This window comes from Phyllobates terribilis, unplaced genomic scaffold, assembly GCF_046119375.1.
Source record: "Phyllobates terribilis strain yellow unplaced genomic scaffold, ASM4611937v1 Scaffold_1__5_contigs__length_1240528914, whole genome shotgun sequence".
Classification (NCBI taxonomy): Eukaryota; Metazoa; Chordata; class Amphibia; order Anura; family Dendrobatidae; genus Phyllobates; species Phyllobates terribilis.
Genome location: NW_027362761.1, coordinates 16888981 through 17033159, shown reverse-complemented (window position 1 = coordinate 17033159; position 144179 = coordinate 16888981). Strand labels below are relative to the sequence as shown.

Below are 144179 nucleotides of genomic sequence, written 5' to 3'. Positions count from 1 at the left end.
TATAAAAGTGAATGTTTTTCTTGGGTAATCAGGTGTACTTTTGAATGATGCCGTTCACGTTACCATATATTGTACTGAAAAATGGGGAAAGATTCTGTTTAGGATAAAATGGTGAAAAAAAAGATAAATTCAACCATTGTTGCTTGAGTTTTGTTGTTTTCATGCACAGTGTGGAAAAAGGGACTGGGTAACTCCAGAATTGAACAGCCAATCACAGCGGTCATAGTTGCGGGAGCGAGGTGGCGACACCCCCCAGGATGACGACACCATCTACCCTGAGGTAAGATGGCACCGGAAATTTTAATGCGATCACCGTGACTTCGGTCGTGGTGCCGCATTAAAGATTTGTCGCAATAAAACATACCTGGTCCATAAGTACCAGGGCACAGGGACGTACTATTACTGACAATGTCAGAAAGGGGTTTAAAAAAAATAAAATAAATAAAAATATATATGGATGTTAAAGTTTGTGGGCTTGTTCTTTTTTTGCGAGCTGTAGCTTTAAATGGTGAATATGACTTTCTCATCACATTTTACTCCTTTTTTTGAGAGGCGAGGTGACCGAAAAACTGCAATTCTGGCTTTTTTATTTATTTATTTATTTTTGTTCAATGTACGAGATAAAAAATATATATATTTGTATTGATTCAACTTCTGTGAACAGAGTGATATAAAATGTTTTTTTTTTTTATTTAAAGAATGAGAAAAACGGTGTAATTTAAATTTTGAGTTTGTTTTTTAAATAATTGTTATTTTTTTAATTATTCTTTACATGTATTTTAGTCTAACAGGGCACTTCAACTGAATGCAGGTTCATCACATGTAAATTGCACTAGCTGAAGTCCTAATTGGGCCCCCTACAAAAAAAATATATATATTCGGCAGGGTCGCAAAAGAGCATGTCTCACAACTTTGTAGCCCTTAAAAAGTAATTTTGCTCCTATTAAAGCCCCTTATTGCTCCCACACACTAAGATACCCCTTTCATGGCCCTCATAAAGTATGACACCAATAAAAGTGAACCCTAAACACAGTGATACCCCCACAATGAATTCCTCCACACGCACAGTATGATGACCCTACAGTACCCCCTTCCCTGTAAAGTGTGATACCACCACAGTGACCACCAACACGGTATCATGCCCCCACAGTTACCCCAACACAGTATGTTTGCTATCACTGTCCCCCACACAGGGACGGATACCAGGAGGGGACTTACCCTTTTATGGCCACTTTATTGGTTAGTTAGACGTTCTATTAGCCATATAAATATACAAATATTCCTTATAGATGGATGGATATTTTATAGGTCCAACAAGGAATTGACCAAAAGAAAACCCGTTTTGCACTATGCACTTGTCCCTTTAATTCAAACAAGACTGAGAAGCAGTGGTTTGAGACAATTATCTACAAAAATAGTATATATTAAATGTACCCTAATTATGTACCCTCGATTTTTTGCATGTCCCTAATTATGTCCGACTGTTACTAAAAGAACATTGGAGCTAGCAGTGTCCTCCCTGTGTAGCACTATGATGCTATAATTATGTAATAAATGTCTAAATAAAGTAATAATTTTTGTTTAAAAAACTCTGGTCACTTGAGCGCTCTAATTTGTGGGGCTCACTTTCCTTTTTGATTTAATAATCAGAGATAGTCACAGTCAGAGGCAGGCATTGACTGCGAAACATACACTGTATTTTGGAGGCCCTAGGTCTGAGATCGCTCCATACAGCTGTACCCAGCCCTGCCATCAGGGCATTACTGCCCTTACTGCTGTATGGGGCCCTGTGAGCAGCAGTACAGAGTGGGGTCCCGGGCCTTATCAGGGCCCCCCCTCTTATGCCTCTGCTCACGGGGCCCCTGGCCCATGCTGTAATAAAGTGTTGAGCGCCAGGGCGTGCGCCGCCTTAGGCAGCTGCAGCAGCTCCTTCTTACTTCTCCTGACTTCTGGTCACATGACAGCATGTACGCGCTATCACCTGACCAGAAGTCAGGAGAACCCGGCAGCGGTGGCATTCATCTCTTCGTCTCAGCAGGAGCGCCAGGATGCTGCAGGGATCGTATGAGGGGTAAGTATGACAACTTTTTTTTTTTTAATAGAATTAATTAAATGGGATTGGGGGGGAGCATGAGCACATTGTGACTTGGGAGTGGGAGGATGAGCTGCACGTGGGGAATTGGGAGTGGGGGGAGGATGAGCTACACATGGGGAATTGGGAGTGGGGGGGGGGGAGTAAGTGATGATGAATTGAGGGTGGGGAGAGCACGGACATGACATAATAAATTGGGGCAGAGGGTACATGTAAATATAATAAATTGGGGGAGCAGGAGGTACAGAGTGGGGGGCGTTGCGGATGCAGGAGTGTGACTGGTAATAAGTTGGGGGAAAGAGTACAGGTTCTAATTAATTTATAGATTTATTAGGTGGGGAAAATGGCTATTTACCGTTAGTGGGCGCAGGGGTGGATTACAATTTATATTTGGAATGGTGGGTTGCATAATGACTAATTATATATTAATGGTGGGTGCACGTCAGTATTCGGCTGTGTAATGCAGAAGTTGGGGAATATGCTCTAGATAACTGTGTGTTATTTTATGCAGAGACGAGACCTGGCTGGAAGAAGTGATGGCGGTCTGTGCTGGATTTAGGAGAAAAGCGAAGATGAAGGACTTCCTCTAGAGACGTCACCGGTGAGTCCGAGTATTACATGTACACTGACACTATGTATAGGTCTCCTGTGTATAATGCCACTGGTGATCACTGTATTACCTGTACACTATATACAGAGCTCCGGTGTATAATGTCACTGGTGATCACTATATTACCTGTACACTGACACTATATACAGAGTTCCTGTGTATAATGTCACTGGTGATCACTATATTACCTGTACACCATGTACAGAGCTCCTGTGTATAATGGCACTTATGGTAATATTAGTATTGTGTTTTTTTTTTTTATTATTAATGATCAGTATTGTAGTATTCGGTGACAATGTGGTGGTAATGTGTGGTCTGGTCACGGTGTGGTGGTTTTTGTCCCTTCTATGTGGTATTATTTGGTCACTATGTGGTGGTAATATGTAGTCTGGTCATGGTGTGGCGGTATTCCTTGTATGTGGTATTATTAGGTCACTATGTGGTGGAAATATGTGGCCTGGTCATGGTGTGGTGGTATTTGATCCTTGTATGTGGTATTATTGGTCATTTTAAAAAATGTATATGACACATCCCCTTAAAGAAAAATAAAGAAAAAATATACCTAAAAAGAGTATTAGATATTTTAAGAAAATTTTAATGGGTTAGCGTACAGTAGGGCCCGGCCAGAAGAGTCTACCTTGTCGTGGTGGCGGCTTTAAAAATCTTTTGGCCAAAACAAAAGCTGCTGGCTATGTGTGTGATGTGGTGTTCACTGGGAGCTGGTAATGAGTGATTGGTGAGGATGGGGTGCAGACGTGTATTTTTTTCCAAGAGTGGGGGGTGGGACTGTAGAAGGTATGAGGGATGGAGGCAGAGCCTGGGCAGAGTCTCAAGGGGGCCCGAAAATTTTGTGAGTATGGGGCCCCGAAATTCCTGGTGGCAGCCCTGGCTGTACCCTACACGTATGTAAGTTGAGAATTGTCTGGAAAGGGACAAAATCTCCAGACCGGTTAAAAATATTGAAAAAAAAAGTTAAACTTACCTGAACTGATCAGCTCAGGGTCTGTTCTGACACTTATCTGGTCCTCGAGAATCAGTGCTTCATGGTCCAATTCTCCACAAAATGTCTGGAAATGCATGCTCAGCTAACAACTGGCTGGGGAAGATCACTGCTGTGATCAGTAACTGGCTGAGCAGCCATTTCCTATGTATTGAAGTTGGGGCCAGAAATCACAGACGAGTGGAGATAAGATAATCACCTAACTTGCACTATGGGAAATCAGTGCTGGTAAATATCAATTCTTTTATTAATCCTAAAAGGGATAGCTGAGATTAATTTATATTTTTCCATAGGTTTGAAAACATAGAAAATAAGCAATTTATCCAGGTCCACTGCTGTCTTTCGGCTTTCTTTTTTGAAAGGGTGCAGAGGTGACATCACAACTACAGTGCATGTGTCACTGGAGGTAATTGCTAGGCTAACTGGTGATGCCAATATACATCGTATGTACAATTGCAACAACTGAAGTGCAGGGGGAACCCTCTAATACACGTGGCATGGGTCAGATAACTTTACTGTTATACGGTCGGTGGTGGAAGTGCCCGATGCATGGCGCTCCAAAGGCACTGAAATAAGGGGCACACGGCTGTGGGTATGCACGGGTTAAACACCGCTGTTTACTGTTCCCTCTAAGTGTGATGGTGATGACGATCCCCATGATGTAGGTGCAAAGGGAGAACAGGAGAGTCAGGAGTCAGGTTAACAGTGGAACAGGTTAACTTTTACTTTCAGCACAGCCAAAAAGATAACAGCCACACATGGTACAATAAAACAGGTGCAGATGACAAAAGTCCCAAAATCACAGGCAGCAGATGGTAGCAGAGACAGAGAACAGGGTGCATATGAGGAGCGCATGACAGCAAGTCCCTCCAGTGTCTAAATCTGGAGTCCAATACTGATGCTATGAAATTATCTTCCACCCTTGCAGGGCTGTGAACCCCTAGATGGCCTCCATGTTCCAGTCTCACGAACCTTCATCATGTGTGAGTCGTGTTAGCAGTACTTCTGGCCAAGTGTTCTTCCGGCATTCTAGGAATGCTTGCAATGGCAGTTAGACCCGAGTGCACGAGAGAATCAGGGCATCACTCCACCCCAGTAGTGGAAGTACAGGCACCTTTTCACACTATCTTCCGACTAGCTGCTCCATAACGGCCTGATGGAAGAGGGGAATAAATTCCCTCACATATTTTCTGAGCTGTCCGACTCTCTAGACTCAATGGACTGACTAGAATTATTCTGGCTATAACTTTTATGTACATAACTCCACCCACCAAACTACTGTATTCTCTTAGCAACCATTAACTGCCAAAGAGTTGAGAAGAATCAAACGTGAAGGCGACCAAGAATCCATTATCCTCCAATACTGTCATATTCCAGAACTGCAGCCTCTCTGGAGTACCCAGAAGTACAAGCTGCTCAGTGATCAGAGACAGGGCCAAGGTAAGGGGGGCTGAAACCCCACCACAACTGAACAAGACACAGAAGGTGGAACGTCAAGACTGGGCCAAGAAATACTGAAGACAGATTTTGCAAGGTTTTATGGATTGATGAGATGAGACTGACTCTTAACGGATCAGATGGATCAGCCCGTGGCTGGATCAGTAACAGGCACACACCATCACTTCATCTCAGACGCCAGCAAGGTGGAGGTGGGGTACTGCTATGGGCTGGTATTATTCAAGAGCAGCTAGTTGGAACTTTTTGGATTGGAGATGGACTCAAATTAAAATTCCCCAACCTACTGCCAGTTTTTAAAAGACAGTTTCTTCAAGCAGTGATACAAGAAAAAGTCTGAATTGTTGGAGAAAATCATGATTTTTATGCAGGACAATGCTCCATCTCATGCAACAAAGTTTTCCACTGCTTGGCTAGCCAGAAAAAAACAGATGAAAGAATAATGATATGGCTGACCTAAACCCTATTGAGAACTTTCTCGGCCCTTCTTAAACGGCAGATTTATGGTGAAGGAAAACAGTACTTCTCTCTGAACAGTCCCTGGGAGGCCATGGTTGATGCTGCACAAAAAGCTGATCGTCAATAAATTAAGAAACTGATATGGATGGAAGACTTATGACTGTTATTGAAGAGAATGGTGGATATAATATATCGGTCCCTGATATTTTTTTAAAATGTCAGAAATATGTTTTTGTACACTTTGAGTTGTTTGGTTACTATTCTCACCTTAACAGCTAAAAATAAACAATTTAAATGTTTCATTTAGTTGCATAATAATTCTGCAGAGTAATAGTTGCCCAATAATTATGCACACAGATATTTTCCTAACAAAGACAAAACCTCACTTTTTTAAACATTCAGTGTCACGGAGGACACTGGGGGGGTCACAAAAATCCCACCAGTTTATCATGGATGACACCGGGGAGATTACGCAGATCCCACTGCTGAAACCAGTTTGTTAGGGGACACAACTACCCCGCCTACAATCGTCAGGACAATTATGCAATTGACTGACTAGTGATGGACGACTCCACGGCTGCTTAGCCTACTAGGCTGCTTATTGGGGGACTTGTAGTGAACATATGCACCTTGGATTCCAAGACGTGGAATATATATATACAGTGCCTACAAGTAGTATTCAACCCCCTGCAGATTTAGCTGGTTTGATAAGATGCAAATAAGTTAGAGCCTTCAAACTGCAAACGAGAGTAGGTTTTATGAACAGAAGCATAAATCTTACAAACCAAAAAGTTATGTTGCTCAGTTGAATTTTATTAAATTTTAAACATAAAAGTGTGGGTCAATTATTATACAACCCCTATGTTTAATATTTTGTGGAATAACCCTTGTTTGCAATTACAGCTAATAATCGTCTTTTATAAGACCTGATCAGGCCGGCACAGGTCTGTGGAGTTATCTTGGCCCACTCCTCCATGCAGATCTTCTCCAAGTTATCTAGGTTCTTTGGGTGTCTCATGTGGACTTTATTCTTGAGCTCCTTCCACAAGTTTTCAATTGGGTTAAGGTCAGGAGACTGACTAGGCCACTCCAACACCTTGACTTTTTCCCTCTTGAACCAGGCCTTGGTTTTCTTGGCTGTGTGCTTTGGGTCGTTGTCTTGTTGGAAGATGAAATTACGACCCATCTTAAGATCCTTGATGGAGGAGCGGAGGTTCTTGGCCAAAATCTCCAGGTAGGCCGTGCTTTCCATCTTCCCATGGATGCGGACCAGATGGCCAGGCCCCTTGGCTGAGAAACAGCCCCACAGCATGATGCTGCCACCACCATGCTCGACTGTAGGGATGGTATTCTTGGGGTCGTATGCAGTGCCATCCAGTCTCCAAACATCACGTATGTGGTTGGCACCAAAGATCTCGATCTTGGTCTCATCAGACCATAGAACCTTGAACCAGTCTGTCTCAGAGTCCTCCAAGTGATCATGAGCAAACTGTAGACGAGCCTTGACATGACGCTTTGAAAGTAAAGGTACCATACAGGCTCGTCTGGAACGGAGACCATTGCGGTGGAATACGTTACTTATGGTATTGACTGAAACCAATGTCCCCACTGCCATGAGATCTTCCCGGAGCTCCTTCCTTGTTGTCCTTGGGTTAGCCTTGACTCTTCGGACAAGCCTGGCCTCGGCACGGGAGGACACTTTCAAAGGCTGTCCAGGCCGTGGAAGGCTAGCAGTAGTTCCATAAGCCTTCCACTTACGGATGATGCTCCCAACAGTGGAGACAGGTAGGCCCAACTCCTTGGAAAGGGTTTTGTACCCCTTGCCAGCCTTGTGACCCTCCACGATCTTGTCTCTGATGGCCTTGGAATGCTCCTTTGTCTTTCCCATGTTGACCATGTCTGAGTGCTGTTCACAAGTTTGGGGAGGGTCTTAAATAGTCAGAAAAGGCTGGCAAAAGAGATCTTTAATCCACACATGTGAAGCTCATTATTCTTGGTGCCTGAACTACTTCTTAATACTTTAGGGGGACCAAACAGAATTCTTGTGGTTTGAGGGGTTGAATAATAAATGACACTCTGAATTAACTTTTAACGTTTTAAAAAAAAAAAAAAAAAATTGCTGCAGTGCATTTCCCACTCTCAGGCTGATCTACAGTACAAATGTCACAATGCCAAGTTAATTTCGCATGTGTCAACCAGCTAAATCTGCAGGGGGTTGAATACTACTTGCAGGCACTGTATACAGTGGGGAAAAGTATTTGACACACTGCCGATTTTGCAAGTTTTCCCACCTTCATAGAATGGAGAGTTCTGTAATTTTTATCGCACTTCATTTGTGAGAGACAGAATCTAAAAAAAAAAATCCAGAAAATCACATTGTATGATTTTTAAATAATTAAATTGCATTTTATTGCATGAAATAAGTATTTGATAATCTACCAACTAGCAAGAATTCTGGCTCTCGCAGACCTGTTGGTTTTTCTTTAAGAAGCCCTCCTACTCTGCACTCATTACCTGTATTCATTTCACCTGTTTGAACTTGTTTCCTGTTTAAAAGACACCTGTCCACACACTCAATCACACTCCAAACTCTCCACGATAGCCAAGACCAAAGAGCTGTCTAAGGACACCAGGGCAACTAAGGAGTAGCTCTGTAAGAAGCATTTCCAGGTCCTGTAGTGGCCTAGCCAGTCTCCAGACCTGAATCTAATAGAAAATCTTTGGAGAGAGCTGAAACTCCATGATGCCCAGCGACAGCCCTGAAACCTGAAGATCTGGAGAAGATCTGTATTTAGGAGTGGGCCAAAATCCCTGCTGCAGTGTGTACAAACTTTGTCAAGAACTACAGGAAACGTCTGACCTCTGTAATTGCAAACAAAGATTTCTGTACCAAATATTAAGTTCTGTTTTTCTATGGTATCAAATACTTATTTCATGCAATAAAATGCAAATTATTTATGTAAAAATCATACAATGTGATTTTCTGGATTTATTCTTAGATTCTGTCTCTCACAGTTGAAGTGTACCTACGATAAAAATTAAATTTTTGTAGGTGGGAAAACTTGAAAAATCGGCAGTGTATCAAATACTTATTTTCCCCACTGTATATACAGTGCCTACAAGTAGTATTCAACCCCCTGCAGATTTAGTTGGTTTGATAAGATGCAAATAAGTTAGAGCCTTCAAACTGCAAACGAGAGTAGGTTTTATGAACAGAAGCATAAATCTTACAAACCAAAAAGTTATGTTGCTCAGTTGAATTTTATTAAATTTTAAACATAAAAGTGTGGGTCAATTATTATTCAACCCCTATGTTTAATATTTTGTGGAATAACCCTTGTTTGCAATTACAGCTAATAATCGTCTTTTATAAGACCTGATCAGGCCGGCACAGGTCTGTGGAGTTATCTTGGCCCACTCCTCCATGCAGATCTTCTCCAAGTTATCTAGGTTCTTTGGGTGTCTCATGTGGACTTTATTCTTGAGCTCCTTCCACAAGTTTTCAATTGGGTTAAGGTCAGAAGACTGACTAGGCCACTCCAACACCTTGACTTTTTCCCTCTTGAACCAGGCCTTGGTTTTCTTGGCTGTGTGCTTTGGGTCGTTGTCTTGTTGGAAGATGAAATTACGACCCATCTTAAGATCCTTGATGGAGGAGCGGAGGTTCTTGGTCAAAATCTCCAGGTAGGCCGTGCTATCCATCTTCCCATGGATGCGGACCAGATGGCCAGGACCCTTGGCTGAGAAACAGCCCCACAGCATGATGCTGCCACCACCATGCTTGACTGTAGGGATGGTATTCTTGGGGTCGTATGCAGTGCCATCCAGTCTCCAAACGTCACGTATGTGGTTGGCACCAAAGATCTCGATCTTGGTCTCATCAGACCATAGAACCTTGAACCAGTCTGTCTCAGAGTCCTCCAAGTGATCATGAGCAAACTGTAGACGAGCCTTGACATGACGCTTTGAAAGTAAAGGTACCTTACGGGCTCGTCTGGAAGGAAGACCATTGCGGTGGAGTACGTTACTTATGGTATTGACTGAAACCAATGTCCCCACTGCCATGAGATCTTCCCGGAGCTCCTTCCTTGTTGTCCTTGGGTTAGCCTTGACTCTTCGGACAAGCCTGGCCTCGGCACGGGAGGACACTTTCAAAGGCTGTCCAGGCCGTGGAAGGCTAACAGTAGTTCCATAAGCCTTCCACTTACGGATGATGCTCCCAACAGTGGAGACAGGTAGGCCCAACTCCTTGGAAAGGGTTTTGTACCCCTTGCCAGCCTTGTGACCCTCCAAGATCTTGTCTCTGATGGCCTTGGATTGCTCCTTTGTCATTCCCATGTTGACCATGTCTGAGTGCTGTTCACAAGTTTGGGGAGGGTCTTAAATAGTCAGAAAAGGCTGGCAAAAAAGATCTTTAATCCACACATGTGAAGCTCAATATTCTTGGTGCCTGAACTACTTCTTAATACTTTAGGGGGACCAAACAGAATTCTTGTGGTTTGAGGGGTTGAATAATAAATGACACTCTGAATTAACTTTTAACGTTTTAAAAAAAAAACAAAAAAAAAAAAACAAAAACAAAATTTGCTGCAGTGCATTTCCCACTTCCAGGCTGATCTACAGTACAAATGTCACAATGCCAAGTTAATTCCGCATGTGTCAACCAGCAAAATCTGCAGGGGGTTGAATACTACTTGTAGGCACTGTATATACCCCGATACGGTCACTGCCAACTCTAAAATAACAAAAAGGAACCACTGGCTGCCACCACCAATCGCTTATACAGGCCAATTAGACAACCGTTACAGGTAGCATATGGCTTCAGGGGTGCGGTTTACAGAGCAAGAGCAACAGAGCTATTAAATTTGATATATTTAATCCGGAAAGGTAGGCAGTATTTATAGAAAATATACAAAGATGATACTAAATGGGAACAAAACAATACGATATATACAATTACATAAAATAAAAAGAAATAGAAGTACTCAACCTGATGTCGCACAGATGGGTCTTATCTTTATGGAGGCAAACGCTCTGATTAGGAAAATGGAACACTCTCACAGCGAACTATGTCTTCCAGAATGAACAATGAGAGACACCTAAACTCTCATTTTTATTAAATCAAGGTTGTACTCACATACCTCCCCTTGGTGAGCTCATATGGGGGCTGGTTGTGGGATGTGCTACGTCTTTTAGCCAATTATAAGATCCCCAACTAACAGGATATCTTTGCCCCTGGAGGTCCCAGGAGGTTAATATTATTGTCATGTTTCCTATTGCGATTTTATCTTTCTATAGAGATGAAAAATGGCATGGATAGCATAATCCATCTGTGTGATATTAAACTGGAGGGGTTAGAATACTCTTATGGTGATGTGAGTGAATGCGTTATGTTCGTCCCTTCGCTAAGACGCTGAAAATATATATCCCATAAATATCGAATCAATGCAAACCCCAATATTCATTACTGACCACTAGCTCCAAAACGTCTGCGACCCCTGCTTTGATCAGAGGAAGCTCATGCCTTGGAAGTGTACTTCTCCGCCGCTAAATAAACTAATCCACGTCCTGGTGGCTGGTTCCAAGAGCCGATTTCCCATGGTAATTACCTGGTCACTGCAGGTGGTCCCTACTTCAATGGAGTTTGAAGTGTCAGCTCTCTTACTTCCCCAGTTATAATTAGTTTCTCACTTCCCCAGTTATAATTAATCCCATATGTTTAATGTTAGGGTGATATTTCCCCTCACTGGAAATATCTTTATGGATTTTAATTTTTCTCTACGACATTCAGATTTCAGGTTTATTTTTGGACTGAACGACAGCACTGTAGTTGTTTAATAATACAATTAATCATCAAAAATACAAATTGCCTAATAATTTTGCACACAGTTTAGACACAACACTACAGAGTGGAACTCCCATCGATCTAGTATTGATGGCCTAGCCCAGGGACGGATAGTTCCAGAGAACTCCTAAAGTAAACTTTTTGGAGGTTTATAATATTTTTCCTTCATTCATTTGGAAAAGAGCAGATTTTTGGACATTAGCAGTAGTTCTGTGCAAACCAATAGAATGTCCCCTCAGTAAGCCCTTGCCCAAAATACTAACGAAAAAATATTGCAGTCTCAGAGTACATCATGTGGTATTTGCATTCACAGCATCACATAAAACGTATTTAGTGTCTTTTTACAGATAATCCTTAAAAAATCTTTTCATCATGCTGCACAAATCCCAGGTGTCAGGTAGCCAGTGTGCTGAAATAATTGGGTTGTGTAGGCTGTCTATGGCAATGGGAGTAGTCTAAATGTCTCATAGCATATACCGCTGGTGAGTTGGTACCAGTGACCCTATGACCGTGGCTATGTACTCAGGTTTTCACTAGTAAAACACACACAATTCTTTACTCTCAAGAAAGAGACAGTAAAGAAGGACTGAGGCTGCAGCTATGAAGCCGTAGTGACCCCTAGTCTTGTTCTTCTGAAGAGACTGCTTTTTTGGTTCATTATTATTGACAAAAACAGGTGTCTGGATTAAAATACACTCGAGCCCGAGTTACATGAACGGCAGAAGCTTAAGTGTTCTGCAGAGCACAGCATTACAGAGGCACAGAAAGCCTGAGCACATGACAGCCTGGGGCATTATGTAATGTCAGTCCAGGCAATTTAAAAAAAGTAGCGACAAACACATTTTCTTTCATTCATCTTTGCATTGTATATGCTATTAGGGTGATTTGAGCTTCATTTGTGAATGTACATGCTCAGCTTTGATCTATACACAACAGGAACTGTCAGACGTTTGTGATCGATCAGTGGTTAAAAACACCATAAATAGTTCTTAAAAAATGATTTAACAGTTTAAGACCAGGACATTTTGAATCCCTATGCTGCTCTCTCACTTTCTCTGGATGTCTAGCTTCACCCATAGAAGAGAAGAGTGAAGCCAGTGCTGATTGGCCAAAGGGATTGTGTGACATAATGTCACGCCAGCCCTGGGGGGGGGGGGGGGGGGGGCAATGTGGACAACACTGGAACGGCTCCTGCACCAGAGGTGAGCATATGTGTTTTTATTTTACTGGGGGAAACATAGGGACTAAGAAGGGGTTGTCTGAGTAGTGGACAAACCCTTTAACCCCTTAACAACCGCTGTAACGCATTTTTACGGCAGTCATTAAGGGTACTTATTCCACGGCGCCGTGACAATCGTGACAGCGGTATTTAATTGCTTACCAGGGGGACTTGCACCCTCTTAGTAACCATCGGACCCCCGTAATGAGAATCGCGGTCCCGATGGTTACCATGGTACCTTGAGATCATGTGATGATCCCAGGGTATGGTGGCCTGTGAGATCCAGCAATAAGCTGGATCTCAAAGGCAGAGTCAGTGAGTCAGACATGACTCACTGACAGGTCTCATACTCTGCAGTACAGAGGTACTGCAGAGTATGAGACCAGCTATCAAAGTGCCAATCACACATGTCCCACAGTGGGACTTGGTGAAAAAGTAAAAAAAAGTTAAATAAAATGTGTAAAAAAGTAAAAAAAAAAAAAAGAACACACAAAAAGCGCACACAAATCATTAAAATCCATTTAGGCACTCAAAACACAGTGTTTGTAATAAAACAAAAATAAACGAAAAAACGTACACATAATTGGTATGACCGCGTCGGAAACGACCTGCTCTATAAAACTGTTGTTTAGTCCGTTTGGCGAATTCCGTAAAAAATAAATAAAAAAGACACAAAAAATGACACTTTTTCATCATACTGACTCACAAAAACATGAATAAAAAGCTATCAAAAAGTCATATGTGAAAAAAAATTATATAAATAAAAACGCCAAACCGTCCCACAAAAAACAAGCCATAATATGGCTCATTCGGCAAAAAAATATAAAAAAGTTACAACTCTCAGAATATGACGATGCAAAATCAAATTCTTTTTTGTAAAATACTGTTTTTAGTGTGTAAAAATAGCACAGCATAGAAAAAACAATATAAATCTGATATCGCTGTAATCGTACCGATCCAGCGGACAAATCCGTCTTATCACTTTTACCGAACGGCGCAAAAAATAAAAATAACTGAATTGCTGGTTTTTGTTCATTCTCTGTCTGAAAAATCTGAATAAAAAGCGATCAAAAATTACTATGTGCCCCGAAATGGTACCAAAAAAAAAATCTGCAACTCGTCCTGCAAAAAATAAGCCATCATACAGCTCTGTTCATCAAAAAAATAAAAAAGTTACAGCTCTCAGAATATGGCAACGAAAAGAACTACTTTTTATAAAAAAAAAAGCATTTTTACTGTGTGATAGCAACAAAACCTAAAAAAAAAACAAACATATAAATCTGGTATCGCTGTAATCACACCAACCCAAAGAATAAATCCACCTTATCACTTATACCGCACGGTGAACCGCGAAAAAATAAAAATAAGAACTATTCTGGTACTGCTGTCTATTTCTTCATTCTGCCTCCAAAAAAATCAGAATAAGGCTCGGCTCACGTCTATCCAGCTCTCTCCGCTGAGCGTTTACGTTTGGGTTTCCGTGTAAATTCACCAAAACCGCAATTCAGACAAAAAACCCAGATGGAGCCACTCACTTATTAGGCTCATGGAGTCCCTTTGGACTGGTCTCTGTTCCAGCGGCGTTCCATCATTTTAGGCTTTTTTTTAGCGCACAAGTGTGGACGACCACAGATCATTGTGCGCCTAAAAAGATGGAGACCACCGGAGCAGACATCAAACGGGCTCCAAAGTGTCTCCATCTGCCTCTTTGTGGTGGGTGGTTCCGTTGGGGGGTTTTGTCTGAATCACATTTTTGTGGGATTTACACGGAAACCCCGTCGTAAGTGCTCAGCGTAGACTGGCGATCCAGTCTTATTCTGGAAGCAATCAAAACTTATGTACCCCAAAATGTTACCAATAAAACCCCTAATTTATCCCACACAAAACCAGCCCCCTCTCAGGTCCGTCATCTGTCACTGGAACTATGGGGGGGTTCCATGTTACTGGTAGAACAAAGACTCTGGAAAAGTGACAGCTCCCGCCCCCTCAAATAAAATCCAGTGAATTCTGCGCTCCCAAATCCAAATGCCCCCTCCTTCTGAGCCCCACTGTGCCTAAACCGCAGTAAGGGGCCACATGTTTGGCATTATTGTAGCTGGGAGAGCGCTTAATTTACGGGGTGTGTGTCACCAGGAAAAATGTATGGGGGCACTACACTTTTTGGGGCACAATGTATGGGCACTAAACTGGCATATTTGGAATTCTCCAGAATAAAGCCTGGTGTGGATATTACAGATAGTTACATACTGGAACAAGGTAATTTGGAGTGATGAGACCAAAACTGAACTTTTTGGCTACAACCATAAACGTTACATTTGGAGAGAGGTCAACAAGGCCTATGATGAAAGGAACACCATTCCTACAGTAAAGCACGGAGGTTAATTGCTGATGTTTTGGGGATGTGTGAGCTACAAAGGCACAGGAAACTTGGTAAAAGTTGAAGGAAAGATGAATGCAGCACGTTATCAGCAAATATTGGAGGCAAATTTGCACTCACCAACCCGGAAGCTGCGCATGGGACGTACCAACATGACAACGATCCAAAACACGAGGCCAAGTCGACCTGTCATTGGCTACAGCAGAACAAAGTGAAGGTTCTGAAGTGGCCATCTCAGTCTCCTGACCTCAATATCATTGAGCCACTCTGGGGAGATCTCAAGCGCGCAGTTCATGCTAGACAGCCCAGGAATTTAGAGGAACTGGAGGCTTTTTGCCAAGAAGAATGGGCAGCTTTACCATCTGAGAAATCAAAGAACCTCATCCACAACTACCACACAAGACTTCAAGCTGTGATTGATGTTAGAGGGGGCAATACACGGTATTAAGAACTGGGGTATGTGAACTTTTGATCAGGGTCATTTGGATGTTTTTGGTTGTCATTAAGATTTAAAAAAAGAAAAACACAGTAGTTTGACAGTAAATGGCTTCACCCAACCAATAACCATGAGTGGAGAAAAAGCTTTTTTGTTATCATTCATATTCTCTGAAACAAGGCTAAGAAATGAAAAATTGTGCAAGGGTATGCAAACTTTTGAGTACAACTGTAATAGTCACTGCAGCAGGAGATGAATTCATTGAGATGTGTAATTTCTACTATGAGGTCACTTTTGGGGTTTTTGTGCTGTTCTGGCACCTTAGGGGCTCCGCAAATGTTGGCCACAAACTATTCTACCAAAATCTCCATCATCGCTTTCGGGAGAAATAGCATAACAAATTATGGGGTCCGATTTCTTCTATTATCCATTGCAAAAAATATAAATTTGGGGCTAAAACTACATTTTCGTGAAAAAAATGAAAATTTTCAGTATGACGACCTAATGTTATCAAATTCTGTGTAGTACCTGTGGGTTAAAAATGCTCACTATACCCCTGGATAAAATCCTTGAGGGGTGTAGTTTCCAAAATGGGGTCACTTGGGGGGTTTTCCACTGTTTAGGCACATCAGCTTATGGCTCTTCAAACGCGACAGGGCACCCGCAGACCATTCCATCAAAGTCTGCGTTCCAAACGTCACTCCTTCCTTTTCAAGCCCTGCTGTGCACCCAAGCAATAGCTTTCCCCTACATATAGGGTATGTCCGTACTCAAGAACAATTGCACAACAAATTTTGGGGTCCATTTTCTCCTCTTATCCTTGTGAAAATAAAAAAAAAATTGGGACTAAAAGTACATTTTAGTGGAAAACAATTTGATTTCTAATTTCACAGCTTTACATTATAAACTTCTGTGAAGCACCTGGCAGTTCATGGTACTCACCACACATCTAGATAAGTTCCCTGAGGGTCTAACTTCCAAAATAGGGTCACTTGTGGGGGGTTTCCACTGTTTAGGCACATCAGAAGCTCCCCAAACGCGACATGGCGTCCACTAATTATTCAAGCAAATTTTACGTTCAAAAAGTCAAATGGCGCTCCTTCCCTTCCGAACCCTGCCGTGCGCCCAAACAGTAGTTTTTCCCCACATATGGGGTATCGACATGCTCAGGAGCAATTGCACAACAAATTTTGTGGTCCATTTTCTCTCGTTACCCTTGTGAAAATAAAAAAAATTGGGTCTAAAGTTAACATTTTGTGAAAAAAAGTTAAATGTTCATTTTTTCCTTCCACGTTGCTTCAGTTCCTGTGAAGCACGTGAAGGGTTAATAAACTTCTTGAATGTGGTTTTGAGCACCTTGAGGGGTGCAGTTTTGTGTATTTTCTGTCATATAGATCCCTCAAAGTCACTTCAAATGTGATGTGGTCCCTAAAAAATGGTTTTGTAAATTTTGTTAGAAAAATTAGAAATCGCTGGTCAACTTTTAACCCTTATAACTTCCAAACAAAAACAAATTTTGGTTCTAAAATTGTGCAGATGTAAAGTAGACATGTGGGAAATGTTATTTATTAACTCTTTTGTGTGACATATCTCTCTGATTTGAGGGCATGAAAATTCAAAGTTTGAAAATTGTAAAATTTTAGCCAAATTTCTGTCTTTTTCACAAGTAAACTCAAGTGATATCGAAGAAATGTTACCACAATCATGAAGTACAATATGTCACAAAAAAACAACCTCAGAATCAGTGGGATCCGTTGAAGGGTTCCAGAGCTATTACCACATAAAGTGACACTGGTCAGAATTGTAAAATGTGCCCAGTCATTAAGGACATAATTGGCTCCGTCCTTAATGACTTATTAAAGGGGTTAATAATGTTTTACTAAAACTAGGAAACTCCGTAAACAAAGTTTCCAATAAAAAGTAATTTTATTTAAAACCTGCCTGCAAAAAGATAAAAACTGCAGCAGAAATAGTAAATATTCATGTAAAAAAAACTTATTAAGGTTACGTTCTGACGATGAGCTTTTGATGTTGCAGATTTTCTGTACTTATTTTTGCACTCATTAGGTAAATTAGGTTAAAATTACAGGCAGGCACGATGGGCCTTGTTCTTTACCAGATTTAGTTTTTTTATTTCTTACCTCCCAAGAACGTACGGGCGAATGCTCTCTCTCTGGAGTCTTTGTCCCATCCAGTCTGAGGTCATTGAGCCTGAAGGCATTCTTCCCAAGGGGGTTGTAGTGTCCTCTGTCCAATGCGGCCTGGGAGGTGGTTAAGGCACTGGGGTTGCCTCCATCTTGAACGCCCCATGACAAGTTGTTTGTTCCTGTGCACCTGAGGTTGGGGTTGCTCAAGGAGTGCCATGATGGTCATTGCGAGTCACCTGGGCACGGGTATATGTCATCTTTTAGATAGAGGGTACTGGTGGCCATCCTTGGGAAAGGATGAAGAGGCCTATGCTAAGGCATGTGAAATTTGCCCCAGAAACAAGGTCTATCACACTGCCCTAGCGGGGAAATTCTTACCCATGCCTATTCTTGTACGTCCTTGGTCTCACATCTATAGATTTCATAACTGATCTCCCAAGGTCCAAGGGTGAGACCACTGTTTGGTTAATTGTTGACCGCTTTTCTGAACAATGTAATTTGGTTCCCTTCGCCAAGCTGCCCAATGCTCAGGAGATGGTAGATGCGGTTCTCACTCAGGTGGTATGACTGCATGGTGTTGGTGCTGTGTGAGGACCATTGTTGCTGTGGTTTTGTGCTTGTGGGGCGGCGCGGCCTGGAGTCATGGGGGACTTAGTCTTGCAGCATGGGCGCTGTGAGGCACCAGGTCGCCTGCCCTGCTGGTGCATTGTCGCTGCGACAGTAGTTAGAGCACAACACAGCTCCTTTAAGGCAATAAAAGTTAGGACCCACTGAGAGGTTCGCCGTGACATGGCAGTGGGCTTAATACAGTCTGATCAGAATGTTAAACTTAGAACCTAATGTTCAGTTATACAGTACAGACCAAAAGTTTGTCTTATATTCTAGGTTCTTCAAAGTAGCCACCTTTTGCTTTGATGACTGCTTTGCACGCTCTTGGCATTCCCTTGATGAGCTTCAAGAGGTAGTCACCGGAAATGGTTTTCACTTCACAGGTGTGCCCTGTCAGGTTTAATAAGTGGGATTTCTTGCCTTATAAATGGGGTTGGGACCATCAGTTGTGTTGTGCAGAAGTCTGGTGGATACACAGCTGATAGTCCTACTGAATAGACTGTTTGAATTTGTATTATGGCAAGAAAAAAGCAGCTAAGAAAAATGAGTGGCCATCATTACTTTAAGAAATGAAGGACAGTCAGTCCGAAGAATTGGGCAAACTTTGAAAGTGCAGTTGCAAAAACCATCAAGCGCTACAAAGAAACTGGCTCACATGAGGACCGCCCCAGGAAAGGAAGACCAAGAGTCACCTCTCCTTCTGAGGATAAGTTTATCCGAGTCATCAGCCTCAGAAATCGCAGGTTAACAGCAGCTCAGATTAGAGACCAGGTCAATGCCACACAGAGTTCTAGCAGCAGACACATCTCTTCAACAACTGTTAAGAGGAGACTTTGTGCAGCAGGCCTTCATGGTAAAATAGCTGCTAGGAAACCACTGCTAAGGACAGGCAACAAGCAGAAGAGACTTGTTTGGGCTAAAGAACACAAGGAATGGAGATTAGACCAGTGGAAATCTGTGCTTTGGTCTGATGAGTCCAAATTTGAGATCTTTGGTTCCAACCACCGCGTCTTTGTGCGACGCAGAAAAGGTGAACGGATGGACTCTACATGCCTGGTTCCCACCGTGAAGCATGGAGGAGGTGTGATGGTGTGGGGGTGCTTTGCTGGTGACACTGTTGGGGATTTATTCAAAATTGAAGGCATACTGAACTAGCATGGCTACCACAGCATCTTGCAGAGGCATGCTATTCCATCCGGTTTGCGTTTAGTTGGACCATCATTTATTTTTCAACAGGACAATTACCCCAAACACACCTCCAGGCTGTGTAAGGGCTATTTGACCAAGAAGCAGAGTAATGGGGTGCTACGCCAGATGACCTGGCCTCCACAGTCACCAGACCTGAACCCAATCGAGATGGTTTGGAGTGAGCTGGACCGCAGAGTGCAGGCAAAAGGCCAACAAGTGCTAAGCATCTCTGGGAACTCCTTCAAGATTGTTGGAAGACCATTTCCGGTGACTACCTCTTGAAGCTCATCAAGAGAATGCCAAGAGTGTGCAAAGCAGTCATCAAAGCAAAAAGGTGGCTACTTTGAAGAACCTAGAATATAAGACATATTTTCAGTTGTTTCACACTTTTTTGTTAAGTATATAATTCCACATGTGTTAATTCATAGTTTTGATGCCTTCAGTGTAAATGTACAATTTTCATAGTCAAGAAAATACAGAAAAATCTTTAAATGAGAAGCTGTGTCCAAACTTTTGGTCTGTACTGTATATATTTTTGCCGATCGGGGAAAATAAGTATATGATACACTGCCAATTTTGCAAGTTTCCCACCTACAAAAAATGGAGAGGTCTGTAGTTTTTATTGTAGGTACACTTCAACTGTGAGAGACAGAATCATGAAAAAAAATCCAGTAAAAATCACACATATAATTTTCACAAAATTGATTTGCATTTTATTTCATTAAATAAATATTTGATACAATCGAAAAACAGAACTTAATATTTGGTAGAGAAAACTTTCCTCAGAGAAGTTTTAGTGCAAGTATAGTGCTATATGGAGTGGGAGTGAGGAGAGCTGCTACACATTGCAGGAAAAGAGCTGGGTTCATCACACCATGAGGGGCTCAGTGTACTGAATAAGGCGGGTTTCACACGTCCGCATATCTCCGGTACTGGAAAAAACGGTACCGGAGATATCTGTGTCCCGTGTGTGTCACATGTGTGGCAACCGTATGCCGGATCAGGATCACATGGACGGTGCTTGGGAATCAGTGTACAGTTAGCGCTGTTCCCAAGCGCCGGTACTGAACGCTGCACTCATTGTGGTTCCTGCCGGCACTGCGATCAGCACCAGCAGGGACAGTGATGAGAGTAGTAGTGTCTGCTCCCGCAGTGTCCCCACCTGTAAAAATAAAATCCATGTACTCACCTCTCCTAGGTGTCCACCGCTGTAATCCATGCGATCGCTGCAGCAGAGGAGCCGGGGAGAATGAGCGGCTCCGAAGCTGCGCTCAGTGAGTGACAGGACACCGCTCTTGAGCTGTAACTCCGAAGCAGTTTATTCTCTCTGGCTCCTTGGCAGCAGCAGTCTCATGGATTACAGCGGGGGACACCTAGGAGAGGTGAGTACATGGATTTTATTATTTTATTCTTATTTTTACACAGGTGGACATTGCGGGAGCAGACTACCACTACCCTCATCATTGTCCCTGCTGGTGCTGATGGCAGTGCCAGCAGGGAACCATGATGAGTGCAGCGTTCAGCACCCGGCGCTTGGGAACAGCGCTAACTGTAGAGCTGATTCCCAGGCGCCGATACGTTTCACACGGATATCATCCGTGTGGTATATTTTGCAGACCGTGTATCTGCAAAAAACTGACTTGTCTCCATGTGGAGCACATGGACACACAGTCCGTGAAAACACACTGAGGTGTACACAGACCCATAGATTTGAATGGATCTGTGTGTGTCAGTGTCTCCGGTATGTGTGGAAACTGTCATCACTCATACTGGAGACACTGATGTGTGAAAGATTGAACGAGCCCTAAGGCTGTGTGTCCACTATGCATTTTTTAAGGGTTTCCACAGTGGCAATTGCGCAGCGGAAACGCTTAAAACGCTTGGTAGAAGGTCAGCCATGTTCCCCAATGATAATCCACATGTGCTGTGCACATGCTGCGGAAATTTCCGCTGCGGATTATCATTGCGGAAAAATCCGCAGCACTACCATTTATTTTGCGGAACCGCTGCGTTTTAGCCGCCATTGACTTGCATTGGACTGCATGAAATCCGCATGACTACACATGCACATGTGGATATCATGCGGTTCAATGCACGGATGGTACCTGGGTCTGAAGAAGAGGAGACTCTCCTCCAAACTCGAGTACCATAGAACCTGTAGTTAAAAAAATAATTAAAATAAAAAAAAACCTTATACACACACCTTTCCGGCGCCCCCCGGTCTCCTCTGAGCGGCGCTGCAGTCTCCTTGGCTTCCGGCGGTGGTCTGCAAGGACCTTCCGTGACGTCATTTAGTCATGTGACGGTCACGCGACCGCTGACGTCAGCGGTCAGGTGATGGTCGCGTGACCATCACATGACTAAATGAAGTCATGGAAGGTCCTTTTTAGAGCACCGGGAGCCGCCAAAGATACCGGATGCATCGCTGAGGAGACCGGGGGCCATCTGAAGGGGAGTAATGTTTTTTTTTTTTTACTATTGATGCTGCATTTGCAGCATCGTTGGTTATACTATATATATCCATGCCGGTTGCATGGATTTATATAGTGTGACCAAGTTGTCAAGCACTTTCCAAGTGATGCTAAAATCGCCTGGAAAGCGCTTGTCAACCCGCATGCGGAAATGCATGTGAAGAACGCTTCACATCCACATGTCACTGGCAGGAAAAACGCATGTAAAATCCGCATGTACAATCCGCATGTACAATCCGCATGTACAATCCGCATGTACAATCCACATGTACAATCCGCATGTACAATCCGCATGTACAATCCGCATGTACAATCCGCAGGGAGATGTAGAAACGCTCAGGAAAAATCCGGAGCACTTCTGCATCGTGGGCGATCATCATTATCAACTGCTCCAGTAAAAGCGAGTCTGGACATTGCTTATTGAGAGGGGCTTATCCTGCATCCGTTCCACAACATTCCTCTTTTTATTCTGCTGAGGACGGCCTGCTGACCGGCGAGACCACCATGACAGTTTGCCGCCATTATGTCTCGGCTCAGCAGACACGTGTCTCAAAAAATGGGGACGTAAGACAATTATTTTTTTCCAAAGTTTTACATTTTTTAAACCACTTAAAACATAAAAAACCATAAGATTAGTATTGCTGTAATGATACTGACCTGGAGAGTCACACGGCCAGTCACCACACAATGCCCAACACAGATATGACAGAACTGCAGAGGGCCCCCCCCCCCATTTTTCAGTACATTACATGGTAAAAGGAAGAGTGGCATTGAAAAAACAAGTCTTCATACTGCTAGTGTCATAGAAATGAAAGTGTTATGACTCTTGGAAGGGGAAGGAAAAACGAAAGCAGAAACATTCTAATTGGCTGCTTCATTAGCGCGCCACTCATGTCCCCAGGCTGTGCCTAGTACTGCACTTAAGGTGAATAATCCCGGCCACAGCCCATGGACATTGGACGATAGTGTCTAATAACAACACGTGAGCGGATTCAGCAATCCTCCTGCAACCAATCCGATTCCTCCAGCTACTTTCACGTGCGCATTAAAATAGAAAGCAGTGATGTGATTGGCTGCTGCTCGCACTGGCTTTCATAACTACGGTCTCACTTGTTATCGCTTTACACCACACCGCCCTCTAGTGGCGAAGACTGGAACAGCACACCCAGAATAAAGCAGCGCGGAATTGCCGCCTTCCGATGGATGTTGCCATTTCTGTGGAGGCCGTGACGTCATATGAAGCGGGCTCCAGTGTCACAAACGTAAGGGAGCTCGGGGCTGCACGCTGATTGGCTGTACTTGGCCGCCGGAAGGCGGAAGTGTGTGTGACCGGTGAGCTGGCTGCTGCTGCTGTGGTGGCAGGATGATCGGGGACCTATTGCTGTTCGGGTAAGAGCGGGCACAGGACGGGACCCTGGCTCTGTATGACGTCACGTGTTTACACAGGACGATGGCAGCTCTGATGTAGCACACTGCAGCCGAGGGCTCCTGTGCACTGCACAGACATATCGGGGAGATCCTTAACCCTTCCCACTGTCACCAATTCATGTCTTTATATACAGATTATTTTAATTCTTCCTCTGATAGAGCTGTAACTTTTATTCTTTTGGTAAACAGCGCTGTATGATGGCTTAGTTTTAGGTGGACGGCGCTGTATGATGGCTTAGTTTTGGGTGGACAGCGCTGTATGATGGCTTAGTTTTAGGTGGACGGCGCGGTGTGATGGCTTAGTTTTGGGTGGACGGCGCGGTGTGATGGCTTAGTTTTGGGTGGACGGCGCTGTGTGATGGCTTAGTTTTGGGTGGACGGCGCTGTGTGATGGCTTAGTTTTGGGTGGACGGCGCTGTGTGATGGCTTAGTTTTGGGTGGACGGCGCTGTATGATGGCTTAGTTTTAGGTGGACGGCGCTGTATGATGGCTTAGTTTTGGGTGGACGGCGCTGTATGATGGCTTAGTTTTAGGTGGACGGCGCTGTATGATGGCTTAGTTTTGGGTGGACGGCGCTGTGTGATGGCTTAGTTTTGGGTGGACGGCGCTGTGTGATGGCTTAGTTTTGGGTGGACGGCGCTGTGTGATGGCTTAGTTTTGGGTGGACGGCGCTGTATGATGGCTTAGTTTTAGGTGGACGGCGCTGTATGATGGCTTAGTTTTGGGTGGACGGCGCTGTATGATGGCTTAGTTTTGGGTGGACGGCGCGGTGTGATGGCTTAGTTTTGGGTGGACGGCGCGGTGTGATGGCTTAGTTTTGGGTGGACGGCGCGGTGTGATGGCTTAGTTTTGGGTGGACGGCGCGGTGTGATGGCTTAGTTTTGGGTGGACGGCGCGGTGTGATGGCTTAGTTTTGGGTGGACGGCGCGGTGTGATGGCTTAGTTTTGGGTGGACGGCGCGGTGTGATGGCTTAGTTTTGGGTGGACGGCGCGGTGTGATGGCTTAGTTTTGGGTGGACGGCGCGGTGTGATGGCTTAGTTTTGGGTGGACGGCGCGGTGTGATGGCTTAGTTTTGGGTGGACGGCGCGGTGTGATGGCTTAGTTTTGGGTGGACGGCGCGGTGTGATGGCTTAGTTTTGGGTGGACGGCGCGGTGTGATGGCTTAGTTTTGGGTGGACGGCGCGGTGTGATGGCTTAGTTTTGGGTGGACGGCGCGGTGTGATGGCTTAGTTTTGGGTGGACGGCGCGGTGTGATGGCTTAGTTTTGGGTGGACGGCGCGGTGTGATGGCTTAGTTTTGGGTGGACGGCGCTGTGTGATGGCTTAGTTTTGGGTGGACGGCGCTGTGTGATGGCTTAGTTTTGGGTGGACGGCGCTGTGTGATGGCTTAGTTTTGGGTGGACGGCGCTGTGTGATGGCTTAGTTTTGGGTGGACGGCGCTGTGTGATGGCTTAGTTTTGGGTGGACGGCGCTGTGTGATGGCTTAGTTTTGGGTGGACGGCGCTGTGTGATGGCTTAGTTTTGGGTGGACGGCGCTGTGTGATGGCTTAGTTTTGGGTGGACGAGTTGCCGATTTTTTTTTAGACCATTTTGGGGCACAGAAACCAGCAATTCAATTATTGTTTTTATTTTTTTACGTCGTTCACCGTGCAGTGAAAGTGATGACTGATTTGTCCGCCAGGTCGGTACGATTACAGCGATATCAGATTTCTATTGTTTTTTTATGCTTTGCTATTTTTACAGACTAAAAACAATATTTTACAAAAAAGAATTAGATTTTGCATTGTCGCATTCTGAGAGCTGTAACTTCTATATTTTTTGCAGAATGAGCCATATTCTGGCTTGTTTTTGCGGTACTGTTTGGCGTTTTTATTTCGGTATATCTCTTTACATACGACTTTTTATTCACTTCTTTGTGAGTCAGTATGATGAAAAAGCATCATTTTTTGGAGTGTTTTTTTTATTTCTTACGTTCGCCAAACAGACTAAACGTGGCAGTTTTATAGAGCGGGTCGTTCTGGACGCGGCGATACCAATTGTGTACGTTTTATTTTTTATCACAAACGCTGCATTTTAAGTGGCTACATAGATTTTAGTAAATTGTGTGCACTTTTTTTTATTTTTTTTTTTATGTTTTTTACAATTTTTTTTTTTTTTCCCCACTAAGTCCCACTGTAGGACATGGGTAATTTTCAGTTTGATCACTGATCTCATACACTGCAGTACTCCGGTACTGCAGTGCATGAGATCTGTCAGTGAATCACTGAGTCAGCCTGTGAGACCCACCTTTTTGGTCTCACAGGCATGATCTCAGGGTACCATGGTAACTGTCGGGACCTGCGATTCTCCTCGCAGGGGTCCGATGGTTACTAAGGGGGTCTTGCAACCCCCTTGTAACCACTTAAATAGCGCTGTCACGATTGACATCAGTATTTAAGAGGTTAATCAGCCCTGATCAGCATCGAATCCAGCTAGGGCCATACTGCAGGGTGTCAGCTGTCACAGACAGCTAACACCCATGGGTATTGCCACTACCAGGTGGCACTATTCACTTATTCTAAAGCGCCGTGAAAGAGCGGCGCTGAGGCATAAGTACCCTTAACTGCCGCCCTAAAAATGCGTTATGGCGGTCATTAAGGGGTTAAATACCCCTGAGGTCCCTGATTCTGCCAGTTTTTTTTTAATCTTTTTTTGAGCTGTGTAGCTGCATTGCAGAGATTCAGATTTGTTGCTTTTGCAGCGCAGTATGTGAAATCTCTGCTTGCAGTCCAACTAGGTATTTCTTCAGTCTTTTCTGGGTATGTTTGTCTTCACCCCTCCCAGATGCTGCAATCACAGGTCAGCAGAGTCTTGGAAAGAGAGGTGAAAACGCATGTCTCCAGAGAACAACCTCTGAAGAAACACCCAGTTGTAGTATAAGCAGAGATTTCACATACTACGCTATAAAGCTATGCACCTGAAATCCTCCTAAGGCCACAGCCCCACTATCAGTATTCGGTCAGTATTGTTTCTCAGGAGTGGGTGATAAAACCAGGTGAGAAACAATCAGAGAAAAGGTATAATAGCAACAAGTCACCAATTCTTCATTATCACCCACTCCTGGGAAAAAATACTGACTGGATACTGATAGTGGGGCCGTGGCCTAAAAGTTTCACAAAAATGAACTTGATGCACTGCAATGTAAAGTGGCTGTGTACATCTTTTAACTGCTTCAGGGTTCAGAAACCATGAAGTGATGAAAAGTAACTTGTTCATCGTGGAAAACATTGACAGGTGCGTTGACGTCTTAAAAACCATTTGGGACGATTCATTAAGTCTGGCGTAACGTACACAGTCTTAATGAAGTTCTTGCTGGAGTACAGTCACGCCATGTACGTCGCTTAATGAATTGTGCATGTTTAATACTCAGTGTGCGCTGTCTCCAGGGGCTGGTGCACAACCTCAGGGGTGTAACTTATAGTGAATCTGACAGGCAGGCGTGACCAAGCCCATCCTTCCAATGCACACCCATATTAGCATAGCTGGTCAGGACTGGTGTGTAAACGATAAAAGTTGCAATATTTTTTAGCAATAAGGACATGTGCAAAAATACCGTACTTATTAAGATGTTTACGCAGAACTCTGGTGTGACCATCGCCACGTATATCAGACCAGAGGCTTTGCAGTTGGAAAAATCCCTCTGAAATAAGGTTCTACCTCTATAGGCCCTTGGGAAAGACTTGCATTGCCTCATCCAATTGCATAAGCACCATTCACCACAGAATCTGCAGATTCTCCAGTCCTCATGGGTGCAGTTTTTTTCTTTTTTTTTTTTTTTTTATAGATCCCTAATTGACCGTCCTTTCCTGAAAGTTACAGTAGGGGACGATGCAATTGCATTCTTCAGGTGCGGGTCAGCCAGGAGTATGTCATTGTTGCCTGAGGATACCATAGGTTTGATCACTTGGATTGTCGGAGGTTCCTATGACTCGTATTATCCCATCTTTTCTCGTCCTCTAGGTTTTGTGTGGAGGATTGATTGTCTATCCTGTTTTTCTGCATGTGATTGTGTGGAATCTAGAATATACTGTAGATACCCTTTTCCCCTAATCCTGGTGGTCATGTCCAATGCTTACATGTTAAAGCCCGTGATGTTTGAACAATTCCTCATAAGACACAAAAAATGGCCTTTAGGTATTCCCTCTTTTAGAGGTGTAGGGTGATGGTGCTTGAGGGTTTGCGATAAATCATTGTGCCCCAAGTGCCATCCCGCTCTTTTTTGATTAGTACACCAAGGAAAGGTAATTGACAAAGATTAAATTCTGCTGTGAATTTCATTCATATTTAGCTCACTGACAAACTTGAGAAACTGGTCACTTGTCCCAGACCAAAAAATAAAAATTTCATCAATATACCTATACCATAGTCCAATGAATTGGCACCACCACATATGATCCCTAAAAGCTGTAGTTTCTTCCCACCAGCTCAGGAATAGGTTGGCGTACAAAGGGGTACATGGGATCCCCATCGCAGTACCCCCGGAGCTGGTGGAAGAAGAGGCAGGCAATTATTTAGGACATGCTTTGATAACTACCAGGTCCATTTACCCTCTTATGGCCTTTTGTATCATATATATATATATACACACACACACACACACACATATATTTTTTGCACTGGGCACTTTTTTGCATATATAATTTAATTATTTCTATACTCTCTTATTTTGCACACATATTTCAATAGAATGTGTATAAGTCAAAGTTTGCTAATATTTAAACGTTGTAGGGTTTTACTCACTCAGCTGCATTGGCGGTAGACACAGGAAGCTGTTTCTTTAAAAATGTCGAAGGCAGGTTTATTATACCTTCATAAACCGCACTTTAGTAGTAAACAAAACAACCGCCTCATCTGGCATAAAGTAACAAGACAGAAAATAAACAGTCCATACAGTGCTGCAGGTTCGCCCGTTCAGTCAGTGTCCTTTAGCACAAACACGCTGAAGGTCTCCACACCTCCAGCCACAGACACTGAATGAGACACTTGGTCTCCATTTTATAGTTACAAGAGGCACGCCCCTGGGGGTGGGGATATGTGAGCAGCCATTCCCTCCCATCTCTTATGACTGCTCGTAAAACCCAGCTCTGGCACGCCTATTATCCCTCTCAGCACTACGTGTGCTGGAGCATGCATTTCCGGGTTTACATCACCGAAGCTACCAACCTTGATGATACATATTTCCCCTCTAGGACTTGTCCTGCAGCCATCTTACAACGTGTATAGATATAGAAAAATTATATATGCAAAAAGGTGCACCATGCAAATACACTAATAAAAATATGCTGAAAAAGAGAATGGACAGCACCTCCAAAAACATACATTGATCTATTGCCTCTCGGCAAAAATATATAAAACTGAACATGAGGTTCTTAGTTAAACATTCTGATCAGACTGTATGAAGCCCACTGCGACGTCACTGCGAACCTCTCAGTGGGTCCTGAACTTTTATGTTCAGTTATATATATTTTTGCATGATCGGTCCTTTTCTTTGGATGTGCATTCCTCCCATTTGGCACAGGTGATTTTAATTAGCAGGAGACTGCAAAGAGGGTCCAGATTATTTTTGTCTCATTTGAGAGCTTGAGGAAGGTGAGTCACAATACTCCTTTCATGTGGTGTTGGTGCAGTGTGTCGGCCATTGTTGCTGTGGTTTTGTGCTTGTGGGGCGGCGTGTTCTGGAGTCATGGGGGACTTAGTCTTGCAGCATGGGCGCCATGAGGTACCAGGCCGCCCGCCCTGCTGGTGGATTGCAGCTGCGACGGTGGTTGGCGCACGGTGCTACTCCTTTTTAGGCAGGAAATGTTAGGACCCACTGAGAGGTTCGCCTTGACGTGGCAGTGGGCTTCAGAATGTTAAACTAAGAACCTCATGTTCAGTTATGTATATTTTTGCCGAGAGGCATTAGATAAACGTATGATTTTTTTGGAGGTACTGTCCATGCTCTTTTTTTTTTTTTTTTTTTGTATTGCATGCTAATAAAAATATATCCCACACAAAAATAACAGGTAAAAATAGGTATATCATGACTTACAGAAAGATCACCCACCAAACATATGTTTAACTATTATCGAACTTTAACTTGTACACATTCTATTGAATTAAAAAAATATTTCTTTATACTTTTTTTGTGATGACATATATTATGCCTTATACTGTTGAGATACCCACCAATCTTAAACCATTTTGTGTCTGTATTGCTGGGATTATTTATATCCATTGTATTTAATAAAACGTATTATGTCTTAATAGTTGGAGTTGCCATTTCTGTCCCGGCGCATATAGTTTTTTTGTTTTCTTGATTCATACAGTGCCTTCTGGGACACTTCCACTCACTGGGATTACAAGTTTCGATAGCTTATGTTTCCTACGTAGTAGGAAACATATGTAACCTCCCCCGGCAGGTTAGTGGCCAGTGTACCAGCACAAACAACCTGTCAGTCAGCCGGGAGGGAGTATTGCTCTGTAGGAATATAGTGGAAGCTGAGAAGCTGTAAGTGCACTGTCCCACCCCAATGCACTTTCAGACACATCTTCAAAATGTAATTTCTTGCTGCTGGAGTCATAAAGAAATGGACTGTCTTAAATTATCTTATAAAGGGCTACAAAATCCTATTAATGGTTTAGGGTAGGGAGGGTTGGGGGTTAACATTTTTGACAGGTTCTTTTTAACCGGTTCCCGACCGCCCACTGTACATAAACGTCCGCGCTGCCTGGGCTCTGTGCAGCGCGGACGTTTAAAAACGGTGGGTGGTCTCGCAGCGCTCAGGACCCCCAGGGTCCTGCAAGCGCTGCAATTCCGGTGCAGAGCGATAGCTCTGACAGGGAACATCATCGGGACCTGATTGGATCAGGTCCCAGTGATGTTAACCCTTTGCTGTCTTCTATATGCTGCGATCTATAGTGATCGCGGCATATAGGAGACAGCAGGAGGAGAGGGGGTCGTCTTACTTACCTCCGATTCCTTTCAGGACCTGGGGTTGCTATGGCAGCTGGAGGTCACATGACCGCCTCCAGCTCTGCCATATATGGTGTCCTGTCTGGCTCAGCCTGAAAGCTGAGCCAGACAGGAGACTGCCTGAAACAGGGAAGATCTCATGTAATGTAATACATGTCTATTACATTACATGAGATCAGTGATCAGAAAAATAAAAATTAATGTCCCATACAGGGACTAAGTAAAAATGTAAAAAAAAGTTTTTAAACTGTTAAAAAAAAAAATCACAAAATAAATAAAAATAAATAAATAAAATATTAAACCAATAAATCCGTATATTTTTACAAAACCAAAAAAAGAACACATATTTGGTATCGCCGCGTCCAAAACAACCCGAGCTATAAAACTGTCACACTAATTAACTCCTTCTGTGCACACCGTAATAAAAATAAATAAAAAACGGAGCAAAAAAATATGCTTTTTCATCATATCGCCAAACAAAAAGTGGAAAAAAATGCGATCAAAAAGCAAAATAGAAAAAAAAATGGTACCTCTGAAAACGTCATCTTGTTCCGCAAAAAACAAGCCGCCATACAGCTCCATCAGTCGAAAAATAAAAAAGTTATAGTGCTCAGAATAAAGCAATGCAAAAAAAATATTTTTTTCTATAAATTTGTTTTATTGTGTAAAAGCGCCAAAACATAAAAAAATATACAGTAAGTGTAGTATCGCTGTAAATGTACTGACCCGAAGAATAACGCTGCCTGATCACTTTTACCACACGCAGAAAGGCATAAAAAAAACCTCAAAGAACAATTCCTGAATTGGTTTTTGTTAATTTTACCTCCCAAAAAACGGAATAGAAAGCGATCAAAAAATGTCACGTACCCAAAAATGGTACCAATAAAAATGTCAACTCGTCCCGCAAAAAACAAGCCATCACATGACTGTCGGCCGAAATATGGAAAAATTATAGCTCTCAAAATATGGTGATGCAAAAACTAGATTTTGCAAAAAAAAGCGTCTTTTAGTGTGTGACAGCTGTCAGTCATAAAACCCGATATAAATCAGGTATCTCTGTAATCGCACCGACCCGAAGAATAAAGTAATCTCATCACTTATACCGCACGAGGAGCGGCGTAAAAAATAAATAAAACCAATTCTTCACCTGCTACTGATTTGTTTATTATGTCTCCGAAAGATCGCAGTAAGGCTCTGCTCACATTTATCCTGCGCTCTGTGCTGAGCACTTACACCAGAATTTCCGTGTAAATCTCTGAAATACGTGTTTCAGACAGAACCCATGACGGAAGATTCCCTGTAATGAGGCAGATATAGACCACTGTGGACGCCGTCTAGCCTGGGATCCCACGGTGTCATTTGTTTTAGGCGTGCATAAAAGTGCGGTTGGCCCGTTTTGTGCACTTCTGAAAAAAAGGACACTGCTTAAACAGAGGCCAGACGGAGTCCAGAGTAACTCTGCTGCCTCATTACAGTGAATGGATCCCGCAGGGGTTTCATCTGAATTACATCACTTGGAAATTTAGATGGAAACCCCGATGTAAGTGCTCAGCCTAGAGCACCGGATAAATGTTACATAAAATGTTCCCAATAAAAGCTTCAACTCAGTCCTCAAAAAAAGCTAGTCCCCACTCAGGTCTGTCATCTGTTAAAAATATAAGGGACTTCCAAGTTACTGGTAGCAGAAAGGCTCTGGAAAAGCGAAATGGCCCTTGCCCCCCAAAAGAAATTCAGAAAATTTTGTGCTCCCAAATCCAAATGCCTATTCTACAATAATTTGTTCTCCAATTGTCAAATAGCACTCTGTCCCCCCAGATCTCGCCGTATGGCTGAGCGGTACGATACAGCCACATATGGGGTATTGCCACTTTTAGAAGAAATTGTGTGACATATTTCGGCACCATTTTTACCCATTGCCCTGTGTGAAAATGTAAAATCTGAGGGTAAAACATTTTTTTGTGGTAAAAATATAATTATGCTTTTTTCACTGCCCAATGGTATAAATTAAAAAATTTAAAAAATACTCACTACTTCCCTAGATGAATTCCTTGAGAGGTGTAGTTTACAAAATGTGGTCACTTGTGGGGGTTTCTGCTGTTTCGGCATGTCAGCGACTCTTCAAATGTGACATGGTGTCTGCTGCCTATCCCAGCCAACATAGCTCTCCTTTCTCTTCCGAACCCTGCCGTACACCAAAACAGTGGTTTTCCCCCACATATGGGGTATCGGCGTACTCAGGAGAAATTGCACAACAAATTTCATGGTGCAATTTCTCCTGTTACCCTTATGATAATGCAAAATTAAGGGATGAAAAATGTGAAAATTTTATTTTTACAGCTCAATATTATAAACTTCTGTGAAGCACCTTGGGGTTCAAGGTGCTCACCACACATCTAGATAAGTTCCCTAAGGGGTCTAGTTTCCAAAATGGTGTCACTTGTGGGGGGTTTCCACTGTTTAGACACATCAGAAGCTCTCCAAACGCAACATGGCGTCCGCTAATTATTCAGACAAATTTTATATTCAAAAAGTCTAATGGCGCTCCTTCCCTTCCGAGCCCTGCCGTGCGCCCAAACAGTGGTTTTCCCTCACATATGGGGTATCAGCACGCTCAAGAGAAATTGCACAAAAAAATTTGGGGTCCATTTTTTCCTGTTACCCCTGTGAAAATAGAAAAAATTGGGTCTAAAGTAACATTTTTGTGAAAAAAGTTAAATGTTAATTTTTTTTCTTCCACATTCCAAAAATTCCTGTGAAGCATCTGAAGGGTTAATAAACTTCTTGAATGTGGTTTTGAGCACCTTGAGGGGTGCAGTTTTTAGAATGGTGTCACTTTTTGGTATTTTCTGTCATAAAGACCCCTAAAAGTGACTTCAAATATGATGTGGTCCCTAAAAAAAATGTTTTTGTAAATTTTGTTGGAAAAATGAGAAATCGCTGGTCAACTTTTAACCCTTATAGCTCCCTAACAAAAAAAAGTTTTGGTTCCAAAATTGTGCTGATGTAAAGTAGACATGTGGGAAATGTTATTTATTAACTATTTTGTGTGACATATCTCTCTGATTTAAGGGCATGAAAATTCAAAGTTAGAAAATTGCAAAATTTTCGCCAAATTTACGATTTTTTTTCACAAATAAACGTAAGTTATATCGAAGAAATTTTACCACTATCATGATGTACAATATGTCACGAAAAAACAGTCTCAGAATCAGGGGGATCCGTTGAAGCGTTCCAGAGTAATTACCTCATAAAGTGACAGTGGTCAGAATTGTAAAAATTGGCCTGGTCACGAAGGCAAAAACAGGCTCTGGTGCGAAGTGGTTAAACGATAGGTAATTTTCTGATGTCACAAAATTCCCTTAAGGCAGAAGTCTTGAGCTAAAGAATGCCTTATGTGTTTGAAAACCTTCACTACCTGTATTATAGACTTTATTACTATTATTATAGAAAGTGAAGTGGTCTTGTGTATTACAGTAGTAATCTCTTCTTTTGTCGTTCCTCTATAACAGGACACTATTGGTGAATGCTGGAGCGGTGCTGAACTTCAAATTGTAAGTTCTCCTCATAGATAATCTGCTAGGGGTAATGTGCATGAGTATAATGTATGTCTACCCCCAGCAGAAAAACTGTTCTGGTGCAGGGCCTGCACTAGAATCCTGGGTTGTTTTCTTGCATTAGCCGTTTTGCCCTCAATAGCAGTTGGGGTCTGTGCTGTCTCCATTTGTCCAGTTCCATTCTATTCTCCTGTGCTGGACAACAGTGTGCTGCTATCGGGGGGCTAAAGTTCTAGCAGTGATTGATGAATATGATAGTGCATAACTGGAAATACACTTCAAAGGGAATGTGTCACCCCCTGGGAGATATCAGACCTCTACTATGGGCATACAGGTGATAGAAATGTAAATCTATACATACCTGTATGGCCCATAGTAGAGGTTTGATTGCAGAGAAATCTGGTTATATAAAGTCTGTTTTCCAGATGCTTGGCGTCCAGGGGACGGGAAGAAATCCCCTCCTATCTGCTTACTATTCCATTAAATCGCCACCTCTGTGCTAAGTTACCATATCCCCCCCCCTCCCCTGCACGTCACAGGGCCCTGTGACTGCCCTATGATGTGCTCTGCTCTGCCTCCCCTCCTGCCCCCATGGAGCGCACTTTGTTTCCCTCCGGCCCCGTTTGGCTGTGTACTGCCAGAGGAGCGGAAGTCTCAGTGACTCACCGTCGCTTGCGCAATACAAGGCTGCGGCGCAGTACGCAGCCAAACGGGGCCGGAGGGAAACTGCGCACGCGCTGGGGCCGATCATCGCGGCAGCACGCGACCGTTCAATACACATTGTGCAAGTGTGGGTCACAGCATCAGCGTGACCACAGCAAGCCTATTCATGTGACATTGGCGCACACCGTGGGCGGGACAAGCCGGACTGAATAAGGAAAGGAAAACCCCTATGACTAAACGAGCAAGTAACATAGAAGTACATAAAGCGATTTTTACAAAAGATTACAGCACTGATTTTAATGCAAAAAGTGTGTTAGTGATGCACATTGTTTACACCCTCCAACTGACATGACAGGTTCCCTTTAAAGAAGCACTCCTCCCATCAAAGTTTTTATCTTCTTAATATATTACAGTCATCATATTATATAGCACTGTATACTTACAATTGCTAATTTTGCCTTTCTACCCAGTTAATTCTTCTCTTTTCTCTGCTCTATGTAGAAACAGGAAGTCTCTTGTCCCTGCAAAAATCATTCCCCTCTTCAAAACCTGACTTCTCTCTTCCCCTGCCAGGGACTTTGCAGCGACTTATGAGTCATGCAGGGAAAATTGACCTCCTGTTTCTACATAGAGATAGTCTGATCTATGACATCAAGTGATGAAAAACTGACTAACAGAAAACAGAAGAATTAGCTGGGTAGAAGGGCAAAATGGGCAATTGTAAGTACACAGTGCTATATAATATGATGATTGCAATATATTAAGAGGAGAAAAACTTTGATGGGAGGAGGGCTTCTTTAACTGGCAGACATTTACAACACATACTGTCAATATTTATTTATTTTACTCACTTATATAGCGCCATTAATGCCACAGCGCTTTACAGACATTATGGGCCTTTGAATCCAGGATCCCACCGCTGCAAGGCTGCAGTGTTAACCACTGAGCCACCGTGCTCCCCCGTACTGTCGCTATACCATAAGTGTTTCCAGTGGAAGCACATGACGCAGTCAAACTGCAGTACATGGAGAAATCTTTTAAAACCCAATTAAAATGCTGATCACTTCTACAGCTCACTGTTTTATAAACGCCACTAATAGAATCATGTTATTTCCCAGTGTACAATTTGGGAGAAACAATCCAACAAGTATGGATAGTTTGTGACAGGCACATTGCTGTGAATATGACAATGCAAATTACAATGTGACCATATTAATTTACATTATGCTATGATACAGCATTGACTTAGTGATCTATGGCTGATCATCGTGTGTCTCATAAGTCACTGTGCTGCACCAACCTTAGGCTATGCCCATGATGCAGAAATGCTCCTGATATTTTCCTGAGCGTTTCTGCATCTCCCTGGCAGAAAAAACACATGCGGATTGTACATGCGGATTGTACATGTGTTTTTTCCGCCAGGGACAAGCATTTTCGCATGCGGGTTGTCGAGCGCTTTTTCAAGCGATTTTTAGCATCACTTGGAAAAGTGCTTGAAAGTTGGTCACCCAATATAAGTCCATGCAACCGGCATGGATTTATATAGTGTGACCAACATAATGTCAAAAAAAAGGAAAGAATTAGAACATAAAAAATAACCTTATACTCACCTTTCCGGCGGCCTCGGTCTGCTCCTGGCGTCGCTGCTGGCTCCGTGGCGGGTACCGGTAAGGAAGGACCTTCCATGACATCAGCTTTCAGGTGATGGTGGCGTGACTAAATGACGTCATTGCTGGGAGCCGAGGAGAGTGCATCGTCACCGGGAGGAGACTGGGGGCGCCGGAGAGGTGAGTGAGTAGGATTAATTTTTTTTTCTTTTATTATTTTTAACTTTAGAATTCTTTTTTTTAACTTGCAGGTACGATGCTACCTGGGTTGGATGAGAGTCTCCTCTTCTACAGACCCGGGTACCATCCGCACATTAATCGCATAAGATCCACATGACTACATGTATACATGCGGCTCTTATGTGATCCAATGCAAATCAATGGCAGCGGAATCGCACTAGAATTGGTTATGCTGCGGTTTTTACCGCAATGCTAATCCGCAGCGGAAATTTCCGCATGATGTTCACAGCACATGTGTATTTGCATTGCTGGAGCAGCCATATGACATTTGTTATTAGGCGATGTGCACACGAAGCGGATTTAATTCATTTTTGCGGCGTTTTTTCTCTGCGAAAAAGCATTAAAATCACTTGTAATAGGTCTGCCATAGACCCATTTCAAGCAATTTTAATGCGGTTTTGCAGCGAAAAAAACCCATTAAATCCACATCGTGTGCACATCGCCTAATACTGCTTTCAATAACAAATGTCATATGGCTGGTCCAGCATTGACACACAGCAGCACATCTGAGCGTGAAGGTTGAAGATTTCTGATAAATGATAGGAACTTTTCTTACTTATTCACACAATGTTTTCACCATTTTTAAACACAGAAAGAAGAAAGACTCCCAGGGGTTTGGAGATGATCCCTCAGAAGCCACTACAGGTGAGTACAAGTTCTCAGAATATTCTATACAGTGAATGCTGATGGTAAGGACATTGGTGATGTGAGCCAAAATTGGCCAGCCAGCCTAAAAATGAGTGATGTTAAAAGTGCAGCTACAAAGCCATAAATGCTCCTCAGGGTGTATCACACGTAGTGGGAAGGTCCCCAGATTATCCTAAAATTTAGACTGCTAGGACCCTCTCAAAGCTATGCTGTCCAGCCACCATTAAAGGAATGTGTCATCAGAAGGTAAATGAATTAAGTTGTTTCAGGAGATCTACATGTACATTAGCCACAATGAACAGACTCGGACCCCATCTTTGTATAGCCACTTTTATTCAGCATGTGCAAAGGTCAGAGAGCAGGGTCAGCTGTGACATCACCTATTGTGATTGGTGGATCCTGTGTATAGAGGTGCTAGCTGTCATTGTAATCCTGCCTGTGAAGAGAATGAGACTGCTGAAAAGTCATTGATTCTAAAAATAGCCCCAGTGGTGAATGTGAAAATTTCATGTTTTCAACTTTTTATTCTTTTTTTTTATATATATATTTTTTTGTGTGTGATATGGTAAAAAAAAATCTCCAAAAAAATGTTTAAAAAATACATTTAACACAACCTGATTTAAGCAATAGGTAATAATTAATGATATGTTCCTTTTTAATGTATAAAGAAGATTCCAAGATCCCCTGTAACAGAGATCTCGATTTTGTCACTGTCTGGTTGCTGCAAAACTACATCACTCAGCATGCTCTAACATAGGGATGTCAAACTCTGTCCAAGTTTTTAATTTTGGCCCTCCGTGTATCAGTCGCGGGCCATCCTTGATATGTATTAAAAAAAAAAAAAAAAAAATGTCTACAATTGAGGAAGTTTTTCCTTGTCATCAAATATAACGATGAACCATTTCAAATGGAAACAAACTTAAAGGGGTTGTCCCTTGAACAAAGTATATGCACAGTATGTACCCCCCTAACCCTCCCCAGCAAAGTGTGGTGACTCCAACGCAGTATGATGCCCCAGCTATGATCCTCACACAACCCTCAACACAGTATAGTGGGCTTTACATAGTCCTCCGTGCAGAATAATGGTCCCCACACACAGCCCTCAACACCGGGCCCGGCGCACAGCCCTCCGTGCAGGGTAACAGGCCTGGCGCATTCTTTTCCATAAAGTATAAAATGTTACACTCCCAAAATATTGCGACATCTGGAGAGCCACAGGTTGGAGACCACTACTGTAGAGACAGTGTTCGGCCATTTCTCTGTGAGCCTAGGGAATGGCCACCAAAATTCCCAAGATTTGGGGCCAATTAGACAGCATGAAAATCTTGTGCATCCACTACAATATTGGCACTGAAACACCCAGCAGACACCTCTCATGTCATCTCCTTTTGTTGTTTTTATATAATTGCAGAGGTAATTTCCATTTGTATGATAGACACAAATGATGAATTGTATTCCCAGTGTGTAAATGTTAGTGCAAGAAGTTTTAGGGTAGAGATACAAGGTGACAAATTCCATTTTAATGGGAAAGTGTCATCAGAATATGACATTGTTTAAATCAGGTTTTTATGTTTAATGTGTGTAGATTATCGATGGGTGGATTGATTCGCAGAACTATGGTCCAGGTCAATAGTTTTTGACAGATAGATGGGAGTCCCGCCAATCTCTTACCTTCTGATGTCCCTGTCACAGCATTTGATTTGTCAGAGTTTGTGCAGATCCATCTATGTGTTACGTTGCACAGATGACGTCGCACCAGCCCTGGCTGGGGATGCTGTAAGGTGAGAGATTCACGGCCTCCCGTCCAGCCGCCAGGTACCACTGGCTTGGATGCTTCCCGCAAATCGATCCACTCATCTACAATAAATAGCTATATATAATATATATCTCACAAAACTTTGTGTGTACAGAACCCTCTTCAGCAGTCTTATCAAGGCATACAGGATTCCAATGACAGGTGACTCCTCTACAGACCGCTGGTAACACAGGATCCATCACTCACATAGGGATCTGTCAGCTGGATGGCGAGAAAGCTCTCCTGTGTGACTCAGTCATGCAGCCTCTGTCCAAGTAGACGGTGATATGCCCATAAAGAAAATCCAATATTTGCAAAAAATATATTCAACATAAAAACTCCTTTTCTGATCACACACTCTTTAACCTCCTAAACTTCCTGTACAATACTGATAATCTACAGTTCCAATGTGATTGCCATTTTATCAGTGGGCTTCTATCTAGGTATACTGATCATAAATAAATGCTCTAATATTGAAGAAATGGCAGATTACTTCTCACATCATGGATTCCTGAATTCTCTTTACATTTTTGTGACGGACTAAGAGCTTTCGCACATTATGTATCTGTTGAAAATCCCTTTCATTTGCTGCATTAAGTGGATGTTCACAGATGAGATGTAAGCATGCTTACCATAATCCTATTGGGAAAGCGTCCCCATCCGGCTGGTGAGGGGCGGTAATCGTGTTATTTTCCTGTGCTATATTATTAGGCACATTTGGTCAGTGGTGAAACAGAAGACAATATCTGTGTCCTGCTCTGTATACTGAATATATCGGTATGTACGGTGAGAGGTGGACGCTATACAGCCTTCCTTCATGCCTGGATGTCAACCTGACCATGGGCCTGAAATACCCGAGGTGTGGATTTATTATTTTGACACTGCTTTTGCTGGACTCTGCTCAATGGCTTATGGCAAAATCTTGATTTTGCTTTTTTTTTTTTTTTTGCATTGGTACAGAATTGGTAGGGGATTAGTAAAATGAGTGTTACTCATGGGGTTGGACTACTTTTAAAGGGTTATTCCCATTTTTAGACATTATCTCCTATCAATAGAAACGGGAGCTGCATGGAGCTGGTTCCTGACACGTGTACCAGTGCTCCATTCATTTTCCATGGGACTGCTGGATATGGCGGAGTGCAGCTATTGCTGCCAGTCCTATAGAGAATACACGGAGTGATGGTGCAATCTTGGGGTCCCAGGAGTGACACTAACTTATTTCGGCATGTTCTGTGTATACACCTACAGTAGCCCGTGTATGTGCGCCACTTCAAACTAATAATGTTTTTTTTTTTTTTTTTTTTTCAGGTGACAATATTCGAGAATTTCTCCTCAGTTTACGTTACTTCAGAATTTTTATCGCCATGTGGAACATATTTATGATGTTTTGTATGATTGTGTAAGTAGGATTTATTTTTTTTCAACCTTTACTAAGGTGTTTCTTTTCTGTAACAATAGTTCTAAATTAATTTCTTTATTACAGTTAGACTGGGGTCAGACAGTAACTTTGGCTGCGACACAGATCAGGCGGCCAAAAATCGCTCTATGCTGCTGGTACAACGCAGCATAGCGCAGCTGAATGGGGTCGCATTGCAACCGGCAAAGTACAGCGACCAGCAAGTTGCCCAAAATCCCAACTGGTTGTGTATTTTGCAACGTTCTTGCAGTACCTTCCAAGTGGCAATGCGACCCTATTTACCTGCATTATGCTGCAATGTGGCAGCGGCATAGACCAATATTTGCCGACCAAGCTGTGTCACCATCAGTATTGTGTGCTGTGCTGCTCAACATTACAGCCAAGTGCAATTGTCCAATAGATATCTCACTAAATTAGAATATCATCAAAAAGTTAATTTTTTTCAGTTCTTCAATACAAAGAGTGAAACCCATATTATATAGAGTCATTACAAACAGTGTGATCTATTTCAAGTGTTTATTTCTGTTAATGTTGATGATTATGGCTTACAGCCAATGAAAACACAAAAGTCATTATCTCAGTAAATTAGAATACTTTTATAACAGTTTGAAAAATGTTTTTAAAATCCGAAATGTTGCCCTACTGAAATGTATGTTCAGTAAATGCACTCAATACTTGGTCTTGGCTCCTTTTGCATCAATTACTGCATCAATGCGGCGTGGCATGGAGGTGATCAGCCTGTGGCACTGCTGAGGTGTTATGGAAGCCCAGGTGGCTTTGATAGCAGCCTTCAGCTCGTCTGCATTGTTGGGTCTGGTGTCTCATCTTCCTCTTGACAATACCCCATAGATTCTCTATGGGGTTAAGGTCAGGTGACTTGGCTGGCCAATCAAGCACAGTGATACTGTTTTTAAAGTGAATCTGACACCCCCTGGGACTTTTCAGACTGCTAATATGGGCATACAGGTTATAGAAATGTAAATCTATACTTACACAGGGCCCTGTGACGTGCAGGGGAGGTGGGGGGGGGAGTATGGAAATAGAGCTAGTAGGCGGGGATTTCTTGGCGTCCGGGGGACGCGAAGCTTAGCAGAAATAATTTAATAAAAAAAGCTATTACACAGCCACCAGACCGCTAATATTAGCGGTCTGAAAAGTCCCAGGAGGTGACAGATTCCCTATAAACCAGGTATTGGTACTTTTGGCAGTGTGGACTGGTGCCAAGTCCTGCTGGAGAATGAAATTTCCATCTCCAAAAAGCTTGTCGGCAGAGGGAAGCATGAAGTGCTCTAAAATCTCCTGGTAGACGGCTGCGCTGACTTTGGTCTTGATAAAACAGTGGACCTACACCAGCAGATGACATGGCTCCCCAAACCATCACTGATTGTGGAAACTTCACACTAGACCTCAAGTAGCTTGGATTGTGGCCTCTCCACTCTTCCTTGTGGAGTATGTCAATGACTGCCTCCTGGACATCTGTCAAGTCAGCAGTCTTCCCCCTTGATTGTGGAGCCTACTGAAACAGACTAAGGGACCTTTTTAAACGCTTAGAAAGCCTTTGCAGGTGTTTTGTTAATTATTCTAATTTACTGAGATAATGACTTGTGTTTTCATTGGCTGCAAGCCATAATCATCAACATTAACAGAAATAAACACTTGAAATAGATCACTCTGTAATGACTCTATGAGTTTCACTTTTTGTATTGAACTGAAATAAATTAACTTTTTGATGATATTCTAATTTAGTGAGAAGCACCTGTATATTATTGTTGGGCTAGTAGTTTGTAGCCATCTGTCTCAAGTATGAGTTTAATGTTAGAATTCCCATGAGATCATAATGATTTTTAATGTTGAATTTCTCTTTAGAAGGGCACTAGTGTTGAGCGAGTATGTTCTGTTAACCCTTTCGCCGAGTATGCTCGGGCCGAGCTCCGAGTATTTACGGCTGCTCGGTGATATATTTGAATCACTCCCGTGTGCATGATTTGCGACTGTTTGACAGTTTTACTACATGTGAGGAATGTCTATTTCTTACACATTCCTCACATGTAATCATGCACACGGGAGCGATTCAAACACATCACCGAGCAGCTGTAACTATTCGGTGCTCAGCCCGAGCATACTCGGCGAAAGGGTTAACAGAACATACTCGTTCATCACTAAAGGGCACATGACCAATTTATCTTGGATGAGTGCTATCCGTGGTTTTCACAGATAGAATGTCATAAGGACAAGTGTTATGGAACTGTGCACATGTCCGAACCGAGGGACAAATCAGAGACATGTCCTATTTTTGATCTGAGTGTCTGATCAGAATTGTCAATGCAGGTCTATGGGACCGCAAGATAGACATCAGACCGCACTTAGATGACATCCGAGTTTGGTCCGATTTTCATGGACTGAGAATGGAGAAGTCTGTGTAGTATAAATGAGGGGTGGCTCACTGCTTACAAGAAGGGTGCTCTGAAGAAAAAAATTCAATATATAAAAAGAAAACTTCGGCACTCCAGTTTGAATATTAAATATAAGTTTATTCATATATAGATCCTTGACGGCAAAAAAATTATTGCATGTGCATAACCCATAAACCAAACGTTTTCGACCTACATTGGTCTTTATCAAGGTTTCTCTAAGAGAAAAAAAAAAGTATCAAAATCAAATAAATTCAAAAATACAGGAATATCATACAGAAAGAATATATCCTACACAATTAATCGTATGGGAATATTCAGTTGTTATAGAGAGAGGAGACAATAAAAGGCATAGTAATGTTGCATAAACCATAATAGGAATCATATATAATGGGTATGAGACTCACTTGCTAGAAGATTTGGACTCAGTATAGGCAAGTATCAGATGCTAAGAAATTCATTGGGATTCTCTAAAAAGTAAAAGAAAACAGAGCCAAAGAAATGAGAAAGAAAGAACCTCAGTGAAAATCCAGTGATAAATAAATGTAATTAATACACATCCCCATGCACCAGGTATGTGTATTAATTACATTTATTTAACCCCTTAATAACATCTGACGTACTAATACGCGTCTGTGCCCTGGGACTTAAGAGCCAGACCCGTATTAATACGTCATCGCGGGCGCGATCGCCGCCGGGTGTCAGCTGATTGTCACAGCTGACACCCGATACTATGTGCAGGGAGCGGTCCTGCACCGATCCCAGCACATTAACCCCTGCGATGCTGCGATCGAAGTCGATCGCAGCCGATCGCAGCATTGCGGGGGCAAGGGGAGGTGATCGCAGATACTCACCTCCTCTTCCGGCTTCCAGCGCTGTCTGCAAAGGCTTCCCGGGTGTTGCCATGACGACCCGATGTCGTCATGACAACATCCGGGTCACCAGACAGCAGGAAGATTGTTTGGACATGCGCAGTGCATCTCCAAACAATCTTCTCCCTGTCCAGCGCTGATAGCCTGCATGGCACAGGGATGCTGCTGCATTCCTGTGCCATGCAGGCGATCAGAGAAAAAAAAGTGAAAGTCCCATAGTGGGACAAAGTAATAAAGTATAAAAACTGTCAGTAAGTGGGAAAAAAAAAAAAAAATTGCAAAAATATAAAAAATAAAATAAAATAATCCACCAAAAATAAAAATATAATGTACCCATCAATAAATATTATTATAAAAAAAAAAAACAATAAAAGTACACATTTGGTATCGCCGCGTCCGGAACAGAACAACCTGACCTATAAAACTGTCCCACTAGTTAACCCCTTCAGTGAACATTGTAAAAAAAAAAAAAAAAAAACTAAGCAAAACAATGCTTTATCACCATACCGCCAAATAAAAAATGGAATAACACGCGATCAAAAAGACTAATATAAATAAAAATGGTACCGCTGAAAACGTCATCTCGTCCCGCAAAAAACAAGCTGACATACAGCTCCATCAGCCGAAAAATAAAAAAGTTATAGCTCTCAGAATAAAGCTATGCTAAAAAATATTTTTTTCTATAAAATTGCTTTTATTATGTAAAAGTGCAAAACATAGAAAAACGATATAAATGTGGTACCGCTGTAAACGTACTGACCCGAAGAATAAAGCTGCCTTATCAATTTTACCACACGCGGAACAGAATAAAAAAAAAAAAAAAACAAAAAAAAAACAATTCCTGAATTGTTGGTTTTTGTTTATTCTGCCTCCCAAAAATCGGAATAGAAAGCGATCAAAAAATGTCACGTGCCTGAAAATGGCACCAATAACAACGTCAACTCATCCCGCAAAAAACGAGCCGTCACATGACTGTCTGCCAAAATCTGGAAAAATTATAGCTCTCAAAATATGGCGATGCAAAAACTAGATTTTACAAAAAATGTGTCTTTTTGTGTGTGACAGCTGTCAGTCATAAAATCCCCATATGATTCTGGTATTGCTGTAATCACACCGACCCAAAGAATAAAGTCGTCTAATCACTTATACCGCACGAGGAACGGCGTCAAAAATAAACTCTTGGGTTAGGATTGGGTTTGGGGTTAGGGTTGTGCTAGGGTTAGGGTTGTGCTAGGGTTTGGGGTTAGGGTTGTGCTAGGGTTAGGGCTGGGTTTGGGGTTAGGGTTGTGATGGGGTTGTGATTTTTTTCAAAAGTAAGAAAAAAGATGACGATATGGCGACTAGTGTTGAGCGCAAGTGCTCGCTACTTGAGTTTGCATCGGGTGCTCTGGTATGCATTGAGTATCGTGGGTATTTGAGTGACATGCTCGAGTCTCTGCCCCATATGCTTCGCGGCCAAAAAAACTTTACCGCGATTGCCTGCCATGCACGAGCGATCCCCGCATGGTTTTTTTTGGGTGTCTAATAACCGTGAAACATGCGGAGCAGGGACTCGAGCATGTCACTCGAGCACACGCTGTACATGGTGCATACCTGAGTACCCGATGCAAACTCAAGTAGCGAGCACTTGCGCTCAAGACTAATGACAACTTATTCAATATGATGACCTAATGTAAACAAATTCTGTGTCGTACCTCTGGGTTCAAAATGTTCACTATACACCTTAATAAAATCCTTGAGGGGTATAGTTTCCAAAATGGGGTCACTTGTGGGGGAGCTCCACTGTTTAGGCACATCACGGGCTCTCCAAACGCAACATGATGTCTGCTAACAATTTGAGCCGACAATTTGTTAGCGGATACCATGTTGCATTTGGAGAGTCCCTGTGTGCCCAAACATTGGAGCTCCCCCACAAGTGACCCCATTTTGGAAACTAGACCCCCCAAGGCACCTATCTAGATGCATAGTGAGCACTTGGAACCCCCAGGTGTTTCACAAATTGATTCATAAATATGAAAGTGTGTTTTTTTTCACTTTTTCATTTTTACGAATCAATTTGTGAAGCACCTGGGGGTTCCAAGTGCTCACTATGCATCTAGATAGGTGCCTTGGGGGGTCTAGTTTCCAAAATGGGGTCACTTGTGGGGGAGCTCCAATGTTTGGGCACACAGGGGCTCTCCAAACACAACATGGCGTCCGCTAATTATTCAAGCAAATTTTACAATCAAAAAGTCAAATGGCGCTCCTTCCCTTCCGAACCCTGCCGTGCGCCCAAACAGTGCTTTTTCCCCACATATTGGGTATTTGCGTGCCCAGGGGAAATTGCACAACAAATTTTCGGGTCCATTTTTTCTTGTTACCTCTGTGAAAATAAAAAAAATTGGGTCTAAAGTAACATTTTTGTGAAAAAAGTTAAATGTTCATTTTTTTCTTCCACATTCCAAAAATTCCTGTGAAGCACCTGAAGGGTTAATAAAGTTCTTGAATGTGGTTTTGAGCACCTTGAGGGGTGCAGTTTTTAGAATGGTGTCACTTTTGGGTATTTTCTGTCATAAAGACCTCTCAAAGTGACTTCAAATGTGATGTGGTCCCTAAAAAAATGGTTTTGTAAATTTTGTTGGAAAAATGAGAAATCGCTGGTCAACTTTTAACCCTTATAGCTCCCTAACAAAAAAAAATTTTGGTTCCAAAATTGTGCTGATGTAAAGTAGACATGTGGGAAATGTTATTTATTAACTATTTTGTATAAGATATCTCTCTGATTTAAGGGCATAAAAATTCAAATTTTGAAAATTGCAAAATTTTCGCCAAATTTCCGTTTTTTTCACAAATAAACGCAAGTAATACTGAAGAAATTTTACCACAATCATGAAGAACAATATGTCACGAAAAAACAATCTCAGAATCAGGGGGATCCGTTGAAGCGTTCCAGAGTAATTACCTCATAAAGTGACAGTGGTCAGAATTGTAAAAATTGGCCTGGTCATTAAAGTGCAAACCACCCTCGGGACTTAAGGGGTTAAAAGACTTGGACATCTTTGTGTGCAGCTTTTTTTTTAAATTTACTTAAATGAATGTATTTTTGCCATTGTGTTTCATCAACAATTTTCTAGAAACTTTTCACATTCTGTATAGAAATATAGCCTTTGTGTTGCACAGTTTTGCTTGTTACAGAATGAGTTAGCAGAGAATCGGTCAGTGAGCTTGTTCAGATGGGAGAATTTTTAATGGTTAAATTCTGTTTTCTGAGCTCCTCTCAGCTGATTTTTGACCATGAGAAAGTTGAGCTAAACTTTGTAGTCCTTTATCGGCTGAAAAGAGCCTAGGAGAAGAAAGGGAACTGCTACAAACGCTCCCACCAGCAAGCTCACTGACAGATTCTCAGAAAAATCATTCTGCAGTCAGCAATGGACAGTGCAGCACAGTGGCTGTATTTGTGCAATTTTTGCAGCATTTTTAATTTAAACCAGTTGCAAAAAAATGACTTTCAGCCAAAAATGCAGGTATGCAAGTGAAAAAGGATATGGACACCTTCAGGGGCATTTAACACCTAGCTGTACTGATCACTCAATCTAGATGTTTTACTGTAGGATGTAATGAGCAGTATCCACTCTTCAGCCCAGTGTGTCTATACATACTAGGCCTCAAGGACTTGTTGGTGCTTGTGATTCTAATGCACTGTAATGTGTGTATGAGAATAAATTACACATTCATGTATCAATTCTCCTTTTTTTCTTCCTTTTCAGGTTGTTTGGATCATGAATAACATGGACATAGAAATGGTCCTCTACGGCTATGTGGATATTTTTACCCTACAACCTTAAAGAAGCTCCAATAACCAACCTCACTTTCCGTCGATCCCACCAAGGCCTAGCTGATCTGCAGATAAAGGCATTTATCTGTTGTGTGTATATATAATGGACTATTTTGTGACTTTATCACAAAATCCTCTATTGCTAAAGTAGAAAACAAACCTTATTTTAGCATGGGACCTCTTGCAGTTGCTAAATATAATGGCATTTTTAGTTGTTGCAGAAACAATATATAAAAGTAACATGAGAGCATTGTTGAAGCACAGACCTACTTGATCACTCATAAATGTCTTCCTGAAGATGACACTAAATGGTTGTTGTATTATGTTTCTACATTATTACTGCTCACATAGGGCATAAGGTAAAATATACTACATCATTCGTCCCCTTAGGGAACTTTTTTGTTTCTTCTTGAGTAAATGCGTGTATTTTGGCCTAAAAATAATTTTTGCAATTGGATTTCATTAAAAATTTTGCCACTGTCTATTGCTGGCTGTAGAATGACTTGACTAAGAATCTGTCAGTGAGCTCACTTCTTGTCTGACAGAGTTTAACTCTTAGGCCACGGCCCCACTATCAGTATTTTTTTCCCAAGAGCGGATGATAAATGCGGAATTGGTGACTTGTTTCTATTATACCTTTTCTCTGATTGTTCCTCATCTGGTTTTATCACCCACTCCTGAGAAACAATACTGACCGAATACTGATAGTGGGGATGGGGTCTTATGCCAAAACCAGGAGTGGGTGATAAATGCAGAATTGGTGACTTGTGGCTATTATACCTTTTCTCTGATTGTTTCTCACCTGGTTTTATCACCCACTCCTGAGAAATAATACTGACCGAATACTGATAGTGGGGATGGGGTCTTATGCCAAAACCAGGAGTGGGTGATAAATGCAGAATTGGTGACTTGTGGCTATTATACCTTTTCTCTGATTGTTCCTCACCTGGTTTTATCACCCACTCCTGAGAAAAATACTGACCTAATACTCATAGTGGAGCCGTGGCCTTATGCCAAAACCAGGAGTGGGTGATAAATGCAGAATTGGTGACTTGTTTCTATTATACCTTTTCTCTGATTGTGCCTCTGGTTTTGGCTCCCACTCCTGAGAAACAATACTGACCGAATACTGATAGTGGGGCTGTGGCCTTGTTGTTTTTCTCCACTCACAGACCACATCAAAGTTCAGTATAGCGGGAAACAAAAAGCTTGTAAGAGCTGAACCGTGAAAAATATTTAATGTATCACAATTGCAAAATTAATATTTAGATTGAAATGCATGCATTTAAATCAAATAATAAAAATGTAAGAAATTTACCCAAAGCAGACCAAAGTATTTTCACCCTGAAGAGGGCAATGTAGGTTCAGATGCTCTTAAAATAAAATAATCTTTTTATTGGTTTTGAGCTGAGACATAGCTATTGCTTAGACTAGGGTCACGCATGGAATCGATTAGCTTATCATGAAGATTTCCCCTATTCTGATCGTGAAGTCTACGGTGTATACAGTGGTGGCCAAAAGTATTGGCACCCCTGCAATTCTGTCAGATAATACTCAGTTTCTTCCTGAAAATGATTGCAATCACAAATTCTTTGGTCTTATTATCTTCATTTAATTTGTCTTCAATGAAAAAAAACACAAAAAGAATTGTCCTAAAGCCAAATTGGATATAATTCCACACCAAACCTAAAAAAGGGGGTGGACAAAAGTATTGGCACTGTTTGAAAAATCATGTGATGCTTCTCTAATTCGTGTAATTAACAGCACCTGTAACTTACCTGTGGCATCTAACAGGTGTTGGCAATAACTAAATCACACTTGCAGCCAGTTAACATGGATTAAAGTTGACTCAACCTCTGTCCTGTGTCCTTGTGTGTACCACATTGAGCATGGAGAAAAGAAAGAAGACCAAAGACCTGTCTGAGGACTTGAGAAACCAAATTGTGAGGAAGCATGAGCAATCTCAAGGCTACAAGTCCATCTCCAAAGACCTGAATGTTCCTGTGTCTTCCGTGCGCAGTGTCATCAAGAAGCTTAAAGCCCATGGCACTGTGGCTAACCTCCCTAGATGTGGACGGAAAAGAAAAATTGACGAGAGATTTCATCGCAAGATTGTGCGGATGGTGGATAAAGAACCTCGACTAACATCCAAACAAGTTCAAGCTGCCCTGCAGTCCGAGGGTACAACAGTGTCAACCCGTACTATCGGTCGGCGTCTGAATGAAAAGGGACTGTATGGTAGGATACCCAGGAAGACCTCACTTCTTACCCCGAGACATAAAAAAGCCAGGCTGGAGTTTGCCAAAACTTACCTGAGAAAGCCTAAAACGTTTTGGAAGAATGTTCTCTGGTCAGATGAGACAAAAGTAGAGCTTTTTGGGAAAAAGCATCAACATAGAGTGTACAGGGAAAAAAAAGAGGCATTCAAAGAAAAGAACACGGTCCCTACAGTCAAACATGGCGGAGGTTCCCTGATGTTTTGGGGTTGCTTTGCTGCCTCTGGCACTGGACTGCTTGACCGTGTGCATGGCATTATGAAGTCTGAAGACTACCAACAAATTTTGCAGCATAATGTAGGGCCCAGTGTGAGAAAGCTGGGTCTCCCTCAGAGGTCATGGGTCTTCCGGCAGGACAATGACCCAAAACACACTTCCAAAAGCACTATAAAATGGTTTGAGAGAAAGCACTGGAGACTTCTAAGGTGGCCAGCAATGAGTCCAGACCTGAATCCCATAGAACACCTGTGGAGAGATCTCAAAATGGCAGTTTGGAGAAGGCACCCTTCAAATATCAGGGACCTGGAGCAGTTTGCCAAAGAATGGTCTACAATTCCAGCAGAGCATTGTAAGAAACTCATTGATGGTTACCGGAAGCGGTTGTTCGCAGTTCTTTTGGCTAAAGGTTGTGCAACCAAGTATTAGGCTGAGGGTGCCAATACTTTTGTCCGGCCCATTTTTGGAGTTTTGTGTGAAATGATCAATGATTTGATTTTTGCTTCATTCTCTTTTGTGTTTTTTTCCTTGCAAGCAAATTAAATGAAGATAATAAGACCAAAGAATTAGTGATTGCAATCATTTTCAGGAAGAAACTGAGTATTATCTGACAGAATTGCAGGGGTGCCAATACTTTTGGCCACCACTGTATGTGAGGAAGAAGTAAAGTGCAGGATCAGACTGTACACTTTGTTTTCTGTAGTCGTGGAGACACACAGATGTGCAGAGGAGCTGTGGCACTAAACAGTAGGTGTTTTTTTCTGTTGTATGGGTCCTCTTTTCCACGAGATAGAACATCAGTTGTGGAGAGATGCTAAGACCATCTCTCAATGCCAGGCTGCTATTGTGAGTATTACAATAGGACAAAGGACACCTGCCGACATCCCCAATGTCACATCAGAGAGAGTAGTGCTGCACATCAGCTGTTTTCTAACATGAAGGCTTCTGTGTCACATAGAGATGAGATTGTTTGGTCGCAGCTCCAAATTACCACCTCTCCAACATTTATCCCTTATCTGATTTGCATATTATAAAGTGAATTTATCTGTTAACTCCATAATATCTAATCCTAAAAAGTACTTTAAAGGGAATCTGTTAAAAGGTTTTTGCCACCTATTGTGAAGGACACTGTAATGTAGAGACAGAGACCCTGATTCCAGCAATCGCTTACTGGGCTGCTTATTGTAGTGTTGATAATCTGCTAATAAACAGGATTTTATCACTAGAGGACTAGTAAACCTGCTGTCATGGAGTTCTCCATATTCATGAGTTCTCTATAACCGCACTCACACCACTGATTGACAGCTCCCTGTGTACACTGTGCAATAAGTGACACATCGCTGGCATCAGGGTCTCATTATGCTGCAAACACCTGGAAGCAGATTCCCTCTAATGCTACTTTGTGTGGTAAAACCTTGCTAGATTTTGGTTTTGCCTGTATCGCACAAGGTAGAACTAGACACAGTAAAGCTTTTCTCACACACCATTTTTCCCCACTTTCTTTTCTGGCGTGTAAAATGACCATAATTTTTTTTGTAGAAATGTATTTGTTTTTTTAAAAGATGACTATGGGGAAACCATATAAAACACACCTAGAACAAGCTTTATGTGGGGGGGGGGGGGACACCGATAAAGTGCAAAATAAAAAGTTGAAAAAAAATGCTGTTAATGGTGCATTTCTTCTTGTCCTCCGTGTTTTGCTAGGTGTACGATCCCTGCTGTAATACCTGTATCTGATCGATGGTTGTTCAATGGCCTGTTCACACAGGCGGACCAGCATTCTACATTATTACAATCATTCTGCGCCCATAGAAAATGTTATCAGCAGCGCAACCGCTCCTAACACAAGGCGGTGTGCAGCCAATAATCCTGATTCTTCAGCTTGCTAAGAAATGTTTCCCAGGTGCCTGTGGAGTACATGTCTGTGGCTTACCCTGCACACCCATAGCACCAAGATTGTCAATGTCACCTGTACTGTTCCTAAAGAATCTCAGCGTAAGAGAAGCTGCACATTGCTCCCATCACCCAAACACCGCTCATTGTGAGAGTATGCTCACACATGCATGTTATTATGGTTGTCCTTAGCTTAATTAACAAAAAAAAGCATGCTATTAAAGTAAGTAGGATTTTTAACCTGCACAGCATTAGATTATGAGTACACTACCTCTTATTCCAGCGTAACCGCATCATTTTTGTTATAGGGAGACCTTTCAGGAAAACATGGGCAATTGTTTTCCTGATGTGTCCTCTGCTGACTTTTGAATAATTATTTGCAGTAGCTTTTGCTGCTATCTCCTTTATTTATTTAATTTTGATTATCAAATGGTAGCGGCTTCTAAGGAAAAGCCGCCAAAGAATGGACCCATCACTTTTTAGCCCAGGAGTGCAGATTCCAAGGGACCACAGTTCTCAAACTGGGGATCACAGTGCTTGGGCCAACGGCTGGCAAAACACTGGCCCATTAATTGCTCCTAACGCTGCGTGCACACAGCATTCACTATTGAAAGCTGCAGCGTGTGGAATATATGATTACAGCCTACATTAGGACATACTTTGTGGGCATAATCATCGCACTCTGCACTCCAGTCCCACCAACTACAGCTGCAGCCTCAGCCCCTCTTGTGATGTACATGCCTCCAGCATCTCCTGTGTTGTATATACTGCAGTCTGTGTCTCTTGTGTGTTGTGTATACAGCCGGCTCAGTGTCTCCTGTGTGTATACAGCAGTCTCGGTGTCTCTTGTGTGATGTGTGTATACAGCAGTCTCGGTGTCTCTTGTGTGATGTGTGTATACAGCAGTCTCGGTGTCTCTTGTGTGATGTGTGTATACAGCAGTCTCGGTGTCTCTTGTGTGATGTGTGTGTATACAGCCGTCTCGGTGTCTCTTGTGTGATGTGTGTGTATACAGCCGTCTCGGTGTCTCCTGTGTGATGTGTGTGTATACAGCCGTCTCGGTGTCTCCTGTGTGATGTGTGTGTATACAGCAGTCTCGGTGTCTCTTGTGTGATGTGTGTGTATACAGCCGTCTCGGTGTCTCTTGTGTGATGTGTGTGTATACAGCCGTCTCGGTGTCTCCTGTGTGATGTGTGTGTATACAGCCGTCTCGGTGTCTCCTGTGTGATGTGTGTGTATACAGCCGTCTCGGTGTCTCCTGTGTGATGTGTGTACTGCGGGCCTCTCACGGCATCAGTTCTATGTTATGTGAGCAGTGATTTTCCCACTGTGAGGAGACCTGCAGTGTAATAACTTAATGCTGGGAGTTCTTTTCAAAATACATAGTCAATTGTGCTCCAGACTGAAGCAAACCTGGAAAAGCATCACACACCTCCCCAAAGAGAAGCAGTTCCAGCCATCACACTAAGGGTGAGTTAATTAAATGTTTGACCATATATAGGAGGATAAAATGCTAGTTGATGGTATAAATATTTGTATCCAAATGGCCTGTGGCAGAAAAAAAGTTCCCTACCCGTTTTAGCCCCATCACCACTTTCAAAGCGTGATGGTTGAGATAAGTTACAAAAGATACAACATATGCACAGCTAGGTGTTTTGATATTGCAGTGCATATATGCATTCTTTTTAGTGGGGTAGTGCTTTTTCAAGTAGGTACCAGGCAACATATGCAAGAGATGTGATGTACACTCCTCTTTTAGGGTTATGCTGAAGCTTTTTTTTATATTTACAGCACCTTCTATTGTTCCGCCTATTCACATTAACCTCAGTGCTAGCTCAAGCATGACTAGATGCACTTCTAGCGAGATTTTCTAAAATGTCATTTTAAAAACTGTCAGCACAGCATGACTGTTCACACTGCATACGCTCAGTGCACAAGAGTGGCCAATTTATATACACCTTGTTTTCCCTCAGTCTGCACCCCCTCTATTTTGATTGACAGCTGACTTTAGAGGCAGAAAAAAGGCAGGTTTTGCTGCAGATTTGTGACAAAAAAAACCCATGATGTGTGAACACCGCCTTCCAAGGGTTGTGCCCCTCCAGCCAGGGCCTGGTGCAACTATACACTACAGGGATAGGCTCGGATGGCTCTACATGTTCCCCACACGGGGGCAGCGCCTGGCATTCTCAAGCCTGGCCGGAGGACTAGAGAGAGGTGCGCGGAGCGCGGCCGGAGAGCTAGAGGGGGGCGCGCGCAGAAACCGGCCTGCCGGAGGGCTAGAGGGGGGCGCGCGCGGAAACCGGCCTGCCTGAGGGCTAGAGGGGGGCGCGCGCGGAAACCGGCCTGCCTGAGGGCTAGAGGGGGGCGCGCGCGGAAACCGGCCTGCCTGAGGGCTAGAGGGGGGCGCGCGCGCGGAAACCGGCCTGCCTGAGGGCTAGAGGGGGGCGCGCGCGGAAACCGGCCTGCCTGAGGGCTAGAGGGGGGCGCGCGCGGAAACCGGCCTGCCTGAGGGCTAGAGGGGGGCGCGCGCGGAAACCGGCCTGCCGGAGGGCTAGAGGGGGGCGCGCGCGGAAACCGGCCTGCCGGAGGGCTAGAGGGGGGCGCGCGCGGAAACCGGCCTGCCGGAGGGCTAGAGGGGGGCGCGCGCGGAAACCGGCCTGCCGGAGGGCTAGAGGGGGGGGTGCGCGCGGAAACCGGCCTGCCGGAGGGCTAGAGGGGGGGGTGCGCGCGGAAACCGGCCTGCCGGAGGGCTAGAGGGGGGGTGCGCGCGGAAACCGGCCTGCCGGAGGGCTAGAGGGGGGCGCGCGCGGAGACCGGCCAGAGGGGGGGGGGGAGACCGGCCTGCCGGAGGGCTAGAGGGGGGGGGTGGCGTGCGGAGACCGGCCGGCCGGAGGGCTAGAGGGGGGCGCGCGCGGAGACCGGCCGGAGGGCTAGAGGGGGGGGCGCGCGGAGACCGGCCGGAGGGCTAGAGGGGGGCGCGCGCGGAGACCGGCCGGAGGGCTAGAGGGGGGCGCGCGCGGAGACTGGCTGGAGGGCTAGAGGGGGGGGTGGCGTGCGGAGACCGGCCGGCCGGCTAGAGGGGGGCTAGGGGGGGGGGGGGGGGGTGGCGTGCGGAGACCGGCCGGCCTGGGGGCTAGAGGGGGGGGGGGGGGTGGCGTGCGGAGACCGGCCGGCCTGGGGGCTAGAGGGGGGGGTGGGGTGCGGAGACCGGCCGGGGGGCTAGAGGGGGGGTGGGGGGTGGCGTGCGGAGACCGGCCGGCCGGGGGGCTAGAGGGGGGGGGGTGGTGGCGTGCGGAGACCGGCCGGAGGGCTAGAGGGGGGGGGGGGGGCGTGCGGAGACCCGCCGGCCGGGGGGCTAGAGGGGGGGGGGTGGTGGCGTGCGGAGACAGGCCGGCCGGGGTGCTAGAGGGGGGGGGGTGCGTGCGGAGACCGGCCGGCCGGGGGGCTAGGGGGGGGGGGGTGGCGTGCGGAGACAGGCCGGCCGGGGTGCTAGAGGGGGGGGGTGCGTGCGGAGACCGGCCGGCCGGAGGGCTAGAGGTGGGGGGGGGCGTGCGGAGACCGGCCGGCCGGAGGGCTAGAGGTGGGTGGGGGCGTGCGGAGACCGACCGGCCGGCCGGCGGGCTAGAGGGGGGCGCGCGCGGCACACAGCCACAACTGACAGTTACGCGCTGAGCCTGACACTTCCTGTTGGGGGAGGGAGCAATGGACGTCTCTGCGTCCGTACGTGACGTGCGTGCTGCCCAGAGGAATTGTGACGCAGGGACGTCGCTTCAGTGGCGTCACAAAGCGTGCGGCGGCGGATTTCCCGTCGTGCCTCGGGGCTCCCGGTCGCTCGACTCCAGTTGGAGAGACGCGCCTGGGAGTCTCCGGTGCCCAGGCCACTGTGTCCCTCCCTCCCCGGGAACATGCCGCGCCGCCCTCCGCAGTGATCCCCGGACAGAGGCAATGACAGCGGCTCCGGTATCCCCGCGGGAGATCAAGGAGAGGCTGATGCAGGCCATCGATACGCACAGTAATGTGAGTGCCGGGGCTGGGGCTTGGAGGGCTGTGTGTGCTATGAGTAACGGCCTCACCGGGAAGCCAGCCGCAGTCGGTAGATCCCGGGAGGAGGCATACCGGGCAGCGTGTCGTGAGTGAGGCCGGAGGACTTTCCCGGTGCGGAGTGGCACTGACAGCCGGGCCGACAGGAAGTGTCAGACGTGGGGTCCGGGGACATGTGAGGTTCCGTCCTGGACACTTGTTGCTGGGGAACTACTTTATGTCTGGAGGGTCGGAGTCCGGGGTCTCCTGTGCCGAGCGGTACATGGCGAAGAGTGTCCGGTAAGGGCGGGCCGGGGCCGCACACAGGCCTCTCATTCATTACACAGGCCCGACCGACACTACCCGGATCCAACTCTCAGGAAAGACCGAGGCTTAGGCCTACCTGCGGCCAGTCATAGACGGCTGTCCTCGTAGGAGGAGCCGTGCTGCCAGAGCCTGCCACATGTCTGCGGAGGGGGCACCATGTCTTTCCGGTGCTGTATATAGGGGAGGTCACCGCTTCTATAGTGTCTGGGCTGTGCATAGGGCAGGTCACCGCTTCTATAGTGTCTGGGCTGTGCATAGGGCAGGTCACCGCTTCTATAGTGTCTGGGCTGTGCATAGGGCAGGTCACCGCTTCTATAGTGTCTGGGCTGTGCATAGGGCAGGTCACCGCTTCTATAGTGTCTGGGCTGTGCATAGGGCAGGTCACCGCTTCTATAGTGTCTGGGCTGTGCATAGGGCAGGTCACCGCTTCTATAGTGTCTGGGCTGTGCATAGGGCAGGTCACCGCTTCTATAGTGTCTGGGCTGTGCATAGGGCAGGTCACCGCTTCTATAGTGTCTGGGCTGTGCATAGGGCAGGTCACCGCTTCTATAGTGTCTGGGCTGTGCGTGTCGACTGGTATAGGGCAGGTCACTGGTTAGATGGTGTCTGTAAGCAGTGACTTTCCCTATGGGGGCTATATACACAACACATACGTTTTTATTTCTGTTAATGTTGATTATGGCTTACAGCCAATGAAAACACAAGTCAATATCTCCGTAAATTAAAATAATTAACGAAAAACACCTGCAAAGGCTTCGTAAGCGTTTAAAAAGGTTCCTTAGTCTGTTTCAGTAGGCTCCACAATCATGGGGAAGATTGCTGACTCGACAGATGTCCAGAAGGCAGTCATTGACACGCTCCTTAAGGTCCCAGAGTTCCAATTTTCATTTGGAAATCATTGTCCCAGAGTCTGGAGGAAGAGTGGAGAGGCCACAATCCAAGCTACTTGAGGTCTAGCGTGAAGTTTCCACAATCAGTGATGGTTTGGGGAGCCATGTCATCTGCTGGTGTAGGTCCACTGTGTTTTATCAAGACCAAAGTCAGCGCAGCCGTCTACCAGGAAACTTTAGAGCACTTCATGCTTCCCTCTGCCGACAAGCTTTTTGGAGGTGGAAATTTCATTCTCCAGCAGGACTTGGCCCCTGTCCACACTGCCAAAAGTACCAATACCTGGTTTACAAACAACAGTATCAGTGTGCTTGATTGGCAGCAAACTCACCTGACCTTAACCCCATAGAGAATCTATTATAGAGAATCTATGGGGTATTGTCAAGAGGAAGATGAGAGACATCAGACCCAACAATGCAGACGAGCTGAAGACTATCTCAGCAACCTGGGCTTCCATAACACCTCAGCAGTGCCACAGGCTGATCGCCTCCATGCCACGCCGCATTGATACAGTAATTGATGCAAAAGGAGCCCCAACCAAGTATTGAGTGCATTTACTGAACATACATTTCAGTAGGCCAACATTTCGGATTTTAAAAACATTTTTCAAACTGTTATAAAAGTATTCTAATTTACTGAGATAATGACTTTTGTGTTTTCATTGGCTGTAAGCCATAATCATCAACATTAACAGAAATAAACACTTGAAATAGATCACACTGTTTGTAATGACTATATAATATGAGTTTCACTTTTTGTATTGAGGAACTTAAATAAATTAACTTTTTGATATTCTAATTTAGTGAGATGCACCTGTATATAGACTGGTATTGAGAAAGTCACTGGTTGTATATACTGCTCAAAAAAATAAAGGGAACACTTAAACAACAGAATGTAAATCACACTCCTGTGAAATCAAACTGTCCACTTAGGAAGCAACACTGATTGGCAATCAATTTCACATGCTGTTGTGCAAATGGAATAGACAATAGATGGAAATTATTGGCAATTATCAAGACACACTCAATAAAGGAGTGGTTCTGCAGGTGGGGACCACAGACCACATCTCAGTACCAATGCTTTCTGGCTGATGTTTTGGTCACTTTTGAATGTTGGTTGTGCTTTCACACTCGTGGTAGCATGAGACAGACTCTACAACCCACAGAAGTTGCTCAGGTAGTGCAGCTCATCCAGGATGGCACATCAATGTGTGCTGTGGCAAGAAGGTTTGCTGTGTCTGTCAGCGTCGTGTCCAGAGGCTGGAGGCGCTGCCAGGAGACAGGCCAGTACACCAGGAGATGTGGAGGGGGCCGTAGGAGGGAAACAACCCAGCAGCAGGACCGCTACCTCCGCCTTTGTGCAAGAAGGAACAGGAAGAGCACTGCCAGAGCCCTGCAAAATGACCTCCAGCAGGCCACGAATGTGCATGTGTCTGCACAAACGGTTAGAAACCGACTCCAAGAGGGTGGTATGAGGGCCCGACATCCACAGATGGGGGTTGTGATCACAGCCCAACACCGTGCAGGACGCTTGGCATTTGCCACAGAACACCAGGATTGGCAAAGTCGCCGCTGGCGCCCTGTGCTCTTCACAGATGAAAGCAGGTTCACACTGAGTACATGTGACAGAGTCTGGAGACGCCGTGGAGAGTGATCTGCTTCCTGCAACATCCTTCAGCATGACCGGTTTGGCAGTGGGTCAGTAATGGTGTGGGGTGGCATTTCTTTGGAGGGCTGCACAGCCCTCCATGTGCTCGCCAGAGGTAGCCTGACTGCCATTAGGTACCGAGATGAGATCCTCAGACCCCTTGTGAGACCATATGCTGGTGCGATTGGCCCTGGGTTCCTCCTAATGCAGGACAATGCCAGACCTCATGTGGCTGGAGTGTGTCAGCAGTTCCTACAAGATGAAGGCATTGAAGCTATGGACTGGCCCGCCCGTTCCCCAGACCTGAATCCGATTGAGCACATCTGGGACATCATGTCTCGCTCCATCCACCAACGTCACGTTGCACCACAGACTGTCCAGGTCTGGGAGGAGATCCCACAGGAGATCATCCGCAACCTCATCAGGAGCATGCCCAGGCGTTGTAGGGAGGTCATACAGGCACGTGGAGGCCACACACAATACTGAGCCTCATTTTGACTTGTTTTAAGGACATTACATCAAAGTTGGATCAGCCTGTAGTGTGTTTTTCCACTTTCATTTTGGGGGTGACTCCAAATCCAGGCCTCCATTGGTTAATAAATTTGATTGCCATTGATGATTTTTGTGTGATTTTGTTGTCAGCACATTCAACTTTGTACAGAACAAAGTATTCAATGAGAATATTTCATTCATTCAGATCTAGGATGGGTTATTTGAGTGTTCCCTTTATTTTTTGAGCAGTGTAGTTTGTGCTGTATGTATATCGATTGGTATGGGCAGGTCACTGGTTGTATAGTGTCTGTGCTGTGTATATAGACTGGTATATGGGAGTCGCTGGTTATATAGTGTGTATTAACTGTGTATATGGACTGGTATATTGAGTCACTGGTTTTATGTGTGCTGTGTCTATAGACTGTTATCGGGAACTGCTTATACTGGGTGTGTATAGACTGGTATAGGGGAGGTCACCGGTTATATTGTGTGTGCTGTGTATATAGACCCAGTATAGGGGAAGTCACTGGCTATACAGTGTTTGTGCTTTATGTACACTGGTATAGGGGATATCTCAGATTATATAGTGTCTGTGCTGTAGACTGGTATAGGTGGGTAGCTGTGTCTATAGATTGGTATAAATCACGGGTTATATAATGTGTGTGTACATAGACTGATATAGAGAAAGTCACTAGTTATATAGTGTCTGTGCTGTGCATATAGGCTGGTATAGGGGGAAGTGACTGGTTATATAGTGTCTGTGCTGTGTATGTGTAGACTGGAATAGGGGCGTTACTGGCTATATCGTTAATTGCTAATAATGGACCCAAAAAACCCATACTTATCCAAATAATTAACATTTGTCTGTGTCCCCAAAAACTATTAGCCTATTGATAACTCCTCACCAAGGAAATCCTATAATAATACACAAATGAATTGATGCAAAAAAAGCTATATACCTAATTTTAATTAAAATTGATTTTAGACACAAAAATCCATATATTAAATCAAACCTAAAGCCTCCTTTCTTTGCTGTTTGTTTATTGTGATATACAGTTATATGCAAAATTTTGGGCACCCCTATTGATCTTAAGCTTAATGTTTTTTAAAAATTGGTGTTTTTGCAACAGCTATTTCAGTTTGATATATGTAATAACTGTTGGACACAGTAATGTTTCTGCCTTGAAATGAGGTTTATTGTACTAACAGAAAATGTGCAATCTGCATTCAAACAAAATTTGACAGGTGCATAAGTATGGGCACCTCACCAGAAAAGTGACATTAATATTTAGTAGATCCTCCTTTTGCAAAAATAACAGCCTCTAGTCACTTCCTGTAGCTTTTAATGAGATCCTGGATCCTGGATGAAGGTATTTTTGACCATTCCTCTTTACAAAACAACTCCAGTTCAGTTAAGTTTGATGGTCGCCGAGCATGGACAGCCCTCTTCAAATGATCCCACAGATGTTCAATGATATTCAGGTCTGGGGACTGGGATGGCCATTCCAGAACATTGTAATTGTTCCTCTGCAGGAATGCCTGAGTAGATTTGGAGCGGTGTTTTGGATCATTGTCTTGCTGAAAGATCCATCCCCTGCGTAACTTCAACTTTATCACTGATTCTTGAACATTATTGTCAAGAATCTGCTGATACTGAGTGGAATCCATGCGTCCCTCAACTTTAACAAGATTCCTGGTGCCGGCATTGGCCACACAGACCCAAAGCATGATGGAACCTCCACCAAATTTTACTGTGGGTAGCAAGTGTTTTTCTTGGAATGCTGTGTTTTTTTGCCGCCATGCGTAACGCCTTTTTGTATGACCAAACAACTCAATCTTGGTTTCATCAGTCCATAGGACCTTCTTCCAAAAAGAAATTGGCTTCTCCAAATGTGCTTTTGCATACCTCGGATGACTCTGTTTGTGGCGTGCTTGCAGAAACGGCTTCTTTCGCATCACTCTCCCATACAGCTTCTCCTTGTGCAAAGTGCATTGTATAGTTGACCGATGCACAGTGACACCATCTGCAGCAAGTTGATGCTGCAGATCTCTGGAGGTGGTCTGAGGATTGTCCTTGACTGATCTCACCATTCTTCTTCTCTGCCTTTCTGATGTTTTTCTTGGCCTGCCACTTCTGGCCTTAACAAGAACTGTCCCTGTGTTCTTCCATTTCCTTACTATGTTCCTCACAGTGGAAACTGACAGGTTAAATCTGAGACAGCTTTTTGTATCCTTCCCCTGAACAACTATGTTGAATAATCTTTGTTTTCAGATCATTTGACAGTTGTTTTGAGGAGCCCATGATGCCCTCTTCAGAGGAGATTCAAACAGGAGAACAACTTGTAAGTGGCCATTTTAAGTAGCTTTTCTCATGATTGCATACACCTGGCTATGAAGTTCAAAGCTCAATGAGGTTACAAAACCAAAAAAAGTGCTTTAGTAAGTCAGTAAAAAGTAGGTAGGAGTATTTAAAACAAGAAGATAAGGGTGCCCATACTTATGCACCTGTCAAATTTTGTTTGAATGCAGATTGCACATTTTCTGTGCAATAAACCTCATTTCAAGGCAGAAACATTACTGTGTCCAACAGTTATTACATATATCAAACTGAAATAGCTGTTGCAAAAACACCAATTTTTATAAAACATTAAGCTTAAGATTAATAGGGGTGCCCAAACTTTTTCATATAACTGTACCATTGACCACACTGCCTTCTCTTGTTTTGGGGGGTTTTGAAAGGTTTTTTTTTTTTCTTTTCAGGGGGGGTGTCTATAATCAATTGTAATGTATTTAGTTTCTTTGCATTGTTTCACCTGTATTCTAGCATTTGACTGGTTATATCATGTCTGCGCTTTGTATATAGGTCACTATAAGGGAAAGTCACTGGTTAGATAATGTCTGGTGTGTATAAAGAAAGTCATTGGTTATATAGTGTCTATTGACTTCAAGCTGTGATTGATGTTAGAGGGGGCAATACACGGTTAAGAACTGGGGTATGTGAACTTTTGATCAGGGTCATTTGGATGTTTTTGGTTGTTATTAAGATTTAAAAAGAGAAAACACAGTAGTTTGACAAGAAATTGCTTCACCCAACCAATAACCATGAGTGGAGAAAGTTTTTTTTGTTATTCATATTTTCTGAAACAAGGCCAAGAAAGGAAAAATTCTGCCGGGTATGTAAACCTTTGAGCACAACTGTATATAAAGTAGTATACGTAACATCACTGGTTATATTGTGTGTATATACAGACCAGTATAGGGGAAGTCACTGGTTATATAGTGTCTGTGTGTATTGGCAGTAGTTTTAGTGTTGCTGGAGAATCTAATTCTATACTTTTTTACATTCTGGGTATGGTGGCATGTTGTGTGCTTAATGTTTGACTGTGCAGTTTACTCTGCCAAGGTTTGTCAATGTGAATCAGTTGGCCATTATTTGTACTCTTATCATATTCTAAGTAAATGCTATAGCTTCATACTTTACATGTGGATATAGGGGCATTCTGGGACTTGGACACTGATGCCTGTGTCTAGTAGATCGATCATAAGGTGGTTGGGGGTGCTGCAAGTCACACCCCTACTGATCTGGTATTAATGCTCTTTCTTAAGAGACTACCAATGTGCAAGTCCTTGAAAAGCCCTTTTTAAAATTCTTCTGTCCTGCTTTTTGGTGTCTCAATTAGACTGCTTTCACATCAGACAATGCTTGTGGGATACTCTTACTGTAGCCTGGTTGCTGTATGACAGGAGAATTTTACTAGTAGGTTTAGTACAACTTTTTTTTTTTTTTGTAGTTCTATTGGGGTTAAGGGTATTTGGGGATAATGTTGACCTCTCTGACAACCTCTGTAATCCAACATAATCTGTGTTTTGTTTACTAGATGACAGCAGATTGTACAACCTTCAGGCATCCAGCAGTAGTTTTTTTTTTTTTTTTTTAAGTTTACTAAGCTTTCATCTCTCCATATGTGTTGAAGAGGATTTTATAAATATATATATATATTTCTTAGAGCTAATTTTCATGGCCAAAAATGTTGGCACCCTTGAAATTGTTCCAGAAAATGAGGTATTTCTCCCAGAAAATTATTGCTATTATACATTGTGTTATATACATGTTTATTTCCTTTTGTGTGTATTGAAACACAGAAAAAAAGGGCAAATTGGACATACACAACCCCCAAAAGTGGGCCAGACAAAATTGTGGACACCTCTCCAAAATTGTGGGTAAACAACTTTGTTTGAAGCATGTGATGCTCGTTCACACTCTCTTGTGGCAAGTAACAGGTGTGGGCAATATGAAAATCACACACCTAAAACCAGATAAAATGGGGGAGAAGTTGACTCAATCTTTGCATTGTATGTCTGTGTGTACCACACTAAGCATGGAGAACAGAAAGAGAAGTGAACTGTCTGTGGACTTGTAACCTTGATTTTAATATTTTTCAACAATTTTGGATCTCAAGTCCATCTCCAGAGGTCTTAATGTTCTTTTGTCCACAGTGCGCAACATAATCAAGAAGTTTACAACCCATGGCACTGTAGCTAATCTCCCTGGACGTGGACAGTAGAGAAAAAATGATGAAAGGTTGCAATGCAGGATAGTCCAGATGAAAAAGAACACAGTACCTACAATCAAATATGGTGGAGGTTCAAAGATGTTTTGAGGTTGTTTTGCTGCCTTTAGCGCTGGGTGCCTTGACTATGTACAATGCATCATGAAATCTGAAGATTACCAATGGATTTTGGGTCACAATGTAATGCCCAGTGTCAGACAGCTGGGTTTGCGTTCTAGGTCATGGGTCTTCCAGCAGGACAATGACCCCAAACATCAAGAATTACTCAGAAATGGATGGAAACAAAGCGCTGGACAGCTCTGAAGTGGCCAGCAATGAGTCTGGATCTATATTCCATTGAACACCTGTGGAGAGATCTTAAAATTGCTGTTTGAAGATGGCACCCTTCACATATGAGAGACCTGGAACAGTTTGCAAAAGAAGTGTGGTCCAAAATTCCAGTTCAGAGGTGTAAGAAGCTTGGTGATGGTTGTAAAAAGTGATTTATTGCAGTTATTTATTCCAAAGGGTGTGCTACCAAATATTAAGTTGAGGATGCCAACAATTTTGTCTGGCCCATTTTTGGTGTTTAGTGTGAAATTATGTCCAATTTGCCTTTTTTCTGTTTTTTTTTTTTTTTATTTTTTATTTTACTTTTTTTGTGCTGTTCCAATACACACAGGAAATATAAATGTGTATAACAAAACATGTTGTAATAGCAATAATTTTCTGGAAGAAATACCTCATTTTCTGGAACAGTTTCAAGTGTGCCAACACTTTCGGCCATGACTGTATATACGAAGTATAGTGCACTGAAAGCTTCCACATTGGGCAAATGTCATTGGAAACTGATTAACCTATGTATTTTATTTAGGATTTGGAGTAAACTGATTATACCCATATGAATATCTGTAGAGCATATACACTGTGCACTGCTGGTATACAATGCAGGGCTGTGGAGTCAGTAAGCCAAACCACCGACTCCGAAACCACAGCCCGGCCTCACTACTGAGCGTGTACATAAAGTGCAGCACAGATTCATCTCACTGCCTCACTACTGAGCGTGTACATAAAGTGCAGCACAGATTCATCTCACTGCCTCACTACTGAGCGTGTACATAAAGTGCAGCACAGATTCATCTCAACTACAAACCTAGACCCTTAGATCAGGACTAGGACATTTCATAACGTTCCCAAATTCTTATGAAAAAATATTCAGCACATACTGCATTGAACTACTGTACCAACTTATTATATATTGTCAGTCTATTTTATACAGACTCCTGACTCCACAGCCCTGATACAATGACTATGCCCATAAGGATATCTTGAGAGTTTATGCACTGCTGTTATACACTTACTTTACCCATATGGATATCTGAGAACATATATACACTATGCACTGCTGGTATTAACTAGCTATACCATATGAGTTTCGGGAGTGCATATATTGATGGCCTGGTCTGCATTATTGGGTGACCCAGTGTTTATACTGCTTTCAGTGCTATGTGTTATGACTTGTATTTTTATTGATGACCCAATAAAGCTGTAATGACATCCACAGCTAGGTCATCGGTTGCCCCTCACCAGCTACTGAATATAGGTGACCGGTTCTGTGACATGGCCCATTATTTTCTATGGAGAGGGAGGTGGTGAGGAGCAGGGATGGGAAACATGGAATGATCATAGTGAACTTTCTTACAATTTATACCTCACCCCATAAGTGATTCATACCCAAAGAGCTCAGCTCTGCTGTATAATTGCCTGTATTCTGCTGCAGCTTGTATTTGTGTGAATGAAGAGCAGAAATCCCCCTGTGAGATCCCAGCTAGTCTCCTCCCACCAGCTCAGAATGGATTGCAAAGGATAATATTGGTGAAAATGCAGGATACGAGTCATATAATATTATTTCTGGCTATTCTTAAGGTTCATATCCAAGTAACTTATCAGAATAAGGCTGTGTGCCCACGATGCGGATTTAATGCATTTCCGCTGCGGTAACTCATTAAAATCGCTTGGTAAGAGGTCTGGGTTGTATCCCAATGATCCGCATGTGCTGTGCACATGCTGCGGAAATTTCCACTGCGGATTATCATTAGGGAAAAATCCACAGCATAACCAATTTGGGCGCAATTTCGCAGCAAAATCGCGCTCATTGAACTGCATAATATCCGCATGTATACATGTGGATGTTATGCGATTAAGTGCTCGGATAGTACCTGGGTTTGGAGAAGAGGAGACTCTCATCCAGCCCGGGTACCATGGTACCTGCAAGTAAAAAGAGTATTATAAAGTAAAAAATATTCATAGTCGCCTCTCTGGCGGCCCCCGGTCACGTGACCATCAGCTGACTAAATTACGTCACCGCAGATCCTTCTAGTACACCGCGGGACGCCGAGGAGAGTGGACGCTGCCGGGAAGAGAACGGGGGCTGCCGGAGAGTTGAATATAAGGTGGTTTTTTTTTTTTTGTTTTATTTTAGATGCACCATTTGAAGTAGAAATTTGCTCTAAGTTGGTCACACATTATAAATCCCTGCCAGTTGCATGGATTTTTATTGTGTGACCAACTTGTCAAGCACTTTTCCAAGTGATGCTCAAAATCGCATGAAATAAACACATGTAAAATCCGCAAGTGTTTTCTGCCAAGGAGATGCAGAAATGCTCAGGAAATTTCTGCTTCAAATCTTCGTTGTGGGCACATAGCCTTAGTGTTCTTGTCAGTATGTGTGTGTTTTTTTTGTGTAATGGGCTGTCATAGTTCCTCAGCACATGTGCAGCTGGCACCAACTCTGCTGATTTTAGAAGATTATAGATGGAAGGATAATCATACTATAGTTACCTAAATAAGGAGAGCTGAATTGTTTGTTTCATTAGTGATAGCTAGGCATTTGTTTTTCTCACCTGTGCAATACTAATGAGATCCTGAAAACATGACCTGTGGGGGGCCGTGAGGATGGGGTTTGGGGAACACTGGTCTAGACCCTTGGATCAGGAATAGGACAGACATTTATAGGACATTTCATAACTTTCCCAAATTCTTATGAAAAAATATTCTACTACTAATAATATACTACTGTACCAATTTATTATATATTTTAGGAGTTGGAGTCGGTCCATTTTATTCCAACTCCACAGGCCTGTATGTGAGCCACAGGTATTGTTAAATCTCACATCTTCCTCAGCCAATGTTTACATTTTACACATCACTAATTTAATTAACCTCCTAATCCAAACTGCCATCTCAGGTGACAGACAAAATGATGGTAAAATCACAAAAATAAATGAGTTTCACATACTGCTCTACTTTTTTTTTTTTTTCTCACTAAAAACGCAACAAAACCTTATGGCTATGTTTACACTAGGTGTTTTTTCAGCGTTTTTCACCACCCACTACTTTCAACAAGTGAAAAACGCTGAAAGTGACATGCTCTATTGTTCAAAAACCATGCAAAGCACAAAATACTGATGACACAAAAACCAATGTGTGTGCATGAGCTTTCTGAAATCTCAGACGTTACTGGTACTGTAAAAATGGAGCTGAAAATTTGCATTAAACGCTGAAAAAAGCCTAGTGTGAACAAAACCTTACTTTATGTTAAGAAAATCAGCAGCATAATACAGTAGCAGCTATGTAAATGAGATTTCAACAAATCTAATTTACATTTCTGCACCATATTTGACCTAGTGTGGATCTTTAACATTTGCAGCTTGTCCAATCTTTTTGTGGAATTCATTGTGGGCTTCACCATTTGCAATGCATAGGGTGAAATCTGTGGGAATTCTCCATGTATGTTCTACAACATATAAAGCCTGGGCTCACTGGGACTTAGAGCTGCTGATTCATTTTATCTAAGTGGAAGCTGCTTTCCATCCATTTGAAAAAAAACTGTATTGCTTTGCCCTGCAGCTAAATAGTTAAAATCTATCAGGAGCGCTACAAAAAGGGGCAGTGTAGTGCAGGCCTTAGACCCGCGTTGTGCATGCCAGTCACAATAAATACATCGCTGTAGTAAGATGCGCCTGATTCATGGAGGTGCACGCCTCTTAATGACTTGGGCGCGTCTTACAACTGCCCTGCGCCCCTGCCACAAATGTTACTCCAGTCATGGACTGGTGAAAATGCCTTGATGAATTGGGCCCATAGACTGCAGAAAAGCCAGAATAAATCTTCTCTGTGGCCATACCTGTGTTGATTTAGCAGTTATCTAGCCAGGATAATTGAGAATCGCAGGAAACCCCCTTTTGGCCCTTGTTTACACATAAGAAATTTTTTTTTCTTTTCTGCAGGTAGCCTCACCAAAATATGCTTTAGCAATCTGCTTTGATTGTTTTTGATACATTTTCCACTTTTTTTGTGATTTTGTTCTTGGTGCAGATTTGACTTTTTTGTGCTTTTTTTAGTGTAGAATTCTGCACACAAAAACCACAGTGTACCATGCAGACACATGGCCTTAGTGCTCATTCACATTTTGTGGTGTTCTCTTTTTTTTTTTTTTCTTGTATGGATAAATGATCTATGTGAAAAAAATTGTAGCATGTAGTAGTCCTAATAGATTTCATGAACAAGTCTGGACCGCACACGGACCCATTAAATTATATGGATCTGTTCAGACCTCCATTAAAATGATGGATCAAAGAATGAGATCCATGAAACTCTGAGCATGTCTCATCCTGCTCCGATCTTGAAGATTTAGAATAAGGCATACTGAATAGGTCGGAGCACTCTCCAATAACAAATCAGGCGGCACACCCACAAATCATAGTTGTTCTGATACATATTTGTATTTTGTGTGTTATGGCTTGGCATTCAGGAGCCTTCTATACAGTTTTCTATTCATTATCAATTTGCTATGAAGAGATTTTTTTTTTTCTCCCCCTTTTTAGAAATGTAAATTTAAAAGTGATAGCCACTCAGAAATGACCAAATACTTTATTCCAGTGTCGTGGACAGCTGGGATTAACTATGGTAATGCCAGAGCATTCAGGATATATAGCATTAGGCGCTATATGTGGTGGTGTCCACATGTCTGCTGCCTTCTGTACCTCAGTCTCTGACATCCTATGAAGGTTGCCATTTCATCTGTGGACTGTGTGCCAAGACCCACCAATCACTAAACAAAGGGGCAGAACTGCTGAGCTGTGATACTAACAGCGCCGAGTCTGCACATTATAGTGGTCTCCAAGAAGGACCATCTGATCACTGCCACAGGGCACAGTGCTAGACTTTGATCCTACTGGATGTCCACCAATCACCGCATTTGACGTGTCAGAATAAAAAGTACTCTGAATTGCATTGCTCAGGATGCTGACGCACTCGGCTCTTATAGGTAATATGCACACAGAAGTCTATTGAGCCTGTACACCGCTCTCTGGACTCGCACCCAGTCTGCTGCTTATGGCATGAGGTCGTTAGAGATGTAGCGGTAGTCATTATGAAACATGACAGGTACAGAGTGATGACTTGGTTTACTAGTACTGCCTGGTAAGACTGCAGCTTAGTTTTGCTGTTTGGCTCCCTGGAAACCTTTGCTCTGGAATGCAGAACTGGTGGTTGTTGGATCAATTGTCAGGAACACCAAGTTCCTATGCTCCCTGTGTGCAATGTGAAGCCAGTCTGGGCTCTGTTCTACTCATGTTTGACTCCTTATTGTAGGCCACTAAAGAAAAACAAAACTGCTATTCCTGATCTTCTCTAAATCAGAAACCTGGTGTATATTTATTTGGCTTTCCCAGTATCTTTAGGAATATTTTGTTCTTCTTTTAAGTAGACGTGTAATGAAAGTTTGAAATCTGTCGTTGAGCTTCTCTTTTTTTTTTTTTTTTTCCCCTATATTAGCTGCTAGCATATCACTATCATGTTTTCCACCAGGAGACCTCTATACTTTAGGGTTTTATTATCCGTAAGCATTACATTCTGCTGAAAAAATAGCTTAACCCTTTCGCGCCAGAGCCTGTTCTCGCCTTCCTGACCAGGCCAATTTTTACAATTCTGACCACTGTCACTTTGAGGTAGTAACGCTAAAACACTTCAACGTATTCCCCTGATTCTGAGATTTTCTCATGACATTTTGTACTTCATGATAGTGGTAAAATTTATTCGATATAACATGTTACTTTGTGAAAAAAAATTGGAAATTTGGCGCAAAGTTTGCAATTTTTCAAACTTTGAATTTTTATGCCCTTAAATCAGAGAGATTTGTCACACAAAATAGTTAATACATAACATTTCCTACATGTCTACTTTACATCAACACAATTTTGGAACAAAAATTTTTTTTTTGTTAGGAAGTTATAAGGTTTACGCTTTCTCATTTTTCCAACAAAATTTGCAAAACCATTTTTTTAGGGACCACATCACATTTGAAGTAGCTTTGAAGGGTCTTTATGACAAAAAATACCCCAAAGTGACACCATTCTAAAAACTGCACCCCTCAAGGCGCTCAAAACCACATTCAAGAAGTTTATTAACCCTTCAGGTGCTTCACAGGAATTTTTGGAATGTGGAAGAAAACAATGAACCTTCAATTTTTTTCACAAAAATGTTACTTTAGACCCAATTTTATTTTTCGCTAGGGTAACAGGAAAAAACGGACTACAAAATTTGTTGTGCAATTTCAACTGAGTACTCTGATACCCCATATCTGGGGGAAAACCACTGTTCGGGCGCACAGCAGGGCTCGGAAGGGAAGGAGCGCCATTTAACTTTTTGAATGTAAAATTTGCTTGAATAATTAGCGGACCCCATGTTGCGTTTGGAGAGCACCTGATGTGCCTAAATAGTAGAAACTCCCCACAAGTGACACCATTTTGGAAACTAGACCCCCCTCAGTGAACTTATCTAGATATGTGGTGAGCACCCTGAACCCCTAGGTGCTTCACACAAGTTTATAATGTAGAGCCGTGAAAATAAAAAAAATCAAACTTTTTCCATAAAAATTATATTTTAGCCCCAAATTTTTTATTTTCACAAGGGTAAACTGAGAAAATGGACCCCAAAAACTGTTGTGCAATTTCTCCCGAGTGCGCTGATACCCCATATGTGGTGGAAAACTACTGCTTTGGTGTACGACAGTGCTTGGAAGGGAAGGAGCACTGTGTTGGCTGGGATAGGTTGCGAACAACATGTCACATTTGAAGAGTCGCTGACATGCCGAAACAGCATAAACTCCCACAAGTGACCCCATTTTGTAAACTACACATCTCAAGGAATTCATCTAGGGCAGTTTGTTCTCAACTCCAGTCCTCAAGACCCACCAACAGATCATGTTTTCAGGATTTCATTAGTATTACACAGGTAATAATTGCATTACCTGTGTAATACTAAGGAAATCTTGAAAACATGACCTGTTGGTGGGTCTTGAGGACTGGAGTTGAGAACCACTGATCTAGGGGGAGTAGTGAGTATTTTTTAACCCTCAGGTGATACACAAACTTTTATAACATTGGGCTGAGTAAATGAAATATTACTTTTTTTTTTCCCCCACTAAAATGTTGCTTTGACCCCAAGTTAGCAACTTTCAAAAGGGGTAATAAGAGAAAATGTTACACGACTTCTCTTAAGTACATCAATACCCCATAAGTGGTTAAAATCTTTTCAGGCACAATGCAAAGCTCATAAGGGAAGGACTGCCATATTACAGTGCAGATTTTACTGTTGTGTATTGTACCCGCCATAAGTGACCGCAATTTACAAACTACACCTCTCAATGAATTTAACTTTGGAGTGCAGTGATCATATTAACACCACATGTGACTCACAGAAATTTATACCATTGGGCACGAAGAAAAAACATTTTTTACCACAAAAAAAATTAGTTTTAGCCCCAGATTTTACATTTTCACACAGGGCAATGGATAAAAATTGTGCTGAAATGTCACACAATTTCTTCTAAAGTGGCAATACCCCATATGTTCCTGTACAGTACTGCTTAGCCATACGCCAAGACTTGGGAGGGACGGAGCGCTATTTGACTCTTGGAGAACAAATTATTGTAGAATAGTTTGCAGACTCCATATACAAAGCCCCTAAGTGCTAGAAGAGCAGAATCCCCCCCCCCCCCTCAAGTGACCCCATTTTGGAAATTATACCCCTTTGGGAATTTATCTACAGGTGGTGTTATGATTTTGACTCCATGGGTATTTTCCAGACACAAGCAGCAGTGGATGTTGCTGAGTGAAGATTGCAAACTGCCATTGTAGTGACCAGTACATTGTAGTGCCCAACTCGTGCTTCTGGAGACACGCACCCGTAAATTAGACAAGCTCTCATCGCTACAGGAATGCCAAACATGTGGGCCCTAAATGTAGTTTAGGCACACTGTGGGGCTCAGAAGGGAGGGTGGCATTTGGAAGCACCGAAATTTTCTGAATTTCTTTTGGGGGTTAAGGGCCATTTCGCTTTTACAGAGCTTTTGTGCTACCAGTAATGTGGAAGCACCTTATATTTTCGTTAACAGATGGAACTGAGTGGGGACTTGCTTTTTTGTCAACCGAGTTGAAGCTTTTATTGGGAACATTTTACAGAACGTTTATCCTGCGCTCTACGCTGAGCACTTGTATCGGGGTTTCCATCTAAATCTCCAAGTGATGTAATTCAGATGAAACCCCTGCGGGATCCATTCACTTTGAGGCAGCAGAGTTACTCTGGATTCCGTCTGGCCTCTGTTTAGCAGTGTCCTTTTTTTCAGAAGTGCACAAAACTGTGGCCAACCACATTTTTATGCACGCCTAATAAAACTGACACCGTGGGATCATAGGCCAGTTAGCGTCCACAGTGTCTCCATCTGCCTCATTACAGGGAATCTTCCACGGGTGTTCCGTCTGAATCGGCTATTTCTGAGATTTACACGGAAACCCTGGTGTAAGCGCTCAGCGTAGAGCGCAGGATAAATGTGAGCAGAGCCTTACTGCATTGTTTTGGGAAGCAGCGTGAAGAATTGTTTTTATTTTTTTTACGCCTTTCCTCGTGGGGTATAAGTGATTAGACGACTTTATTCTTTAGGTCGGTGCGATTACTGCGATACCAGATTCATATCAGGTTTTTATGATTGACAGCTGTCGCACACTAAACCCTTTTTTTTTCTTTTTTTTTGTTGCAAAGACTAGTTTTTGCATCGCCATATTTTGACAGCTATAATTTTTCCATATTTCGGCCGACAGTCATGTGAGGGCTTGTTTTTTGCAGGACGAGTTGACGTTGAATTGACATTTTTTGATCGCTTTCTATTCTGTTTTTTGGGAGGCAGAATAAATAAAAACAAACCATTCAGGAGCTTTTTTTTTTGCACAGAACGGGTTAGTGTGACAATTTTATAGATTGGGTTGTTTTGGACACGGGATTCCAAATATGTGTGTTTTTTTTGTTTTTTACGTAAATGGAATTATTGGTTTAATTTTTTTTTTTATTAATAGTTTGAAAACTTTTTAGACTTTTTTTATTTTTATTTTTTACTTAGTCCCTGTATGGGACTTAAATTTTTGTTTTTCTGATTACTGGTCTCATGCAATGCAATAGACAAGTATTGCATGAGAGCTGACAGTTTTACACTGTCAGATCTCCTGTTAGACTCAGCTGCTGGCTGAGCCTAGCAGGCCACCATATATAGCAGACCCAGAGGTCGTCATGTGAACTCAGACTGCCATGACATGTTGTCTTGCATGTAGTCCTATTTTAAGGTCTGGTCACAAATTTTCAATGATGTTCAGATCAGGGGACTGTAAGGGCCATTGTTAAACCTTCAGCTTGTGCCTTTTGTGGTAGTCTATTGTGGATTTTGACATGTGTTTAGGATCATTATCCTTTTGTAGAAGCCATCGTCTTTTTAACTTCAGCTTTTTTTACAGATGGTATTATGTTTGCATCAAGAATTTGTTAAAATTTTCATTGAATCCATTCTTCCCTCTACACGTGAAATGTTCCCTGAGCCATTGGCTGCAACACAACCCCAAAGCATGATCGATCCACCCCATGCTGGTGAGATGTTCTTTTCCTTAAATTCTGTGCCCTTTTTCTCCACACATACCTTTTGATCATTGTGGCCTAAGAGTTCTATTTTAAGTTTATTGGTCTACAGCAGAGGTCCCCAACCGCCGGTCCGCGGACCAGGACCGGGCCGTTGGGGTTTTTCAGCCGGTCCGCGGCGCCGCTGACAGTTGTAGAGGATCAGCAGGGAGAAAGCCAGCATGTGATCAGTAGCCTATAAGAAAAGAGGAGGAGGGACTGGCAGTGAATAGATAATTAGCCATGCGGCCCTACTCGCAGAATGTGCTCAGGCAGGAGCAGGGACAAGCAGGTCATGTGTGTCCAGCGCTCCTTCCCCTCCTGCTAGCTGCGAGTTGGAGGGGGAGGGGCTCTGGATGCTAATGGGCAGCTAGATATGATGTCAGGTGTCCCACCCTTATGACTCCTGTAGCTGTGTTCTGGTGTCGTGCGGCCCAGCAGCAGATTTTCTGGTTAAAGTGAAAAAAGCAAATAACAGTGAAAATTCATAGCAGCAGTGGCTGTGTCCAGTAGCAGCAGTAGTGGTCATCATCATCAGATGGGACCTAGATGGGACCGTCTTGTTGCAGGAAAACAAGCCCAGTGCTCCCACTGATCCAGGGAAACAAGCCTGGTGCTCCCACTCATTCTGAACCTATGGTAAGTTGAATCACATTCTCATTATAAATGTCATAATTATATGATAAGTATGCACTAAGCTCCACCCCTCCATAACCTCACCCACATATGACCAAAGCCCCGCCCCCACCCCCCCGGGCCATTGAAAACTGGTCTTGCTTAAAGCCAGTCCCTGGTGCAAAAAAGTTTGCCGACCACTGGTCTACAGGACTTGTTTCCAAAATGCATCAGGCTTGTTTAGATCTTCTTTTGCATACTTCTTGTAAAGCTCAATTTTATGAAGGAGAGATTCTCTTCTGATAACTCTTCTATGAAGGCCACATTTGTGCAGGTGTCTCTGAACGGTAGAACAATGTACCACAACTCCAGAGTCTGCTAAATCTTTTCAAATGTCTTTTGCAGTGAAGCAGGGGTTCTGATTTGCCACTGTTGTAATCCTACGAGCAGCTCTGATTGAAATTTTGCTCGGTCTTCCAGACCTTCAATTGACCTCCACTGTTGCTGTTAACTTCTATTTCTTAATTACATTTCGAACTGTGAAAGTGGCAACTTGAAGACTTTGCTATCTTCTTATAGCCTTCCCTTGCTTTGTGGGCCTTCACCATTTTCGTTTTCAGAGTGCTAGGCTGCTGCTTAGGAAAAAAAACATGGCTTCTGTTTTTTTGGTACAAGGTTAGAGGAGACCGGGTTTTTATAAAGCTGGAAAATCTGCATCACCTGGCCTTTCCTAACAATGATGGTGAAGAAGCCATAACCTTAACAGGCTAAGGTCTGGAAACTTGGTCAAAGTGATCTGAACTGAGCACACACCTCTAAGGGTGCCCAAACTTTTGCATCAGCCCATTTTCGTTTTTGTAATTTTTAAAATGGGGGAAAAAGTGTGTGTGTGTATATGTATATATCTATATCTCACCCACCCACCCACGTTCAAAAGTTTGGGGTTACCCAGACAATTGTTTTCCATGAAAACTCATACTTTTATTTATCAAATGAGTTACAAAATGAATAGAAAATGCAGTCCAGAAATTGACAAGGTTAGAAATAATGATTTTTATTAGAATAATTTTCTCCTTCACACTTTGCTTTCGTCAAAGAATGTTCCCTTTGCAGCAATTCTAGCTTTTAATTTGCTGAGGTAATCTTGAGAAATTTCACCCCATGATTCCTGAAGCCCCTCGCACAAATTGGATTGGCTTTATGGGCACTTTTTGCGTACCATACGGTCAAGCTGCTCCCACAACAGCTCAATGGGGTTGAGCTCTGGTGACTGCGCTGGCCACTCCATTACAGATAGAATACCAGCTGCCTGCTTCTTCCCTAAATAGTTCATGCATAATTTGGAGTTGTGCTTTGGGTCATTGTCCTGTTGTAGGATGAAATTGGCTCCAATCAAGCGTTGTCCGCAGGGTATGGCATGGAGTTACAAAATGGAGTGATAGCCTTCCTTATTCAAAATCCCATTTACCTTGTACAAATCTCCCACTTTACCAGCACCAAAGCAACCCCAGACCATCACATTACCTCCACCATGCTTGACAGATGGTGTCAGGCACTCTTCCAGCATCTTTTCAGTTGTTTTACAAATGTTCTTCTGTGTGATCCAAACACCTCAAACTTTGATTCGTCTGTCCATAAAACTTCTTTCCAATCTTCCTCTGTCCAATGTCTGTATTCTTTTGCCCATATTAATCTTTTCTTTTTATTAGCCAGTCTCAGATATGGCTTTTACTTTGCCCTGAAGGCCAGCATCCCGGAGTCGCCTCTTCACTGTAGACGTTGACACTGGCGTTTTGCGTGTACTATTTAATGAAGCTGCCAGTTGAGGAGCTGTGAGGCGTCGATTTCTCAAACTAGAGACTCTAATGTACTTGTCTTGTTGCTCAGTTGTGCAGCGGGGCCTCCCACTTCTCTTTCTACTCTGGTTAGAGCCTGTTTGTGCTCTCCTCTGAAGGGAGTAGTACACACCATTGTAGGAAATCTTCAGTTTCTTGGCAATTTCTCGCATGGAATAGCCTTCATTTCTAAGAACAAGAATAGTCTGTCGAGCTTCACATGAAAGTTCTCTTTTTCTGGCCATTTTGAGAGTTTCATACAGCAAACAAATGTAATGCTCCAGATTCTCAACTAGCTCAAAGGAAGGTCAATTTATAGCTTCTCAAATCAGCCAAACTGTTTTCAGCTGGGCTAACATACTTGTGCAAGGGTTTTCTAAACATCAATTAGCCTTCTTACACAGTTAGCAAACACAATGTACCATTAAAACACTGGAGTGGTGGTTGTTGGAAATGGGCCTCTATACACCTATGTAGATAATTGCAATAAAAACAAGACGTTTGCAGCTAGAGTAGTCATTTACCACATTAACAATGTATAGTGTATTTATGATTCATTTAATGTTAGCTTAAATGAAAAAAAATGTGCTTTTCTTTCAAAAATAATGAAATTTCTAAATGACCACAAACTTTTCAACAGTAGTGTATGTGTACACACAATATTTATTTTTTTTTTTGCTTAAAATATAAAGATGTGCCATCTTTAACTTTATGCCTTTTAAAGATCATTTCATCTTCCTTAACTGTTCACAATAACAGTAATTTTGACCTGGGGTAATTTCCAGCTGCTGCAGCTTCCTGAGATTGTGTATGAAACATGCCATAGACGATGGAAGCATCCTGCCCTGTTAGAGAAGTGACAAGACACGATGGAATGTGAAATGTTGGCTTATTGTCAACGCGTTTCAGTCACTCTGACTCCTTCTGGACAGCCAAATATGATCATCAAGATTTGTGGTTGTCCTGAAGGAGTCAGAGTGACTCTGAAATGCGTTGACAATAAACTAACATTTCATATTCCATCGTGGCTTGTCATTTCTCCAGCAGGGCAGAATACGTCCATCACCCGTGGCATATTTTTCACCAACCCAAACTAGCAAGTATTTGTGAATGTAAAAGAAATGATACATGGTCTTCTAAATATTTTATTAAGGCTGTGTGCCCACTGTGTGCTTTTTTTTTTAATATTTTCCGCAGCGGCAATTCCGCTACAGAAATGCTTAAATGCTTGGTACAAAGCCTGCCATGTTCCCCAATGATGATCCACATGTGCTCCGCACATGCTGCGGAAATTTCCGCTGCGGATAAATCCGCAGCACTACCAATTATTTTGCGTAATCGCTGCGTTTTCACCGCCATTGACTTGCATTGAATCGCTTAATATCCGCATGACTACATGTGCACATGCAGATATTAAGCGATTCAATGTGCGGATGGTACCTGGCTCTTGATATAGTGATGCGTCCTGGCTCCCCGGCAGCTCGCGATGGTCTCAAAGGACCTGCCATGACGTCATTTAGTCATGTGACTGGTCACGCGACCGCTGACCTGTCTCATGACTAAATGACGTCATGGAAGGTCCTCTTACACAACCTCGAGACATCGGGAAGACCGGATGCATCGGATGAGGAATCTGGAGCCATCGGAAGGTGAGTATGTGTTTTTTTTTTATTTTTTTATTACAACTATCTTGGTCACACTATATAGATTCATGCCGATTGCATGGATTTATATAGTGTGACCAAGTTGTCAAGCACTTTCCAAGTGATGCTAAAATCACTTGGAAAGTACTTGACAACCCGCATGTGGAAATGCATGTGAAGAACGCTTCACATCCACATGTCCCTGGCAGGAAAAACACATGTACAATCCTCATGTACAATCCACATGCGTTTTTTCTGCCAGGGGAGATGCAGAAACGCTCAGGAAAAAATACGGTGCATTTCTGCATCATGGGCACAGCCTAAAAATATAAATCTGAAAATTGTGATGTGCATTTGTATTCAGCCACACACCCTTTCCTTTTGCTGAAGTCAATAATTTATAGGACCACCTCTTGCTGCTACCAGCTTTGCATATCTAGAGGCTGTTTTTTTTTTTTTTCTGTTCTTTGCAGACTAGCTCTAGCTCAGTGAGATTAGATAAAGAGCGTCTGTGAACAGCAATTTTCAAGTCTTGCCACAGATTCTCAATGGGATTTAGGTCTGGACTTTGACTGGGCCATTCAAACAGCTGAATATGCTTTGATCGAAGCAATTTCATTGTAGCTCTGGCAGTATGTTTAGGGTCTTTGTCCTGCCAGAAGGGGAACCTACGCCATAGTCTCAAGTCTTTTGCTGCCTGTAACAGGTTTTCCTCCAGGATTGCCCTGTATTTAGTCTCATCCATCTTCCCATCAACTCTGACTAGTTTCATTGTCCCTGCTGAAAAAAAGCATCCCCACAGCATGATGCTGCCTCCACTATGTTTTCTGGTGGGAATGGTGTTTTCATGGTGATGTGCAGTGTTAGTTTTCCAGAAGACCTAGTTTGTTGCATTTAGTCCAAAAACTTTTACTTTGGTCTCATCTGACCAGATCACCTTCTTCCACATGCTAGCTGTGTTCCCTGCATGCCTCGTTGCAAACAATACTTCTTATGACTTGCTTTCAAATATGGCTTACTTCTTGCCACTCTTCCATAAAGGTCAGATTTGTTGAGTATACGACTAAGGCCAGGGTCACACGATTGTATATTCTCTCTGCAAGAGCATCAAATTGGTAATGTTAATGACACTCTGCACCGAGTTTGAGCAGTGTGTCAGTTTAGTGTAATCCGATTCTCTTGTATGAGAAAATCTGAGCATGTGTGGAGAAGGACAACTAAATTTCTCCATCTTTTCCATTGTCAGTCTGCGGAAATCAGATTGCGCTCAGATGACATCTGAGTGCAGTCCAATATTTTACACAAACCCATAGACTAGTGCGTGTCATCTGATTTGTGGATGCACTCCTTTTTGTTTCCTTTTTTTCCTCATGCAGAATCTGCGTGAGAACAAAAAGCAAGGCTGCAGTGCCCCAAAGTATCACATTGGTCTGAGTGCTATTCAATTAAAACATCAGATTTCACTTGTCTGAGTTATAGGCTCATGTGAGCCCTAATAATCCTAATCTTCCTTGGTTTGCAATTGTGCCATACTCTTTCCAGTTTTGGATGTTGGATTGAACTGTGAGCCGTGAGATGTTCAGAACTTGGGCTATTTTTTTTATAACTTTGCATTACTCTTCAGGACTTTATCACTGACCTGTCTGGTGTGTTCCTTGGTTTTCATGATACTGTTTGATCCCTAATGTTCTCAAACAAGCCTGAGGCCTTCACAAATAGCTGTATTTACACTGAGAATAAATTGCATGCAAGTGGACTGAATTTACGAATTGTGACTGGAGGCAATTGGCCACTCAGGATTTTATTTAGGGGTATCAGACTACAGGGGGCTGAATACAAAAATATAAATCTGTGATGTGCATTTAAAATAAGAAAACTGTATCATTTCCATTATACTTCACAAATACTTTCCACTTTGTGTTGGTAGATAACATAAAATCCGAATATAATGCAGTTAAGTCTGTATGTGGTATGAATAGTTTTTCCAGGCACCATATACTTGTAGATGGAGTAGATCTGTGTATTACAGCTGTGATCTTGCTAGGACAGTGGGCAGTATGAACAAATTACTATGACTACCATACCACTCATGGGCATCTCTGTATTTATAAGCTATATCCGTCATGTGTGGAATGCTAGTCATAGCAATCTTGGTCATACTGCCCATTGTCCCCAGAAGATCACAGCTGGAGACTGATTATACTATACAAATGTGCTCCCTCTAAAGCAGGGCTCCCCAACTCCAGTCTTCAAGACTCACCAACAGGTCATGTTTTCAGGATTTCCTTAGTGTTACACAGTTAATAATTCCATCACCTGCACAGGTAATAATTCTAACTGTGTAACACTAAGGAAATCCTGAAAACATGACCTGTTGGTGAGTCTTGAAGACTGGAGTTGGGGAACCCCGCTCTAAAGCATACTTGGCAAACTCTGTCCCGTGGGCCAAAACTGGCCCTCAGGTGGTTTTATTTGGCCTGTGACACCAGAACCACCACCCCTATGCGGGGCCCGTTAGTCTGTGTGGAGGACTATGCGGGGCCCGTTAGTCTGTGTGGAGGACTATGCGGGGCCCGTTAGTCTGTGTGGAGGACTATGCGGGGCCCGTTAGTCTGTGTGGAGGACTATGCGGGGCCCGTTAGTCTGTATACTGGTTGGCCTGCGACTGACATCTCTGCTCTAAAGTGACCTCCAAACCCAACACTTAAATCCCTTACGAACCGTCCTCAGTAAAACTTGAAGATTATTTCACAAAAATATTAAAACCAGGAATGATGCACATAGCCGACCAGACTACAGAGAGATGAAGCCACGACAGACTAGTTTCGGCATACAGCCTTATAGCGCATCGGTCAGCGGGATTGTGCTTAGTAAACCACATACACTGTCATGTGGGCGACATTACGCTGATTAAAATGATACCTTGGATGATATCTGTCCTGTGGTTCTTTTTTAATCTTTATTTTCAGTTTTGAGATGATTTGCTCGTGCTTCGGGGCGGCCTTTGGGGATGGGCTTTATCTTGTGCTCTGCTTATTTATGCCCATGGCATGCCTTTTGACAGATCACTGTGCCTTCAGTGACCTGCTTCCTATTTTAAATACAGAATGTATAATTGTGGTACAAATCCAGAAGTTTACATGCAGCAAAATGGCCCCATGCATGTGCAGTAGCTAATAGATGCTACTGCGCAAGTGCAGCCGGCGGCGCCATGTTGCTGCAGCCAATTTTTTTTCCTCCAGCAAAATGTCGCGCGCGAAGTAGCCTCTATCGCTTGCCGAACAAATTATTATTTTTGCATCGCTTTGTTCTGAGAGCTATAACTTATTTTTCCTCTGGAGCTGTATGGTGGATTTTTTTTTGCAGGACAAGATGACGTTTACAGTGATAGCATTTTTATTTACATTGGTCTTTTTGATTGTGTTTTATAGCACTTTTTGTTCTGCAGTATTATAAAGCAGTTTTTTTTTGTCTTGTTTGTTTTTTACAGTATTCAGTAGTGGGACAGTTTTTATAGGTCAGGTCGTGCCAGATGTGGCGATACCAAATATGTACTTTTTTTGCTTAAACATATTAATCCAATAAATACATTTTCATTTGTTATTTATTTTGTGAAATTTTTTTTTACAAGTTTTAATTTTTGGGACACTAATTTTCCACTGACTGATCACTGATCTAATCCTCTATGCAGCGCCGTACATATACGGCTCATGTCGGGAAGAGGTTAAACAGAGCAAGTAATATTTTTACTGGTATAGAAAGAAAAAACTTACTAACCACACTTTGCAAATCTAATAGAAAAAACCTTTTGATTCTTCCATCATTTTCTCCATTCAGTCCACAATTTCACATGATCACTGCCATTATTCAAAAATATTAGTTTTTATTAAATTAAAATGCAAAACTCCAGAATTTGAGGGTTTTTCTGTCAGATTTATAGCAAAAAAAAAGCTCCAACATTAGGCTCTTTACTTTCCCTAAATCTTTTTTTCAACAGGTGTAAAAACACACAAAACATGGCTTCCTTCAAGGGTTTTTTTTTTAAATGTGGTCACATCCATTGTATTTCTTGTAAATCTGCTGAAATGCACTAATTTTCATTCTTGTAGTAATGGCCAGTTTTCCCATTAAGGAGTTTATTAACTGCAACACATGAAAGGTCATTTATCTAATGCAATGTGAGGTGTGCAACATACAATATGTGGGTTGTACCGCAAGCAGCCGTAGGCGTATGTCTGATGCCGCTAATCCACCTGCGGATGATATTTCAGTAGTTTCCAGACACTTTTCCAGTACGCACAAACGCAACACTTCTGCCCTTATAGTTGCTGGCAGTGAAAGAGTGTCTAGACCTATTAAAGGAGGTGATTGGAAAAGGAAAATCCTTAATCGAGAATCTTATTGGATCTTTGTGTTGGAAACCAGAGTTCCTTTAGGATTAAACATCAGACATGATCTGATATTACAATGTAACTGAAAAGCCACATATTCACTTATGCTTCATTAATATAATTTTAACGTGGTTTTTACTTCTCGGATAGGATGCCAGTAATGTGATCGGATATAGAGGGCATATAATGCTGCCGTGCATCCATTTCTCTAAGACCATGGTTAAGGCTGTATGCCGAAACTAGTCTATCATGGCTTCACCTCGCTGTAGTCTGGTCTGCTATGTGCATCATTCCTGGTTTTAATGTTTTTGTGAAATAAACTTCAACTTTTACTTACTCTCTCCAGCGAAACGTCCTCAGGTACTTTTTCTTTCTACTTGCTTCTGCCGCCCTGAGCGCCTCCGTGCGCTGTTCCTCCTCGTGGCACAGGTGGTTTCATCCTTGGTGAGCTGATTTCTCCTGTTTTCTTCTACGTTACATCCCTTACATGCTGTGATCACTAGCAACAGTCTAAGGTGTTTGACAGAGGTAGGCGGCTATCTGTCAGCCAGAGGCATGGCCTAATGGGTTAACACTGAGAGGCAATAATGCTTTGGAATACAGTGTATTCAAATCAAGTGCATCATATAGGCAATCAGACAAATGCTGCTCCAAGTTCCCTAGAGGTACACAAATAGTATCATTAAATTTAATAAAGTTTTATTGAATTAATTGGCGACTTTGCTGTGTTTATTTCCATCTTTGCTCCAACAGTATAAAAATTTGTCAAATTGTGTACCCCCAAATTGGTGCAAAAAAAAAAACAACTTACAACTCATTTGACAAAAAACAAGCCCTTTATGTGGCCACGTTGGTAGGAAAATGGTTATGTATCTCAAGATGCAGCAACCAAAAGTGACTTAACTCCTTCCCCTCTCCATAACCTGTTTTAATGTGCAAAAGTATAAAGAAAAAAAAACCTACTTGGGATGGCGGTAGAGCGTCACAGGGGTCTGCCACTACTGTACAACCCCTTTTAAAGGGAATCTGTCACCCCCTGGGAGATATCAGACCTCTGTTATGGGCATGCAGGTGATAGAAAAGTAAATCTATACAGTTATATGAAAAAGTTTGGGCACCCCTATTAATCTTAAGCTTAATGTTTTATAAAAATTGGTGTTTTTGCAACAGCTATTTCAGTTTGATATATGTAATAACTGTTGGACACAGTAATGTTTCTGCCTTGAAATGAGGTTTATTGTACTAACAGAAAATGTGCAATCTGCATTCCAACAAAATTTGACAGGTGCATAAGTATGGGCACCCTTATCATTTTCTGGTTTTAAATACTCCTACCTACTTTTTACTGACTTACTAAAGCACTTTTTTTGGTTTTGTAACCTCATTGAGCTTTGAACTTCATAGCCAGGTGTATGCAATCATGAGAAAAGCTACTTAAAATGGCCACTTACAAGTTGTTCTCCTGTTTGAATCTCCTCTGAAGAGGGCATCATGGGCTCCTCAAAACAACTGTCAAATTATCTGAAAACAAAGATTCAACATAGTTGTTCAGGGGAAGGATACAAAAAGCTGTCTCAGAGATTTAACCTGTCAGTTTCCACTGTGAGGAACATAGTAAGGAAATAACAAGAACTGTCCCTGTGTTCTTCTAAGGCCAGAAGTGGCAGGCCAAGAAAAACATCAGAAAGGCAGAGAAGAAGAATGGTGAGATCAGTCAAGGACAATCCTCAGACCACCTCCAGAGAGCTGCAGCATCAACTTGCTGCAGATGGTGTCACTGTGCATCGGTCAACTATACAACGCACTTTGCACAAGGAGAAGCTGTATGGGAGAGTGATGCGAAAGAAGCCGTTTCTGCAAGCACGCCACAAACAGTCATCTGAGGTATGCAAAAGCACATTTGGAGAAGCCAATTTCTTTTTGGAAGAAGGTCCTGTGGACTGATGAAACCAAGATTGAGTTGTTTGGTCATACAAAAAGGCGTTCTGCATGGCGGCAAAAAAACACAGCATTCCAAGAAAAACACTTGCTACCCACAGTAAAATTTGGTGGAGGTTCCATCATGCTTTGGGGCTGTGTGGCCAATGCCGGCACCGGGAATCTTGTTAAAGTTGAGGGATGCATGGATTCCACTCAGTATCAGCAGATTCTTGACAATAATGTTCAAGAATCAGTGATAAAGTTGAAGTTACGCAGGGGATGGATCTTTCAGCAAGATAATGATCATCTGCTTATTATTCCATCAATTCCCCACCTATGTCCACGTTTACCATAACCCCCCCCCTCACGTTAGAGGTCACAATAGAGCACTTCGACACTGTGCTCAGCCAAATGGGCTCAGGAGGAAACCTAGTGCGCTCTCTGTGAGCCGAGCTTTGCGCATGCACCGGTAGGTGAGGGGAAAAAAGTGCATGTCACAGGGAGGGGGAAATATGGTAAACATGGACATAGGCGATGAATTAGTGGAAGCAGATGGGCGGGGATAGCTTGGTGGCCGGGAGATAAAACTACATTTCTCTGCATTCAGACCTCTACCATGGGCCATACAGGTAAGTATAGATTTACTTTTCTATACCCTGTATGCCCATAGTAGAGGTCTGATGACTCCAAAGTGGTGACAGATTCCCTTTCACTGCCCTAATGTGCTTTAATGAAATTCATACCCCCTAAATCAGCCCACTCCCAAGCACTGTCCCCCAGTGACCTTGTGGCATTCCATCAGGCTTCTGGTGTACTTGCATTATTTGTTACAAAAAGCTCCTTGTGCATTCCACTAATGCTATATCCTATTCATATGAATGTAACTAGAGGTTGCACCAAATATGTTTCAGCAGGGTAACAATGCAATAGAAGTTTAAATAGTCATTTTGATTGACTACGAGCACACAACTTGCTGTAACTCAAGTTAATAGGCTGAGAAATAATACAACCCCTGTGTGTAAGTGACTTTATTACATAATGTTTGTATTCCTAGTCATTCTGCAGTGAGACTGACCTGCGCTCCCGTTGGCAGGATGATGCTGATCAGTGGCTTCAGTACAGCTCAGCTAGGTCCACATTGGAGCCACTGCTAACTGCTTAATTTGTCGTCTTGCTATGGTCATTGGAGCTCACCACCAACCCCTTGTTTGCCATGTGTTCGTTCTGTTTTGATTTATTTTTTTTTATCCTGTCAAGTTGATAAAAGCTTTGAACCAGCACACTAATGAACAAAAATAAAATGTTGGGCTTTACAGGAGTACCAAGATGGGAGCTGGGTATCTGTTGGGGGGTGTGATTAGTGCGCAAAACGGACTAACACATGGATTGTTTGCTTTAAATGACACTAAGAGATTTAAGGGGTTAAATGGCAGTAATCAGAGCTAGCTCCAATCACTGCTACTAGAGCCAGATGCATGCGGGCTGGTTAACACAGCTGATATTTGCTGTGTGAGGAATGGGTTCATCTTCTAAGCCTACTCTATACACCGGCGCCTGAAGTGTGATGTTTGTCGTCACAGATTGTGAAAGGGGTTAAAAAGCAGACCTTTTCTTTTTCCATCTACTTTCAGACAACCCTAATGTTTTGCAGCATCTAAACAATTCCATTGAATTTGCTATTAAAATGAAGCTCTAGAGAGGACCGGTCTGTTCTCCTGAAGCATCTCATTTTACATTGCTGCGTAATATTGCCTCAATAATACTGTTCCCCTTGTCAAAGGGGTATATCCCTGCACTCTGCACTGATTGGACGCTGTTAGAATATAGGGATACTCCTCCACATGGTAACTCCTAGTCATTATTTTCCCAGACGAGTGGCACAAGGCGTTTTCTCACGCACTGTCTGTCTGCTTAGTTTTCCTGATTCATTGTATTCCTCAATATTTTCATCCTTTTTATTTTGTTCCACACACTACACGCTTGACACAACCTACTTTTAACCACAGAGTTGACCTACTATTTTAGAATATTGTCCAATTAGAGCAGACACGCCAAATAAAGATGACGACAATTCTTTTTTTTCCATTTTCCGCCACCGGAAACTGTTAAACTTGTTGCAACATTTCCAGCTTCTTCATTCTTCGTCAACTGCTTGTGTTACAATCAGGGCTGTAGAGTCGGTAAGCCAAACCTCCGACTCCTCAATTTCCCTGACTGACTCCACAGCCCGGCCTCACTACTGAGCGTGTACATAAAGTGCAGCACAGATTCACCTCAACTAAAAGCCTAGACCCTTAGATCAGGACTAGGACATTTCATAACTTTCCCAAATTCTTATAAAAAATATATTCCCCACAAACTGCATTGAACTACTGTACCCAATTTATTATATATTTTAGGAGTCGGTCCATTTTTTACCGACTCCACCAAAATGGCCTCCGACTCCAACTCCAAAACCCTGGTTAAAATGAAATTATACACTGCAGAGAGAGAGATTTCAAGACAAGCGTAATAAGTGTTTAGCCATGGCAAATGTCAATCAAGCCACAAAATAAATTTAGGCCTTCTTGTCCAACACCTAAACGTCTAAAAGCAAACACAATGTGACAGTTGACTCAAATGCCTTGTCAGTAATTGGCGAGGTTTCGATGTAAACATTACAGCAGCACTTGACGTTAATTTTAAATCCTACACCTCGATGTGGCGTTTGAGAGAATTTTACTTTTTGCTTATTACAAGTGATGCAATTGTCAAACACTAAGAAAAAATTCAGAATGCAGTAACTAAATTCTCTTGAAACGGGCAACTTGGAAAAATATCAAGTTTAGTTTTTTCCAACATTCTCGCAAACTGTGAATCCTGTTCACTCACGTGTTGGTTGCCTCAATATCCGTCTTTTAGAATATGGATGAGCTTTATAATCTCTCGACCCTTTTTTATCCATTTCCACAAATTTTTTTTCAACTTCTAAAATTCACTTTGTTAGCATCCACTCGCCTTGATGTTCAACACACATCACCTATAGTAACCAGAGTGCACCTTTTAGCATTGAAGCTGCTGCAGTAACCTGAAAGCTGAGCTCTGATTGGTCGCAATGGACAGCTAGAATAGTCTGTGAGGCAGTTCCATAATTGAGATCTGAGATCCTTCAGGACACACCCTTGTCTGCTACGGACACAAGGCTGACAGAATGGTCCATTGTGTGCCACGCGGTCCAAGCATGCACCGGAGATGGCTCCCTATAAGGTGCTCTAGCTTTTATAATATTCCAATTAAATTGTCTTGCAGATACCGGTGCATCTCACTAAATTAGAATATCAACCGAAGTTAATCTATTTAAAGTTTTTCAATGCAAAAAGTGAAACTCCTATATTGTAGTCATTACAAACAGTGATCTATTTCACGTGTTTATTTCTGTAATGTTGATGATTATGGCTTAGAGCCAATGAAATCACAAAAGTCATTATCTCAGTAAATTAGAATACTTTTATAACAGTTTGAAAAATGTTTTTAAAATCCGAAATGTTGGCCTACTGAAATGTATGTTCAGTAAATGCACTCAATACTTGGTCGGGGCTCCTTTTGCATCAATTACTGCATCAATGCGGCGTGGCATGGAGGTGATCAGCCTGTGGCACTGCTGTGTTGTTATGGAAGGCCAGGTTGCTTTGATAGCGGCCTTCAGCTTGTCTGCATTGTTGGGTCTGATGTCTCATCTTCCTCTTGACAATACCCCATAGAGAATCTATGGGGTTAAGGTCAGGCGAGTTTGCTGGCCAATCAAGCACAGTGATACTGTTGTTTGTAAACCAGGTATTGGTACTTTTGGCAGTGTGGACTGGTGCCAAGTCCTGCTGGAGAATGAAATTTCCATCTCCAAAAAGCTTGTCGGCAGAGGGAAGCATGAAGTGCTCTAAAATTTCCTGGTAGACGGCTGCGCTAACTTTGGTTTTGATAAAACACAGTGGACCTACACCAGCAGATGACATGGCTCCCCAAACCATCACTGATTGTGGAAACTTCACACTAGACCCCAAGCAGCTTGGATTGTGGCCTCTCCACTCTTCCTCCAGACTCTGGGACCTTGATTTCCAAATGAAAATTGGAATTCTGGGACCTTGTGGAGTGTGTCAATGACTGCCTTCTGGACATCTGTCAAATCAGCAATCTTCCCCATGATTGTGGAGTCTACTGAAACAGACTAAGGGACCTTTTTAAATGCTTAGGAAGCCTTTGCAAGTGGTTTTTGTTAATTTTAATTTACTGAGATAATGACTTTTGTATTTTCATTGGCTGTAAGCCATAATCATCAATATTAACAGAAATAAACACTTGAAATCGATCACTGTTTGTAATAACTCATTAGTTTCACTTTTTGTATTGAATAACTGAAATAAACTTTTTGATATTCTAATTTAGTGAGATGCTCCTGTATATTCTCCACACTAAATGCATGAAAAATATGAAAAAAATATATTCCCCCCCCCCCCCCCCCCCCCCCACCAAATCACTATCCACCAGACTAGAATTACCCCCTTAATAAATGGTTGGCCTTTTGTGAATATGCTTATCTGTGCTGATACAGTGGGTAGCTTTGTGGTGGGAAAGCAGTCGCTAAGTGAACATTTGCAGCTGTTACAGGAGGATTTGCTAGGTGGCATGGTCTGTTTGAATGTCTCGGTACTCTGTGATGAGGGGCACCCCAAAGTTTCAGCTGCACTGTATGCACTGTATCTTTCTAGCTGAGCTGGACATCACAAGCACCACTGCCCTGTGTGCTAATCACTTATAACCTGATCGCTGTCCTGACAAGCGTGCCTATGAATAGCTTTTACCTCCCTATTTATAGAGGACTGGCCCAGGGCATGATGGGATGGCAAGCCTGAACTGTAAACAGACTAAAGGTGCAGTGTCCTGGGGAGGATTAACCCCATCCTTCCCTAAGATTACCCTATGTAGTCTATGGGTAGTACACTGAAGTAGTTCACAATTCATTTAGTCACAAGGCAAGTTTATTTAATTCTTAGGACTCAGTTTGTTACCTATATGTACACAGCATTATTTGTTTTGTTTTTAAATTCATCCCTTACAAATTACCTAAAATTTAAATGGAATCTGTCAGTAGGATCAACCCTTCTAAGTCATCCAGATGTTCTTGTAGGTGATAGGAAGTTGAATAAAATGATACCTTGATATCTGCAGTCTATTGTCTTATTTCAGAGAAATATACGGTTTTGTTCTATGTAAAGGCGCTTTCCAGGCTATGGGGAGGACACTGATGACTCAATTCTCTTTTAATGGAGTCATGCAACCTGTGAGGCAATGCCATTCTTCAAGTTGGTCATAAAGCATTCTAAATCTGTTGGATTTTTGGTTACAAGTTGCACATAAAAATGACTTGACTGTGACCCGTCTGCTTGTGAACAGAACGGTGGTCCATCATGAACACTGCTGCTTCATTCATTTTTGACATGACTGCTGGAGATGGCAAGCGATGCGTTCAGCTGGTCTTCGACACTTTTATATCAGTCCCTTGGATTTGGGTGGGTCCCAGCAGTCAGACCCATAGTGATTGGGGACGTTCTCACCTATACTATGGATAGTGGATAGCTTCCAAACTAAAGAATACCTCTTTATGGATTAACCTATTTTGGGCCTTGAGGACAAAGCATTGTTTTTCATTCAAGCAGAAATTTTATTTTTCATCAGCCATAAGAGCTCTCTTTTGGGAGTACTTATAACTTCTACCACGATTTTCAGTTAGTACAGTTACACTGAATAACAATGTAGTTTTTATTATTTTGAGGTGCATACAAATTTTAGATTGCCTTTTATTACTTTCTGGGAGACCTAATGAACAAAAAAAACAAAGCATAAATCAGTAAGATGTGGTCCTTCATGGCAGATGTATCACTGAGGTGTTTGGCCTTAGTAATGTAAAGTCTGTACCAGTAACACTAGGTTACTGAGAGTGTGGTTTGTTTTTTTTTTTTTTTTTTTTTTAATTTAACTGGATTTTGGGTCTAGCATTTGGGAGTAAAGAGTCTGGGTGGAAAAGGTCGTTACTTAATCCAGCCTGAAGCTGGCTTACAGGCCATAACTGCAGCTGGGTTAGCTCAGCAGAGTGTAGTTTAGGCTGGAGCTGAGCAGAGGTGTTTGTTTTGTGAGCACATTTAAAACTTCATGAGCTGGTACTGCATAAAATACTGAGATTGGTGAGGCTGATACTTTTACTTGGTTTCATTGTGACTGAAGAAAGGACGGTTTGTTCATTTGTAATGAGAAAATCTTTTTTTCATTTCGTAGCTATGAGGTTTGACAAACTTTATAAAAAGCCTGTGCATATCCAGGCAACTACCAGAGAGCTTCAACTCTGAGATACAGAAGAGTCTGTGAGTACAAACTTATGATGACCCTTTACACATTGAGCAGGAATGAATGTGTCTCATGGATTTGTCTTTCTACATCACTTATGGAATGTGCTCCTCAGACCGTTAGGGTGTCTTACAACCCTGGATAAGACCTGAATTAGGGGACAATAAAACTTTCACACTCTTCTATGAACTGCTCCAATATTTACTGTCCCACCTGTTTTCTTCCCTTTCCATACTGACAGCTCCGCTTAACATCATTGTTATATTATGCCTTATGAAGAGACCTGAATAGTCTTGAAAGTTTGCTATATTTACCATCTTTTCAGTTAGCCATTAAAAGGTATCAACCACTGAGGACTCTCAAATTAATATTTTTCTACCAGAGAGCTGAAACCCTACAGTTAGTGTTTAGTGCAGAACAATCTGCAGCAGTTTCAGCAGCAGATGACTCTCGTAACAGAAATTGTCTGGGCCGGAGAGACCGCACCTCCCACAAGCCAAAGTGATGGTATTCGCCGGAGGTCTTGCAGAAAATGACTCTGGATGTTGATGTCAAGGCTTTCATGACGGTCAAGAGGGTGGCAGACAGGGAGAAACTGTCTCCAGAGCAATGGACCGAGGTCCTAGCTCCGTACCTTACTGGAGAACCGTAGAATGAGCCTATCTTTCCCAACAGGATGCCAGTGAGTACAGCAAGCTGAAGGCAGAGTTTACAGCACATTTGGGTGTAACCCTGGCTGTCAGGGCACAACAGGTGCACCTCTGGTGCTACCATATGGATAAGCCTCCCAGGTCCCAGATGGTTGACCTGTTACACCTAGTGCAAAAATGTCTGCAGCCTGAAACCTGCTCTCTGGCACAGATGGTGGAAATAATGGTAGTGGACAGATATATCCATTCACTATGTAAGTCTATGCAAAGGTGGGTGTCCCAAGCAGATCTCCAGAATGCAGATGACCTTGTGAGCCTCGTGGAAAGCTACTTGGCTGTGGAGAACGGAGTCTTCAAGGGAGCCTGGGGCACCTTTCTGGTATACCCAAAAGAAGAGGCCTAAGTCCACGTCTGAGGGACGCCAAACGACCCAGGAGGAGTCACAGTTTAAAGGGGGTACAACTCGTACCTTTTGATGGAGGGGTCAGGTCCTGGGTCATATCACCCCATTGTCTGCTGGTTTCAGAACCAATGGACTGTTCCATAAGCAGACATTCCTCATTTTTTTGCACATCCTGTGTGCAGGTCTGTACCTCACCCTTGTGAGGGACCTTGGATGTGCCAATCCCTGGGAAGCGGGTGGATTAAAGTGAATCCATGAAGATGCCAAGAACTATTCCATGGCCCAAGTCGACATATGCATAGACTGTGGTTTTGTGTTCCACCAAGTAGGAATTGAGGATTTACTACATGCGGTTATCAGACAAGATTTTTCTTTGTTCTTGAACTTATGTGCAAAAGCTGCAGAACCCAGTAGTCCGGTATGCCGCCAGGAGTCTGTTATAGTAACAAGGTCACATGATGTAACCGGTGAATTTCCTTGCACTGTACTGGCTAGAGAGGAGGATGAGTAATCATCCCCCTAAAACCAATATTCTTGACCTTGAGGAGTCCAAGGACAACTTTGGGGCTGCCCAGCTTAGAGCCTTAACGATGAAAGGTGGTCTGGAAAATTTAAGGGTGTTGAATGATGTTCCCCGGGAGTCGATAATTGTTTTCCACATTTGGCCAGACATGATGATTGAGCGTGCTCAGCACTAAATTGGGGTGCTCGATTGAGTAGCAAGCAGTGCCGAGTATCGCGTGGTGCACGAGTGCCCGGTTCCCCGTAAGTTAAGGTAATTATGTGAGCCGGGCACACAAGAAAAATTCTCCGTCCTCCGGATAAATGCTTGTTTGCCATTCACTTTCATTAAACTTGCTGTTAGATTCGAGCAAGTCCGATCTTCTGACTTGCTCGATTCGAATACCGAGCACTCGAGCATTTCAGTGCTTTGTCAACACTAATAATGATCTGTTGTGTTGAGGGACCAGAGTGAGGGGCTAGGTGAAAGAGCATGTCCTCAAGGCACAGACGGTACAATCCAGGGGGGTATAGTGGGTTGGCTCGAGTGAGACAATTTAAGCCTGCAGATCAGGTACTTGTGTTGCCCACAATGGAGAGTAAGTGGCAGGGACCCTATGAGATACGGGAAAAGGTGGGAGAGGCCAACTATAAAATACACCAACCAGGGAAAAGAAAGCCCTTCCTGATTATATCATGGCAACCTACTAAAACCCTGGAAGGATCTGAACCAGCTTAAAACTCCTTGCTTGACCCAGTCAGAAGCCAACATTGCAGGTGTCAAAGTGGCAGAAACGTTGTCGCCTTCCCAAAAACACGGGCGGAAATTGGTACACCAGAATTGGGACAGGTTTTCAAAGATACAAAGTCTCCCTCATGGCATTAGGCATGAGAGGTGCACTGAACCTTATGCTCTATTGGATTCCTGAGGCCCACAGGGAGGTAATCTCAAAAGGTGATACCAAGCTGGCCACGCCCCCTCACTAAAAACTAATTTTGCCATAATAGCAGCACCTGTAACCAATCTCCTAAAGGGTCCAAAATCTGTAATGGTTTTGATCTCCAGAGGCTAAGAGTGCATTTTAAGATCTTTTAAACTGGCTCCCTGTAGGCAACCAGTGTTGGTAGCGCGTCCAATTTCTTCATAATCCAGACACGCATCGGATGTGTGCCTAGAAGCTGTCATGTCTCATGAAATCAGTGGAGAGTATATACCTGGTAAGCTACATGGAAATGCAGATTCTCTGTCAAGGGTACACTGTTTATGGGTTGACTGTGCCCAGCACCCGCTTTGTGCAGAGGGTGGGTATGTATGAAAGCAGAAGGTAAGGTCCTGGATGGCAGATTTGTCACCAAGGTGATTGGCCTTAGTAATGTAAACACTCTGCTAGTAACTCTAGGTTACTGAGAGGGTTTTAATTAGACCTGATTTTTGGGTCTGGGATTTAGTAACAACCAAGAGAGTCTGAGTGGTAAAGGTTGTTCCCATAATCCAGCCTGGATCTTACTTACAGGCCATAATAGCAGCTGGGTTAGCTCAGCAGAGTGAAGTTTGGATTGGAGCTGAGCAGAGGTGTTTGGTGAGCGCGTTTAAAGCACTGCCTGGAATATCGAGATTCGTGAGGTTACTATGTTTACTTTGTTTCATTGGGCCTGAAGAAAGGACTATTTATTGTTCATTTGTACTGGAGAAAAGCGGTTTTGTTTTGATGCTGTAAAGTTTGATGGACAATAGGACAATAAACTTTATGCTGTTTTGATAGGTTAAATTAAAGGGGTTGAACAAAAATGTCCTTGTCATCAGTCTCATTTCAGGGACTCAAAAGTAATTGGACGAATTAACTTTAATCATAAAATGTTAATTTTTAATACTTTGTAGAAAATCCTTCTCCCACTTTCCCCTAAAGAAAACTCCTGGGTTGCTTTCGCAATGTTTTGAGTCATTGGACGGAATGTCACAGTACAGATAGACAATCAACTTTGCTGCATTTGGTTGAAAAATATGGGACTTTCTGCTCAGATTCAGATTATACGATGCACCTATTTTTCTTAAAATTTTGTGAGGAAAAATGGAGGTGCATCTTAAAATCCTAAGTGAGCTTAACAGCAGGCAGTGGGACTGGGTCAAATGAGGCAGGGTCACTTCTTCAGGAGGCCGGCATCAGGAGCGGGGTGATGCTGGTGAGCAGAGTCCATTTTCCCTATTGTAACCCAGCCTGTCACCACCCCCCTTACACCCCAGTATGCTATCGTTAAAATTATGGTGCGTTTTATATTCACATTTATTTCTCACCCCAAAATTTGGAGTGCATCTTATGGTTCAGTGCGCCTTATCCGCAACATACGGTGTATCCCTGTACACTTCAGAATTCATCCGGCTGCTTCTGTATTCATTCACATCATCAATTAACACTAGTGACTCAGTGCCATTGGAAGCCATGACACTGCCTCCACCATGTTTTACAGAATATGTGCGGTTTTAAGCCTTCTCCATATTTTCTTCTTCCCATCATTTTGGTACCGGTTGATCTTGGTTTCATCTGTCCAAAAGTTTAGAATCCGAAACTTCTAATGACTTAAAGGGAATCTGTCATCCCTTTTGAGTTATCAGACCTCTACTATGGGCATACAGGTTATTAAAAAAAAAAAAAAAAAAAAAAAGTAAATCTATACATACCTGTATGGCCCATAGTAGAGGTTTGATTGCAGAGAAGTGTGTTTTAATCACCTGTTTCCCACAGGATTGGCGTCCCCCTGTATGCCAAGAAATCCCCGCCTAACTGTTTATTATTTCCCAAAAAACCCACCTATTTGCTTAGTTACCATATCCCCCCCCCCCCCCCCCCTTCTCCGTGAACTGTGCCACAGGAATCAATTGCACAGGCGCCGGGAAGTGACTGACTCCCAGGCGCCTGCGCAATAGAACCCTGCGGCGCAGTGGACAGAGATTCGGGGCCAGGTGGAAGCAAGGCGCGCTCTGTGAACAGCGCTTTGCGCATGCCCGGGTAGTCAGAAAGCACATCACAGGGCCATCTGATGTGCAGGGGAGGGGTGGGGGGATATGCTAACTAAGCATATAGGCCGGGATTTTGGGGAATAATAAACAGGCAGGGACACCAAGCCTGTGGGAAACAGAGGTTGTTTAAAAACCCTTTTCTCTACAATCAGACCTCTACCATGGGCCATACTGGTAAGTATAGATTTACATTTCTATCACCTGTATGCCCATAGTAGAGGTCTGATATCGCCCAGGGGGTGACACATTCCCTTTAACAAAAACCAGGCTGGGGATTTCTACACTGAAGGTATATATTAAATCATAATAGTTCCTTTATGCCCATACCTTTAATTTAACATGCATGATCCTGATGACAGGTTTTCTTTAAAACTTAAAGGGGTATTCCCATCTCCAAGATCCTATCCCAATATGTAGTAGGTGTAATAATAGTAATATTAGCAAATATCTCCAATTAGAAATGTAGTATAGTTTTTCTGATTCGCTAGGTCTCTTTCCTTATGTGCAGGCATTGCAGGACCTTGGGTATCCATGGTTATGACCACTAGCAGCTAGCTAACTGTTACTTTATCAGTGGATGCAACCATGAAGTCAGTTAGTTAGCTAGCTGCTAGTGGTCATAACCATGGATACCTAAGGTCCTGTATAGTCTGCACATGAGGTAAGAGACATAGCGAATCAGAAAAACTATACTGCATTTCTAATTGAAGATATTTGCTAATATTACTATTACACCTACTACATATTGGAATAGGATCTTGGAGATGGGAATACCCCTTTTAAGCTTTTGATCCTTGTATGCTCCAAAGAATCCATAGCCTTTTCCATTTGGAGAGCGTTTGGTCTTTCACTATCGGAGAGCAATGTGTATTTTAGGGAATCGGCGCCCCCCCCCCCCCCTTCCTTGAGTGGCAGTAGCGTGTCCTGTATCTGGGGTGTGATTGCAGCTCAATTTTCAGCCTATAATGGATGATGAGTGGAAGACTGAGCTGAGATGGATAAACCCCTTCAAGTTGTACCAACATCACATGCTGAGAAGTGTGTATGTGACACTGCAATGCCCTGAGTACTAGAGGTGATCAGAGACTCCTCTAGTGAAAAAATGGGTCCATTACAAGCAGATTAAAAAAAAAAGAAACCAATGTTTCTGAAATAGTTTTTTTTTTTTTTTTTTTTTTTAAACTGAGCAGTTTAGAAATTTTCTTTTGGTTTTTATTTTGAATCCTTTCTGCTTATTTATAACAGATCCATATATTATATCATATAATTTTATATAATATATACATACATACAGTACAGACGAAGTTTGGAGACAACTCATTTAAAGATTTTTCTGTATTTTCATGACTTTGAAAATTGTACATTCACACTGAAGGCATCAAAACTATGAATTAACACATGTGGAATTATATACTTAACAAAAAAGTGTGAAACAACTGGAAATATGTCTTATATTCTAGGTTCTTCAAAGTAGCCACCTTTTGCTTTGAGGACTGCTTTGCACAATCTTGGCATTCTCTTCATGAGCTTCAAGAGGAAGTCACCGGAAATGGTTTTCACTTCACAGGTGTGCCCTGTCAGGTTTAATAAGTGGGATTTCTTGCCTTATAAATGGGTTTGGGACCATCAGTTGTGTTGTGCAGAAGTCGTGTGGATACACAGCTGATAGTCCTACTGAATAGACTGTTAGCTGATTTTTTTCTTGCCATAATACAAATTCTAAGTAAAGAAAAACGAGTGCCCATCTTTACTTTAAGAAATGAAGGTCAGTCAGTGTGAAAAATTGGGCAAACTTTGAAAGTGTCCCCAAGTGCAGTTGCAAAAACCATCAAGCGCTGCAAAGAAACTGGCTCACATGAGGACCGCCCTAGGAAAGGAAGACCAAGAGTCACCTCTGCTTCTGAGGATAAGTTTATCCGAGTCACCAGCCTCAGAAATCGCAGGTTAACAGCAGCTCAGATTAGAGACCAGATCAATGCCACACAGAGTTCTAGCAGCAGACACATCTCTTCAACAACTGTTAAGAGGAGACTTTGTGCAGCAGGCCTTCATGGTAAAATAGCTGCTAGGAAAACACTGCTAAGGACAGGCAACAAGCAGAAGAGACAAGTTTGGGCTAAAGAACACAAGGAATGGACATTAGACCAGTGGAAATCTGTGCTTTGGTCTGATGAGTCCAAATTTGAGATCTTTGGTTCCAACCACTGTGTCTTTGTGCGACGCAGAAAAGGTGAACGGATGGACTCTACATGCCTGGTTCCCACCATGAAGCATGGAGGAGGAGGTGTGATGGTGTGGGGGTGCTTTGCTGGTGACACTGTTGGGGATTTATTCAAAATTGAAGGCATACTGAACCAGCATGGCTACCACAGCATCTTATAGCGGCATGCAATTCCATCCGGTTTGCGTTTAGTTGGACCATCATTTATTTTTCAACAGGACAATGACCCCAAACACACCTCCAGGCTGTGTAAGGGCTATTTGACCAAGAAGGAGAGTGATGCGGTGCTACGCCAGATGACCTGGCCTCCACAGTCACCAGACCTGAACCCAATCGAGATGGTTGGGGGTGAGCTGGAGCGCAGAGTAAAGGCAAAAGGGCCAACAAGTGCTAAGCATCTTTGGGAACTCCTTCAAGATTGTTGGAAGACCATTTCCGGTGACTACCTCTTGAAGCTCATCAAGAGAATGCCAAGAGTATGCAAAGCAGTCATCAAAGCAAAAGGTGGCTACTTTGAAGAACCTAGAATATAAGACATATTTTCAATTGTTTCACACTTTTTTGTTAAGTATATAATTCCACGTGTTAATTCATAGTTTTGAAGCCTTCAGTGTGAATGTACAATTTTCATAGTCATGAAAATACAGAAAAATCTTTAAATGAGATGTGTCCAAACTTTTGGTCTGTACTGTACATATACACACGCGCGCACACACACTGGACCTGATACGAGCAGATGAAAACAGAGCCCAAGCTGATGTATGACCAAACCAAAGTTCAACTTTGTGCAGAGTCTAAATTAGCTTTGTAGATCTGGTGCCAAACTGCCCTTAAAAAGATTGTCCACTACTTGGACAACCCTTTCTTGATCTAAATGTTTGGCCCCAATAAAATAAAAAAGCCTATACTCTCCTCCTGTGCTGGCTCCTTTCCAACGTTGTCAGCACTCGTGGTCCAGGGGCTCTCGTGTGGTTGTTGTGACACGTGACCCTGGACAAATTGAACTTGAAGAGGAAGTCCGGGCTGCAGCTGATCTGACTTCCACTTCATGTTCAATTCGACAGGAGTGACACGGGAGCCTCTGAGATGGTGAGTGCCGACACCAAGGGAACGGCACCAGCACAGGGGGTGGGTAGAAGATGTAAAAATGTGTATTCACACACACACACACACACACACACACACACAGTGGATACGGAAAGTATTCAGACCCCTTTAATTTTTTCACTTTGTTTCATTGCAGCCATTTGGTAAATTCTTAAGTTCATTTTTTTCCATTAATGTACACTCTGTACCCCATCTTGACTGAAAAAAAAAAAACAAATGTAGAAATTTTTGCAAATTTATTAAAGAAACTGAAATATCACATGGTCATAAGTATTCAGACCCTTGTCTCAGTATTGAGTAGAAGCACCCTTTTGAGCTAGTACAGCCATGAGTCGTCTTTGGAATGATGCAACAAGTTTTTCACACCTGAATTTGGGGATCCTCTGCCATTCTTCCTTGCAGATCCTCTCCAGTTCCGTCAGGTTGGATGGTGAATGTTGGTGGACAGACCTTTTCAGGTCTCTCCAGAGATGCTCAATTGGGTTTAGGTCAGGGCTCTGGCTGGGCCAGTCAAGTATGGTCACAGAGTTGTTCTGAAGCCACTCCTTTCTTGTTTTAGCTGTGTGCTTCGGGTCATTGTCTTGTTGGGAAGTGAATCTTGGCCAAGTCTGAGGTCCAGAGCTCTCTGGGAGAGGTTTTCATCCAGGATATCTCTGTACTTGGCCGCATTCATGTTTCCTTCTATAGCAACCAGTCGTCCTGTCCCTGCAGCTGAAAAACACCCCCATAGCATGAAGCTGCCACCACCATGTTTCACTGTTGGGATTGTATTGGACAGGTGATGAGCAGTGCCTGGTTTTCTCCACACATACCGCTTAGAATTATCACCAAAAAGTTCTATCTTCATCTCATCAGACCAGAGAATCTTATTTCTCATAGTCTGGGAGTCCTTCGTGTTTTTGAGCAAACTCTATGTGGGCTTTCATATGTCTTGCACTGAGGAGAGGCTTCCGTCGGGCCACTCTGTCATAAAGGCCTGACTGGTGGAGGGCTGCAGTGATAGTTGACTTTGTGGAACTTTCTCCCATCTCCCTACTGCATCTCTGGAGCTCAGCCACAGTGATCTTGGGGTTCTATTTTACCTCTCTCACCAAGGCTCTTCTCCCACGATTGCTCAGTTTGGCTGGACGGCCAGGTCTTGGAAGATTTCTGGTGTTCCCAAACTTCTTCCATTTAAGGATTATGGAGGCCACTGTGCTCTTAGGAACCTTGAGTGATGCAGAAATTCTTTTGTAACCTTGGCCAGATCTGTGCCTTGCCACAATTCTGTCTCTGAGCTCCTTGGGCAATCCTCTGAGCTCATGATTCTCATTTGGTCTGACATGCACTGTGAGCTGTGAGGTCTTATATAGACAGGTGTGTGCCTTTCCATATCAAGTCCTATCAATTTAATTAAACACAGCTGAACTCCAATGAAGGAGTAGAAGCATCTCAAGGAGGATCACAAGGAAATGGACAGCATGTGACTTAAATATGAGTGTCTGAGCAAAGGGTCTGAATACTTATGACCATGTGATATTTCAGTTTTTCTTTAATAAATTTGCAAAAATTTCTAATTAGTTTTTTTTCAGTTAAGATGGGGTACAGAGTGGGTTTAGAGTTTACCAAATGGCTGCAATGAATCGGTGAAAAATTTAAAGGGGTCTGAATACTTTCCATACCCACTGTGCATACACACACGTCTGTATGTACAGTGTGTGTATATGATATTTTATCGGGGCCAAGCGTGGGGTATGACAAGGAGTTGTCCAAGCAGTGGACAACTTCTTTAAGGTGTCCAAATCCTTTGAGTGGTCAGTTTAGTCACAAAAATGTTGCTTTATTTGTTGCACCCTCTCTCTGGTACATCAGACTCAATTTATCAAATCTGTCTTTGTTGCTCATAGCAATCAGTTATTTTTTCATTTTTTTTATATAAATGACTCAGATCAAATGAAAGCTGCACTGTGGTTACTGTAAGCAACAAAGACAGGCTTTCTACTGGTTTTAATAAATCTAACCTGATTGTTCCGTTTTGTAAATGTCACACATGCTCTAAGCCTGCACAACATACTCCATGGGGTACTTGCATTGTCTTCGTGGTGGTCATTGCAGTGCTTAATGGTCATGAAAGGCTTCAATGTAACGTGGGTACGGAATACTTGGCTTGCTCTGGACTATGGAGAAAGTCAGGTGCAAGTTGCTAGTCACATCTTGCGACTGTTAATAAATCTGTAGAGTCGCGTGATTAAAATCCCAGCTCAAAAGATCTTCTATACTTAAAGGGGGTATTCTATGAACAAAAATGCTGTTTAAGCAATAAATAGAAAATTAAAGGCTAACTATACTTTCAAGTAACTTCAGAGTAAGCTGTCACGTATGTGTATGTTTTGCCCTCTGCATGCTCTGTTAATTTGCAATTGACTTTGAGCTTGTGGGAGGACACAATTTCCTATGATCTCCCATACACAGGGATTTCTTCTCTTCATTCCATTTTTAGCAAACAGAGAAGCAGCAGGGGCATTGAGTAAATAGTGTTTCACTACTGAATTGTCTGGATTTGAATCAAGCTATGAAGTGAGGTAAAAGACTTGTTAGAAAGCTTGGTATGATCTTTGTCTCTCCCTCTGCCTGTTTACTCTTCCTGCTCCTCACTCCTCCCTTCTACTCTATAGAGTATAATGGGCTCTGTCACATGATGCCACGGTGAGTTGGCAAGCGTAGCTAAGCTGTTTTTTTTCAGAGTGGATTATAACCTCATGGGGAGGGTAAGAAGTTGGCTGACAAGTGAGGAAGGAAGCTGACTTTTCTTATAAGATACGTTACCAAGTTTCTTCTATTCACCTGCACTATTGTTTTATGTAAAGTTTGTTAAAACTACTATTGTATTTTAACCTCTTTCTGACATTGTCCCTGGGCCTAACGGACCAAGCACGTACTATTACGCACAATGTGATCGCGCCCTCACAGCTGACAGACGGTACTATGTGCCAGGAGCGGTCCCGCACCATTCCCGGCACATTAACCCCCAAAATGCTGCGATCTAAGTTGATTGCAGCATTTCCAGGACAAGCAGCGGTAAGAGTGCCCCTCTTTCCTTGTATCCGGGGTCCCGCGTTGTGTATGCCGGGTCCCAATCGCGTCATGACGACTTCCAGGTCACCAGGCATCAGCAAGTTGGGTAGATCGTGCACTGAGCATGATCTACCTATCTAACTTGTGTCTGCAGGGGCTGACAGTCTGCATAGCATAAGGATGCTGCTTCATCCCTATGCTTTAGAAACTATCCGCCTGCAAAAAATTAAAGTCCCATAGTGGGACAAAGTATAAAGGTAAAAAGACAGTGTAAGAAATTGGGGGAAAAAAAAATGTAAAAATATTTAAAAAAAAAAATATGAAAAATAATCCCCAAAAAGTTATACTGTACCAATAAATATTATGAAAAAAAAAATCAATAAAAGTACACACATTTGGTATCGCCGCGTCCGGAACAACCTGACCTATAAAACTGTCCCACTAGTTAACCCCTTTAGTGAACATGGTAAAAAAAAAAAATAAAGCTTCGTTTTTTATCCTATGGCCAAGCAAAAAAAATGGAATAAAACACGATCAAAAAGACGAATGTAAATGAAAATGATACCGCTGAAAACATCATCTTGTGCCCAAAAAAATAAGCCACCATACAACTTAATCACCCGAAAAATAAGTTATACCTCTCAGAATAAAGCGATACAAAAACTTTTTTTTTCTAGAAAAGTTTGTGTAAAAGCGGTAAAACATAAAAAAAAAAAATATGGTATCACTGAAAACGTACTGACCCGAAGAATAAAATTCCTGAATTGTTTTTTTTTTTTCTTTTTATTCTGCCTCCCAAAAATCGAAATAGAAAGCGATTAAAAAATGTAATTTACCCGATAATGGTACCAAGAAAAACGGTAACTCGTCCTGCAAAAAAACAAGCCCTTACGTGACTGTCAGCCGAAATATGGAAATATTATTGCAAAAACTAGTCTTTGCAAATAAAAAAGCGTCTTTTAGTATGTGACTGCTGGCCAACATAAAAACCCGATATAAATCTGGTATCGCTGTAATTGCACCTACCCGAAGAATAAATTGTCTAATAAATTATACCACACGAGGAATGGCGTAAAATATAAACGTTAGGGTTGTGCTGGGGTTAAAAAAAAATAAAAAAAATAAAAAAATCCCTAAAGGTAAAGAAAAAAAAATGATGACGATATGGCATCAACTAGTGTTGAGCGCAAGTGCTCGCTACTTGAGTTTGCATTGGGTGCTCAGGTATGCACCATGTATCACGGGTGCTCAAATGACATGGTTTACAGCCAAAAAACCCTCGCGGGGATTGCCTGCCATGCACGAGCGATCCCCGCATGTTTTTTTTGGGTTGTCTAACAACCATGAAACATGCGGGGCGGGGACTCGAGCATGGTGCATACCAGAGTACCTGATGCAAACTCAAGTAGCGAGCACTTGTACTCAAGACTAATGACAACTTATTCAATATGATGACCTAATGTTATCAAATTCGGTGTCGTATATCTGGGTTCAAAATGTTCACTATACCCCTTGATAAAGTCCTTGAGGGGTCTAGTTTCCAAAATGGGGTCACGTGGGGGGTTTCCCTGTTTGTTCCAGCAAATTTTACATTCAAAAAGTCAAATGGCGCTCCTTCCCTTCCGAGCTCTGCCATGCGCCCAAACAGTGATTTTCCCTCACATATGGGGGGGGTATCAGCTTACTCAGGAGGCATTGCACAACACATTTTGGGGTCCTTTTTTTCCTGTTACCCTTGCGAAAAAAAAAAAATTGGGTCTAAAGTAACATTTTAGTGAAAAAAGTTTAAATGTTCATTTTTTTCTTCCACATTCCAAAAATTCCTGTGAAGCATGTGAAGGGTTAATAAACTTCTTGAATGTGGTTTTGAGCACCTTGAGGGGTGCAGTCTTTAGAATGGTGTCACTTTTTATTTTCTGTCATCTAGATCCCTCAGTCACTTCAAATGTGATGTGGTCCCTTAACTTTTTTTTTTTGTAAATTTTGTTGGAAAAATAAGCAAAATATATATTTTTGTACCCTGTTAGCAAGTAGATAGAAAAATATTTATATTTGAGAGTCTTCAGTGGTTGATTTCATCTTTTCAGTTAGCCATTAAAAAGTAATAAGTTGCAAGCTTTCGAGACTACTCAGGCCTCTTCATCAGGCATAGTATAACACAAAATCTGAAGTCCCATATCTATACACAATAGGACACAGAAATAATGCAATAGATGAGACAGGTTACAAAAAGCAGAGCAATTACTATAGGAGATAAACAGTTCTGCTGTAAATATTTTAGCAGTTCATAGATGAGGAGTGTGAAAGTTTTATTGCACTGTAGTCCCCCGCCCCCTTTCCCCAGTTCTGAGGACCATATTCCTTAGTTGATGTAGAATGACATAAATCCATGCCACACATTCATTCCTGCTCCGAAGGTGTCAAAGGTCACCATGAGTTTATATTCCCAAACTTTTCTGTCTCTCGGAGATTTGAAGTTACCTTTTTTAATAACAATAATTTCATGTCTGTGATCAGGGAAACATGCTTGGCCACAGCTAGATCTATTCTTTTTTCTTTTGTGTGGCGATGATTCATGCTTGTCCTACGTTTTTGCCCTGTCTCCCCTACATACAGACCCCCAGATAGACATTTGGTGCATATAATAAACACAGCTGAAAGTAACTGGGATCTTGTAGTCCTGATGTGAATTGGGGATCTTTATCTTGTCTGTGGTCAATATAAACGGACAGGTTTTACATTTTTCTGGTTGTAGGGAAACATACTTGTAACTAGTGGAGATGACAGGGAGCTTCTGACAATGATGCTTCTTAAATTTGGGGGCTGCCTGAAACGTAGAAGTAGGGGGGTCTGTAAATATGGATTGTAATCGGGCATCTTTTTGTAGTAAGGGTTGTAGTTTCCATGCAGCTCTCCTTAGTTCCTCCAGATTTGGATTGTAGGTAACTACTAGAGGCACCCGGTTGCTTTCTTGTTTAGTTTTGTAATGTAGGAGATGATTCCTTGATATTCTGGTGGCTCTTGTAATCTGGTTCTCAATTGTTCTTGGATGGTAGTCCTGATTCAAAAAGATCTTTGAGGCCACCAAGGTGTTTCTCTATCCATAAGGTTGGAACATATCTGATGGCTTGGCTGTAGACAATAGTTTTTTGTGTTTTGGATGGAAACTGTCCCATTTAAGTTATGTTGGACGGTTAATTTGGCTTCTGGTACAAGGATGTCTCTATTTCATTGGCCTGTAGCTTGATAATGGTGTCCAAAAAGTTAATTTCAGTACAGGAGTAGTTGAGTGTTAGGTTGATGGTGGGATGAAATTGATTAAAGTGTTCATGGAACATCTTCAGCTGTTGCTCAGATTCCATCAAGATGATTAAAATATAGTCATTCCCTCTTACTACAAACTCTCTCATCTCTCGGCATCACAGACTTGGCCCTATCTTGCATCTCCGCATACCTAACAAACAGGACATTCAGTGTCTCCCACTCACACCACCTCCTCATCTTGCCCCCTAACTGTCGGTGTCCCCCAATGCTCAGTTCTAGGACCCCTGCTCTTCTCCATCTACACCTTCGGCCTGGGACAGCTCAGTTTCACAGCTTTTAGAATCACCTCTATGCTAACGACACACAGATCTACCTCTCTGGACCTGATATCAACTCCTTATTAACCAGAATCATACAATGTCTATTTAATCTTTCTTCTCTACTAGATTCCTAAAACTTAATATGGATAAAACTGAATTCATCATCTTTCCACCATCTTGCTCAAACCCACCAACCCCCCCCCCCCCCCCCCCATCTGACCTATCTATCAAAGTCAATGGCTGTCCACTCTCCCCTCTCCCGCAAGCTCGCTGCCTCGGTGTAACCCTGGACTCTGATCTCTCCTTCAAACCTCATATCCAAGCCCTTTCCACTTTCTGCCGACTCCAGCTCAAAAATATTTCCCGATTCCGCACATTCCTCAACCATGAATCTGCAAAAACCCTAGTACATGCCCTCATCATCTCTCGCCTCAACTACTGCAACCTCCTGCTCTGTGGCCTCCCTTCTAACACTCTCACCCCCCTGCAATCTATCCTAAACTCTGCTGCCAGAATAATCCACCTGTCCCCCCGCTCTGTCAATCCCTTCACTGGCTCCCCATTGCCCAGGGACTCCAGTTCAAAACCCTAACCATGGCATAAAAAGCCATCCACAACCTGTCTCCTCCATATATCTGTGACCTAGTCTCCTGGTACATACCTGCTTGCAACCTCCGATCCTCACAAGATCTCCTCTCTACTCCCCTCTTACCTCTACTTCCCGCAATCACATACAAGATTTCTCCCGTGCATCCCCCCCCCCCCCACTCTGGAATTCTCTACCCCAACATACTGTATCAGACTCTTGCCTACCGTGGAAACCTTCAAAAGGAACCTGAAGACCTACCTCATCCAATAAGCCTACAACCTGCAGTAACCACCGCTGCACAACCAGCTCTTCCCTCACCTATGGCATCTTCACCCATCCCTTGTAGACTGAGCCCTCGCGGGCAGGGTCCTCTCTCCTCCTGTACCAGTCGCTGACTTGTATTGTTCAAATTATTGTACTTGTTTGTGCTATGTATACCCCTTTTAAACATGTAAAGCGCCATGGAATTAATGGCGCTATAATAAATAATAATAATGTAACGATAGTAGGCCAGAGGCCGTTCGGACATAGGGACAAAAAGTCACTTTCAAGCTTGGCCATGAAAAGATTTGCGTACTGTGGAGCCATTTTACTTCCCATCGCTGTAACAGTCTCCTGTAGATATGTTATCAAATTCAAATTAATTGTGGGTGAGGATGAATTTTGTCAGTTTCACCACGGAATCTGCATCAATTCCTGTATTTTCCATGAAGATTTTGCAGGCCTTTAATCCATCCTGGTGTGGGATATTAGAATACAAAGATTCCACATCCATGGTGCTCGGATGGTTCCTTCTGGTAGAGGATCTATTGCTGCTAGTTTATTCAGTAGGTCCGTTGTGTCCTGAATGTAGCTGGGTGTATTCTTTACCAGGGGTTTAAGAACACCCTCTACGCATCCAGAAACTTGCTCAGTAAGGGTGAAATATTTGGTCTTCCTGGATTTCCAGATTTGTGGATTTTAGGATGTTGGAAAAATAAGAAATCACTGGTTATCTTTTAACCCTTATAACTTACTAACAAAAAAAAAGTTTGTTTCCAAAATTATGCTGATGTAAAGTAGATGTTGTTTGTTAACTATTTTGTATGACATAGCTCTCTGATTTAAGGGCATAACAATTCTAATTTTGAAAATTTCTAAAATGTCACCAAATTTGTTTTCACAAATTAACGCAAGTCATATAGAAATTTTACCACCATCATGAAGTATAATATCACGAAAGAACATTCTCAGAATCAGGGGGATCCGTTGAAGCGTTCCAGAGTAATTACCTCATAAAGTGACACTGGTCAGATGTAAAAAAAAAAAAAATGAGGCCTGGTCATTAACCTACAAAGTGGCTCAGTCCTTAAGGGGTTAAAAGGGTTTTCCCACAAACAAAAAGTTCATTTTAGTCAATGCATCTTGGAATAATAATTTCCACAACTGGATGTGTTTAAATGTTCCTGTGCTGAGATAATCTTATAAATGTGCTGCCCCTGCTGTGTACTGTGTAATGGCTGTGTCTGACCGTGCAGGAACATGGTCTGATCATACCACAGCTCCTGGGCAGAGGAGGAAGGAAGAGAGTATACAGACATTACAGCTCGGGATCACAGCTGATTCTTTCGGTGAATTAAAAGCTTGGCTAGGAAGTGATTTACTTAATAAAAAAATCAGCTGTGATCCCCTGCTGTGCTATCTATATATTCTCTTTTGCGTCCTCTCCTGCCCAGGAGATGTGGTATGATCAGGCCATGTTCCTGCACGGTCAGACACAGCCATTACACAGCACACAACAGGGGCACATTTATAAGATTATCTCAGCACAGGGACATTGTTTTTAAACACATCCAATTGTGGAAGTTATTATTATTCCAAGATCTATTGATTAAAATGAACTTTTGTTCGTGGGAAAAAAAAAATCCAGAATTTGAAGAAGAGACAAAAGTGCAATTTTCAGATACCTGTAACTTCCCAATTTTTCGAGATCTTAGGCTGGTTTCTTATTTTTTGCGCACCGAGCTGATGCTTTCATTGATGCTATTTTGGGGTATGTACAATGTTTTGATAGCCTGTTGCATTTTATTGCAATGTTGCGGCGACCAAAAAAAACCTAATGATATGCTCTGGCTCCGGGGCGGCCTGTGGGGTGGGCTCTATTTGGTGCTCTGCTTACATATCAAGCTACATGTTCTTATGACAGCTCACGGTTCCTTCAGTGACCTACCTTTTATTTTACATAATGCATCTAGTAGTGCGGGTGTCACTGGTGTGTCAGACAGTTGCCCTGCAGTTGGTTGCAGGAGATCTTTGTTTGGCATCAGGGCTGGGGATTAGGAGTCGGTGACATGGAAATTGTGGAATCGGAGGTTTGGCTTACCGACTCCCACAGCCCTGTTTGACATTACAGTCACCTTCTTGGCTCTGTTTCACTCTAGGACCCAGCGGCTACCTCTTGCTATTTAACACCCTGGCCTGTGTGCATAAATACCTTCACTTTGCAATAGGGAGGCGCTGTTGATAATCACATGACCCCTTGTGAAGGCTTGGAGCAAGTGCAGTTCTTACTTCCTCTCTGGTACTAAGAGGACGTGTGTGCAATCCCTGAAGTCGATTCAAGCTAAGCTACTTTCTTCGTGTCTGTCTCACCTTGCTGTCTTTAGTGTTAGTGGGGACTGACTAGCCCCCTCCCCTCCCACCCTTCCTGTTCCCTTGCCAGACCCTAGCTCTAGGGAGAGACAGGGTTTTGGGTTCCTGCTTGGCAATTGGCTAGCAACCAATATAGGGATGGTAGGGACGGACTGGGTGATATCAGATCCGCCTAGGAGGTCTTCACCCCCCTGTCTTTCGTGTCTGGGCTCCCTTCCCCTCATCCCTTAGTGTTGCACTTTGTCTTTCCTTCACTGTGCGTGACAGCGGGGCTAGGTAAAATAGGATGCAGGTCAGTGAACGATCAGTGAGCTGTCATAAGAGCATATAATTCGAAGCAGAGCACCAGATTGAGCCCACCCCACAGGCCACCCCGAAGCATGAGCATATCATTATCTCCAAACTGAAAGTTAAGATTACACGTGAACCACAGGATGGAATTCACCAACCAAGGTATCATTTTAATCCTTGTCGCCCACCTGACAGTGTATGCAGTTTACTGAGCACAATCCTGCTGACAGGTGCGCTTCAAGGATAATGTCCCTATAGATTTCCATGTACATTTTCTTCCAATTTTCAAGTCTTATGCCTCTGTGCTTCAATTCCTGTCCCCTGGCATCAGCTGTGCTATTAGCCATCACATCTCTTCAGAATCCTCTGCCCCATTCTGATTACATTTCCCATCATTCCTTGTGCTGGGCTGCAAGTTAGCCGTGAGCATACCCCATGTAACTCTGCTGAAACCCTCCAACTCTTCCCCCAGCTTCACACACAGCATCACAACACGATCTTCTGTCTTGGACACTTGTTACAGAGAATAGATGTAATACACACAGCACCAGAACACCGGTCGTGGCAATAAAGAATATCCCCTACACCCCCCACACTGACTGGACGGGTAATACAGTGGTGGCCAAAAGTATTGGCACCCCTGCAATTCTGTCAGATAATACTCAGTTTCTTCCTGAAAATGATTGCAATCACTAATTCTTTGGTATTATCTTCATTTAATTTGCTTGCAAGGAAAAAACACAAAAGAGAATGAAGCAAAAATCAAATCATTGATCATTTCACACACAACTCCAAAAATGGGCCAGACAAATGTATTGGCACCCTCAGCCTAATACTTGGTTGCACAACCTTTAGCCAAAATAACTGCGAACAACCGCTTCCGGTAACCATCAATGAGTTTCTTACAATGCTCTGCTGGAATTGTAGACCATTCTTCTTTGGCAAACTGCTCCAGGTCCCTGATATTTGAAGGGTGCCTTCTCCAAACTGCCATTTTGAGATCTCTCCACAGGTGTTCTATGGAGTTCAGGTCTGGACTCATTGCTGGCCACCTTAGAAGTCTCCAGTGCTTTCTCTCAAACCATTTTATAGTGCTTTTGGAAGTGTGTTTTGGGTCATTGTCCTGCTGGAAGACCCATGACCTCTGAGGGAGACCCAGCTTTCTCACACTGGGCCCTACATTATGCTGCAAAATTTGTTGGTAGTCTTCAGACTTCATAATTCCATGCACACGGTCAAGCAGTCCAGTGCCAGAGGCAGCAAAGCAACCCCAAAACATCAGGGAACCTCCGTCATGTTTGACTGTAGGGACCGTGTTCTTTTCTTTGAATGCCTCTTTTTTTTTTTCCTGTACACTCTATGTTGATGCTTTTTCCCAAAAAGCTCTACTTTTGTCTCATCTGACCAGAGAACATTCTTCCAAAATGTTTTAGGCTTTCTCAGGTGAGTTTTGGCAAACTCCAGCCTGGCTTTTTTATGTCTCTGGGTAAGACGTGGGGTCTTACTGGGTATCCTACCATACAGTCCCTTTTCATTCAGACGCCGACGGATAGTACGGGTTGACACTGTTGTACCCTCGGACTGCAGGGCAGCTTGAACTTGTTTGGATATTAGTTGAGGTTCTTTATCCACCATCCGCACAATCTTGCGTTGAAATCTCTCGTCAATTTTTCTTTTCCGTCCACATCTAGGGAGGTTAGCCACAGTGCCATGGGCTTTAAACTTCTTGATGACACTGCGCACGGAAGACACAGGAACATTCAGGTCTTTGGAGATGGACTTGTAGCCTTGAGATTCCTCATGCTTCCTCACAATTTGGTTTCTCAAGTCCTCAGACAGTTCTTTGGTCTTCTTTCTTTTCTCCATGCTCAATGTGGTACACACAAGGACACAGGACAAAGGTTGAGTCAACTTTAATCCATGTTAACTGGCTGCATGTGTGATTTAGTTATTGCCAACACCTGTTAGGTGCCACAGGTAAGTTACAGGAGCTGTTAATTACACGAATTAGAGAAGCATCACATGATTTTTCAAACAGTGCCAATACTTTTGTCCACTCCCTTTTTTAGGTTTGGTGTGGAATTATATCCAATTTGGCTTTAGGACAATTCTTTTTGTGTTTTTTCATTGAAGACAAATTAAATGAAGATAATACCAAAGAATTTGTGATTGCAATCAATTTCAGGAAGAAACTGAGTATTATCTGACAGAATTGCAGGGGTGCCAATACTTTTGGCCACCACTGTATATATACACACTCACCCACAGCCTGCTATATAAATACTGATACAAGGAGGAGTGGTGTCTGCAGCAGCATGCACAGGATCAGTGTGAGCTCTAGCTGAATGAAGCCATGCCCACTCATCAGTTTCCAGAACTTGGGGAGATTTTGATGTGACATCACAGGAAGTCAGGGGATTCCCTGACAAAGATTGTGGCCTGAAGAGCAGCATGGACTACAGAAAAGTTTGGGACAGCAAAGTATTTAGTAAAGAGCGTATGTATATATGGCAGTTTGTTTGCATGAAAGGGACTTGTAGAGTAGTGGCCATCCCCTTTAAGCATTTTTGCAATTGGGTGATGTGCTTATAAAGAATAAAATGCTGTGAAGAAATTGGTCGGGAATAGTTTAACTAAGACAGGGGTGGGGAACGTTATTTCTGCCAAGGGCCATTTGGATATTTAAATCATCCTTCGGTGCTAACTCTGCCCACAAAGTCCATCCTGGCGCTGGCACTGGTGTCAGGACGTAATCTTTCATTGCACGTCCCCACCATTCAGTAGTGAACACTGTGTGTGCCGGCTCACAGAGCAAGAAGAAATTAAAAGGCTGGCAGCCCAAGTACTGAGGTCCCCAGGAATCTTCCTGGGGTCTGGATAAAAGATCATCAAGTGCTGTGAATGGCTTGTGGGCCTGAGGTTCCCCACCCCTGACTGAAGACATTGGCAGAGCTTTCAGTCTGTAGGACATGGTTTACTTTCACACTTTGGTCAGCCCTTGAGTTGATCAGGTATTGTTCAATTTCACACCTTGGCCAATGCTTACTTTGCACACATCACTAATTTAATTAAACTGCACTAATCCTAATTAAATTGTACTAATCGTAAACTGCCATTCTCATTGATAAGACCTAGACATTATGGTTTAAACTTGGGAAAATCACAAAGATAAATGTGTTTCACATACTGCTGCACCTGCTTTTTGTCACTAAAAACGCAGCAAAACCTGATACTTGCGTTTTTGTGTTTTTTGCTGCGTTTTTGCACGTACTCATTGCTTTCTATGGGTGAAAAAAAATGCTGCAAAAACGCTGAAAAGTGACATGCTGCAGTTATCTAAAATGCAGCAATTTTCCAATTCAGAATTCAGTCAGGAAAAAAGATCAACGTGTGTGCATGAGATTTCTGAACTCTCACAGCTTTTGTTGGTACTGTAAAACGCAGCTTAAACTATGCATACATTTTCATAAACGTCTTTAAAAAAGAAAAAACACATCCGCAACGTGTGTACATTGCCTTATACACCTGGGCACCTGTTTAGACCTGCCAAAGAAAACCTAGAGGAATCCTTCATGGACCCCGTGTTTTGGTTTTTTCCTTGCATGTTGTGCTATTTCTCAGTTTGTACCATTGTCGTCAATAGATTGGCAGTGTTTGTTCACAGGATTGTGTAGGAACGGAAATGATTCTTACAAGAGGTCCTAAAAAGAACTTGCACAAGTGAAAGTCCAAAGGTCTGAATTTCCTTATCTGCTCTGCTTGGAACAGACATGGATATCTTCAGAATTGTGGACGGTATAGCTATCAACGCACCGAATGCTGCATTGGGCCTCATTCATATATCCATGTACCTACTATAATCTATGGTGCTATTCACACGGCCGTGTTTTTTCACAGAACGTCTGTCCATGCGAAACACATGGAGACATGTCTGTTTTTTCTGATAACATGGATGACCAGGGCCAATACAAGTCTGTGGGTTTATGAAAAACATGGATGGCATCAGTGTGGAGTCTGTGTGCTGTACATATTTAACATTGCAAAGTATAGGAGAACTTAGTCATTTTTATTCATTTATGAAAAACATGGGTGACCCAATAATGGTGGTAATGGGGACACGGATACAAAACACTGATGGCACTGGAACCATTTATTTCACATATATGGACATGTGAATGAGGCCTTATAGGAAATGAGTCATCTGAAAATAACCCTTTGTTAAATCAGGCTTGTTCATTTACTCGACATTGGGGGACACCTTGTTTTGGATTTATGAATGGGACCGCTGGAGATAGCAGAGCGCTGCACTCGGCTGTTTCCTGCACTCTCATTGAGAGTGAGTGGTGCAGAAGATGCATTGTATTAACCTCTGACATTATCACAGGCCTGTTCTCAGGTTGGTAGGGTCCCAGCTGTCAAACCACCAGCAACCTGGAATTTATCCCCTATCAATAGCGGGTAATTCCTAATCTTGCTAAATGCCTGTTAATTGTAAAATGTTCTTTTCATTCATGAATTGAGCATAGAATGAAGATGTTGCTTATATTTTGCAATTGACATAGCCTGCTGGAATCTTGGTTTCCAACTGGCTGTAATTACTGATTAAGGCATCAGATCTATAGTAATTTTAGCTTCTTATAGGGAAAGGAACTCTTTAGAGGACCACTGTGAAAGGTGCGCTTCTTAATAGCAACAGCACCACCTTTTGACTTGGCGCCACATCTTTCACATGTGTGCAATTCGTATATCTGAAGCAGGTCAGAGTTCATGACCGAAACCTTATTTTGGATTGCTTGCAAAATGGGATATATTACTTCAGTGCCAAGTTACTTTTATCCCTTTTCACAATTGTTTTTTTTGCACTTTAATTTTTTCTACCCTTGTTCCAAGAGCCAGGACTAGAGCAGTATCTGCCTTTTGTATGCCATTCACCTACTTTCAACAAAACATATTGGGCAGGGGTTAAATCGTTTGTTTTGTTGATTCCAATCTCACGGGTGCTATTAATGGAGAGTTGGGGGCACACATGGCTCTTTACAAACACTTTAATGGTTGTTTCAAAAACCATGAATACTCTTGCTGAATGGAGGGAGCTGCATATGCTCAGACATTTCTTCATTAAAAGCGGCTGTGGCACTAGCTAGGACAGGGTCGAGGGCTATTCTTGATATGCCATAAAAATCAAAGCTGCAATTAACCATAGAAGAATGAAAAACAATGCCTTCTTTATGTCTTATAGCAGTCTGTACTAGCAATGATTGATTAGACTATTTCTCCAACACTGAATTTCCACATCACTTGCATTGTATTTCAATCAACTACTGTTTTGTGTTTTCTAAAATCCATGAATTGACTTCAGAATTTCTCTCTGCAGATACTTAACATGGTGGCTGTGTTAGAAGTGATCTCCAGCTTGGAGAAGTATCCTATTACCAAAGAGGCACTGGAGGTAGGTGTGGTATTTTTGGTAACTAACTAGTGGACCACTTGGTTTAAAATGTCCAGGCTGTCCGCATATATCGGTGCCAGGATATTTAAGAATGTCCTTGAAGAGTGAGCAGCTGCAGTAGCTATGAGCCTCTGGCAGAAAGCAGACACAGTTTATTACCATCTCTGCCTTCATGATCACTGTATACATAGCACTGCATGGACAATGTGTATACAAAACTGTATAGCAGTATCAGCCTGCCCTAGTGATCACATGATTAAGTGTCCTGGAGTTCCCAGAGCAAAGCAATCGCTATGCCTAACCACTGTTTACAAATATATTATGAAGTTTACTACCTTCAATTGTGCGGTGACTGTTTTTGGGGGGTTTTTTTGTATTTTTTTTTTTTTTCAAAAAACAAACTGTATGACTGTAAATTTAAACAGCTCCCCTGGTGCTGCTAACTTTAACATCAGGAGAACAGTAAAACTACAAAAATGTCAGGAGTATAGCACCCAGAGTAAAACTGAATAAATCTGAGAAAATTAAAAACAAGTAAAAGGAGAATGTCCAACAGAGGCTGAGTACACACAGGGAGCCATTGACAAGGTAGTAACAGCTGCCATCAAGCACAAAGCAAAAATAAACACACACACACACACACACACACACACACACACACACACACACACACACACACACACACACACACACACGTTCCTATCAGGATGCCTGGAGGAAGTGGGGAGCAAACCTTGTTGCGCACGCTGGAGGTCACTGGAGCTGAAGTCACAGTGACTCCCTGGCGCCTGGGCACTAGACCACTACAGGGAAAAATGGGGCCGGTAGCAAAAAAAAAAAAGCTCGCCGTGTGTTAGAGGCACTTTGCGCATGCGCGGGATGTGACCGAGAAGAGTACACGTCACAGGGCCCTGTGACATGAGGGGGAGGGGAGGAATATGGAAATTGATTAGTTTGGCGGGATTTCTTAGCGTTCCCTCGACGGAAACCATGTGAAAACTGAATTGATAAAAAACAATTTCAAAGAAAGCAAACCTCTAATATGGGATATAGAAATGTAAATCTATACATACCTGTATCACCTGTGTGCCCATATTAAAGGTCTAATAAGTCCCAGGTGGTGACAAATTCCCTTTAAGCAAGTTGATAATGAAATGATCTCTAAAAGGTTTAAAATTAAAGAGGACACATTTCCTTTATTTTTTTTGAGCAGTGTATTTTTTGGCTTAAAATGCAAAAGGAACATTTTAAATACCACATCCTAGATATCACTGAATGAAATATTCCAGTTGCAAATCTTAATTCATTACATAGTGTAATGTGTTGAGAACAATAAAACATGATCAATGAAAATCAAAGTTAATATCCCATGGAGGTCTGGATTTGGAATGATACTCAAAATCAAAGTGGAAAATCAAATTACAGGCTCATCCAACTTCAGTGGAAATGCCTCAAGACAAGGAATAATGCTCAGTAGTGTGTGGCCTCCATGTGCCTTTATGACCTCCCTACAATGCCTGGGCATGCTCCTGATAAGGCGGCGCATGTCTCCTGAGGGATCTTCTCCCAGACCTGGATTAACGCATCAGTCAACTCCTTGACCGTCTGGTCTGCATCGTTGGTGGATGGAACCAGATCTCCTCGATTGGATTCAGGTCTGGGGAACAGGCCAGTCCAAACCATCAATGCCTTCATCATGCAGGAACTGCTGACACATTATCATGCATCAGAAGGAACCCAGGGCCCACTGCACCTGCATTTGGTCTCACAATGTATCTTAGAATCTCAACCCGTTACCTAATGGCAGTCAAGGTATCTCTGGCTAGCACATGGAGGGCTTTGCGGCCCTCCAAAGAAATGCCTCCTCACACCATTACTGACCCACTGCCAAACCGGTCATACTGGAGGATGTTGCAGGCATCAGAACGTTTTCCATGGCGTCTCCAGACTGTCACGTCTGTCAAATGTGCTCAGTGTGAACCTGCTCTCATCCGTGAAGAGCACAGGGCCCCAATATGGAATCTGCCAATCGCATTGACTTGTGGACGTCGGGGCTTCATACCACTCTGTCTGTTTCTGACAGTTTGAGCAGACACCTGGATGTTGGTGGCCTGCTGGAGGTCATTTTTCTGGGCTCTGACACTGCTCCTCCTGTTCCATGCTACTGTACCTCTAGGGATGAGAGCAATGACAAAATGCAAAAGTGACCAAAACAACAGCTAAAAAGGATGAGAACAGGGAAATGGTCTGTGGTCACCACCTGCAGAACCACTCCTTTATAGGGGGTATCTTGCTAATTACCTGACATTTCTACCAGTTGTTTGTTCCATTTGCACAACAGCAGGAGAAATTGATTCACAATCAGTGTTTCTTCATAACTGGACTGGTAGATTTTACAGAAATGTGATTGACCTGGCGTTACATTGTGTTGTTTAAGTGTTCCCTTTCATTTTTTTGAGCTGTGTGTGTATGTACCGTATTTTTCGGACTTAAAGCCTCGCCACTGCACAGCCGCTCTGCCTCACAGCTGCACTGCCGCTCTGCTGCATCTTCTCTGCAATCCTGATAAACCACCACCGCAAGTATCCGGTAAGATTCGGACTAAAAGACGCACCCCCCATTTTCCTCCCAAATATGGGGGGGGGGGTGAGTCTTATGGTCCTAAAAATACGGCATATGTGTGTATATTGTCATTTTTTACATTTTAAAAGTTACAAAAAGGAAAATGGGCCCATGCAAAAGTTTGAGCACCCTTGGAGCTTTGTGTGCTCAGATTACTTTGACCAAGGTTTCAGACCTTAATTAGCCTTTTGGGGTTATGGCTTCTTCACTTCCATTGTTAGGAAAGGCCTGGTGATGCAGATTTCCCAACTTTATAAAAACCCAGGATTGCTAGAGAGGCAAATCAGAACCCCTCGCTTAACTGCAAAAGACCTTCAGAAAGATTTAGCAGACTCTGGAGTTGTGGTACATTGTGCAGGTGTCTCTGAACAGTAGAACAAATATGGTCTTCATGGAAGGGTCGTCAGAAGAAAACTTCTCCTGCGTCCTTACCATAAAATTCAGCTGGATAAGTTTGCAAAAGAGCATTTAAACAAGCCTGATGCATTTTGGAAGCAAGTCATGTGGACAGATGAGGTTAAAATAGAACTCTTTGGCCATAATGATCCAAGGTATGTGTGGAGAAAAAGGGCCCAGAATTTCAGTAAAAGAACATCTTACCAACCATTAAGCATGGGGGTGGATCAAACGGAAGAATGAATTCAATGAAAGTTCAACAAATTCTTGATGCAAACATAACACCATCTATAAAAAAAGTTGAAGTTGAAAGGCGGATGAATTCTACAAATGGATAATGATCCTAAACACACGTCAAAATCCACAATAGACTACCTCAAAAAGCTGAAGGTTTTACAATGGCTTTCACAGTCCCCTGATCTGAACATTATTGAAAATCTGTGGCTAGACCTTAAAATAGCAGTGCATGCAAGACGACCCAGGAATCTGACAGAACTGAAAGAATTTTCCAAGGAAGAATGGATAAAAATCCCTCAAACAAGAGTTGAAAGACTCTTGTCTGGCTACAAAAAGCATTTACAAGATGTGATACTTTCAAAAAAGGGTGGTACTAGCTATAATTTTTTTTTTTTTTTTAAACTTTTCACTGGTTTTAATAGTTTACATGGAGACTAGAAGCTGCGATCAACACATCACACATAGCATCCCAGCATTGACAACCACAGGGGTCTCCTGCAGACCCCAGGTTGTCATGCCAACCCATTGGTGACCTGTGGTCTCTGATGGGCCCCCTCATCAGTGCAAAGCAAAAAGTCTGATTTGGCTGAGTGAGAGGCCTCTGATGGAGGTTTAAGTGGGAACATTTCTTGTTGAAAGTGTCAAGCTGATGTAAGGAGATTTATAGACCATGCTCTTCTAGGAATATAATAAATATGAAAATTGTCTCTAAAGCGAGGAAGAGGACATGGCATTTAGTGCCACCTATTGAAAGTGCCTAATCTAACTGTCAGTATTGACCCTTTAACAAATTTTGTCACATGATGCTGACTTTTATGATGGCTGCATCCAATAGGTGACAAGCCTTCAAATACTCTTCAACTTAAGACATTTTTCATATTGAATTTCACAAAGGAGCATTGCATGGCCTTTTAAAGGGAACCCTGTCACCAGTTTTTCCAATTAGAACTTAGTTACCACCTTTTCAGCCCCATGTGACAGCATTCTATAATGCTACACATATGACTCAAATTCGCCCTGCAAGGCAAAAAAAAACAACCTTTCATTATACTCGCCTATGGGGCGGTCCGATGGGCGTTGCTGGTCTTGGTCCAGTGCCTTCTCTCTTTTTTTGATCTTTTGATGCCATCCTCCTTCTGTGCTTCATGTGGATGACGCAATCTACTTCATCCACAAGGTGTTCCCCTTTGCGCTTCTGTGCAGGCACAGTCCTCTCTGCCCTCCCGAGAGTAGAATAAAGTACTGCAGTGCGCATGTGCCAGGAAAGGTCAATAGAGCCAGCGTATATGTGCTGCAGTACGCTGCTCTGCCCCCGGCAGAGTGTACTGGAGAGCTGGGAAAAAATTCCAAGTGCAGTGAAATTGCAAAAAAAAAAAAAGGCCAATTCCACAATTGTTTTTTTGGGCTTTAATTTACAATGTTCACTATATCGGAAAACTGATCTGGCAATGTGATTCCCTCAGTACGGGTATGCAGATACCAAACGTATAGTTTATTTTTTATTTAAGTGGTGAAAAATAACTATGAAATTTATTTTTGCATTTTTGTCGCCAGTTTTTTCGAGACCCATTTTTTGGGGCTGGTTTATGACTTGTTTTTTGCTCAATATTTTGGGCTAGATGAAATGTTTTGATCACCTTATTGCAATGTTGCGTCGGCCAGAAAAAAAACAAATTCTGGTGTTTCGATTTTTTTTTTTTTTTTAATCTTCATACACGGTTTACCGATCGGATCATTTATTTTATGTTTTGATACATCGTACATTTCTGAGCACAGCAATACCAAATGTGTTTCTTTAATTGTTTTACCATTTACAATGGGGCAAAAGGGGCTGATTTGAACTTATTTTTTTCTTCCTATTTTTAAACTCTACACACACACACACACACACACACACACACACACACACACACACACACACACACACACACACACACACACACACACACTTTTTACAGTATTTATTATTCCCATTAGGAGACTTGAAGCTGCAATCATCTGATCACCTGTGCTATACATAGTGATTTCTGCTATATGTAGCAGTACTGAAACCCTGCTATCTCCTATGAACACCGGCCGAGAGCTCCATATCGTATAATAGGCCCCCCACCAAAGTACTCCATATCGTGTAATAGGCCCCAGATGAAAAAAAAAAAAAATTATCGCCTCAGCCCACTCCCGCGCTGCTCCGGTCTCTTCATGGTGTCTTCAGATCCTCTGCATATCTCTGTACAGCGGGCACATTGTAATGACATCATTGTGCCCACTGCGCTGAGACATCGTACGAGCGGGTTAATGACGCTCCTTCTTCCATCATTGCTTTCAACTGTATCTGCATCTAGGATGCCGATATATAGTTGAAAGTGCGATGCCGGGTGGGGGACCGGCCTGGCTGTGCAGTCCAAATATACTCGGGGGACCTGCCTGGCTTTGTGGGCAAAATATTCTCTTGCGGGCCAGAGTTTGACATGTGTGATGTAGAGGGATGTGGTGTGACCTATATCAAATATCCCTCTTGGATGGAAAAGACAAGTCCTATGCATAGCTTGATGAATGGTATATTACTCGAAATGTTGCTAGACTTTACTTTGTGGTGTAATCTTTTTGATATGAGGGATGAAAAATAAAAAGCATTCAAAAACATTACTTTTTGTGCTGGAGTCCTGTATAAGAATGACATTTAAGGTCACATTGAGTATTGTCTAATAATAATGCAACTGTATAAAAGTTTTCGTAGGTCCTCCTACAATTCAAATCCTGAATGTAAATTTAAATTTTCCTTTAGCTAAAAGCAAGAAGTGATTTTTAAAGTGGAGAGTTGGGGAAAGTTGCAAAAGTCCTGTATTTAAAGGGGTATTCACAAGTTATGTCTTGAGCAGCACATAGCTCTGCAGTCTCCTTACTTTCTGGCTGCTGGGCACTTTTATTGACAATTGTGGTCAGTAGCTGTTACTGTTGCACATCTGTCATTGTTCTCAAGTGTGCACTGTTATCACTATATTTACACATAGAGAAAACAGGGCTTTTGAACAAGCACAGGGCTCAGGAAATGGAGAACAGGGATTAGGAGAACTGCTCTAGAAACTGAATTGGGGGTGTGATAGGTGGAGAATGGGGGCTGGTGATTTTACAGGACTGATAACTGGTCAGGAACTGAGAGGTGAGGGAGATGAGCTGCTAATTTTTCTAAAGAGACTGGGATCGTAGGAGTTAAATCCTCAGCCTGGAATGTAACTGCTACATATACTGGCCACCAGGCTCTGGTGGTCAGTCTCCTTGGAAACAAGCTGTACACTATGTAAAATAAAATCTATCCTAACAGGAGAATGAAAGCCAATAGAAAAACAAGTCAATTACAAGCTTGTCTTTTTTTCTTTTCTTCAAGTTGTTTAACTATAGCAATTTAATAACCTTAGAATACCTCTTTTGGATGGACATGAAGTGTACCATTAATCTTAATAGTCATTGGGACTCAACTGAGCTGCCAAGCAAGCATCCTGCACCTGTTCACCTTCAATGTTTGTTTTGGTGTAAGACTTGTATGGGAGAGACACTTTAGAGACTTTTCTGTTTAATGCAAATAAATACGGCAGGAGATTCTAATTTGTATGTATTTTTTTATTACACAGGAAACCAGATTGGGAAAATTAATCAATGATGTTCGAAAAAAGACCAGCAATGAGGATCTTGCTAAACGTGCAAAGAAACTTCTGCGCAGCTGGCAAAAGCTGATAGAGCCCGTGCAACAGAACGAACAATCAGCCAGGGGCACTCCAAATCAAACAGGTTCTGCCAATGGAGGTGGTACCCACAACTGTAAGGGAGAGTTAACTCCTGCCGTACTTCTGAGTGGAAAACCTGTTCAAGACCTTAAAGTCCGTAATGATATCCAGAAGGCACATTCTCCCAAGGCTGAAAAGTTAGCTAATAGAAAGAGAAAGGGGGATCTTAGAGATGGTACCCAGGGGCCTGCTAACAAGGTGGCCAAATCTAGTCATGAACTGTTTCCTAACTCCTCACCTCTACCTACGAATGGCATCGGTGGCAGTCCCCCTGAAATCCTGCTTAGTCCGCTTGATGGCAACACACAGACTAACCGACTAGACACTGAGAATGATAAACATGGTAAAATCCCTGTAAATGCTGTCCGGCCTCATACCAACTCTCCTGGACTTGTAAAACACCCAAGCACTTCCTCTTTGTTAAAAGCGGCTGTCCTGCAGCAACACAGTGCGGCGTTAGAAGATGCCCATTCTCATCAGCCACGTAGTCCCCGCTGTTCCTCTTTCAGCCCTCGTGGTACTAGAGCAGAGCTAGTGCCACGGCAGCACACCACATATGCACCAAAGGGTTCTGCGCCCAGCCCCTCTCAAAGGCTGCCTGGTGTGGACACTGCACATACACCCTCTTATGAATCCCCTGGGCACCCTGCTACACTTCCTGCCATAGCAAAAAGACTTGAGTCTCCCAGAAGAGAAATGGCTATCTCTTCACCTCACGGGTCAGTGGAGCAACCACTCCATGGTGACTGGCACAACCAGCAGTCTCCCAGGATAACACAACAGCACACGCCACGGAGCAGTCAGCCGCATGTGGACCTTCAAACACCGCGCACTGGCTTTTCACCAGAGCCCTCCAAAATCGACAGCGACGATGCTGCTTCAGGCTCAGACAGTCGAAAGAAAAAGAAATCCCGTAATCGGGGTGAACAAGAAGGGTATTCTACAGATAGCAAACAGACACGAGTTAAAAAGGATCGAAAGTTAAAATTTGATTTTATGACTGGGCAAATAAAACCTTTGACACACAAAGATCCAACTCAGAATGAGAGTTCAGCCCCCTCAGAACAGCACAGGACTGAGACAGACAAACAAGACCCCAAATTCGGTCTGCCAAGTCCTTTTGAGCAGACAAACTGGAAGGAATTGTCTCGAAATGAGATCATCCAGTCCTATCTCAACCGGCAGAGCAGCTTGTTGTCTTCCTCTGGTGTACATACGCAGAGTGCACATTATTATATGTCTGAATACTTAAAACAGGAGGAATGCACTAAGCGAGAAGCTAGAAAAACTCATGTTTTAGTGCCACTTGCCCTCCCTAGTGACCTGCCTGGAAAAACCAGGGAAGTAACTAGTGCTGACTTAGAAAGACTACATGAACAACATTGGCCTGGTGTCAATGGCTGTCACGATACACAGGGCAATTGGTATGATTGGACGCAGTGCATCTCCTTGGATCCTCATGGTGATGATGGTAGATTAAACATCTTGCCTTATGTCTGCCTAGACTGATCACCTGTTCCAAATCTGCTTTCTCATATCTGCAGTTTTCACTGCAAACCATGGGTCGTTTGCCGACCACTGCTCTATATGGAAGATTTAAATGAGAGAGGAATTCCCTGTGTCAGGGGATGTGGAGTGTGGAGTTGTAGAGCGCCTGGAAGAGGAGAAGCTTTGTGTCCACTACATCCTGGGAATTGCCTTCCCTGCCAGGGCTCCACCTACGTCTGCTACACCCGTTCTTTTGTGCTAAATGCTGCTACCGGTTTACTAAAAGGATTCAAGAAGGGGGTTCGGAAATGCAATGGAAGGGTGTGCAAGAGGGGCCTAAGTTTGGAGCTTTGAAACTCCTATAGCGAGTCGGCTGTAATAAAAAAAAAAGAGAAAAATATGTGAAAAATTTCAAGTGTTAAGTTCAAATCTACCCTTTCAAATGCAAAAAAATGAATTTTCCGGTACCTAATAAAGGGCTGGAATAAAACAAAAAATATATATATATATGAGACAGGTACCTAAAACTTATGTGAAAGAGGGTTTAATTAAGTTGAGAATAAGTTACTATAACAGAGTATGCGTTTATTTATTTGAACTTTTTTCTTTGTAAATTTTTTTTTCTTCAGATTTTATTTCCATTTAAATGAATTGACAAAGTGTCCCAAGTAGAGGCACAAAATCAAGTGTTCAGTTCCAAGCATCACAACTGGTCCCTTGTGTCTTGGGCAGGGGAAGAGTCTTAAAATCATTCATTCCCCCCTTCCCATTAAGTTTTTTTTATTTTCCTTTTTAAAGATGATTTGTATTAATCTCACAGCCTCCTGTATTTGTGATGAACTGATCCCTAAGCTGCTGCTATTCACTGTTTAAAAGCCCGATACTGACTCAAAATTTGGTATTGACTCTTGTTTTAAAAGCACATTTTATTACTTTATTTTCAGTGTTTTCAAGTCCTTTCCTCTGTCACGTCAGGTTTTTCAAATGACCCTCACCTCCAAATCTTCAAGGTGACGGACGGTGCTAACAGCTTTTAAATTGTCCAGACACAATACAGAGAAGGCTGGTTTGTATGCTAGGAAAACAAAAAACACAAAAAAACCTTAAAACTACTTGCTATCATTCCTTTTAGATGTAATCTGCCTTATGGGATCTCCATTATAAACGTGTTTTTTTTTTTTTTTTTTTTGTTTTGCTTTTTTTTTCCTCCCCTGTTTTTTGGTTTTTTTTTTTCAAAAAATAAAACTAAAAAAAGAAAAAACAAAAGCCTTAGTTGAATGTACAGTAAGACTTCTGTATTTCTGATATGCAGAAGAGGGCAAATTTGCTAACCTTGGTCCTATGAGTGGACAAATTGTGATATAAATGTGGAAACCATAATAAAAAAAAAATACAAATTGTGTATAGTTTGGCCTTATTGAAGAGGGACCTGGAAATAATAAAATGGACGTATAAGTCCCACATGTTGCTTTTTAAGTATAAAAAATAAGTGTGGTTACCAAAAACAGACATACTAAAGAGGATGCCAAATGTAGACAGGTACTTGCAGAATGTTTTATGCTTTTACTATACAAATACATGTTTGTGGTAAGAAAGATTTGATGTGACCGGGCCATAATTGAACAGGTTTGATCCTTTGTAGATGGGTATCATTTTATTTTTTTTTCCATGATCACATGAAAAACATTTATCTTTGAAGGCCAGGTGTTTTAAAATGCTGTTTTCTTCTGACCTCAGAGCCTATTCCTATGAATTTAAAGGGTTGTTCGAAGCTAGCAGCACATTTCTTACTATATATTTTATTTAATCCCTTAGTGGCCACCAATAGGTCTTTTTACTGACCTTAGGTGTAAGAGAATAGTATTCGTCAACGGGTGAAAATGCGGCAGGTGTTGGCACCGACGGTGGTCGTTTAACCCCTTAGATGTTGCTGTCAATAGTGACTACGGCATCTAGATGGTTGCGTGTGGGAGCTCTTTAACCCCAATGGTTGGCATGGTCAAATAATGGCCTTATAGTATGCCAGCTATAGTGACCTGTTTAGACGTTGGCAACATTTAAGTGGTGAAAATTAAATATTTCATTCCTGTTATGCCACTTTGCATTAATTCCTGAAAAGCACCTGAAGGGTTAATAAACTACCTGACAACAGTTTTGGATATGTTGAGCAGTCTTGTTTTTATAATGATAAAACTGGAGAGACACAAAGCGCAACTAGGGTCTTATCTGATAACCAAGTGGTATAAAATATTATAGGTACACTCACCTGATGGGGTTGTGACGGTCACAACTCCTGTAGAAACATGTAAAGGCTGCAGCAGGGCCACCAAGGAGATACGTTGCAATAAATGAGGAATACTGTGTTTCAGAGTCTGCGTTGCCCAAGGTTCAAAGATACGATCACACACGAAGGTGAAGCATGAATGCGGTTTAACGCCTTTTAAGGTTTTCAAACCTCTTCATCAGGACCAAACAAAAACGTTGGAACGCGTTTACATAAACCGCATTCATGCTTCACCTTAGTGTGTGATTGTACCTTTGAGCCTTGGGCAACGCAGACTCTGAAACACAGTATTCCTCATTTATTGCAACTTTTTTTAAATGGTATCACTTTTGGGGGTTTTCCAATATATAGGTCCCCTCAGTCACTTCAAAACTAAATACCATATATACTCGAGTATAAGCCGAATCACCTAATTTTACCACAAAAAAATTGGAAAAGTTATTGACTCGAGTATAAGCCTAGGGTGGGAAATGCAGCAGCTACTGGTAAATTTCCCCATCCTGGTATGCATGGCCCCCTCATCCACCAATCCTGGTATGCATGGCCCCCTCATCCACCAATCCTGGTATGCATGGCCCCCTCATCCACCAATCCTGGTATGCATGGTCCCCTCATCCACCAATCCTGGTATGCATGGTCCCCTCATCCACCAATCCTGGTATGCATGGCCCTCCATCACTGCACACATGAAATAAATAAACCATTATACTCGCCTTCCTTCCCTCTGCTCCAGCGATGCGTCCTTAATATCGCACACTGTCAGTTAGCAATCCTGTGTGCCCGCTGCTAAAGAGAATGAATATTCCTCTCCACGCCCATGGAAGTGGGGAGGAGTGAATATTCATACTCTCTAATAGCAGGCAGCTGAGCTTCTGCAGGAGCCGGCGGCTGCGATTGACAGTGTGCGCTATTAAGGAGAATGAATATTCACTCCCCATTGGTGTGGGGAAGAGTGAATATTCATTCTCTTTAGTAGTGAGCACATGTGATCGCTGCAGCTGCTGGCTACTGCATGTGCCCTGCTCTTCCACAGCTCGAATGTAAATGGGACCCTCACTCCAGTACAAGCCGAGGATGGGGGGCTTTTTCCCCATAAAAAATGTTCTGAAAAAGTCTTATACGCGAGTATATATGGTAGGTCCCTAGGAAAATAAAATAAGTTTTGTAAATTTACTTGAAAAAAAAAAAAGAATTGCTGCTACAGTTTTAAAGCTTCTAACATCTTAACAAAATAAAATAACATTTTACAAATGATGCTGATGTAAAGCAGACATAGGGCAAATGTTAACTATTTTGTGTGGTGTGACTGTCTGGATTTAAGGGATAATCCTTCAAAGTTTGAAAGTTGCTAATTTGAAATTTGCCAAATTTCTGATATTTTGATAAACACAACAGATCAACGTACATTTACAATGTCACAGAAAAGCAATCTCAAAATCACTGGGATATGTTGAAACATGCTAGAGTTATTGCCACAAAGTGACATGTCAGATTTGAAAAATTTGGCCTGGTCACGAAGTGGTTAATTTAACAATCTAACCACTTTTCTGATTAGAGCTTTGAGGAGGCACCACACCTCTTCTGGCCCTGCATCTTCAGTCCACACTAATTCTGTCCCCGCCACCTCATTCACTGAAACTATATGTCATCAGGGGGCGATGACTGACAGCAGTGCTGCCCCCTGATGGCTACCCATTTCAGGGCAATGACAGAATCTGTGGGGCAGCACTGCTGTCAATCACCCTGCTTTTATCACCACTCTCTTACAACGTCTCCTATCTGTGAATGAGGCGGCAGGGACACAAATAATGTGGACTGAAGATGTGGGACAGTGGCAACAGAAGTGTGAAGGCGTGTTAGAAGCTGCACTCCTTTTTCCATCACCGCTTCTGAAGCGGGATGTCCGGGAACGGCTGTGAAAAAAAAAACTGTGGTAAGTGACCACCGCCCCCTGATGAATCTTCGTTTGAGAGCAAAAAAGGAAGCAGAGTGACAGCAGCCACAGCCCCTGGGTGATCTTTTTTAGAATACCCAGTGTATGATGGGAGACTCAAACAAATCATCCTTTGCAGAAAGAAAAAAAAAAACACAGCTAAACACCAAGTTAAAGAAGCCCTCCTCCCATCAAAATTGTTCTCTTAATATATTACGGCCATCATATTATATGGCACTGTGTACTTACAATTGCTCATTTTGCCTTTCTACCCAGTTAATTCTTCTGTTTTCCTTTAGGTCTGTAACATCATGTGATTAAAAACGGACTAGCTGAATCCTTCTATGCTCTATGTAGAAACAGGTCAGTTTTCCCTGTATGAGTCATCAGTCACTGCAAAAGGGGGGAGGAGGAAGGAGCTGGGCTAGGAGCTGAAGAGGGGGATGATAAATACAGGGACAAAAGACTTCCTGTTTTTTCATAGAACAGAGAAAAGAGAATTAGCTGGCTAGAAAGGCAAAATGAGCAATTGTAAGTACACAGTGCTATATAATATGATGGCCGTAATATATTAAAAATTCCATACTGTTCTCCCTCCTTTATTCGAAATATATTAGAAAAGGGGTTAGATTAGTCAATTGAATAGCTATATAGTATGAAATTCACTGTTAGATTCGGACCATCCCTTAACCCCTTAATGAACTTGGATTTTTCTGTTTTTGCGTTTTCATTTTTTGCTCCCCTTCCCAGAGCCAGAACTTTTTTAATTTTCGTTCAATATGGCCGTGTGAGGGCTTATTTTTTGCGGGACGAGTTGTACTTTTGAACGACATCACTGGTTTTACCATATCGTGTGATGGAAAACGGGAAAAAAATTCTAAGTGAGGTGAAATTGCAAAAAAAAATGCAATTCCACAGTTGGTTTTTGGTCCTTTTTTAACACTTTCACCGAATGTAAAACTGACCTGCCATCATTATTCTCCAGGTCATTACGAGTTTGTAGACACCAAACATGTATAGGTTCTTTTAAGTGGTCAAAAAAATATCCAAAGTTTGCTAAAAAAAAGCGCTATATTCCGAGACCTCTAGCGTCTCCATTTTGCGGGATCTGGGGCCGGGTGAGAACTTATTTTTTGCGCGCCGAGCTGACTTTTTTATTGATACCATTTTGGGGTAGATCCGATGTTTTGATTGCCCGTTATTGCATTTTATTGCAAGGTAGTGGTGACCAAAAAAACGTAATTCTGGCGTTTAGAATTTTTTTCTTGTTATGCTGTTTACCGATCGGATTAATTCTTTTTTTATATTGATCGGGCGATTCTGAACGCGGCGATACCAAATGTGTATGTGGTTTTTTAAATTTTTTTTATTTTCAATGGGGCGAAAGGGGGGTGATTTTAAACTTTTTTTTATATATTTTTTTTTATTTTAATATTTTTAAAAGCCTTTTTTTTTTTTTACACTTTCTGCTTGCTTCTATAGTCTCCATAGGAGACTAGAAGCAGCAGTTGTCTGATTGCTTCTACTTCATACAAGCGATGAGCAGATCACTTGTATGCAGCAGAAATGCTCACTTGCTATGAGTGCTGATCACTAGGTGGCGCTCATAGCAATTGAGACATGACAACCCTGGGTTGTCATGCCCACCATTGGTGACCCGCGATCAAGTGACGGGGTCACCGATGGGCGGGGCCTAGGACGTGCTTCCCAGAAGCTCGCGTTAAATGCCGCTGTCAGAGATTGACAGCGGCATTTAACTGGTTAACAGCTGCGGCTTGATCGCGATTCCACCCTCGGCCGTTGCGGGCACATGTCACCTGTAAGAATCAGCTGACATGTGCCTGGTTCAGCGCCGGAGCCCCTGCTGAACCGGCCTTTCCGACCTGGTGCGTACTATTACTGACCAGGTCAGAAAGGGGTTAAAGTTCATTTCCCTCTAAAGGAGACCGTTTCCATATATGAACAAAAATATTAGACTGTTTGGCTTAAGTGAAAAGTGTTCCTGTCAATATTTAACCCCTTTATGACCAGGCGCTTTTCTGTGTTTGTCCTTTTAAGGTTTTTCCTCCCCTTCTTCCAAGAGCATTATTTTTTAAACCCTTCATTAACATAGCCGTATGAGGGCTTGTTTTTTGCTGGAGGAGTTGTAGTTTTGAACTATACTATTAATTTCACTATATAATGCACTGAAAATGGGGGGGGGATCCAGATAAGATGTAATGTGGGGGGAGGCAAATGTTTTTTTGTTTTAACAATGTTCATTTTGCAGATTAAAAGAAAAATTGACAGTTTTCTGAGACTAGTAACTTTTTTTCTGTCGGTGAAGCTGCATCAGGGCTTATTTTTTTTTGCACACCAAGCTGATGTACAGTACAGACCAAAAGCATCAAGAGAATGCCAAGAGTGTGCAAAGCAGTCATCAAAGCAAAAGGTGGCTACTTTGAAGAACCTAGAATATAAGACATATTTTCAGTTGTTTCACACTTTTTTGTTAAGTATATAATTCCACATGTGTTAATTCATAGTTTTGATGCCTTCAGTGTGAATGTACAATTTGCATAGTCATGAAAATACAGAAAAATCTTTAAATGAGAAGGTGTGTCCAAACTTTTGGTCTGTACTGTATGCCCACATTTTATCGCTAAAAAAAAAAAGTTTCAAACCTTATTGCAATTCTGTGAAGAAAGTGTGGCAACCAAAATACTGCAATTAGTTTTTTTTTTTGTTTTTTTACATATGGTTTAAGTACAGTAATTTTTGTATTTTGATAGATGTGAGGATATTAAATGCTTAATTTTCTTTTCTTTACTTTTGAACTGGTTTAAAATTTTTTTTTTTTTAAATGTTTTTTTTTTATATATGCTATCTTCATGTCTGTAAAAGTTCAGACTTAGAGTTTAAATTTTGTAGTTAGTAATCTCTTTTCAGCATTTAGCAAAGTTTTTTTTTTTTTGTGTACACATTTTTTTTTCTTTCATCGTCCCCTTTCCAATGACCTTGTCCATTCTCTCATTTGATCGTTTATTGCAAATTCTGCCATAGTACAACCCCCGTTTGCTCGCCTTTAAAAAGGATCAGCTCATATGACTATAAATGAATGACTCTTGGAAGAATGGGAGTAAAAAAAACAAAACAAAAGGATCTAAATCGTAAAAGAGCAGCAATCGGCGCTAACTGCTGTTAACAGCAGATGCTGGCTGTATAGCAAGGTCCGTACCTGTCTGTTAGGGTGAGGGCTTAGTTCTTGAGCCCACACTGTAAAACCACTCTGCGCCCATATAACAAACGTATGGCACATGGGTAAAGGGATAAATTTTAAGATTAATCAGTAATGGGAGCTGGTCCGATTGACACCTCTGCAGGAGAGATGTTCTAGCACAGATATTCCCTGCTCAGCTAACCTGCATACACAGCAGAACACTAGCTCATTTCTCTGCTGGGCTAGGTATGAGTCTGACTGACATCTTGGAAGGTGTCACCTCACCAGCAAACTACAGTACCAAGCACAACAGGTGTCGGAGGGTGTGTGGATGTGTATTAGTTGGTCAGAGACGAGCCAGCCAAGGACTCTCCCATCCTACATCAGTGCCGGCTGGGCATCCAGGAACCCACAAACTTCCTGGTACTTGGTGCCTGTCTGTATTTTACTGTATATTAGGAAGGAGAAGCATTTTTTCCCCCATGTAAGTGGAAATTTGATGCAAGGATTCCAAAAGCTGACCAACAGTGGCTCCAGCACAGGGTAAAAATAATTAATAATTCTTATACATATAGAAAAAAAACCTGATGTGTGAAACAAGCTTAAACATTGAGTGACATTAGACCCTGGTTTATTTTCAGAACAGAATTGTGGAAGTGGCCAGATGGAACCTGCTGCTACTCCTATGGCACATAAGCTACATCTCTGACATAGTGATAGCTGGAATCATTTGACTTTGTTCTGTCACATGGGATGCAGAATATCTCCTCCATTACATTGGCTTGCTTTCACGTTCCTGGAAATGGTCAAAATGTATTTTGTGGATCATCTACTCCCTTCTCTGAAAGATCTGCATATGTTTTTGATGCAATAAAGTTTATTTACACAAGATGTGAAAGCCTTGATGAGAAATGAAGTGGATATCAGTACAGAGGTATCGTTTGCTGACTAATTTCTTGCATCCAACACCAGAATTCCCAATCCAAACTACATACGCTATTATTAAAGTCTTGTACACTGCGAGACAACCCTGCTTAGTCAATTCAAGACCCCAATTGAAATAAGAACCATGAATACCTACCTCTCCTCGCGGCTCCGTTCATGTAATGCTGCACGGTTATTCCCGACGCCTGATGCAACGTTGTCACGTTTCAGCTACAGTCACTCAGCAGCCGCTTTTTGGCTGCTGCTCATCAATATTCCATCAGGGCGAACATCCGCAATTGGCTGTAACGAATGCTCTGCACCAGTCATGTCACCCATCAGAAATAGCGGTGCCAACGTAACAAGTCGCTGCTATAGAAGGTGAGTATCGTTTGTTTATTTTAATTGGTTTCCTGAAGTGACTAAGCTAGGGTAGTCCAGTAGTGGACGACCCCTTTATCCTGTTAATGAGTAGACCTGAAATGGTCATCAGGCTGTATTCCCATGCTGCACCCATGCTGAAGCTTTAAACTGGGGAAACTGAAGAACATTTTGTGTCCTTTTAAAAAGTTGTAGTGGATGAATTAACTAAAAACACCTGGAACTTCAACCCCTACACACAATGACCAATATTTAAAAAAGAGAAATCACATAGAAAGGTGAAAATGAAAAACGGCTAAAACTATACAAATGGTACAATTGCAATATTGAATTGGGCCCATAGTGGAAAAGGGGAAACAAATGGAGCTAAATTACGAGGTAAGAACCTGTATAAAAACAACAGCCAATAACAAATTACATGAATGTGGGACACAAATTTGCAATGTATGTGGATTGAAGGTGGAGTCCGTATATACTGAAATTGCCTTAGCTGTGGACGTTCTTTTTGCTTACAGCAATGTTCAGAAAGGAAATAGGTCTGTTATTAGCTAATTGGTGAGATTACATACAAATAATCATGTGTACACCACCAGAAGGGATTCTAAACAAATAGGAAAAGGGCATTGTACAAAAGAGATATGTGCTAAAAGTTTTTTTTTTAATTATATTAACCATCTAGAGAAACTTTCTGAAAGGTAAACGCACAATTCAGACGCATGAGAGAATGGACTATTTGAAGACTGTAAGCAGAAGCCATATCATAAATCCCTTATTGTTAGTAAATTTATGGATAATAATCACTTTTAATACCCTATAAGTGCTTATCAAGTTATCAGCAGTATATCTCATTATTATTGTTTTTTATCATCTAAGGCAACGTTCACACGTTAAGTATTTGGTCAGAATTTCACATCAGTATTTGTTTTTCAATAACTTTTATTAATCATTTTTTAGAAAACGAGGGAGGGGAAAGGATAAAAGTGGAATAAAGGAAGAATATATTAAGGGAAGGGGAAAGGTTAGGGGAAAAGAAGCAAAAAGCTAAGGAGAACTCGCTAATTTGTGTAAGTATGACATAAAGTAAAGAGCAAATAAAATATAACATTATAACCTCAACAAAACAAAGCAAACAATTCTATAGTACAGCTATTGTTCACCCAATGATGATTAGAACAGAACACTAATATTGAGCCCAGTTAAAGTTCTTTGGAAACTTTGGAAACCTTAGGGAAAGGCAGCAAACCATATGTCCCATTTTTTTAGGATGTTTAAGGCAATTATTTTTGATATCGAATCTTAGTTTGAAAGCTTTATGGAGAGATTTTTTTCCATAATTTCTAGAAATGTAGTTATGTCAGGCTTTTTCCTGAAGAATGCTATCGCATTTTTAACTACAAGAAAATTATGAATAAGAATGTGTCTTAACAAATGGCTCCATATCTTCCAATCCAATTCAAAGCAGAGCCATCTTTAATTTTCTGTTGAGTAATTTATTTATAATGGTGGAAGTTTTATCCCACAATCTTTTGACTTTCGGGCAAGTCCAGATAATGTGGAGGAGGTCACCTTGAAATCCACAACTCCTCCAACACATTGAAGAATTGTTTGGACTTATGTGAGAAAGTCTGTTTGGAGTATACCACCATCTTGTTTCACATCAGTCTTTGTAAGCCAAAACCAGGAGTGGGACAGTCAGAGGAAAAGTATAATAGTCACTTGCTGCACTTCTACATTTTTCACTCACTTTTGGTTTTCGCTTATAAATACTGACTGTGGACTAACACTGCTAAATTTAAAGGGTTGTTACTGGTTTCAGTAAGTGAGTATCCTCTGCTGCAGGTTACTATAAAGAAACAAAGTGCGCTGTACTCTCCTCTCCTAGGTCTGCCAACATGTCTCTGCTGCTGCTCCCAAAGTCTGGCATTAGCTGCTGATGTCCGTTAACCAGTGAGCTCAACGGTTCTGACAGTGTAGATGGAACATCCCCTTCAGAGTTGTTGAGCATGTCGCTGCTGAGCCGTTGGATGTGACGTCCGCACTGGTGCCAGTGGTGGAAACTCACCTGTGGACCTGGGGATGGTGAGTATAGAACAGTTTGTTTCTTTATAATAACCTGCAGGCAGGGACATTAATTTACTGAAAGGTAACAACCACTTTAAATTGTACAGTAGATTAAGGCTTATTTGTCTATCAATCAGTTTGTATACTATATAAGGTATCAAAACCTTGCCGCGCCGGGTCCTAGAAGATGCCGTTTTCATTGAGCGAAATGCACGTTGGGACTTGGTCCAGGCAAATGAGGTAGAGATATTGGTGGAGAAAGTAGTGGTGACAACACGCAGGAGTGTAATCTACTCCCTGCTATATATCAGCTATGTTAGTATTGTAGAGACTGTGACATCGGAGCTCTCATGGCTCAACAAGCGCTCTATGTTCACTGCTATCACGTTGCTACTTGGCAGTGACTGCTTTTAACAGGGCACATTACTATACATCGGAGTGCGTAAAGGGGTTTTCCCACAAACAAAAGTTAATTTCAATCAATGGTTGTCTGACCGTGTACAGAACATACCACAGCTCCTGGGAAGGGGAGGAAGCAAAAGAGTATACAGACATTACAGTAGGGGATCACAGCTGATTCTTTCTGTAAGATAAAACATTTCACTGCCTGTTTTTAAACCATGTTTTACTTCAAAAGAAAGAATCAGCTGTGATCCCGAGCTGTAATGTCTGTATACTCTCTTCCTTCCTCCCCTGCCCAGGAGATGTGGTATGATCAGACCATGTACCGTACACAGTCAGACACAGCCATTGATTAAAATGAACTTTTGTATGGGAAAACCCCTTTAATGTCTCTCCATAGACAGACTGGGAAGAAATTCTATTATCCCCAGGACTAAACAATTGTGTATCTCTTTTAAATGGTTCTGATTTTGCAACAATTTATAACCATGATATAATCTACTTCTAGAAGAGCTGGCTCCATTCCTATTGCTAATAAAGATGCACTCTTTTCTTGCCACCTATGACAGCACCCACTGAGAGAGGGTATCCACCCTTCGTGAACAGAAAACCTACAGAATAAAAGGGCAGTGCCTCTTCACTGCATTACTTGGTTTTCTGTCCTTGGAATGGTAACCCAAATCCTGGAGTTGTCCAAGGGAATGATTGCAGTGGGAGAAGACTTACCCAGGCCAGGCCGGTTGATTGGGGGCAGCGACTCCATTCCGGCTATGGCCGGTGCAGGGGTCCTGGAAGCGCCGCAGTGGATCCCGGGAGACGTGAATGGCGTGCATCCGTAGGTCTGTGAAAGTGCACCCTGATGCCGATCGTGCATGTAACGTTGGGAGTAATCAGCTGTTGAGTGGACGCTGGACAGCAGCAGCAGCAGCATAGTAAACTGATGTGGGTGCTGGTCGTCGTGTTATATCGGGTATGCGCATGCACAGGGTGTGCAGATCTGTGAAAGCGTGTTCTGATGATGAGCGCGCCGGGGGAGTTGCTGAATTCGTATGGGAGAGCTGTGTTGGTGGGGTATTGACTGATGGATGGAAGCTGCTGTCAGCCTGCTGAAGGAGCTTCTAGGTGATCGCCTGTGAAGATCCTCCGCATCAGCCAAAGGCAGCGTCGGGAAAGTTGGATTGTGCCAGCAGTATGAATGAGTCCCTAGCCCCCAAAGGATGATTCCTCCTAATCCAGTACCTAAACAGCTCCTGAGTGTTGAGTGACCTCTGTGAACGTTTGCCTTGTAATTGGGGTTTCTTGTCAGAGAAAATCTAGAAAATGTGTGACAAAATCAAAGTTCAAGGAGTGTTCACTGCAATGCATAGTTACCAAATTCAGGGGGTCAACGACTATTCTAAACTGAATAGGCTTGCCCTTGTCAGATTGTAACCGTTATCCAGTTAGAAACTGGGTGAGCAGGGCTGGATTGGCCATCCAGCAATTCTGGCAAATGCCAGATGGGCCGGTCCTGTGAATGGGCCACTCAGTCTCCACAGAGAAGCACTCCACAAGTCCCTCCAGTGATTTAGTATTTAAAGCCTTGTGCTGCTGCTGCACCGGGATCAACCCCAGCAATGTGTCCTATCTCCACCCATGCTCCCATGTGACGTCCTTTTCCTCCTGAACTTTGCAGATGTGCTGCTCTCTTGATACTAAACAGCCTATTTTCACAGTTTTGTGGTAATAAAATATAGTTGCTCAATACAGGAGGTTAACCCTTTCATTGCCTCCTTATAGCAGACTGAAAAAAAACAACAACAATGTATTTAGGTAGGTAGTGAAGAGGTTAAACCTTGCAATTTCTATGCACATATACGTTTTCAAAAAATACTGCCATTTCTGGCCTCCATTAAAAATTTGTTTCAGTGTGTCAGTGATGCTATTGACAGTGGTTTGCTGTTAAAAATAGTTACCTACAGGCCAGCTATTTAAAACTGTGGTTTGTCCGTCACACGGATCACATATAAGTTTGCACCAAATTCAGCCATTTGTAGTGCGCGTGGAAGATATTGTCCTCCATTTAAAATGGGCAAGGCACGTGGCAAGGGATGGGGAACTGGACGTGATGGTGATGGTGCATGCAGAGGCCGAGGCTGTGGGCAAGCTGAAATTGTGCCACAACAAACACCCACATCTTCTCGCTAGACCTTCCTGTCCCAATTAATAGGGGACCACAGAAAACCACTATTGAACACAGAGCAGTGTGAAAAGGTTATTGGTTGGATAGCAGATAATGCTTCAAGTCACTTAGCAGCCACCACCACCACCACCCTGTCTTCCACACGGTCAAGTCTCAGTAGTCGTGAGTCTGGACTGCATATTCATCACCATGATCCTCCTTCCTCCCACCAGGCCAAGTGCCCAGAGACAACTGATCCCACACTTGGACACTCCGAAGAGCTGTTCACTTTTCCATTTTTCTCGCCCTGTCCACTTGAAGCGAGGCAAGAGAAGATCCCATGTAGCGATTCCCAAATATTTGAGCAGCCACGGTCACACGAAGGCAACGGTGGGAAAGTGTCACAAGAGGTGGATGATGATGATGAGACACAATTGCCAGAAAGTCAAGAGGCGGACCAGAGTGTGGAAGTGGAAGACGAGGTGGTGGATGATATAGTAACTGACCCAACCTGTCAGGAGGACATGCAGAGCGAGGACAGCAGCACACGAGGGAGGCAGAGCACCCCAACAGGCAGAAAGAAGCAGTGTGGTGGCCGCAGACAGAAGTCAGGCGACCGGTCCCCGTAACACCAACACGAAGGAAGTTGCCAGTACAACTGTTAGGTCTTCCCGAGTCTGGTTGTTTTTTAAAGACTGCCGAAAACGCCAAAAAGGCCATTTGCACCACCTGCTAGGCCAGCATCAGCAGGGGTGGCAAAACTAGCAGCCTGACCACCACCAGCATGATCAGGCACATGGCAGCAAAGCACCCGACTGTGTGGGCCGAATCCCAGGGTCCAGGAACAGTGTCTGCGGGTGGCACCACTGCTTCTTCCGCTGTTGTGCATGCAAGCCAATCCCCTGTCCATGGTGCATGCGAACATGCTTCCTGCCCTGCACCTGTCGTTGCACACTCTCAAGTAGCAGCATCAGGAAGCACGTCCTTGTCCCAGCCCAGCGTTCAGTTGCCCATACCCCAGTCCTTGGAACACAAGCGCAAATACGCAGCCAACGCCCCACAGGCCACACTACTAAATTCCCATATTTCACGACTTGCGCTTGCGCTCAAAATGTTGCCTTTTAGGCTCGTGGAGACGGAAGCATTCCGCAACCTGATGGTGGCGGCCGTCCCTCGGTACTCGGTCCCCAGCCGCCACTATTTCTCTCGGCATTCCTTCCTCGCATTACACAAGCACGTGTCCCAAAACATTAGCCGTGCCCTCAACAACGAAGTTACCGGGAAAGTCCACCTAACCACAGACACGTGGACAAGTGCTTGTGGGCAGGGACGGTATATCTCACTGATGGCACACTGGGTTAACATAGTGGAAGCCGGGACCCAGTCGGACCTTGGGACGGAAGATGTCCTTCTGACGCCAAGGATTGCGGGCCCTAGGTCAATCAGGGTTGTCCCTACAGCTCCTGCACCTCAGCCTCCTCCTCCTCTTCAGCCTCCATCTCCGAAATGACCACATCAGTCTTAAGCTGGAAGCACTGCCTCGACCAAGCGGCAACAGGCTGTGCTGAAGCTAATATGCTTAGGTGACAAATCGCACAATGCTGAAGAGTTGTGGACAGCTCTGAAAGAGCAGGCAGATCTGTGGCTCACACCACTGAACCTACAGCCAGGCATGGTCGTGTGTGACCATGGCCGGAACCTGGTGGCGGCTCTGAGGCGAGGCGAGCTCACACACGTACCATGCCTGGCCCATGTGCTTAACCTCGTGGTTCAGCAGTTTCTCAAATCCTACCTGGAGCTGCCGGATCTGCTTATTTAAGTACGCCGCCTGTGTGGCCATTTTAGAAAGTCACCTACAGCTTCCTCCGCCATTGCCGGGTTTCAGCAACGTTTACAGACTGGTGTGTGATGTCCCCACGTGTTGGAATTCTACACTGCAGATGTTCGGAAGGATTTGTGAGCAGAAGAGGGCAGTTGTTGAGTACTAGCATCAACAAAACCGTCGGTATTCAGTTCAGACTCCACACATAAGACCTCAGGAGTGGACATGGATGTCAGACATATGTTCCATCCTTCAAAACTTTGAGGACTCCACCAAGATGGTGAGAGGCGATGACATCATAATTGGCATCACCATCCTGCTTCTCTGTCTTCTGAAACGCTCTCTGCTCACAATCAAAGAGGATGCATTGCAGGCGGAGCATGATGAGATGGAGCAAGGAACCATACAGGGTGATTCAACACAGCCCAGCCTCATCTCATCCTAACGTGGATTGGGTGACAATGAGGAGGAGGAGGAAGAACAGGAGCTAGTTTCATGCGCTATAGACTGTACTACCTGCACAGCTGTCATACCGTCTGTGGATGGCCTGAGGACAGAGGAAGAGGAGGAGATCATGGTCAGTCGTCCTCTTGGTGTGGACACAGAAGTCTTGCTTGTTGGCAGTCTGGCACGCATGGCTGAGTTTGTTACGCTGCCTTTCCCATGACCCTCGCGTTCTCAAAATTTTGGGTGACAGTCATTACTGGTTGGTGACACTTCTAGACCCACACTACAAGGAGAACTTTATATCTCTTATTCCTGAGGCGGACAGGTCTACAAAAATGGGGCAGTACCAGAAGGCCCTTGTTGCACAACTATTAAAAAAAATTCCCATCTGAAAACGCTGGTGGAAGAGGTCACAGTTCGTTGGACAACCAAGGAGTACAGACTAGAGAGACACAACTCCAATCCAGCAGAGGCAGGGGAACACTGTCAAAGTTCTGGGAGAGTTTTCTCAGCCCCTCCCATCGCACAGGCCCTGAAGCGCGGGGTACTCTCACAAGGAGTGCAAAGTTTGGGAAGATGCTGAGGGATACCTTGCCAACCGTACCAGCGTCCTCCGTGATTCTTCTGTGCCTTATAATTATTGGGTATCCAAGCTGGATACATGGAATGAACTGGCTCTTTACGCCTTGGAGGTCCTGGCCTGCCCTGCCGCTAGCGTTTTATCAGAGAAGGATTTTTAGTGCCGCTTGTGGAATTATAACTGATAAGCGCATCCGCCTGTCAACTGAAAATGCTGACAGGCTGACTCTTATAAAAATGAACAAGGGCTGGATTGGGCCAGACTCCACACCACCGAATGATAGCAGCGTAACATAAACTCAAATCCAGTGTCTTTTTTTGAGAGGTGTATTCCCATGCACCTCTTCACACCCACACATGGGTATACGCTTCCTGATTTTGGCTATTTGCTCTTGTCCTCCTCCTCCTCCTTATCCTCATCCTCCACCACCATATCACCAGGGTGACCGTGGTCCGTGATGCAACACCCACATCATTTTTTTAAAGGGTGTTTATGATGCCCGTAAAAAAATCATACAGTATGTTCATGTATACTCCCCAGGGGTAAATGTTTGTCAGCCCATACATTTAGTGCATGGGCATTACAAGTATAGGAGACCTGCTCCTTTCTAATGGGAACATTTTTTTATGAGGCCCTCCTCCACGTCTCTTCCAAGGGGCATTGGAGTGCTTCCAAATTTTTTGCAACACTGCATTCACTGCATAGGCAAACACAATGGGAAACCCCCTTCCTAATACTGGGAACATTGTTTTCAGGAGGCCCTCTGACCTCCACGTCTCTTCCAAGGGGCATTGGAGTGCCTCAAAATTTTTGGCAACCCTTGCATTCACTGCATAGGCCAACATAATGGGAAACCCCCTTCCTAATAATGGGAACATTGTTTTCAGGAGGCCCTCTGACCTCCACGTCTCTTCCAAGGGGCATTGGAGTGCCTCAAAATTTTTGGCAACCCTTGCATTCACTGCATAGGCCAACATAATGGGAAACCCACTTCCTAATAATGGGAACATTGTTTTCAGGAGGCCCTCCTCTAAGTCTCTTCAAAGGGGAATTGGGGTTCGTCCAAATTTTGGTTAGCCCTGACACTCACTGCTTACGCAATAACAGTATAGGAGACCCGCTCTTTAGTAATTGGAACAGCAAAGCCTAGCTGGCTGATGGCTCTCTAAGAATAGTGAGGGCCGACTGCTGGCCCTTTAAGAATAGTAAAGGCCGCCTGATGGCCCTATAAAAATAGGCTTTGTGACTTTGTGTCCCTCCTTCATAAATGAAACAGGATGTGTCTGATCATGTCTCACACACCACATGGCTAAATAAGGTTGTAAAATGTTAAAATGACATTTCCCGGTGAATGCATTGGTCACGGTTGAAAGCAATGCAAAAGTGCAAAAACTCATCAAAATTGCTACGTGTGAACATAGTCCAAGGTGTGGAGGAGTATTTTTGTTTTTTGTTAGTTATTTTGCTTTATATACAAGTCATTACCCTGGAAAGGATGTTCCTTAACATATTTCCCAGGAAAATACATTTTGGTTTAGTTTTAGTATGTTTTATTGTGAGTCCGTAAAAGTGGCGTAATACTCTGACAACGTTGTTGACCGCAGAGACCTGGGAGTCAGAAATGCTTCCAGGGGTCTTCCCCATGCTGTTCCCATGTCATTTGAGCACTGTTCCCATTGATTTGAACAATTTTTAGGCCCTCTGCAGACCGCCTGGGGGAGCCGCCTGAAAAATGCTCGAGTTTCCCATAGACTTGCATTGGGCTCGTTGCTCGGGTCGAGCACCCGAGTATTCCAATTTGCTCGACCCGAGCATTTTAGTGCTCGCCCATCACTAATACTGTCATCACTGTGTACCGTGTGTGTGTGTGTGTATACCACCCTGGCATCTGTATGTACTACCCTGTCATCTGTGTATACTACCCTGTTATCTGTACTGTATATACCAAAAATTCTTTCTGAATGGTCACCCATTCATGGTCTGGGCAGATATGTGTCAATTTAATTACTGTGTGATTGACATTACTCTCCCCTACATTGTATTGACATATAATTACTGCCATAGTCCAGTATTTTTTTCTAATTACTGGATATACCACCCTGCCATCTGTATATACCACCCTACCTACTGAGGGAGGGGGTAAGTCACAAGAATTGGCACATAAGGGGTTGACTTGCATAAATCCCCTCTGCTGTATGGTATTGTAGAATTTACAATAGATATCACTCATGTAATGTGAGAAGTAAGTGAAATCTCTGGCATTGTATTATACCTATATTTTTCCGCCGTATCTGTGCAGCATGAATCGTATGTGTTAAAGGAGCCCGCTGAGACTCTTAAGCCCGGGGACCACAAAAACCTGGAGCCGGCCCTGTGTGTAGTACCGAATGCAACCTTCAGGTTAATAATAAATCTTGTAGGGATTCACTCTGAAAAGTAGGAAGGCATTAAGTAGCGTTCACACAGCCAATGTGGGGTTGGTCCAAACAAGGGCAGTTCTGTTGGTTTCCATAGGTTGCACAGCACCAGGAAAAAAAGGGGAAAAAAATCATAAACATAAATCCCTAGCCTTGTGCATGCACTAACTGAACAAACAGCTATTGTCCATAGCAACCACTGATACATGTGGTTATCTGCACACGGCCCTGTACAGACTTAGTGGTACAGACAGGCACATGAGAGCCCCAGAATGTGAGTGCCGACATGGCTAGAACAGTACCGGCACGGGAGGTGAGTATGAACTTTTTTTATTTTATCGGCACCAAACCTTTAGATTAGGAGGGGGTTGTCCAGGTATTGGCTCTGGGTGCTTTAACTAACTATGATCTGGCCAATAACTGGTGGATTTCTCGGTCCGTTAAGGCGAGGTTTGGCTCTAGGCCTATTTCCAATCCAAAGATGGCACCCTGGGATTTGAATCTGGATACGGCTGTATCAAAGCCTTCGTTTGAACCCATGGATTTGATGTCTTTTAAGTTCTTTACACTAAAGACTATCATCTTGGTGGCCTTGACTTCGACATGGAGAGTTAGCGTCAAACCCGCAGGGTCCAGATGTTACAGCATAGTTGATGGGATCTCTAGAAATCCCATATCCGCTAGGCGTGCATCTGAGGCTGCGAATCACCTATGGACATTGACATGCAGCGCGTCTTTCAGGACCGCAGCATCAGTTTAATTAAATATCAGTGTCTGAGCAAAGGGTCTGAATACTTATGACCATGTGATATTTCAGTTTTTCTTTTTTAATAAATTTACAAAAATTTCTACTTTTCTGTTTTTTGAGTCAAGATGGGGTGCAGAGTGTACTTTAATGAGAAAAAAATGAACTTTTTAGAATTTACCAAATGGCTGCAATGAAACAAAGAGTGAAAATTTTAAAGGTGTCTGAATACTTTCCGTACCCACTGTATCTCAGCTGCAACAACTTGGTAAAGCTGTCAGTCACTTTTTATTTCCTTTTAGGGTCCTAAAAAAGAAAAGAGGTCTTAAAGCCTCTGAAAGCACACTAGCTAGATGGATTAAAGAGGCTATAGGGTTAGTTTATTTAGCAAAAAGGGCAGTTCCAGGAGACCTGAAAGCTCATTCTACTAGGGCTAGTTCAACCTACTGGGCTGAGAAAGCGGATGTCTCCATCGATCAAATATGTAAAGCTGCTACACGGTCTTCATCTTGCACCTTCTACAGACACTATAGGCTTGATTTGGGATCTTCTGCTGATCTTTCCTTCAGGAAAAGGGTTCGGTTGTGGTCCCACCCGAAGTTTAAAGTTTCTCTGTAAATTTCTCAGGTGGTGCTGCCATGGGTGATAGGAAAAGACTAAATCATTTACTGGTAATGGTATTTTCCAGAACCCATGACACTTATATTCCCTCCTGTTGCTGGTAATTGGTGGTCACTTAGTTTCCTTTGTTGTGTTGGATTCACACAGTGTTTAGAAGACAAAATCGTGTTCTTTAACAGTGTCTATACTATTAAGTGGTGTCCTCTCATGCTCTGTAAACAACTGATGCGGTGGAGAGGTGCCGCCCTTTTATTCTGTAGGTTCCCTGAGAGGCGGATCTCCTCTCTGAGGTGGTGCTTTCATGGGTTCTGGAAAATCCCATTATCGGTAAGTAATTTAGTCTTTTCTTTTCCCAGCAATTTACAACACAATGTATCCCATCACTGTCCGGACTTGTTCACACAACCATATTTTTGAACCAAATGCAATCCTTCAAAACTATGATCAATGTTATTCAATAAAGGAGTGCAGATGAGCGATTTTTTTTTTTTCCATTGACCGAATCTGCTCGTGAAAAAATCTCAGGAGTTAACACAAATCTGACATATGGTGTGAGAGACATAACCTAACAGTACTTTATCACTTTCACACGTTTGGTCATTCAATTGCCCAGTTGCGGTCTCTAGTTCTTGAACAGGTACAGTCATGGCCAAAAGTTTTGAGAATGACACCAAAATTATATTTTCACATGATCTGCTGGCCTCTGATTTTTATTAGTGTTTGTCTGATGTTTATATCACATACAGAAATATAACTGCAATCATATTATGAGTACCAATAGGTTATATTGACAGTTAGAATGAGTTAATGCAGCAAGTCAATATTTGCAGTGTTGCCCCTTCTTCTTCAAGACTTCTGTAATTCTCCCTGGCATGCTCTCAATCAACTTTTGGACCAAATCCTGACTGATAGCAGTCCATTCTTGCATAATCAATGCTTGCATTTTGCCAGAATTTGTTGGTTTTTGTTTGTCCACAAGTTCTCAATGGGATTAAGATCTGGGGAGTTTCCAGGCCATGGACCCAAAATCTCTATGTTTTGTTCCATGAGCCATTTAGTTATCACTTTTGCTTTATGGCAAGGTGCTCCATCATGCTGGAAAAGGCATTGTTGGGCGCCAAACTGCTCTTGGACGGTTGGGAGAAGTTGCTCTTGGAGGACATTCTGGTACCATTCTTTATTCATGGCTGTGTTTTTAGGCAAGACTGTGAGTGAGCCGATTCCCTTGGCTGAGAAGCAACCCTACACATGAATGGTTTCAGGATACTTTACAGTTGCCATGAGACAAGACTGGTGGTAGCGCTCACCTCTTCTTCTCCGAATAAGCTGTTTTTCAGATGTCCCAAACAATCGAAAAGGGGATTCATCAGAGAAAATGACTTTGCCCCAGTCCTCAGAAGTCCACTCCCTGTACCTTTTGCAGAATATCAGTCGGTCCCTGATGTTTTTTCTGGAGAGAAGTGGCTTCTTTGCTGCCCTCCTTGAAACCAGCCCTTGCTCAAAGAGTCTCTGCCTCACAGTGCGTGCAGAAGCACTCACACCAGCCTGCTGCCATTCCTGAGCAAGCTCAGCACTGCTGGTAGTCCGATCCCGCAGCTGAAACAGTTTTAAGATACGGTTCTGGCGCTTGCTGGTCTTTCTTGGGCGCCCTGGAGCCTTTTTGACAACAATGGAAGCTCTCTCCTTGAAGTTCTTGATGATGCGATAGATTGTTGACTGAGGTGCAATCTTTGTAGCTGC

At 42.8% G+C, this 144179-nt stretch overlaps 2 protein-coding genes across 3 annotated transcripts; both read left to right on the top strand.

Annotated features, from left to right (window-relative positions):
• Positions 1 to 23040: 23040 nt before the first annotated feature.
• SMIM7 (small integral membrane protein 7) lies at positions 23041 to 47660 on the top strand. 2 transcript variants are annotated; one of them, XM_073655980.1, is made up of 5 exons: positions 23041 to 23170; positions 33840 to 33881; positions 36987 to 37039; positions 40146 to 40236; positions 47284 to 47660. In XM_073655980.1, exons 1-5 carry the CDS (start codon positions 23145 to 23147, stop codon positions 47297 to 47299), a joined length of 228 nt encoding a protein of 75 aa, XP_073512081.1. In that variant the 5' UTR covers positions 23041 to 23144; the 3' UTR covers positions 47300 to 47660. The 2 variants fall into 2 exon arrangements, with proteins under 2 accessions (XP_073512081.1, XP_073512009.1); XM_073655908.1 differs by having other exon boundaries at positions 23160 to 23297.
• A 7766-nt stretch (positions 47661 to 55426) lies between these two features.
• MED26 (mediator complex subunit 26) lies at positions 55427 to 124345 on the top strand. Its single transcript, XM_073655542.1, has 3 exons — positions 55427 to 55753; positions 113863 to 113937; positions 120822 to 124345. The coding sequence occupies exons 1-3, from the start codon at positions 55439 to 55441 to the stop codon at positions 122481 to 122483; spliced, it is 2052 nt and encodes a 683-aa protein (XP_073511643.1). The 5' UTR covers positions 55427 to 55438; the 3' UTR covers positions 122484 to 124345.
• Positions 124346 to 144179: the final 19834 nt, after the last annotated feature.

Coding starts and splice junctions, on each gene's coding strand:
- SMIM7 (XM_073655980.1), top strand. CDS start 23,145: ATGAAGCGGGCTCCAGTGTCACAAAC. Junction 23,171..33,839: donor CGGGCTCCAGTGTCACAAAC/GTAAGGGAGCTC, acceptor CCTCTATAACAG/GACACTATTGGTGAATGCTG. Junction 37,040..40,145: donor TCCCTCAGAAGCCACTACAG/GTGAGTACAAGT, acceptor TTTTTTTTTCAG/GTGACAATATTCGAGAATTT.
- MED26 (XM_073655542.1), top strand. CDS start 55,439: ATGGACGTCTCTGCGTCCGTACGTGACGTGCGTGCTGCCCAGAGGAAT. Junction 55,754..113,862: donor CCATCGATACGCACAGTAAT/GTGAGTGCCGGG, acceptor TTCTCTCTGCAG/ATACTTAACATGGTGGCTGT. Junction 113,938..120,821: donor TTACCAAAGAGGCACTGGAG/GTAGGTGTGGTA, acceptor TTTATTACACAG/GAAACCAGATTGGGAAAATT.